The following is a 144,179-nucleotide window of genomic DNA, read 5'->3' as shown; positions in this document are numbered from 1 at the left end:
CAAAACATATAAATATAATCAGCATAGCATCGTCACATAGATTTAAAATCTGGTGTAGAATAGGCCACATCGTCCACATAGTGATTACTGCCAACTAGCTACTGAGGTACAGTAGCATCCAGAAACCTGTTTGCCTACACGCTCCCTAGATGTCGCTACTGTAGGCTTGCTTATATGTAGTCATCGTTTATGCAAAAACATAATCTGATAAAAGCACATTAGATAAAATGCATGTAGCAGACTTATTAAAATTGATGACTATCATAGAAACCAACTGTGATACATTAAAAGATGAATGCATTTACCCATGCAAAATTATTAAAAGAAAATATATGAAGAGTATAGGTCCGACCCTTATTTTTTATGGTGAATTTACGTTCAACAATTAATATAGCGTAATACATTGTCTGTGGCAGGCTATAAATTACTTATGAAAGATAAAATGTCTATATGACAGCCAGAAAAGAGACAGATCAATGTACAGCGTCCTCTGTTGGATCAGCCACTAGGATCTTATGTAGGCGCGCTCCGATCGTAAGAACTTAACCAATAGAGGGCTTTACATACATCGTGACATGTCTCCCACAGAAAACCAAATAATGCCTCGCGTATTTATACCTAGCCTTACTTGATGAGTTATGTTGAGAACAGAAGGCAGTTCCCTTACTTCCGCACGGTAGTCACTCTAATCTTGTAACTGATTATCTCCTACCTACTCATGGAATGTATAGCCGGACTATATAATTTTATTTATTGAACGCTTTTATGTTGTTTAAAAGTTTTCTGTGGGAGACATGTCACTATGTTCATCTATATGTTGATGATTAATGAAGGAACTTTCTCTACATTCTTTTGCGTTTGCCTACTATGTCGGCAAATAGCAATCCTACACTAACAATGGACTGTCACATCATGTCACGTCAAGGTTCTTCGGGAAGAAGGGTTTGACATTGTCACCGTCTGCTAACATCGGAAGTTAACTTGTCTTTGCCACGCACACTTATGCAATAATACCATAGTGGATTTTGTGGTTTTGTGTTTTCTTAATTTTTATTTTATTATTCTGCTTTGTTTTTGTGCCAAATTGAGAATGCTCCACGACGCCTTACATATTTTTTTCAGTTGTTTGTTCTTCCACAAGACAGGTGAGTTATCTGAAAGTGTATAATTATCTGTTTGTCTTCTTGTACAATTAACCACAAAACCACAGTATTTTAGATTCAAAATTATTTTTGGAAACTTCCTTTTTGTTACAGGACCAATATCACACTTCAACAACAAAACAACTGAAGTCTAAATCTCTTGCTCGATACATTTTAAAATGTTATTTATTATAAGAAAAATACACTTAACACAAAGAACAATTTTTTACAGATCTGTAGCTTATGAACATATACATAACCCTACATCACACCCCACCCTCCACGCAGTTTGTAAGTCAATTATGTGAACTTTTTGGGGAATTTCACAACTTGACCAAATTGGGTAACTTCCTTTGATGAGACTGTTGGAGTTGTGGGTAACTCATTCACTGGTAAAGCACTCTCATAGGCTCGTTTCAATCTGTCAAGTGAGATGTTCGATGGCACAGCCTTAAATTTTATAGCGAAATATTTGGCTTTTCACTCCAGGACTTCATAGGAGCCTTCACAGGGAGGCACTAGTTTGGTTTTCAATTTTTCATTCCTTAAAAATACATGAGTTGTATCATGCAGATCTTTACTAACAAGTGGTGTTTCCTTAACCTTTTGGGAACATTCTGAAGGGCGTAGTTCATCCATATGTTTTGGCGTAACTGAAAAATGAAAGATGATAGATCTAGTTCTAGTTTGTTTTCCGATGTTACAATTAAATCACCAGCAGTGTTAGAGTTTGCCATACACCATCTCCGCAACTGTTGAGTTCTTGTCTTCTCTCACACAGCAACACGGTTGTAGGAGACTGCTTGGAATTATGTCATTCCATTTATTTTTACAATGTGCTCTGATAGTCGCCTTCAATGTTCGATGTAATCACTCTATTTTTCTCATTTCATTTGGGTGGTATACCGTAGTCTGAGTTAACTTAGAACCACAAGTCTTTGCTAATGCATGGAACAGCTCTGATTTGTACTGTGCTCCTTGGCCAGTCACTATTTGGTTAGGTGCTCCAAATCTAGTGATCCAGGAGTTATAAAATGCTCATGTCAAGGTTTCTGCCCGCTCATCACGTAATGGAATGACGCACGTTAAACAGTCTATGAATTCGTCTGAGTGAGGCAGGGGGCCAGTTAGATCTATGTGTACTACCTTAAGTCGTCCATCTGTACTTGGAAACTGACCAATAGCAGATTTAGTATCTCTAGTGCCTTTGTTTTTTTGGCATGCTATGCAGATTTCGCCCAGTTCTGGATATCCCATTTTATGTTTGACCAAATGAATCTGTGCATGAGTAATTTCACAGAAGACTTAATATGAGAATGTCTCATGCTGTGGTAATGCTGAAAAACGGAATATATAAATTATTGAGGAATACGAGGACGAATGTCACTGGTTAATATCAGCACACCAGAATATCTTCCACCAGGGTTTCATGCTGTTTAAATTTCAAAATTTCAATGAGGTATGAAGACTAGAGCGAAGTTTCATAAATTCTTCATCACTCACTTGAACATCTGCTATCATCTAGTAAACTATTTGTATTACTTCTTCCAGTCTGGATAATTTGTTGGCCACACTATTTTCTTTTCCAGAAAGGTGTCTGCTATCTGTCGTAAATTGTGATATGAATTGTAGATGATGGAATTGCATAGAGGTTGCTTTATCGTTTGGTTGTTTAAAAGCATGTGTCAAAGGAGCATGATCAGTATACCCAGCAAAAGAACGTCCTTCAAATAAGTATTTAAAATACCTTATTGCCATGTACATGCTGAGAACTTCCCTATTGTATGTTGAATATTTCTTCTCGATGGCGAGCCCTTTTTCGAGTAGAAACCAGCTAATTTTCATATTCCTTCTTCTTTCTGTTGCACCACAGCACCAGATGTAAAATCTGAAGCGTCTACAAGTAATGCAAGATCATTTTTACATTGTGGTGTAAACTAACTCGCGTCCACAGTAGAATACTGCACGTGCACCCTGAGCAATTCTAAATGGAAAAAAAAGCACTCCATCTTTCAGGCGGCCCATCGGGACCATCCGACCGCCGTGTCATCCTCAAATAAGGATGCGGATAGGAGGGGCGTGTGGTCAGCACACTGCTCTCCCGGTCGTTACGATGGTTTTCTTTGACCGGAGCCGCTACTATTCGGTCGAGTAGCTCCTCAATTGGCATCACGAGGCTGAGTGCACCCCGAAAAATAGCAACAGCTCATGGCGGCCCGGATGGTCACCCATCCAAGTGCCGGCCACGCCCGACAGCGCTTAACTTCGGTGATCTGACGGGAACCGGTGCATCCACTGCGGCAAGGCCGTTGCCTAATGCTAAATGAGCTAGAGCGAATTTTGGCATCCAGACTATATCTTTGATCTCCTGGCTGTCGTACATGTATCCGAGAAGACCAGTAAGTCAAGGTCCTTTCAGGCCCAAATGACAAAGAGCCTTGGAAAAATAATCTGTATCTGCCAACAAAATGCTGAGCGACTTACCAGAGTCAAGAATGAATAAATCTGGAAGTTCCTGCTAGAAGAAAATATTGACGTGGCCTTGATCCAGGAAACTCATATAGAAAACGACAACCAGCAACACTATAGGGGTAAAATCCGTGGACATGAATTACTCGGCGCAACCTATCATCGATCATTTGGTGCCACGACCTATGTCCAGAACGACATCGAAAACGCCCAACTCGTACAGTCAAGCACAGATGGCGATATCCACCAATTAACTGCCAAAATAGCCGATCTAACTGTTGTTAACATACATAAGCCACCGCAAATACAATGGCCCCAAAGGATGTTATATGCCCATCCAGCCCAGCTATATATGTGGGCGACTTTAATAGTCATCATATAACTTGGAAATATAGAACAACAGATCAAAACGGTGAACAATAGTCGCTCTACGTTAAGTTCCTATTAAATTGTCTTTCGCCCTGACTTCTGATAATCAAAATAATTGCTCACCACAAAAGTGGAAAATAACTGTCACCACTTGCCAAGCGATTTGTTAACATTACAGGCGGCACACTAACAGTTACTCTGAGAAATCTAAGTCATCCAGGACGGTGTGTATTCCCAGGAGGGTCCACGGCAGTGTTCCTGACTAGGAACTGCTGTGGCACATTAGGCTGCCTTAACGGTGCGATGCCACCACTCTGTGAGACCATTGCTCATTGACAGGTATGAGGTGATTTAGAACTTGTGAACACTGCACAGCTCACAAAGTTTGGAAAACAGTGAGGATTTGAATTGGCAGACCTGGTCAGTAGTTACAGATTAAGGGCAACCAAAACGAGGAATCCAGGTGTTGGTGAAGGCCCTGGCGACTGAATCATCTCTAATATCAGATAGATGAATGACTTTGATCTAATTTATGATCGAGTAGATTACTGACAGTATATATCGAAAGCCCTGGGAAGGAGGGAAGGGGCGACGATATCGATGTGCACATGATGTAGGCGTCCTTTGGAGATGCTGAATGGCCTAGAGAGGCCTGTGCATGTTGTTCAACTTTATTTCTCTGGCAAGATACAGAGACCTGTGTTCAATCGCGACAATCGTTCGTTACCCCTCACCAGACGAATCGTTCAGTAACCAGCTTAGTAGAGTCCTTGACGCCTGGGTGAGCGAGAGAGTGTATGGAGTTGCAAACTGCTCGTCAGGATGTAACGCCGGAAATGCATATCCTCCTATTTCCATCTATTGTACTATAATTTTTTTCCTTGTTTTGTTACCTCAAGATATGACATTTCTGTCTCTTTATATATTGTAATTGTTTTATTGTTTGTATATATATATATCTTTATGCATTTATGTCGATGTATAATTGGTTGTTTTGTAAATATTATTTGTATTTTTACGCTGGGTCTTGCCTAGGGAAAACTATGCTATCGAACGAATACGTCGATAGGTCGTGTGGAGAACCAGAGTGTTTAGGATCTTTGGTAGTGTTAACTCTGTCGCGTGGAGCGCGGGCAGGGAGAGTCTGGCTGGAGTAGTGCAGTGGAGAGGTGTGTTGTGTGAAGCTCCCGCGAGATGCTGCGCTTTCGGGGTTTGGCAGAATGTAATTGCGCTCGACTTGCGATGATATTTTCTGACATGGTGTCGCGGACGGGAAGCATTAGCTGGCGCACATCAAGAGCCCGTTTCGCCTGGTAACCGTGTCGAGAAGAAGGCGCGCCAACATCCAATTCAAACGCCAGCATTAAAGTAATATAATTCGATTTCACTGCTTTAATTTCAAAGTTCAGTTAAGGCATTCATAGCTGGCTACAATATTTAGATTACACAAGCACAAATTAAGAGTGCGAGTTTTGTTACCGTATTTTAGCTTACCTGTGACTGCAGCTCAGCTTGGTACGTACTAAATTTTACTATTGTTAATTGTTCAGAATTATTTAATTCAAGTTCAAAGTTAAATCTCTTATTTCTAAATTGCGTAGCTTTAAGTAGCTTTTAAAATGATTGTTGAGATAGTCCAAGACTAACCGTATTTTACTGAATTTCGATGTGCTTCAGAAAGAAAGCTCACTATTAACTTCAGTCACCAAATTAACTTTCGATTTTCCGGTTTTATTAATTCTTTTGCTAAATTAAGTCAGAGTGTAGCGAAATTCATTACTTCTGACAAACTTTCAGGTTTCACACAACACGTATCAACCTTCAGTTGCCACGCTTCTAGTGCTAATTATATGTGTAATAACCTTTCTTTTTCAGTTACTATAGTAATTGTCCTTAGGACTGGCGACCGTAATTTCCCCCAAATCTCAAATATCTAATTACCGCTAGTTAATTGTTAATGTAACAACCGCACATTTACTTTCTTTATTAACTTTACCCCTTTTCAAAATTAATTTCCACCAGTTTCATTAGCATTTTTCCTTTCAATTAGATGTAACCCTTTCCTCCCTCTTTACCGACAAATTAACTTTGGTGACAATTGCTTTTCCCAAATTTCCATTAGGTACACGCGGTTTAATTTTTCACTGTCATTAAGGTCGATAAGTGAGGGGGAGGTTACAAGGGAGGGGGTGGTATCGCTGGTTGGAAAGTACCTGTTGAAATGTCTCTCACAATGGGGATGGCTGGGCCAGATGGTTGGCTTGGTTCAAGAGTCACATGCATTTTGTGTTCTTTGGTAAGTTTGCCAATGGACAACTTGGTTTGCTGGAAGGCCAAATCACCTATGTCAATGGGGAAAATGATAATGTTCTCCTGTGACAGAAAATCAGCGACAACTTTGTAAAAATCGCGCACATAGCATATGTTTGTCGAAAAATGTCTGATTACGTCTACGTGCTGCAGGTGTCAGAGAGGGATGTCTTTGCCTGGGTTGCAGAAGGCATCTGCATGTAGCCAATGGTTGGCAAAGATAGTACTCACCCTTCGATAACATCACGAAAATTTATTATCACCTCACAGACCTCAAGGAGTTTGTAGCCTAAAGTAGACCAGTTTTGTTATGCAGGAGAGAGTTTTTGGATAAAAAAATCGGAGAGGTTCAGTAGTATCAACGATAAGTTGTTGCAGAATCGCGCCCATTGACGTACTGCTCACGTCAGTAGAGATGGAAATGCGGGACAGTGTGATGGTGTGGGCCAAGGCAGAGTTGAAGGACGAATGCTTGGATCATTTCATCAGTCCATGGAACTTTCCTCATGCCCGAAGTCTTTTTACCGATCAGGGTGTCAGTGAGCAGTGCGACAGAGGTAATGTAAGGAAGGTGACGAAGGTAAAAGTTTATAATGACTAGGAATCTTCACAATTCATACTAGTCCATTGGTACAGGGAGGTTACAGATAAACTCGACATGGTCGGATCTCAGATGGATGCCCTCAGCTGAGACTGTATAGCCAAAAATAGTTACATCATCGTGAGGTAGTTGATGAGACTTCTCATGGTTAATTTCGACATCGTTGTTGTGGAGTGTGTCTTAGACCTGCACCAAATGCTTTTCAAGTTGCTTGGGAGAGTGAGAGAAAATTAGGGTGTCATCTAAATAGGCATATATGAATGGGAGGATTGAACAATAAAGAATCATATAATCGCTGGGCCGCATTTTTCAGACCATATAGCGTGAAATAGTACTGGGAAAGTCCGAAAGGGGTAGTTAGAGGAGCCTTGGGGATGTCCTTGAACATAGGAATTTGGTGGTAGGCCTCGTGGCAATCGAATACAATGAACACAAGTGTGCCATTGAGCAGTTGGAAGACATCCTGAATGTGTGGGATTGTATAATTGTCTATAACAGTGTAAGAATTCAGAACCTTATAGTCACCACACAGTTGAATCACCCCATCTTTCTTCTGGACGAGGCACATGGGGGAAGACCAATTGCTATGATGGGCATATAATGCATGTGTCAATTAATTCACCAATAGCTGATATGTGTCACAGTTTTTTGGGATTGAGGCAGCAAGCCTTGTGTATGGGGAGGGGGGGAATCTCATTAGTAATTGTACCTATGTGTGGACTGTGTGAACCTGTGGTAGTAACTTCACTCTTGGTCCGAGGAGGAAGAGCACACTTTGAGCAATCACTAGATCACTGGGTAGCAAAGTTTACTGACCTTGGAGTCCTGGGCAGAAGGTGGCAGCGGAGGAGGCTTGAGTGTAGCTACTGAAATGTCGTTGGGCATAATGATTGCTTTATGGAGAGCTGATGTAGTGTCTGATGAGTTCACACCATTGTGCCAATGCTGTGCCAATCAGCTGGTGAAGTATGGCGTTGTGCACTCACAGAGCAGCAGAAGCAGAGTGTTCAAGCATAAGTTCGACCAGTGATGTGATGAATTGAGATGTTATCTTGGAGAATTTTGGTGAGAGAGTTAAAGAGGGGATACTCAGAGGGGAAAAATGGAGTAGAGCTTAATGAGCCCAGGAATAGAGAGCCAAAGGTGTGCTGGAGCAATGAGGCCCACTGGATATTAGGTGATAGCCCAAAATGTTGAAGGAAGTCTATACCCAGAATGGATATGTCGACATCTGCAATGTGGAAAGTCCAAAAAATGAAGATCAGAAGTGAGGTGGACCTGCAGCTATGCAGTACGAAGGGGAGTGATACTAGTGTTGTTAGCCACACATAGCGTTAGTTTGGTTGGTGGTGTGCACGCAGGGACTAAGTGATGGGAATGGACTTATCCTCCGTACCTTTATCAATAATAAATATTATGTCCAATGTTTGGTCCACCGTTAGAGATGGTTGCCAGAAGAGGAGGTAGTGTTAACCAACTGTTTTTCTGTAAGGTACACTGTGGGGATGGCTCAGACATGGATACCTAGATCAGTCCACAAGCAGTGTTTGGGAATAAGCAGAGAGGTCAGCAGTTCCATGTGATGTCGCCAAAGGTAGTGTGATACCAACAGAGGGGGTACGTAGAGTGAGAGGTACTCCGTACTGCCTGTGGGACATCTGTTGGATTCTGTGATGAAACAGCCAACTGCTTGGATGGGGCCTCAGCATTGCTCAGGAACAGTCAGCAGTAGGTGCAGGTTGTGCACAAAGGTTTCCGCCAGGTGGCTTGAAACGTCCCCTTAGAACAATGCATGATTGTACTTAAACTGACACACAATATTTTTGGCGCAACGCAATCTGACTTTCAAAAATCCCTACAAACGATTGGTCCTGACTAACATTAACCTATACCTTTCACAAATCACTTACCTCACCAAAAATCTTCGTTATCCGAACTACTGCAATACAGTGAGCGCCACTACTGCCAGCTAAATAAAAGATTCAAACTACTGAAGGCACTAACTACTAATAGGCATAGTTAGCAAATGAAAGATTTTGATAGAGAACAAACAATTTATTTACCTTAATAGTCATAATATATATAGCAGTTCATGACATCCAGTCTTACAAATTTCAAAACTCCGCCACTTCTCTTCCCACATCCACCACTGCTGGAGGCTCACCTCCAACTGCGCAACGCTACACGCTGTTAACATCCAGCTGCCCAACACTACAATGGCAGACAACAATGCAAACTAGCCACAGACTGCACACAGCACAGCTAGTGATTTTCATACAGAGCGCTACGTGGCGTTACCAATAAGAAAACCTAAACAGCCTACTTACATAGCCCCCATGCTCCCCACAAAAAATTTTACAAACTGTTTTGGGCACTGGCCAATACATATTTGTTAAAATGTTTCACAATTACAATAACAAAGAAATCAAATGCACACACTTATTGATACAATGTTGGTCAAAAGCTAGAATTTTCTCACAGTCCATAAAGACAGTTCTGATCGTTCATCACAGTAAAATTGCAGGATTTTTCTCAAAGTCTGAGCAGTAAAAGAAAATGCTCATGGAAGTAGTGGATTTCCATGCCGTGTTGAAGGAGTAGTGTTGTCCTTCCAACAGAAAGACAGTGCTGACTCTTGACATGCAGACAGATAATGGGCCACAACAGGGCAAACCCACAGCAGTCAGTCGAAATTTTGAAGAATATTGGTAGGTAGGTCATCACAGAGCAGACCCACTGTAGTCCTGGTAGAGAGTATGGTATTGGTGGGCCACCAGGGGTGCAGAACCACTGCAGTCCTTGTAGAGATAATGGTATTGGTGGGCCATCAAACGTGCAGATCCACTGTACTCCTTGTAGAAATAATGGTATTGGTGGGCCATCAAAGATGCAGACCCACTGTAGTCCTTGTAGAGATGGCTAGCAGCCATCCGTTGCAACTGAGCAGGTGCACAATCACCATCAAAGAGTCTTGTGGAGAATATAGAAAGTCCATAAACCACCACTTGTGCACTCACAAAGTTTTTGGAATTGTTCTTCGAACCAGCAATGCTGTTAACCAGTCCCTTGCTGAATTATTAACACATGTGCAAGCACTAACAGTCCCAACTTCTCACATATTGTCCATATACTATGACCAACAGAAACGTGTGCAGTGAAATGTAACTTACAAGTTACTTAATTTGATGAAGTGGTGTCAATTACAATTTTATAACATAAGAATACAATAAGAAAGTTACAAAATACATCATTAAAGAACATAACAATACAGAAAACATTTGTAGTAATATGGGCATTACAAAAGAATCAAAATAACATATACATAAGTGTTACAGGAATTATGACATAAGTACTTACATAAAAGATCAGAATAACTTTTGAAACATCAACTTCACACATGAGCATTAAAAGAAAACAGAACAAATAATATCTAAACATCTTTACAAAGTAAATAACATTGTATTAGAAAAATTCTACAACATAACAACATCAGCTAAACACATAAAGACAAGAAAAACACAAATACACAAGGGTACACAAACACATAGAGGGATAAGACAAAAGGAAAGGACAGGGTTTGTTTTACTGCAGTATTTTGCATGGAGATCTCCCTTCGTTCATCATTATTCTCAAAAAGTCCTATGTAAGCCTGCTTTCTGTATTCTGTTCACATCCTGTTTCAAAAATAGTTTTTCTCCACTGTACATTACTTTTTTGGCCAAACCATTTTCTTATAGATTCTCAATGCATTTCTTCCAATTCATCATAGTTAGTTTCTTATATAGTCTACCCCCTCTTAAGCTAACTTAAATCTACTGAGCTCAGATATATATACCAAGGGACGAGGCAATGCAGCAGCACGTAACAAATTAACACAAACAGCAATGACAAAAAAATGGAAATTGACAAAGCAAGCAGCAGTAAATATAATAACTTGTATCTAAACATGACAAACCCACAAGCAAAAAAAATATTACAGTAAAGATGGCCATGTCTAATACCTATGTCAGATTTTAACACTAGAGTGATGCATCACAAAATCTTATTCTGCAATAAGGTTACCAAGTCATTAAAAAAATTATTTATGCAATTCCTGTGAAGGGAAATGTCTATTTGTGCTCTCTTTTCTACGAAAGTACATCATAAAATTATTCTTTACTGGGTCTGACAGAAAATAGTGATATTAGTACATCTATTAAATTATATTGTAACCAATGCTGCAGTGCACCTAGAAACTAGATATTAAACGAAATGAGCAAATATATATACAAAGCAACATATGAAAGATCATTCACTAGGCAAATGGCGTCTCCAAAGACAAAAAAAATCTCTCAACTAGAAATACAATAGATGTAAAATGTTTCTCATCATTTCATTAGGCATTTTAGTAAATATCATAAATTAAGAGCTCCACAGTGTAATCATATATTTTCAAGTTTGAGTGTGTCGTATTTAGGATGCTTTCTACAAAGAAATATCAATAGCAAGGATAATGGCCTCCTTTTTTCTCCACCTGTGCCTCTGAAAGGCACACACTAATGGCTTTTTTCCAGGTGACTGTTGCGCAGCTGGGTGCCCACAACACATTACGTGAAGGTCATTTAACTTTCTTACCGAAATATTTACAACACCAGTTTGCACTACAATGACAGTCTCATATTAAAAATTTCACAGGTCGAGAATTTGCGTTGCAAATGTGTAGAAACAAAATCCTGTGAATATAACAGTGTCCAAAACATTTTTGCCGGGCATTGTGATACATTCACACATTTACACACATTTCATAACTCTTACAGTACGATTCTTGGTTTACAACATCCTTTTTCACAAGTCAGAGTCCCTAACCACTACTCATTATTCATTACCTTATTACACATATACATATTCGTCAACACTTCTTCAATATTTCATCTTAATAAATACGTAGCATAATCAAATTCCTCATATAACATCAGCTTATTGATCATAAACATACCTCAACAGCATAATACATATTGTCATTGTAATAATATCATAACATCTCAGTCAATTCTCAAAATCATTGTAGCTTCCTCCAATAATTTCAAAACATAAAAAAAATTCTCTGCTCATTTCAATAGTGTCATCTACCTCAAACGTACTTTAAAATCATGATCCCATACCAAATACATCATTCAGAGCTCTCATAGTATTACAATGGTTCCGAAAAAATATGAACAGTTCACAAAGTACAGATGAAATACAATTTCATAAGTGTGAAGTTATCCAACTGTGTAATTGTGTAAACATGTCACTGACGTAGTAAAAAAAGTGTTTGTTTCTCTGTTAAATAATCAGATAGCTGTGTAATTCTGTGTAAGAGGAATATGGTACCGATGTGTAAAGTTGTATAAGCAAATACCATATTAGTTAGGGCTCCTTGTGCTTGCCAAAGACGTGGTACACAAAGTAGGCTTGTACACCCCTGACGAAATACAATTTCGTAAGTGTGAAGTTATCCAACTGTGTAATTGCGTAAACATCTGTCACTGACGTAGTAAAAAAAGTGTTTGTTTCTCTGTTAAATAATCAGATAGCTGTGTAATTCTGTGTAAGAGGAATATGGTACCGATGTGTAAAGTTGTATAAGCAAATACCATATTAGCTAGGGCTCCTTGTGCTTGCCAAACACATGGTACACAAAGTAGGCGTGTACCCCCCTGAGGATTAATGTAATTATACCCTCAGGTGTTACAGATTACAGCAATCGAGTGAAATGTATCACGGAAAACCTTTGTATCATTGTACTTCAAATATCTTTAAAAATAAATGTTTTCAGCACAAAATTAATCACTCAAATACGTGTACTGTAGCGCTAAACTGTGCGTCTTGTTGTAAGATAATCTCTGTGGAAGTGTCGCAGTTATAGTCCTCCAAAAGTAAAGTTCTGCAGAAGCCAATGTACTTACCTCATCATAAACAAAAGTGAAATGCTTTGCGTATAGACATCTTAGTTATTACGCTTATTTCCGTGATGAAGAAAGTACTGTGCTGTAACGTATTGTTGTGCTAGGGAAAAGGCAGTCTCACTGTAGCTATACCACAAAAGTTACTACTGAAACATGTTTTATTTTCCAGAATAATACACAAAAACTGAGCAGATATAAAACAGAAACACCACAAAAGCAACACTGTAAATTGTCACTCATTAGTAGTGTCATGATAAAATCGTGTAGCTGTCACATAAACTAACCACTGTGTCATCTGGTATCTCACTGAAAGTACTTTAAATCCAGAATGTATTTTCAAGTAAACCAAAATGTTGCATTAAAATCTCATTAGCAGTACCAGAATATGTTCTAAGTATGTAAGCCTTATAGTCGTTACGTAATCGTGCAACTAACGAGCAAGAATGTACACAAACAATAACACTGTGACGTCTGTTCACTATAACAATGCATTCGTGCTTTCTGTTTAAATAAGTTCTATTGGTTCTTGATTGGATATTTAACTTCAAACATTGTTGCATGGTAACAGTTTCTAAGTCTGACAGTGCATACTAGTAGTGTAAAGTGAAAAGTTATATGGCAAAGAGAAAGTTAAAAAGCAGATTATCTTTCAATAAACGGTTTTACATGTGAAATGTGGTGTAAACCTTTACTCTTCCTAGTACGCAGAGTTTCAACTTCAACGCAATTATCATGTGGTATACGTCGGATTCTGTAAGGTCTATTGTAAACTAGAAAGAATTTGTGACTCAAGTGTTTCTTCTTATGTGACAATGAATGAGCTTTAATGAGAACTTTCTGACCAATATATAATTTCTTTGCATTTGCTTTACCGTGTATTTTTCTCCTTTTGTCTGCTGTAGATTTCATATTTTTAAGAGCCAAATCAATTACGTCTTTGTGTCGAAGTTTACATGTATTCGGGAAAGGTACAAGCTCTCTGATTCTGTTCGGTGGTTCTTCATTCTTCAGTACAAGAGTAGGTGGTAAAGCAGTGGAATCATGAGGCAATTCATTCAGCACATTTTGAAATAAGTGTAAATATCTGTCCCAATGCTGATGCTTTCTGTGACAATAAAGTCTGCAAAGCTTATTGATTTCTTTCATAATCCGTTCGGAGGGGTTGCAATGTGGTGAGTACAATGAAATAAAAACAAGTTTTGTTTTATGATTCTGAAGCATGCGTGACCAAACAGCAGATCTGAATTGCGGTCCGTTATCTGAAATGACTTTAGCAACGTGGCCAACTTCACGTAAGAAATTTTTAACAAAGGCGTTAGATACAGACTGGACGCAGTGGCTTTACGTAACGGAGTGAAAGAAACAAATTTTGAAGTAAGTTCAACAGCGACTAGAACGTACGAAAATCCATTCGATGTTCTGACAAGGAGCCCCAAGAGATCAACAGCAGCAAATTCTTTTAATTTAGAAGGAATGATAGGAAACAACGGAGCACGATGTGAGATAGTAGATGGTTTCGCCTTTTAACAAAGTTTACAAATAGACAAGACTCTTCGAATTCTCTTTTCCATATTGTTAAAATAACATGTCGTCCGAAGAATATGATAACATTTTCGTGGGCCATAATGTGCATAGCTGAAATGAATGTACCAAATGAGCTTATTAACAAAATCTTCAGGAATGCAAAGTACCCATAGCTTGTCATCAACAGTGCAGCGTTTGAACAGTATGTTGTTTCTAACCAGATAATAATGCCGAATCTGTGTGTGTGTCTTTTCATGCCATTTGCTTTTGATGTCTTTCCAAATCGGATCTTTATCTTGTTCATGAGCAATGTCCTTTAAAGATGTGGAGATGAAGTTTTCAAAAGCGACATTCTGAATGTAAAGAATACTGAAATTTTTCTCGAGGTTGCCTTCTGTGTTACTTTTCTCAAGCCCAGCCGGTGCGCGTGACAGTGCGTCCGCAACAATGTTCTCCTTGCTGGGAATGTAGACTATTGTGAAGTGGAATTCTTGCAGAGACAATGCCCAACGTTTTAACCTGTCATGATTTAATTTTGAAGACATAAGAAATTGTAATACACGATGATCACTGTATACTTTTACGTGCTTACCAGAAAGAAAGAAACGGAATTTGTTAAATGCCCAAACGATAGCTAAAGCTTGTAACTCAGTAACGAAATAATTGTTTTCAGATTTTGTTAGCACTCGGCTAGCAAAAGCAATGGTTTTCTGAACAGTAGTGTCATTTTCTGTGGCTTCTTGAAATAAATAGGCACCAAGACCGACTTTAGAAGAATCCGTGCTAAGGCAGAAACCTTGTGACAGATCTGGATGAGCTAGTATTGGCGCGTTAAGTAGCGATTCTTTCAAAGAATTGAATTCCAACTGTGCTTGTTCGTCCCAGTTCCAAATAGTATTTTTTCCAGTGAGAGAATAAAGTTTTGGTGTAACTAGAATTTGCATATTCAGAAAACGACGGTAAAAATTTACTTGTTTTTTTGTGGATGGAAATGGAATCGCTCTGATTGCTTCTAATTTTTCAGGATCCGGCTGAATGCCTTCAGAAGAAATAATATATCCCAAAAACTTCACCTTTGTCCTACCGAATTCAGACTTTTCCAAGTTAACTGTAATTCCAGATTCTGCAAAAATATTTAACACGCTGTTGAGGATGCGATTGTGTTGTTCCCATGAGGCTTCTGATATCAGAATATCGCCCACATATAAGGTGATGTGACGTTTTAAGAACTCAGGTAATATGGAATTTAGCCCGCGAATGAATGCTGCCGAAGAAATGTTCAAACCAAAAGGAAGTTTCCGAAACTGATAACAAACGCCGAAACAAAGGAAAGCTGTGTATTTTCTACATTCTGGATGATAAAGCTGGATGATAAAAGCTGGATCTGAGATCAATAGAAGACAACACTTTTACACCATTAAAATGTTGAAGAAGTTCTTCTAACGTTTGCGGCCTGTCTGTTTCAGGAATGATGATAGTGTTGATTTGTCTCGAATCTAAGACAAGCCTGATCGATCAATTTTTCTTCTCAACAACATGTAATGGATTGTTGTATGAGCTTACTGCAGGCTCAATAATGCCCTCATCAAGCATAGATTGTATTTCTGTTCTAACACGGACCCTATAATGCGCCGGAATTACGTATGGTCTAACACAAAATTTGGTATGCTCACGAACACGAAATTGGTATTGAAATCACTTGATTGTTCCTGTTTTGGGAGTAAAAACTGTGGAATGTGCTTGTAAAATCTCAAAAAGGTCTTGCCTATCACTGTCATTACAATTCTCAATTGTTTGAATTTTATTCTCAGTTAACTCATTAGTATGAAATGAGCCATCGATATCATCCCTGTCAGTACTTGCAGAGTGATTGTTAGTGTCAATTTCCGTCGAAAATTCCGAACTGTTGTCTAACAGGAGGTAAAGCCGATTAATTTCTTCGTCATGGTTTGAGAGCCAATCTTCAAATTTCAAAGCTATTGACTTACCTTCTTTCTCTAAACTTATTTCAGCATCGTGAAAGTTTAAGTTTGCTTTGTATTCATTCAAAAAGTCTACTCCCAGTATAATTTCCGTCGACAATAATGGAACAATAAGAACGTTCATAGAGAAGCTGTGGCTTTCACAAAAGAATTCTAAGTTGGGTTGCTGGCGTACATCTACACTTTTTCCAAAGATTGCACCTTGTAACTTAATCTTACATAACGGAAGTGTGGGACAATCGTTCGATTTGTTGCATTTGCTAAAGGCTGTTTCACTAATTACTGAAATGGGACTGCCAGAGTCAAATACTGCCGTAAATTTTACGTCATTTACTGTAATGTGAATCACAGGATATGCAATGTTGTTATGTTTTACGTCGTGCTTTTGGAGTAAGATGTCCCTAATGTCTTCCATTTTTACGTAATTACTAGCTACGGCAGCTGCGTCGTCAGTTTCATAAGTACGTTTTGTGGCTGCCAGCGGTATGAGTCATTGCCTATTGTGTCCAAATGGTTCAAATGGCTCTGAGCACTATGGGACTTAACATCTGTGGTCATCAGTCCCCTAGAACTTAGAACTACTTAAACCTAACTAACCTAAGGACATCACACACATCCATGCCCTAGGCAGGATTCGAACCTGCGACCGTAGCAGTCCCGCGGTTCCAGACTGCGCGCCTAGAACCACTAGACCACCGCGGCCGGCAAGCCTATTGTGTCTTTGTTGGCGCGCGTCGTTATTGGGATTTGGAGACCTAACTTCTACAAATTCACCTTGTCAAGAGGGCCCTGCCCTGTTTGAATTCCGCCAGTTCTGATGCAATTCAGGTCTGTCGTTACGATCATATCGTCTGTCGTTATTGTCGGTAGATTCCATAGTTTCTTTCTTGTCGGTCACGTGGTGGAGAATTTCTCCCTGAATCGCAACTGCGCGCTGGACCATTGCGTCTTATTCTGTCTCCCTTGATAATAATTATTTTGTTTCCCATATTGTTTGTTTCTCTGATTGTCTCTGTGATAAGTCACTACCACGGAGAGATGATCTTTCCCTGTAATTATTACTACTCTGCCAACGGTTGTCATACGGGTGGTGTCTGTTTTGGTCACGATTTGTGTTGTGAGAATAGCCTTGTTGTGTCCAGTTATTATTTCTTTCATCACAGAATTGTGACCGATGTGAGCTGTAATTGTTGTGTTCCTGTTTCCGCGATTGTCAGTGTCGATTTCCAATTCTTGTAACAGTCCCTGAAAAGCTTCAATGTCATCTTTGCAACGTCCTGCCAAAATAAAATGTCGTAAATGTTCAGGTAGTTTGATTAAGCAAATGCGGATGAGTTCTGAGGGGCTGTATGGGTTTGACAGGTACTTCAAAATATTTCACAAGACTGGAAAATTCAGATTGTTCGAAATGTTTCATCATTATGATGCTATGTTTTACTCGGTCTTGTGTAGCTTGAGACCAATATGCTGAGAGGAAGGCATGATAAAATTCTCCTTCACTGTGACAATCGTGAATGACCGATCACATTCTTTCAGCTGGTTCTTTCTCGTAAGTAGCCACACATAAATTCTAATCTGTGCTCTAATGACCAGTTGGGAGGAAAACAATTAGAGAATTGATGGAGCCACGCTTCTGGATGAATGTCGTTGCCAGAATTCTTAAATGTTTTGAATTTACTTGTAGTAATGAACAGCTTATAGTCAAAATCATCGTGTCAGCGAGTAGCATATCGGTCATTGTTACGTCGTGTCGGCGGTTCCATCTCAATATTCGGTGCAGTTTGCCAATTTCTTTCATAATTTCCGAAATGCCCTGTGTTATTATTTTGTGGCTTTTCCATATTTCTAAGTCCCTCTTCCCGTGTTGGAGCGCGAGTGTCCTCTGAAATTTGTAATTTTTGTATTACTTGTGCCAACTGATCTTGTACTTCCCGGATTTCTCTTTTGTATTGGGTATTAATTTTATTCTGATTTTGTATGAATTTCTTAATTTGTTCATACTCTTCTGTGTCAGTGATGGCTACAGGTCTTGTGTCATTTAGATCATCATCTACCTTTGCAGATAAGTTAGTGAACTGATCCGAAAGTTCGGCTACTGTCGCCGATAGTGTACTTATTTCCTCAGTGTGTTTTTCTGAACCAAGTTTCAGAGTGTCCATTTGTGTTGAAATCGTATCTACTGTGTTCTTTAAGTTTTCCTGAGTTTTTGCAAGTTGCGTAACCGAATCGGTAGATGCAACTGAGTCAATTTTAGCTTGCAAGGTCTCATGATTTTCATGAACAATAGTTTGCAGTTCTTTTATGGCTGCTTCGTGATTCTGTAATGCATTTTCATGCCGCGAAAAAATAGGTTGAAAATGCTCACAAATTTGTGTTTTTACGTCATTACAGACGTTTTGACATTTCGATTCAATGTTATGTAACTCAGTAGTTAAATCTTCACGTGTTTGTTCAAGCGTGGTGTCTAACTTCCGAAGATTTTGTTCCATTGTGTCTAACTTTTGAAGATTTTGTTCCATTGCGTCTAACTTTTGAAGCTTTTGCTGTGTTTGTCTCTGATTTTGTTCCATCGTGTCTAACTTTTGAAGATTTTGTTATATTGTGTCTAGCTTTTGAAGCTTTTGTCCCATTTGTTGCATTAATTGTAATAACAATGCACTGGTGTCTGAAACATGTTCCTCAGTGCTATTCAGCAATGCATTTGAACAGGCAATATTCGCATTTTGAAAAGCAGAAAATGTGTCATGACTTATTTGAGAAAACGGTGAGGACGCAAAACCTGAATCTACAGTATTTTCAAGATTGTGCCCTGTCATTTCGGATTCCTGAGGCAAGCTGCTGCCGACCGATCGATCGATAATGCTTCCCTGTTTACTATTTGTTTTACTGTCTACGCCATTATTTGCCGCCCGCTCCATTTCCCTATGCACAATTACCAAATTACTACTTTGAATGTCTGTTAATTCATTACACAGTGGTGCTGATAAGCTACGCTCGTCGTCACTATTATTTCTCAGTTTACTTTGGAGCCTAGTGTTACGTTTTTCACACGCCATTATTGACACAATATTTCACACGATAACACAGAAAAGCACAATTTGAAGAGCAAAATAAGAAAACACATTAACATAGCACTGAAAATAATATCTAGTCAATTGCAAGCGCAGCTGCGAAATACTTGGTGCAAATCTACATGCATGCCACAACTGTTTTACTGTACAAGAATGAAAGACTGCAACTACAAAGGATATTCTCCCTTACCCGCTAGCAATAAACAAAAGCTACACTAGTTACACAACCGACAAGAAAAAATCAGAAGATTCCAGTGAGGTATCCTCGGCTAAGGGTCGATATATGAAACGTCCCCTTAGAACAATTATGCATGACTGTGGTTAAACTGACACAATATTTTTGGCGCAACGCAATCTGACTTTCAAAAATCCCTACAAAAGATTGGCCCTGACTAACATTAACCTATACCTTTCACAAATCACTTACCTCACCAAAAATCTTCGTTACTCGAACTACTGCAATACAGTGAGCGGCACTACTACCAGCTAAATAAAAGATTCAAACTACTGAAGGCACTAACTACTGACAGGCATAGTTAGCAAATGAAAGATTTTGATAGAGAACAAACAATGTATTTACCTTAATAGTCATAATATATATAGCAGTTCATGACATCCAGTCTTACAAATTTCAAAACTCCGCCACTTCTCTCCCCACATCCACCGCTGCTGGAGGCTCACCTCCAATTGCGCAACGCTACGCGCTGTTAACATCCAGCTGCCCAACACTACAATGGCAGACAACAATGCAAACCAGCCACAGACTGCACACAGCACAGCTAGTGATTTTCATACAGAGCGCTACGTGGCGTTACCAATAAGAAAACCTAAACAGCCTACTTACAGGCTTAATGTCCTCTTGAAGAGCTGTGCGTGGTGGCCGAGCGGTTCTAGGCGCTCAGTCCGGAACCGCGCGGCTGCTACGGTCGCAGTTTCGAATCCTACCTCAGGCATGGATGTGTGTGATGTCCTTAGGTTAGTTAGGTTTAAGTAGTTCTAAGTTCTAGGGAACTGATGACCCCAGATGTTAAGTCCCATAGTGCTCAGAGCTATTTCAACCATTTGAAGAGCTGTGTGTGCTCTTACTCATCCTCTGCAATTTGGGCAAGATAGAGGGTTGTGGGGGAAGGGGTCATCAGTAGTTCCAACCCTGTTTTCCACATACCCATTGGTGTTGGTGATCTGGTGCCTATGATGAAGGATGTGGTAAACCTAGTATGCAAGGTGTAATTTAGACTCCAAATAATCTGAATCGTGAGAAAGGAGCTGTAGTTGTAGCTCACGTGGTAGCTCAATGAGCCACAAGGTCCATAATGCGATATCAGGCATGAACTGCAGATCAACCAATATGCCAGAGATGGGATGAAGTCTGTGAACCCAAGCTTTCTTCGTGGATAATGTGGTGAATAACTTCAGATGGAGGGAGTGACAGAAACTCGATTATCGATGCTTTAGCAGTTGAGTATTTATGGAGAATACACAGGCAGAGAACAACGCCGCTAGTAAGGACTGTGTGATCATATTGATAGCTCACCAGGAAGATAAAACGTGATTCCTCATCTGTGATGCTGTGTACGATGAAAAGGTTGTCAAGCAAGGCGAACCAGGTCTCAGGGTTGTATTAAAATGGGGGTCAATTTAGGGAACTTGCTTGTGAGAACACGCTCTGTCGGAGAAAGTTGAATTGGTGCACCCTGATTGTTTGAGAGAGACGGAGTAATCTTGACTGAATGGTGCATGGTGTCCAAGGGCAGTGTCACCCAGCGTCTTCGTGGGAGGGTCGAGAAGGTGACCACACCCAGTGCACGACGTGGTAGGCGCGAGAGCTGCTCAACACAGTTTTCAGATAAAGTGTTCACGATAACTTCGCGATACTGTCCGTCTGTACCTTCTGCAATGAATCCATAGACGTTCCAGTCCATAGTCAGTAGGTTGAAGTCGCCTCCAACTAGCGTTGCATGATCTGGATATTTGCACGCTATTGACCATAGACTTTCTTCGAATGACTCTAGAATTGTCACAGTGGAATCAGGAGGCTGATAAAAAGTGCAACAATTAACTTCGTTTCACCTAGATCTGTTATACACGACCAGATAACTTCACTATCACACTGAACTTCGACCTCAATAGAAACAATATTTTTGTCAACTATCTTCCCGCGAACCATACGCGACTGGAACCGGAAAGGGAGGTAATGACAGTGGCACGTAAAGTGTCCTCCGCCACACACCGTTGGGTGGCTTGCGGAGTATAAATGTAGATGTAGATGTAGATGTAGATGTAGATGACTAACCACTCCACCCATACGGCATCTCGTCTGTCCTTCCGATATATATTCCATGACTCGTTAAATATCTCAGAGCTTTCTACTTCAGGTTTCAGCCAACTGTTGGCCCCAAGGATAATCTGAACACGAGAACTGTCCTGAAAAGACAGTGAATTCAGGAACTTCATTACTAGTACTTTGAGAATTTACTGAAAAAATTTATGCAGTCGAGGTTTCTTTATTCTGAATGCGGTCTGATTTCGCTATTGCATATCAACTGGCGGATGTTCATCACAGTATCTTAAACAACGTCATAGTGTAAAATACCCTAAGTGCACTCCACAAGTACTTTGCTACCCAAATACCTGCTTCCTTTGCGTAGTTTATCCCTGATCTGTCAAAGGGAGTACTATAATTCCCCACCCAACGATGCAGATCCAGAAATCTACTGTCAAGACTGTCACAGAGTCGACAAAGTCTTTAGTTGAGACCCTACACATGGCTCCAAACCAAAGAACCTCGATTGACTCTGGGAACAACGCTTCAAATTGCGAGCTCTGCTTGCACCCTGCGAGCAAGGCTCAAATGGCTCTGAGCACTATGGGACTCAACTGCTGAGGTCATTAGTCCCCTAGAACTTAGAACTAGTTAAACCTAACTAACCTAAGGACATCACAAACATCCATGCCCGAGGCAGGATTCGAACCTGCGACCGTAGCGGTCTTGCGGTTCCAGACTGCAGCGCCTTTAACCGCACGGCCACTTCGGCCGGCGCGAGCAAGGCCAGCAGTGTTCATCACCTCTGCCAGCCGCCTGTATAAACTGAGAATGGCTTCAGAATCGAAACGACAAGTGCCGCTGGTGCCGACGTGAGCCACAACTTGAAACCAACTGCACCCTGCATGCTCAATAGCCGCACACAAGGTCTCCTCCACATTTTTTTCGCAAACTTTTGCACATGGCTGTACGTTCAGAGACTGTGAATGATTCAAATGGTTCAAATGGCTCTGAGCACTATGGGACTTAACTTCTGAGGTCATCAGTCCCCTAGAACTTAGAATTACTTAACCCTAACTAACCTAAGGACATCACACACATCCCACACACATCCATGCCCGAGGCAGGATTCGAACCTGCGACCGTAGCGGTCGCGCGGTTCCAGACTGTAGCGCCTAGATCCGCTCGGCCACTCCGGTCGGCCCGTGAATAGTTACAATTGAAAGAAAACAGCCCTCGGTCACTAATTTTTAACGAATTAACCGGGTTTCAACACTGCTAGGAGTGCCTTCCTCAGAATTTAAATCGAAGAATGGTCTATAACATGGTCACAGAATTATGACAAAAAACGTATGATACAGGGTATAAGTACGGAATCACTGTGAAAGACTGGCAGTACTTATATGTCATTTATAAAATAATAAATATGTCAAAAGGGCAATAGTCACATAGTTATTTAAGATAAAAAAAACTGTGATGACAAGCCACTAAGGGCTGCTCGTTACTTGTGTGGTGCAGGTTGCAAACGGACTCTAATGCACTTTTGCCATATTTATTATTTTATAAATGACATATAAGTACTGCCAGTCTTTCACGATGATTCCGTACTTATACCGTGTATCATATGTTTTTAGTCATAATTCTGTGACCATGTTGATTTAAAATCTGAGGAAGGCACTCCTAGCAGTGTCGAAACCCGGTTAATTCGTTAAAAATTAGTGACCGAGGGCTGTGTTCTTTCTATTGCCTCCTACACATCTTAGTACAGAGCCCCAACGCCACCCCTCCAGCAGAAATATCGAGTGCATGTTGCTTTTCTTTCTGGCTCTGAACACCATCTGCCGAAGGGGCTCCATAATGAGCAAAATGTTGGGCTTCGCAATAACTAGTAAATCCCTCTCCTCCATATGCCTGCTGAAGGAGCAGCCACCTGTCCACTCACAGGGTGAATGGGCAAGGCCAGATGACCTCTTTCCATATTGGCCCTCGGTCTCGAGAGACGTAAATGCATTATACGGACCACTCATGAGTAGCATGCAAGAGCATGGAGCTTCAATTTCTATTTTGGTTTATCTGACTTTCTTGTCTACTGCGACAAACACACCATCTCCATTTCCCATTTACCTACACTTTCGATGCACACTTAAATTTTCTCCAAAGATCTTATCGCTACCTATTTCAGGTTTCAGCCAGCTTTTTGTACCTCGTACTATGTGAGCCTTACTGCTTTTCCGAAGTGCTTCAAACACTGACACTTTGTTGTGAATGGTTCTGCAGTTAACCATTAGGATTTTAATACTCTCACGTGTGGGAGACATGTATTGTCACATGACACAAGTTCGAAGTAGAAAAGACGTTTCAGTGGCAAGCGCCAACAGTGCCTTGAGTGACACGTTGAGTGTAATAACTTGTAGCCTTGTGGCCGCTGTGCGCCAACGGCGATGTATACACCATATTATCCCATGGACAGTGATGTCTGGTGCAAAACATGCGCATTCAACAGTCTGTGAAACATGTGGAGTGCTGAGGTCGACATAACCTTGTGGAAACATTGCAGATGATGCACTTGGTTCGCAACACTGTGAATCTGGATATGTTAGAGGGCCAACTTGTGTTGCGTGAGGAAGGAAATTTTACTGTTCCATTTTAAAGGTTACTTGAAGTTGATGCTGCACTTGAGATTCACAGTGCATAGGCAAATTGAGATGAGCGACCAAGGGGTTCATTGTTCGTGGCGTGCAAACAACAGTGACTGAAATAATTGCCGAAAAGGCGAAAAAGAGTCCGGCATAATCAATATGGTAATTCTCTACCTTTTGTTGTATGGCGAATGAATAAGAATCACCAACACAGTGTCTGCTGAAGAACTCTTTTATTAAGTAGCAATAGCGCATATACACAAGGCGTTAACATTCGAGACTAGGACCATGAAAAAATAAACATGTCAAAGGTCCTTGATCAAAGAGTCTGCAAGTCAAACACGAAGATGATGTTTCATGTGGTTGATAGTTGACACATGGTATGAAAGGTCCGTCCTCACAAAACGACCAATCTGCACAGATACCTGCACAAATCTATGTCTAGATCTATACTCTGTGAACTACCTTTAAGTGCGTGGCAGAGCGTATGTCTCATTGTACCAGTTGTTAGGGTTTCTTCATGTTCCATTCACATATGAAGTGTGGGAAGAATGATTGTTTCAATCCCTCTGTGCATACACTAATTATTCTAATCTTATCCTGACGATTCCTTTGTGAGTGATACTTAGGAGGCTGTAGTATACTCCTAGTCATCATTTAAAGCCGATTCAGGAGTCTGGCCGGTCTGGGTGGCCGAGCGGTTCTAGGCGCTACAGTCTGTAACCGCGCGACCGCTACAGTCGCAGGTTCGATCCATGCTTTGGGAATGGATGTGTGTGATGTCCTTAGGTTAATTAGGTTTAAGTAGTTCTAAGTTATAGGGGACTGATGACCTCAGAAGTTAAGTCCCATAGTGATCAGAGCCATTTGAACCATTTGATTCAGGAGTCTGCTGGTTTAGTTTCTTCAGTATCTCTGTGACACTCTCCCATGGATCAAACAAGACTGTGACCACTCGTGCTGTCTTTCTATGTATACAGTCAATATCTCCCGTTAAACCTGTTGGTGTGGATACCACACACCTGAGCAATATTCTTGAACCAGTTGCACGAGTGATTTATAAGCAATCTCCTTTGTGTACTGATTGCACTTCCCTCGTATTCTAGCAATAAACTAAAGTCTAACACCTGCTTTACCCATGACTGAGCCTGTGTGATCATTTCATTTCATATCCCAACAAAATGTTACCCCCAGGGATTCGTTTGAGTTGGCCGATTCTAGCAGTGAATCCATCGATATTATAGTCATAGGATATTGGAGTGTACAATTTTTGATTTGTCAGTATGTAAAGCAAATTGCCAATCTTCGCAAAATCTGACTGAATATTTATGTAGCTTCTTTCATTCAGTACTTCATTATATATAAATGCATCATTTGCAAAAAGTATGAGGCTATTATTAATATTGTCTGCAAGGTAACTAATATGCAACATAAACAGTAAGGGTCCCAACACACTTCCCTCGAGCATACAGAAAGCTACTTCTACATCTGACGATGACTCCCCACCCAAGATATGTTGTGTCCTCTCAACCAAAAGGTCCTCAATCCAGTCACAAATTTCACTTGATACCCCACGTGATCGTTCTTTTGACAATAAGTGTAGGTCTGGTATGGAGTTAAATGCTTTTTGGAAATCAAGAAAAAATACATCTACACGTTTAATTCAGCAACTTTCTATCTATAGCCCTACTCTCTGTTTTACATCTATTATGCAGTAATTTGTTTCTCTAGAAATTTCTTAATAGTGACTGTATACCATGAAGGGTCCCTCCTATTATGAACTGTTCTACTGGGTACATATCTATCCAGTGCACGGTCAACTATTTTTTTAATCTTGGGGCAGCGTTCCTCTACATGTTCCTGTTCTGTGCTGAAAGCTTCAAGTTCCTCATTGGGGTACGATGCTACTGGTTTTTTATCTTGTTTACTGAATATATATTTCTTTCTGCTTGTTTTAGTTGTCCTTTGTACTTTTGTAATCATTGTTGCCAAAACCACATCATGGTCACTCATACCAGTTTTGATGTGTGCCAAAATCACATCATGATCACTCATACCAGTTTTGATGTGGATGTCGTCAAAAGGTTCAGGTCTATTTGTTACCATTAGATCCAATATATTTCCATCACGAGTGGGGTTCCTAACCATCTGTTCTAGGTACTTTCCAGAGAAGGCATTTAGTAATGTTCAATAGGGTGTCTTATCATGCCCACCCCTAACAAAACTGTAGTTTTCCCAGTTGACTGTTAGGGGATTAAAGTCTCCACCAATGATCACAGTATGATTGGGTAACTTACACACAAATGACTGGGGTTTTCTTTAAAGTTTTTGGTTACATCAGGAGATTCAATTGGTGTGCAATAAATGGACCCAGTTATCATTTTATAACCGCCCCTGATACTGAGTCTTCCCCAAAGAATGTCACATGCAGCTTCAATTTCTATTTTGGTTGATCTGAGTTTCTTGTCTACTGTGACAAACATACCATCTCCATTTTCCATTTACCTATACTTTTGGTGTGCACGTAAATTTTCTCCAAAGATCTCATTGCTACCTATTTCAGATTGCAGACAACGTTTTGTGCCTAGTATTATGTGAGCCTACCTGTTTTCAGGAGCGCATCAAACTCTGACACCTTGTTGTGAATGCTTCTGCAGTTAACCTTTAGGATTTTAATACTCTCACTTGCGGGAGGCATGTATCATCACATGACACAAGTTCCAATCTACTGCTCCCTCATCATCTGTCAGTGTAGAAAAGAAGTTTGAGTGACAAGCGCCTACACTCTCATACAGTAACCTCAAAGTTCATTTCATTTATTCAGAAATGGAGAAAATTCTATTGGAATCTGTATTCACAACTTGTTTTACAAAAAAAGACATAGCAAGATGGTCAACATAATGGATGTTTAAGCAAAGGCAGTTTTTACGCATTTACTTCAGACTTGCAGGATGAACTCAATGACTGGTGTAATTATTTGAGAATGGATTTAGAAACATATATCTATCTATTGACGTTCATAACTCCTAGTATAATATGAAAAAAACTTGTATAGGGAGATCACATGAGTGCATACCTTAACCAACTGATACGATCATTGTGCAAAGGTTGTGCAAAGGTTTTACAAAGCAGGATCATGTGGGTGGAGCAGGAAACAGTATTGACAGGGTTCAGGACTACAATATTCAGCGTGACCTCGTAAAAACAGTATCTGCAATGAAACATACAAATGTTGGCTTTCTGCTTTGTTGCAGTATGATCGGCCCCAGTTCAAAAGGTCTGTCAGGAGGGTCAATATGGAGTTAGATCACTGCTTTGGACTGCTACTTTGTCACACTTGGGTTTGGTTCAAAAAATGGTTCAAATGGCTCTGAGCACTATGCGACTTAACTTCTGAGGTCATCAGTCGCCTAGAACTTAGAACTAATTAAACCTAACTAACCTAACGACATCACACACATCCATGCCCGAGGCAGGATTCGAACCTGCGACCGTAGCGGTCACGCGGTTCCAGACTGAAGCGCCTTAACCGCACGGCCACACCGGCCGGCGGGTTTGGTTCCTGCTGATACTATTGGTAGGTGGGACATTACAAGGCATGCCTTGCATCACAATAGGAAAGGAAGGGTAAATTGGCTGGGATGATAGTAAAATCCTTAAGAGGGTGGGGGCACTGAAATTCATGGGAGTTCCTCCCTTTTAGGCTCAGATTAGTGTGCAATGATTCAGTGTCATCTGAAATTAAGCTTAATAACATCCTCAGACAGGCAGATGTTAGAGAAGATAAAATACCACAACATTCTCATAAAAGTACAATGAAAATAATGTTAATATATCACAAGATTCGTATAAAAATTCAGTGAAAAATAATGTCAGTATGTTGCATCAGAATATCAGGGGATTAAAAAACAAAGTAGATGAGCTTCTTGTTTGTTTTGAAGATTTAGAAACTGAGGGTGGAATAGATGTACTATGCCTGTCTGAACACCATGTAGTCATAGATATGGAAAAGGTAAATGTAGGTGAATATTAGCTTTCAGCACATATAAGTATACATACCATGGAGAGAGGAGGATTTTCCATATATGTTAATACTGTTAATAGTGTTAAAAATTTAGAAACTAAAAATTTTTATGTCGAGCAACATTTAGAAGCGAGTGCTTGCGAGTTTAAACTAAATAATGGTACTTTTATAATTGTAGTTGTGTATAGGTCCCCACAGGGAAATTTTCACCTATTTCTAAAAAAGTTGGGTTCTTTATTGTGCTATCTGTCAGACAGAGGAAAGCAAATTATTATTTGTGGGGATTTCAATTAAGATTTTCTGGAAGAGTTTGATCGAGAGGCTGACCTTGATGTATTACTTGATTCATTCAATTTGACATTATTTATTGATTTTCCTACTCAGGTAGTATAGGAAAAGAGCACAGTGATAGATAATGTTTTTACAGACAAAGATAAATTTTATCAAACTTTTACTGCTAAGAATGGTCTTCCTAATCATGATGTGCTGTACTGAGTACAGTATATGATGTAGGTCCATCCAGTGATGCAGGACAATCCTCCAAAATAATGCATTCAATTAACGATTTAACAATTGTACATTTTAGGGAACCTTGAAAAAATTAGATTGGGGCAAGGTGACCAGGGAACCTCACACTAATTTAAAGTGTAACCTATTTCATAATGCCTTCGTGGGTATGCTTGAAAACAGTTTCCCTAAGAAAACAGTGAGACGTAAGTGTAAGAAACTATCTAAAAAGCCATGACTTACTAAAGGGATAAAAATCTTACAAATAGACAAGGAAAATATATCTTATAGCTAGAACGAGTTATGATCCACAAACAGTTAAACATTATAAAAACTATTGCACTATATTAAGAAAAGTCATTAAGAAGTCGAGAAGTATGTACATTATGTCTGAGATTAGCACCTCTGATAAAAAAATTAAAACAATTGGGAATATTGTTAAAAGGGAAACTGGGCAATCAAGAGTGCACGCAGACTGTATTTGTATCATACTCAATGCAAGTTTGTTAACAAAAAGTCAGAAGTAAATACTTTTGATTATCATTTTTATTTGTTGTAGAGAAAACAGGATCCAGTTGTTCAGTAGAAAATATAAGGCTGTGTAATGAAGAGTCAATACCTATGCACTTTGATAAAATTGAAATTCAGCCCACCTCTCCTACTAAAATAAGGAAAATGATAAATTCACTCCAAAGTGAAAGCTCACATGGAATTCACGGCAATTCCAAGAGAGCACTAAAAGCTTGTTCCCAACAGATCAGCCATAAACATAGTAGCTCACTGAAAGAGGACATTTTTCTCGATAAACTGAAATATGTTACTGTTAAACCATTGCATAAAAAGGGGGATAGGTCTGATGCTAGCAGCTAGCGCCCAGTCTCGCTTCAGACAGCTTTATCCAAAATCACTGAAAAAGTCATCTATTCAAGAGTAGCTTCACATATTTGTAAAATTCAAGTACTAAGAAAATGTCAATTTGGTTTTCAAAAAGGTTTTTCAACCGAAGATGCTATATATTCTTTCACTGATCATCTATATTAAATGCTCTGAGTAAGCACACAGTACCCAAAGGGATATTTTGTGATCTCTCAAAGACTTTTGACTGTGTGTATCATGAAATTCTTCTAGATAAACTTAAGTATTGTTGTATGAGTGGGACAGCACACAAATGGTTTGGTTCATATTTAACTGGAAGAATGTTGAAGGTTGAAATTAACAGTACAGATACTCTGCAAAAATCAACAGAGTCCTCTAACTGGAGTGGTATCAAGAATGGTATTCCACACGCTTCAGTCATCAGTCCCATATTGTACTTTTAATGACTTGCCCCTCTATTTTATGAAAATGCAGAGCTAGTTCTTTTTGCTGATGATACAAGTATAGTACTTTGTCTAAAGTATTGGAGGGAACGTGGAGTGTGGCCTATATAGATGTGGAACTTGGACAATGGAAAGAGAAGATGGCTAGAGGCCCTGGAGATGTGGTGTTATAAGAAGGATGCTGAAGGTCAGCTGGAGAGGCAAAGTAGCAAATTAAGAGGTGCTTAGAAGAGTGCAGGAAACCAGATTCTATGGAGGCACATCTACAAAAGAAGAGACAAAATTGTAGGGCACATCCTAAGACACAACATCATTGGAACAATAGCAGAAGGAGCTATTCAGGGAAGCAACTGGCAGGGCGAACATCAATATCATACGTGCAACAGATCATGAATGATGTTGGACATAACATGTACGTGGAAATGAAGAGGAAGGCAAACAGAAGGGAGGAATGGCGCTCTGCTGCGAACCAACCTCAGGGTTAAACACTAGAAGAAGAAGACACACCCAATTGAGAAGAATCAGCTGAAGAAACTGTAAATAGGACCCTTCATGTAATTATTAAGTGATTCCCTGGACTCTCATTGTGGGTCACGTCGTCCATAAACAGCCCTTCTCACCCTATCCCAGGCATGTTCGATGGGGTTAATGTCTGGAGAACATGCTGACCACTCTAGTCGAACGATGTCGTTATCCTGAGGGAAGTCATTAACGAGATGTGCACGATGGGGGAGAAAATTGTCGTCCATGAAGACGATGCCTTCGATATGGTCGCACTATCAGCCAGAGGATGGCATTCACATATGGTACAGCCGTTACGGCGCCTTCCATGATCAACAGCGGCATACCACGACGCCACATAATGCCACCACGAAACAGCAGGAATCTCCCCCTTGCTGCACTCGCAGGACAGTGTGTCTAAGGCGTTCAGCCTGACCGGGTTGCCTCCAAACACTTCTCTGACGACTGGCTGGTTGAACACACATGTGACACTCATCAGTGAGGAGAACGTGATGTCAATCCTGAGTGGTCCATTCGGCATGTTGTTGGGCCCATCTGTACCGCGCTGCATAGTGGCGTGGTTGCAAAGATGGATCCCGCCATGGATGTCAGGAGTGAAGTTTTGCATCATGCAGCCTATTGCACACTGTTTGAGTCATAACACTACGTCCTGTGGCTGCACGAAAAGCATTATTCAACATGGTGGGCGTTGCTGTCAGGGTTCCTCCGAGCTATAAACCGTAGGTAGCGGTCATCCACTGCAGTAGTAGCCCTTGGGCGGCCTGAGCGAGGTATGTGGTCGACAGTTGCTGTCTCTCTGTATCTCCTCCATGTCCGAACAACATCACTTTGATTCACCCGAGACGCCTGGACGCTTCCCTTGCTGAGAACCCTTCCTGGCACAAAGTAACAATGCGGACGCGATCTAACCGCGATATTGACCGTCTAGGCATGGTTGGACTACAGACAATATGGGCCGTTTACCTCTTTCCTGGTGGATTGACTGGAACTGATTGGCTTTCGGACCCCCTCTGTCTAACAGGCGCTGCTCATACATGGTTATTTATATCTTTGGGCGGGTTTAGTGACATCTCTGAACAGTAAAACGGTCTATGTCTGTGATACAATATCCACAGTCAACATCTATCTTCAGGAGTTCTAATAACAAAGTGTGTAGCTATAACACCAGAAGAAAGAATGATCTTCTCTATTCTGGGTTAAATCCAACTATAGCACAGCACAAAAGTCTTTGGTCGTTTACCAAATAGCATTCAAAATCTGGCAGGTATCCAACCAACATTAAAAAAAAAAAAGAATCTCTGAACGACAACTCCTTCTATTCGTTACATGACTTTTTAGATGTGAAGTAACAACTGTAATATAATAATGTAACCGAGCGCCTCCCCAGGTGGCGGATAGGGGAATGCCTCCTAGATATAGGTGGTACCGAGGAAATGAAATACTCGGGGCGGACCAAAACTACTAGTAGCGTCTGTTCCCACAGTGGGCGGCTACAAAAGGCGTCTGCTCCACATGTCAGTGGCGGCCTCAACCAACCTCCTGATCTGGAAAGTCAGGTTGTACTCGGCAGCATGCCATACATCCAACTACTAAACATCATGATGGTACAACGAGAAAAATCTCATTACCCCGGGCCCCAGTCAATAGACTGGGATTGTCGTGAGCATCGGATTCCGGGGGCTCACGGACATCATGAGAAGAATCGGAGCTTCTCAAACTCCCTCAAGACCAAACGCAAACACTACATCGGCACACTCAACGTGAACACACTGATGAAGACAGGAAAGATGAAACAACTGACAGACACTCTCGAAAAATTTCAAATCAAAATATGTGCACTGCAAGAAACACGATTCACAGACGAAGACCATTTCAACACGGAGAATTTCAGAATATACAAAGGAAAACCATCGAGACAACTGAAAAACCTAAGGCTTTTTGGCACAGGATTTGCAGTACACAGGTCCATCACGGACAGCATAATCGACTTTTCGTCACCAAACGAAAGAATCAGCACCATCACAGTGAAATCAGCCAATAAATCCTACACAATAATCAACGCACATGCACCAACTAATGACTACAACAGGAAAAACCCGGACGAAATTGATGACTTCTGGACGACAATGGAAGAAACTATCAGAAAAATTCCTGCACATAGAGTCAAAATAATACTGGGAGACTTCAACGCCAAACTCGGAAAAGAAAAGATATACAGACATATCACAGGAAAACATACTCCACACAAGGACACCAACAAAAACGGAAAACATCTGATAGACTTTTGCAAAAGCCACGACCTCGCCATTATGTCAACAAAATTCAAGAAACCAACACGAAAACTTACCACATGGAAATTCCCCAGCGGAAAGCAAGAACTACAAATCGACCACGTAATAGTGCAGAAAGACTCACAAAAAGAAATTTTGAACATAGACGCCCGTAAAGGCTACTTCGACTCAGACCACCACCTACTACAGATCAGGATTCGTCTTTTGCCCAAGAAAAAGCTCCAGAAGAACAAAATTGTTAGACCAGATCCAGAATACGTTATTTTAAACCAGACACAAATATTACACAAAATTAAAATGGAGAAAACGACAGACTGGACACAACTTTCACGAAGAATCCGAGAGGCCATGAAACTAGCACAAGCACCACGAACACGGAAACACCGTTGGTGGAACCACACATGTGACCAAGCTATTGACCAACGAATCAGTGCATGGAAAAAATTTAGTTGCCATAAATCCCAAGAGAATTGGATGAACTTCTTGAAAACACAGAAGCAATCAAGCAAAATCATTCGCAGTGAAAAACGACAGTATGACAAACGGCGACTGACAGAGATCGAATCGGACTTCATGAAGAACAATACAAGAAACTTCTACAGAACGTTCAGAGAAAATATGACTGGATATCAACCACCCAACTTGTGCTTCAGAAGACCGGATGGAACCCTAGAAACCAATACCAAAAACAATTGTGACATTCTGGCAAAGTACTTTGAAAAACTGCTCAACACGGACCCCCCCATGGAAGAAATGATGACAGAAACGAGCACATACAATCCAGATAGTGAACCTCCAACTCTAGAAGAAGTTAAAGAAATAATAAAGTCACTCAAGAATCGTAGAGCACCGGGAGAAGATGGCATCATCGCGGAAATCTGGAAGTTACAAGACCCAGAACTCACCAAAGACATCCACAGGATCTTGGAAGACATCTGGAAAACCATGAAAATTCCTGACGACTGGAAAACTGCCCTGATACACCCACTACACAAAAAAGGTGACAAGACTAACCCGAACAACTACAGAGGAATATCCCTACTACCGGTCACATACAAGATCCTCTCTAAAGCTTTACTGAACAGACTAGAATGCCAAACCGACCACTTGATTGGGGAATACCAAGCAGGCTTCCGTAAAGGGCGGTCTTGTGCGGAACAAATTTGGAACCTGAAAATGATTTTACAACACAAACAGAACCTGATCATTACCTTTGTTGACTTCAAAAAGGCGTACGACTCTATCGACCGGAAAACTCTCTTCAAAATTCTAGCAGAATACAAAGTAGACAACAAAACACGAGCTATCATAGAGCAAACTTTAACCAACACGACCTCCAAAGTAAAGTTCTGTGGGGAACTATCAGAGCCCTTCGAAATTCGCACAGGTGTCCGACAAGGCGATGGCCTCTCACCTCTCCTTTTCAATCTGGTGTTAGATAAGGTCATAAAAGAATGGGAAACATCACAACAGGGGATAACCTTAGGAAACCTACAGATTAAATGCCTGGCTTTTGCAGATGATTTGGCGATTGTCACGAAAGGTATAAAGGAAACAAAAGACGCTATTGAAAAACTGCACGAAATCGCTTCCAAAACTGGACTACAGATCTCTTACGAAAAGACACAGTTTATGAGCACAAAGAAACTCTCATCTCTGAACACAAAGTATGGCACGATTTACAAAACAGCAAACTTCAAATACCTCGGTGAAACACTACAAATGAGTGGACATAACAGAGACTCAAATGAAGAAAGAAAGACTAAACTGGACAAGGCATACAAAGTAGTGTGGAATCATTACAACAAGAAGTCTATCTCACAAAAAGCCAAATTACGCCATTACGACACGGTGGTGCTCCCCGAGGCACTATATGCAGCAGAGACCACACTAATCCGAGGGCATACACGTATCAGACAATTAGAAAAAGTAGAACGGAAAATACTTAGGAAAATATTTGGCGCAACTAACAACAATGGAATATGGATCAAGAAACCTACAGAGGAACTGTACAAACATACGGAGACAATCACAGAAAAGATTAGAAAACGCAGACTACAATTCTATGGACACCTATACAGAATGCCATCACACAGGCTGACCAAACAGATCTTTGACTGGGTAACCACTAGAAACAACAAATGGGTGGCAGAGGTAGAAAACGACCTGAACCAGCTCAACATAACAGCAGACACAATAAACGACAGAATAAAGTTCAGAAACATCATTAAGAAAAGTAAACTACATGAGATACAATGTGACAAACGAACAGGCATAAAATGGACCGAAGAACGAAAGCAAGATCACAGCCAGAAGATGAAAGAAATATGGGCAACCAAAAAGGCAATCAAGATGAAGCAGAAGACACGAAGCCGACAAGAAGCATGGACAGAGGACCGGAAACAGAAACACAGCAAGCGAATGAGGGAAGTTTGGGCAGCAAGGAAGGCAGCAAAAGGAACTGGCCATGTAGTTTAGTCCAAATGCGCTCTTTAAGGGCAAAACACCAATAATAATAATAATTATATATATATATATATATATATATATATATATATATATATATACCTCATGTTAAACTGACACATTCCTCAGCATTACGAAATACTGTATTCATGATCTAAGGAACAAGTCTTAATGTAATGCAACGTAATGAGTCCTGGTGGTGATGTTGAGAATCCCGGCAATTGGAACTGCAAGGATCTAGATTTTGCTACTGCAGTTTCGAAGCAAGACTTGACTAAAATCATACCCAACACTCGAGCTATTTACTCTGTCCTGGAGGATGATTTCATGAAGGCACATACTGTACTTCAATTTTGACAAGGTGCAAATCATATTTTTACGATTTGAGATAAGTTTAAGAAAAAGCGTAATCTTAAAAGGCATATACGTGGCCAATGGGCTATGTAGTTCATTTTGTTTCGAAGTCGAGATTTTCAATTCGCTGTCTGAAGTCCACCAGCAACTTTTGCAGCAGAATATAAAATTCCATTCTGAACTCTACACAGGGACTCATAGTATATCTGGAAAGTTGTGCTTGTTGTATTGAGGTAATGAATTCTACAGTTCGCCTCTAAATAACTCTTGTTATCACATATCATATTAGGAAAGAAAGAGATGTAATGATTACTATGTCCCTGAAGGCCATGTTCCAAGATCTTCCATTATTTGCTCAACACAATATTCTGATTGCAGTCTTCTTTAAAACAAATAGGGCCTACCATATTTTTGCTATGCTGTCACATCTCACATTATATGCAGGCATTGGACAGCAGTGAGTGAAAGTATTCTAGCAATCCCCAGGCACCAGATCGAATAGATTTCATTACTTCGCTTAACCCTTTGCAGTAAACAGTCGGCAACGAATATTTTTTTTTTAATTGTGTAGTACAGTTTCCCTGTTTGACTTGGGGTCATTCGCTCTTAATTTCTCTTTTAATGAATTACAAGACCTTCTTATCCCTATAGCCGAGTTCACACACACACATCTAACGTGGCGCCATGGCTTGTGGCTTGCTGTCGTGGTATTGGGAGCTATGGTTCACGCAGATTTTAGAATCTTATTGTATTCGTTGATATAGGCATTTCGAACAATTAATTTTTAGTTTAACAGCGACCACATCACACTTTGGAGCTATTTTCTGGATATAATCCACAATTTATATAATGCTTAGTCTAACAAATTACGAAATTACGAAATTTATACGACACACACACACACACACACACACACACACACACACACACTGTTGTAGAAAATCAAACATAGCTTGTTATTCTTGTAGTTCTAGAAGCCGCGAAAGTGTACCTGCCGACCACTGTTTCCACTTTTTCGGAAATAAAAGAGAAACACACTGAAATCGAATAGACTACAGCAGCAATTACTGCACAATAACTGCGACAGAGTGCACGTGTTTCGCAACACTGCCACCAGAGGACAGTGGTGATAGCAAAATGGAGCAACAAAGTGCAACCAAGCTGAACTTTTTGTGGCGTGACAAAAGTTGCATATCTTAAAGTTGCGCCACTAAAATCTGGATGTTGACACATACAACTGCAGTATGCCATTAGCTGTGGCGAAGTTTTGTTGCATGTGTGAATCTGGCTTATCACTCTATTACCTGCTTTTAATTATCCGCTAACAATATGACTCCTACACATTTCGATAAATTTGGCCATGAGTCATTTAGAAAACGGACGTGTATCTGCCATTTTAAAATTATCTCTGTACACACAGAGGAGAAACACCTGAGTGAACAAACAACTGACTCAAACACGTTTTAGCGCCAGACTGTGGCGATCTCCCGTCCACAAGATCCAACTTGTCTGTGCAGATGTGATTTATTTATTTATTTTGTCCATCCTTCAGCATTAACATGCAATCGATGTCGTCAGAAGAATTATATCTATTTGTACATTATGTTTTATATAATAAATATTACATGGTAAAAATATAGCAGTGTTGTACCCTACTGGCTTATAACTGCCTCTACACCCATATCTATACATAACAGTAAGCCTTAATTTATCAGCATTAACATTCAGTCGATGTTGTCAGAAGAATTGTAGTTATTTGTACACTATGTTTTATATAATAAAATATTACATGGTAAAAAATATAGCAGTGTTGTGCCCTGTTAGCTTATAGCTGCCTCTACACCCATATCTATACATAATAGTAAGCCTTAATTTATCGATCTATACTATAGAAAGTATTTTCCTTCACCCACGTTTTGGTTTTAGTTTTGAAAATATCCAGTGAAACCAATTGAGCCTGTATGAGTAAAGTGTTGAATAATTTTATTCGTATGTATTCATGGCTAGATTGGGTTTTCTTAATCCTGGTTGTGGGTATATCAGTCATATTTGTTTGTTGAGTAATTTGTTGATGAAAAGATTTCCTTATAGTGGAGTGGTTTAAGTTTTATGTTTAATAGGCAACAATATATGTAAATAGATGGGACTGTGGGAATTTTTAAGTCTTTAAAATGAGGTCTACATGAGGTCTTGTTGTCAGTGATTCCATAAAGACATCTAATTGTTTTTTGTGCCAAGTGAAAATTTTTTTGGCACCTGGAGAGTTATCCCATAAAAGAATACCATATTGCAGATGGCAGTAAAAGAAGGCATAGTATGATTGAAGTAATAAATCTTGTGTAACACATGTGTGTAGTTTGGCTAGTAGGTAGGTTACTTGTGATAACTTTTGACATACATGTTCTGTATGTGTGACCCACATTAATTTCGTGTCCCCGTGTATTCCTAGTAGTTTAACAGGTGATAACTCAGTGTTACTGTTTGATAGACTCAAGATTATCTTGACAGTCTTTTCATGGTTCATAGTTAACTCATTAGCTTTAAACCAGATATTAGATTTTTTGAGACATTCTTCACTTTCCTCCTTCAATTTGCTTATATCCTTTCTGGAATTAGCTAATGTTGTGTCATCAGGATAAAGAATAGATTTACAGGGTAAGTTACTCGGAAAGTCATTTACAAATAATATAAATAGTAGAGGGTCAAGCACTGAGCCCTGAGGAATATCTCGTTTTATACTTAGAGTCTGTGACTTTTGGCCATTATGCTGTACAATTTGTTTTCTATTGCTGAAGTATGCTTCAGTTAGTGAGAGTTCCAAGTGTTTGATTCCATAGCAACACAGTTTATCAAGTAATAATTTGTGGTTAACTGAGTCAAAAGCCTTACTCAATTCAATTAGAATGGCTTCAGCAGATAATTCTGACTCGAATGAGCTTAGTACAAAAGAGATAAGGTTTTCAACTGCTTTGACTGTTGATAAGTTTAACCTAAATCCATACTGAGAATCATTTAATATACACTCCTGGAAATGGAAAAAAGAACACATTGACACCGGTGTGTCAGACCCACCATACTTGCTCCGGACACTGCAAAATGGCTGTACAAGCAATGATCACATGCACGGCACAGCGGACACACCAGGAACCGCGGTGTTGGCCGTCGAATGGCGCTAGCTGCGCAGCATTTGTGCAACGCCGCCGTCAGTGTCAGTCAGTTTGCCGTGGCATACGGAGCTCCATCGCAGTCTTTAACACTGGTAGCATGCCGCGACAGCGTGGACGTGAACCGTATGTGCAGTTGACGGACTTTGAGCGAGGGTGTATAGTGGGCATGCGGGAGGCCGGTTGGACGTACCGCCAAATTGCTCAACACGTGGGGCGTGAGGTCTCCACAGTACGTCAATGTTGTCGCCAGTGGTCGGCGGAAGGTGCACGTGCCCGTCGAACTGGGACCGGACCACAGCGATGCTCGGATGCACGCCAAGACCGTAGGATCCTACGCAGTGCCGTAGGGGACCGCACCGCCACTTCCCAGCAAATTAGGGACACTGTTGCTCCTGGGGTATCGGCGAGGACCATTCGCAACCGTCTCCATTAAGCTGGGCTACGGTCCCGCACACCGTTAGGCCGTCTTCCGCTCACGCCCCAACATCGTGCAGCCCGCCTCCAGTGGTGTCGCGACAGGCGTGAATGGAAGGACGAATGGAGACGTGTCGTCTTCAGCGATGAGAGTCGCTTCTGCCTTGGTGCCAATGATGGTCGTATGCGTGTTTGGCGCCGTGCAGGTGAGCGCCACAATCAGGACTGCATATGACCGAGGCACACAGGGCCAACACCCGGCTTCATGGTGTGGGGAGCGATCTCCTACACTGGCCGTACACCACTGGTGATCGTCGAGGGGACACTGAATAGTGCACGGTACATCCAAACCGTCATCGAACCCATCGTTCTACCATTCCTAGACCGGCAAGGGAACTTGCTGTTCCAACAGGACAATGCACGTCTGCATGTATCCCGTGCCACCCAACGTGCTCTAGAAGGTGTAAGTCAACTACCCTGGCCAGCAAGATCTCCGGATCTGTCCCCCATTGAGCATGTTTGGGGCTGGATGAAGCGTCGTCTCACGCGGTCTGCATGTCCAGCACGAACGCTGGTCCAACTGAGGCGCCAGGTGGAAATGGCATGGCAAGCCGTTCCACAGGACTACATCCAGCATCTCTACGATCGTCTCCATGGGAGAATAGCAGCCTGCATTGCTGCGAAAGGTGGATATACACTGTACTAGTGCCGACATTGTGCATGCTCTGTTGCCTGTGTCTATGTGCCTGTGGTTCTGTCAGTGTGATCATGTGATTTATCTGATCCCAGGAATGTGTCAATAAAGTTTCCCCTTCCTGGGACAATGAATTCACGGTGTTCTTATTTCAATTTCCAGGAGTGTATTATTGTCTGATAGGTGTATGCATATTTGCTGCAGTATGCAGTATTGTATTATTTTTGAGAGAATAGGCACAAGTGATATTGGTAATTATTGATACAAGACTTGTCACCCTTTTTCTAAAATGGTATGACAACTGTATTTTTGAGACATTCTGGAAAGTGTCCGCTAGAGAGCATCCAGTCTATCAGTATGCAAAGAGGATATGATATGAGATCTACAATTTTTTTAATTACCAAGTTTTAAAGGCCATAAACATCTTCATATCTGGAGTATCCTAATTTAGAGGTTGCTTTAATTATATCAGTTACCTGCACTTCTCTCCATTTACAAGCTGACACTATGTTTGTAATGTTTTGTTGAAAATTTCTGCCAGATGTGGGGTGAGAAACAGATGTGTGTAGAATTGGAATTATGGTTGCCCTGAGTTGAGAGGCTAAGTTTGGCAGAGTTGACAAAAAAGTGATTGAAATCATCAGGAGTGATATTAGCAGCATTTGTGTTGTCTTTATAGTTTATAGTTTATCACCATTTGCCTTACACTTGGCTATTTTAATTTTAGATTTGTATTTTCTTTTCAGGTTTTTGTAAGTTTCTTTATCTACTGCTACCTTTGTGACCTTATCATGACAAGTAATTACCAATAGTCTCAGGTTTTGTAATTGAAGTGAAAACCACTTGTGTGAAGTTGAGTAGCTAGGTTTTCAGACTTTTTTTTTTAACCTGTGGACAGCATTTATGGAAGATTGCAGAAATGATTTTGAGGGATGTGCTGAAGGCTGCATCCACATTTCTAGAGGAATGTATAACAGTATTCCAATCTATAGACTTATGTTCTTCTCTGTACTTGCTAATATTTCTAGCTGTAAATAGTCTCACACACTGAGCTTGTTCCTGGTCTTCTTTTGGTTTTTCAGTAATTAGTTTCAACCATATACCTCTATGGTCCAACAGGTAATCGGCATTAAATAAGCCTAGCTCAAAATCACATCTGTATACATTTGTTATTAGATTGTCAAGACAGGAGAAATGCCTTGTAGGACTTTCTTTAACACAAAAGAAATTATAGGATCTTAAAATGTTTACTAAATTAACATTTCTGGCTGTTATTTTCCTGATGTCTATGTTTAGATCCCCAAAAATTAATATTTTGTATTTAGTATACTTTTGTATACTGATCTCAAGTTTTTCTAAACATTCTATAAATTGTTCTACATTACTTTCAGGAGTGTGATATAAAAAAAGAGTTATGAGCTGTATACTAGGTATAATTAAAGCAGCTGCTTCAAAAACACCTTTAATGCATAAGTCACTAACTTTAAGAACAGAAAACTTTAAGTCTAGATCATTTGTTGACATAAGTGGATGAACCCTCATAAGATTCACTGGGTCTGCAGTAGTATGTAGCTAATTTGAAACCTGATGGTACACACAGTTTTATATCTTCTTCCTTTAACCAATGTTCGTTTATACATAAAATCGTTCTTTTGTTACTTTTTAATAGTATACCAACCTCACCAGCTTTATTTTTCAGAGACCTGACATTTAAGTCCAGAAATAAGATAGTGTTTCTGTCACAGGAGGGGAGGAGTACAGTATTATGGGGCAATGGAGAACAGTTAATTGTTTTTCCATCCCTGGAATCGATGTTAGAACCTACAGATCCGAGCAATTTCGCTCAAGCCCCCAATTCCAATTTCTGCACAAATCTCATATCTACGCAAGTATCCCGTTCATACGCAATGATCTGTCTGCGCAGATGTGATGTGCGTAGACATTTTCGCATACAGATCGTGCGTGGACAGGCCTTAAGATAAAAATGCAGAAATATACAATAGCTTCCTATGTACCGCTCCTGGACGAACGGCAAAGACAAAATTATGCTTATTACATAGTGCTGTGAAAACGAAATTTCGTATGACAAAAAGCAGAGCAGCCGTACAACAGGAAAAAGAAGAAATATAAATCAGCATCTACAAAATTAGCCTCTGAAGGTGCCTTTCAAATAATGAAGGCAGAACGCGGATGGGAAGAAAAAATTATTATTAGATGTTTCTGAAGTAACAATTACCAACATAAAAGTAATCGGTAAATTCATTTCGCAGTTGCTTGGCTGCGGTGATCATTGATACATGTTTAGGGGTCCCAATGCTATATTTGATTCGGCCCATCTGTCTTTGCGTCACTCTCCCTTTCCACACTGACATTTAGCACGAGTACTGAACACACATAACTTCTGCCAGTTGATAAAAACTTCTTGTAACTGGCAATTACGTGAGCAAGATACAAGAAACTGTGTCCACTACAACTTGCAGAAGCTACCTATGGGGTCTAAGTTCTGCAAGTTGACGAAACTTGCGGAATTCAACTAGCTGGGGGTGGTTTTACGTGAAATGTGCTTGCAGATGTTTATTTGCTAGTGGACACACACTGTACAGAAGAAGCCACACATTTCTGAGTACACGAAGGATTACGCTCTTAACAACCGAGATGTTAGCTGACATGCACTTGCTTTTTGGTTCGTAGTTCGCGCGAATTACAAAGATTTTGCGAGCCCGTAAATGTTTACCAAAATATTGAGGGCAGAGGGTGTGTAGTAGTGTGTTTTGATTATAATGTTGGAGAAGTGCTCTAGTTTAGCAGGAAGATTCATATATCGGACGTTTTCAGTAAGAATTGCGTTAGATGTATTGCAGACGTCTGTGTAACGCCGCATTTCAACCAGTTCTTCAGTACTTTGGCCGCTCCAGAATAAAACTAAGTAAGAAACCTGTATGTTATACACGACTTCTGAACTGGCAGAATGTGTTAAAACAGTCTCTTCCGATTACCTCCCTCTTTAACGTGCATTTGAAAACTAATTACAGTAATTTCTGAATGACAACTTTTTCCACTCACTAGATGATTTTTATATACATCAGTAATCACACAAGTATTAAAAGAAAAAAAAAGAGAACGTTGAATTATATAGTTTAAAGCCAATTTTGTTAACAGTCGTATTCATGGTGCGTGAAACAAATATTAATCTAATCTAATCAAGCCATTTTTGAAACTGTCGAGAAGGTGTTAACTCTAACCTTCGTTAAAAAAAATTGAGTGTCGTGTAATATTTTGTCTAATGTAATATCTTGTATAGACACCTTTTATTAACCTGACACGTTCCACATCATTACGAAGTGTCGTATTCATGATCTATGGAACAAGTAGTAATCTAATCTGTCTTGAAAACAACAGACACATATCCGAAGAACGTAATGAGAGCAATATATGCATATTGAAACACCGCTTCGTTGTAGGTGTCTGGCTTTACTTTAAGACTACAAATTGTAACATTCTGTACTTCCTCTGAGTTTGTAAGGTAACCCGTTTAGTTTCTTGAGCGGCAGCAGCCGGCAGCCAGTTTATTTATTTTGATCCAGCTATGAGCATTTTTATGGAGTGGATGTCTTCATAGGGAAATTACTTATATTTTACAACTATGTTTTGTTGACATTGTTACAGTACACATACTAATAATAATATAAGGCACATAAAATATATATAATTTTACAGTACATAGAAAATAATATACAGAAGTATCAAATAAATTATTGACATACTAAGGCAAATACAACATAGTTTACAGTTAGAAATAATTTACTATCTCAGGTCATCTTTAGAACAGTTTTGAAATTCTAAAATATTGTAGAAAGCCTTTTCTTTCACTCATTTTTCATTTTTTGTTTGAAAGTCATTAAATGAGTCTGTGGGCATATCTATCTGTTTCATTTGCTTAGTTTTATGTTGGTGTACAACTTGAGATGTAGGCTTAGCTGTTTTAAGTTTTCTTTAATATGGAATAGACAGCTGAATTTTTATTTTTCCTTAAACCAGACATCTTTCACCTGATTGCAGTGAGCATTTTCTTCTGGTCTACATTTGCGTCCATTTGCTCTTGTGCAAGCACTTCATGAACCACACAGTAACTTTCCAGTCAGTCATAATTTTACAGTTCACTGCACATAACCTTGCAGTGCATTGCAGTTGACATCATACAATAATTGTATTCTTTTAGTTTACTTGATGAAGAAGGCTGTAGTTTAGTAATTTGAATATTGCATTTATTACTACATTTTATCAAAGGCAAATTCATTCAAGAAAACTATAGAATTATTAGACAGATTTGCAGGCTAGTAGGCCTACTTACCTTCAGGAAACAAAAAGTTTGGTGCTGTCAATACACACATATCAAAGAGTGTGTAAGTGGTGACACCATCCCCCAACTTTGGAACTGTTGGTTCCTGCTCAGGGTGGGGGGAAAGGATAGGTTGGGGAGGTTAAAAAGGAAGGGAAGGTCACCAAGACCCCAGCTACTCTGTGATGTAGAACATGTCATTTGCAAACTAATTTATCATCCATACAATCTGCTGTATGCTGCAAAAGTAATGTGGGGTTGAATACTACAAAAAATTTCCCTACTGATTCTAATTTTTTGAAACTCTGCTCAAAAATGGTGTTCTAATTGAGGATTGTACCTGGTTTGAGCGTTATGAATAGTCAGTGCTAAAAGATGAAAACTGAGATCGGATATTTTTCGTGTTGAGTTATCTGTTTACAGGGTCTACATGCAGAAAGAAACAGCAACGGAAAACCACTTTGAGTGAGGAAGGAAGGATATCGCCCATTTCAGGGCACGTTCTTTCATACAGATATGCCATGTATAGTAAGGTGTAGGGAATAGATGTGGCATAAAGAGATACAAGGATGTTTTGTAGGTTGGGTGGGCACGTTGAACGGCAGTTGAATGCCTGATGGAGGATATGGTTAAGTTGTTCCATTCCAGGAATGGGGTGGTACTTCTAAGAAGATGGGTAGTTGAGGGGACTGGTATATTAGGAGGATTTGCAGATATGGTGCAGGAGCTCTGTGAACTAGATTTGCACAGTTGTACTTGTTCTGTACAGCTTTCACAAGACTTTCAGCATAGTGGACAATGGCATCTCAACTGGGCTCCACAGTATTAATGTCTAGAGTCATGGGGGTCATACACCACTCTCATGAGTGTGGACAGTTCCTCAAGAATGGTGCATTGTCTTGCTGAAAGTACAAATCACCTGCAGCATCCTGTAGGTGAACAAGTGGATGCATGTGATAGAAAAGAAGTTCATGTATTGTTTACCAGTGTGAGATGATGTAGATATATCTTGGAATCAACTTCATCTGTTGTAAACGTACCACCATGCAATAATACCTCAACTACCTTCCTGAACAGTTCTTCATTGGCAAGTGTGGTGCATTGCCTTGTGTGGTACCTTTGGCAGATATCAGTGAATGTCACACTAGTCATTCCAGGCAACATTTTTCCCTTTTTAGCATTCAGAATCTATAACAAGCTCACTAGATATTATTGTATTTTTTTGTGGCTAGAAACATGCTTCCACCACCAGTGTTCGATCTATCTTTGTGATATACATTCCAGTTGGATTTTAGAATTTCATTGCTATTAACATCGGGTTCAGACAGCTTTATGTTCCTAGTACTGTTCGGGAATCGTTACCATTTATAAGTAGACTAGTTCTGGGGCCATTCCACTGACACTCCTGCAGCAAACTACCACTATGTTAACATTTTCTTTCTCTGAACTATTATGACAAATGCTACCCTGCCTGGAATTGGAATGCACGTTATCGGGCCTGTGGAGCGATTTCTCTGTCTCAAAAACCCCACTTGTGCACACCACACATACTCCGCTACCCTAGTAGCCACTTCATTGGTGTGGGACACGCCTGACTTACATGGGGATCCAACAATTTTCCGCCCAATAGCTGAGGTCAGGAAATCCACGTAAAAGATCATCACAGCATCGCTGAGCCTCTAGCTTAAGCACTCCACTCGGCTCCAACCAGAGAACCGAGATTGATTCTGAGAATGATGCTGCTAAACGATAGCTCTGTTCCCACCCTGCAGGCAAGGCTAACAGTCTTTACCAAAGCAGCCAGTCACTTGTAGGAAATGAGGATGGCCTCTGAACCCATGCGGCAAGCATCGTTCATGCCCTACATCAGCCTCAATTTGCAGGTGGGTGCAGAACCTCCTCCAGACCTTGGACAAGGCCCCAGGAAAGCAAACAAAGTGACACTGATCTTCTTTCTCACCCTGTCCACTGTTTCCTGACACTTAATGGCTCAGCATTAATTAGCTGAGTATGGGCTGCCCTGGGGTACCTGAGCTAGGGACTAGGGATGGCAGTTATTGTTGAAATAACCATTTTCCGGATGCATCAGTTTATTTCATGCCCAGTTTAATCTGATGGTTCAACAGAAAATGCTATATATGCTTTCACTGATAAAATATTAGATGCATTGAATAACTGAACTTCACCCATTGGGATATTTTGTTATCTCCCAAAGGCTTTTGATTGTGTGAATCATGAATTTCTTCTAGATAAGCTTTAGTATAGTGGTATGAGTGGGACATTGCATAAATGGTTTAATTCAGAAAAAAGCACATTATGTAGACACAGGCAGCGAATCAGCTACTTTTTATTTTTGTTAGAAACTATAAATGAATTGTTAAGTTTTTAGTTTATTACTGTTGCCATAATTTCCTTTCTGTTTTAGAATTTCATGTAAATGGTTGACAAAGAATAAGTTTTTGTGTAAACTCTGTAGTATTCTTTTACTTTAGTTATTTTGAATTACAAACCTCTTTTGTAGTTGGATATATTAATCTAATTTTTAACAGGGATTTGGATATATTTGATTTTTTCATGATAAAGGTGAAAATGCTTTTCCAAAAAATTCAAATACATGCACGCATACATACATTAATCCTTGTTCCATAGATCATGAATACATTATTTTGTAATGATGTGGAACATGACACTTTAACATAAGTTTTCTTTACACAAAATAATCAATCAGTTTTTTTATTTATTTTCTTTTTTACTTTCTTACAGTAACTACTTCATATCTAAGAATTCATCTATTGAGTAGAGGGAGTTGTCATTCAGAAATTCTTTTAATTTGCTTTTAAATGTTGGTTGGATATCTGTCAGATTTTTAATAGTATTTTGCAAATGACCAAAGATTTTTGTGGCAGCGTAGTTTACCCCTTTCCGTGCCAAAGTGAGATTTAATCCGTAGTAGTGAAAATCATTCTTTCTTCTAGCATTGTAGCTATGCACTTCGCTGTTATTTTTGAATTGGTATGGATCATTAATGAAAAAATTCCATAAATGAATAGGGCTATATGTATTGCGAAGGTACAGTGAATATCCCATCTTCCTTAAATAAATGTCTGCAAGGTGATCTTGGGTGGGCTCCAGCTATTATTCTGACCACACACTTTTGTGCAATGAATATTTTCTCTGTTAATGACGAATTACCCCAAAATATGGTGCCATATGAAAGCAGTGAATGAAAATAGACATAGTAGGCCCATTTACTGATATGTTTATCACCAAAAATTGCAATAATCCATATAGCATAAGTAGCTGAACCTAACCATTTCAGCAGATCATCATTGTGTTTCTTCCAATTCAATTTCTCATCAGTGCACACACCCTTAGCAACAAACTTCTGTTCATAGACCATATTTATCAATGGTGTTATGCCATATACTGTACAGAATTGTATAAACTGTTTTTTCTCAAAATTTAGTGAGTCGATTTGCAGAGAACCACTTAATTTTCTGAAAGACATTATTTGCAATTTCCTCAGCTGATTCTTGCTTGTTGCGTTTGATTACTACACCTGTATCATCAGCAAAAAGAACTAGCTTTGCATCTTCATGAATGTAGAGTGGCTAGTCATATATATTAAGAACAATGAGGAACCCAAGACTGAACCCTTTGGGCCACCATTCTTGTTACCTTCCCAGTTAGAGGACTCTGCTGGTTTTTGCAGACCATCTGTACTGTTAATTTTAACCTTCTGCATTCTTCCAGTTAAGTATGAATTAAACCATTTATGCAATGTCCCACTCATACCGCTATACTAAAGCTTATCTAGAAGAAATTCATGATTCACACAATCAAAAGCCTTTGGGAGATAACAAAATATCCCAATGGGTGAAGTTCAGTTATTCAATGTATCTAATATTTTATCAGTGAAAGCATATATAGCATTTTCTGTTGAAAAGCCTTTCTGAAAATGAAACTGACATTTTGTTAGTACTTCATTTTTACAAATATGTGATGCTACTCTTGAATACACTACTTTTTCAAGAACTTTGGATAAAGCTGTCAGATGTGAGATTGGGTGGTAGTTGTTAGCATCAGATCTATCCCCTTTTTTATGCAATGGTTTAATAATAGCGTATTTCAGTCTTTATCTGGAAAAATGCCCTGTTTCAGTGAGCTACTACATATGTGGCTGAGAATTCTACTTATTTGGTGGGAACAAGCTTTTAGTACTCCGTTTGAAATGCCATCAATTCCATGCGAGCTTTTACTTTTGAGTGAATTTATTATTTTCCTAATTTCAGAAGAAGAGGTGGTTTGAATTTCAGTTTTATCAAATTGCATAGGTGCTGCCTCTTCCGTATACTGCCTTGCATTTTCTAATGAACAGCTGGAGCCTATTTTCTCTACAACACTTAAAAAATGGTTATTAAAAATGTTTTCTACTTCTGACTTCTTGTTAACAAACTTTTCATTGTGTTTAATAGAAACACAGTCTTCCTGTGCTCTCTGTTGCCCTGTTTCCCTTTTAACAGTATTTCAAATTGTTTTAATCTCATCAGATGTGCTAATGTCAGACATAATGCACATACTTTTGGACTTTTTAATAACTTTTCTTAATACAGTGCAGTAGTTCTTATAATGTTTCACTGTTTGAGGATCATTAATCCTCCTAGCTAAAAGATACAGTTCCCTTCTCCATTTACAAGATATTTTTATCCATTTAGTAAGCCATGGCTTTTTACATGGTTTCTTACAATTATGTTTCACTGTTTTCTTAGGGAAACATGTTTTCAAATATGTTCCCTGTACACCTCATCCAGTCTAACTGTTGCAAGCTTTCCCTAAAATTTTGAATCGTTAAATCATTAATTGTACGCACTATTTTGGAGGACTGTTTTGCATTACTGTATGGAGGTATATCATATACTGTAACTAATGGTGCATCATGATCAGACAGACCATTCTTAACAGGAAAAGTTTTTATTTGATTAAATTTATCTTGGTCTATGGAAACATTATCTATCAGTGTGCTGCTTTCCCGTACCATCTGAGTAGGAAAATCAATAAATAATGTCAGATTGAAAGAATAAAGTAATACTTCCAAGTTCAAGCTTTCTGTCGGACTCTTTCAGAAAATCCTCATTGAAATCCCCACAAATAATAATTTGCTTTCCTCTGTCTGACAGATAGCACAACGAAGAATCCAAGTTTTTCAAAAATAGTTGAAATTTCCAGATGGGGACCTACACATGGCTACAATTATAAAAGTGCCATTATTTACTTTAACCTAACATTCACCTTCTTCTATATATTGCCATATGCAAAATTTTTGAGTTTCCAAATTTTTCACACTATGACAGATTTTAACATGTATTGGAACTACTCTTCTCTCCACAATGTCTCTACTTACATGTGCTGAAAGCTTATATCCACCTATATTTATCATTTCCATACCTGTGACTATATGGTGTTTAGACAGGCATAGCACATCTCTCCCACCCTCAGTTTCTAAATCTTCTAAACAGACAAGAAGCTCATCTACTTTTTTTTTAATCCCCTGATATTGTGATGCAATATATTAACATTATTTTTCACTGTGCCTTTATGTGAACCTTGTGAGAGCTTCTTGCCTGAAGGTAAATGGTGCATTACACCATGAAGGGATCAGGCTGGCCACAAGCACTTAAGGACCAGCCCCCTTACCCAGCCTCTGTGCTGAAGCTGGTTAACCGTCACTTAATATCTGACGGCAACTCCTCATGATGTGTCAGGCATATACGTCCCCAGTTCTCCACCATACCCTACTGTTGCTCGTCCATTTATGGAATGCCTCTTTACCAATTGTCCATTGCAAGGAGACCATTTGGGATCTGCACGAAGTGTCTTTTTGAGCCCCTTGGCGTAGGGCACATACAAGCTCAAATCCGTGGTTTTAACTGACTGTCATCCTGGTTACTGCAGAGGTACCAAGTAATATTAGGTTTAGTGGAGTACAGGATAGATTGCACTCCTGCTTCTGGTTTTAATATTATATTTTATGACATTTTAAATGAGCACCACAACTATGTAGCTGTATTTACAGATAAGTCTGAACAGGGGGAATCCGTTCGTTATCCCCCTGCGGGTCCGGGGGTTAGAATAGGCCCGAGGTATTCCTGCCTGTCGTACAAGGTGACTAAAAGGAGTTTCACACGTTTTGGCCTTTATCATCGACGATGACCATGGACTTCTTTGCACCTGATATCCAGCACAGTAGCCAGTCCGTTGTGGTGGAGCCGCCATGTACCCTCTTGGTTGTAGCCCCCTTACCACAGAGGGATTGCTCTGCTGATGCCTGTGCCATTAACTCCCCATGTATGCCAATGGGTAGATGCCCATTCCCCTGGGGCATCAGGACTCCCGGCAATGGCCCTCCTGCCAGGTGGTCTTTGCTGCAGTTGGGTGGTGCCTGTGGGAAGGGTCCGTGGTCGGAGTGGGTGGCATCAGGGTAGATGACACGCGATGAAGCGTAGTCCATCATCTCTTGCTGGTGGTGAAACATCAGCAGTCTCTAAGTGATCATGAGCTCAGTTCGACGCACAGAAGTACGACCCCAAATTGTTCCCCTCACTCGCCACGCCATGGGAGGAACATCATGCTAAGGACAGCATCTCCCCATGTATGCCAATGGGTAGATGCCCATTTCCCTGGGGCATCAGGACTCCCTGCAATGGCCCTCCTACCAGGTGGCCTTTGCTGCGGTTGGGTGGTGCCTGTGGGGAGGGTCCATGGTCGGAGTGGGTGGCATCAGGGCAGATGACACGCGATGAAGCGTAGTCCATCATCTCTTGCTGGTGGTGAAACACCAGCAGTCTCTAAGTGATCATGAGCTCAATTCGACGCACAGAAGTACGACCCCAAATTGTTCCCCTCACTCGCCATGCCATGGGAGGAACATCACGCTAAGGACAGCATCGGATCTTATTCACCCTGGTACCTTGTATGTTAGAAAGCTAATGGGGAATCTTTAATGAAGATGAAGCCTCAGTTGTTTGTTGCGCATTTAGAGGACAAGTTCGGGGAGGTGGAGGGCTAGTCCAAAATGAGACCTGGGTCTTGATCAAAACAGCATCCTCTGCCCAGTCATGGGAGTTACTTGTTTGTGCCAAGCTGGGGGATATTTCTGTAACCATCACGCCCCATAAGAGCTTAAATATGGTGCAGGGTATCATATTTCACAGAGACCTTCTTTTGCAGTCCGGCGACGAGCTGCACACCAATTTAGAGCGGCGAGGTGTACATTTTGTTCGACGTGTCCACCAGGGTCCGAAGGATAATCAGGTTGCCACCAGTGCCTTCATTTTGGTCTTCAAGGGTGATACATTGCCCAAGGAGGTCAAGGTGATGGTCTACCGGTGTGATGTAAAGCCCTATGTCCCTCCCCTGATGCGGTGCTTTAAGTGCTGGAAGTTCGGCCATATGTCTTCCCGTTGTCCTTCCAGCGTCACATGCCAAGATTGTGGATGCCCATCACATCCCAATACTCCATGTGCCCCGCCTCCCATCTGTGTCAACTGCGGAGAGCACCACTGGCCTTGCTCGGCTGACTGCAGGATTCTCCAGAAAGAAAGGAAAATCATGGAGTACAGGACCCTGGACAGACTGATCTACACCGAGGCCAAGAGAAAATTTGAACTGCCCTTCTTCACAAAGGCTGGGAAAGGTGTCCTTCTGCTGGGCGCCAGAGCACATGAATATTGCAGGGAATAAAACGACAGATGTAGCAGCAAAGGAGGTGTCTCATGATCCTCAGTTTGTTCAGTGTGCCATCCACGTGCATGCTATTGTCTCACTGTTGAGGTACAGAGTCATGTATCAATAGGGAGTGACAGGCAATAAGCTCAGTATAGTAAAGCCCACAATGTGACCGTGGCATATTTCCATCTGACAAGGCAGACAAAATGAGGTCCTCCTTGTTCGTCTTTCCATAGACCACAGCCCTACGATGCATGGCTTCTTACCCCAGGGAGAGCACCCTCCAAAGTTTGGTGCTTGTGGTGTGCACAGCATTTTATTAGACTGTGTTTTGTTTTCAGACCAGAGGGCAGCGGCAGATTTGGCGACATATCTGCCCTCTATTTTAAGTGACTATTAAATGAATGTGGTTTGAGTTATGAAGTTTAATGATTTGTCCAACAAGTTTAAGGCTTTAGGGTGATGCTCTTAATGTGTTAATAGGGTGACTGGCTCACCAATGTTTTTTATAAGTGATCAACTTTCCCTGTGCCTATCTTTTATACTCTCTGTCGTTTTACTTATATTTTAATCCCAGGTACAGGACCATTCAGCCTTTCTCGATTGTCTTAAGGCATGTAAAATAGTGAGTACTCGTAAACTCCAGCTCCCCCTCCACACACACACACACACACAAACACACACACACACACACACACACATACACAAAATTTCCCTTAGGGGCTCCACTACTTGCCTAACATTGGAGTTCACAATGAATAAGCAATCCCACCCTCTGCACTTGTCCATACCTCTCAGGAAGGCTGAACACAGTCCCAATAAGTGAGCTATCCTGTGCTGGCTCAGTGTACTTTCAGCAGTGGGCAATTCCTCAAAACTGTTTTTGAGGTGTAAAGGGACAGCCTTGTGGCCTGTACCCGCTGTCACATTCCACTCAGAGATCCACGATCCCGCCACTGTTCGTCAGTGACAATCAACTGTCTGGGACATGCGAATTGAAAGGTGCATCAGCATCAGGGGTCCAAGATGACACTATAGGCTCCAAAGGTGCCAAAGCATTCGTCTCAGGTGCCCCAACACCATGGCAGTAACCTGAGTCCTGTGGACTGCGGCCAAAACAGCTTACAGATGTTTACGGACAGCGGCCAGTTCCCCCTGCATCCATACACAACAGACACAGTCCCTACCCGTCTTCAATCAGTTCTTGTCTGTACCACAAGTAATGTAACACCAACCCAAGAAGTCATTAAGCTCTGCAGCTACTCTTCAACAACTGCTACATGACAAGAAGAGAACAGAAGCTCCTGAAATGTGGTGCTATAGAAGAATGCTGAAAATTAGAATGAATAACTAACTAATGACGTACTGAGTCAAATTGGACGTAAAAGGAATCTATTACACAACTCATAAAAAAAGTGATCGGTTGACAAGAAAAGTCGTGAGGCATCAAGCAGCTTGCTAATGGGAGAGGGAGGGGGGAGGGTGGATATTGTAGAGCAAGACCCATGCTTGACTGCAGTAAACAGGTTCAAATAGATATGCAGTGAACAGACAAAATTATGGAAGCACTGCAAGAAATACATGCTTGAACATCAATGCAGATGCTAGCCCAGCCTGTAGGTTGCCCTGTTGTATTTTACCACAAACTGCGTCTGTGCAATGCCCTAAATGTGTTAAAGTGTCAGTCATGGTGAGAACAATGTTGTTCGTAGCTGTGAGTGCATTATGTCGGAGCTCATTGACTTCAAATGTGGGCAAATTATTGGTGCTCATATAGTGAGTGCTTCAGTAACAAGTAATTGATGTGTCAAGAGAGACTGTGTAGAAGATTCATATCACATACAGAGAAAGTAGAAAAACATCAGACAAGCCACACTATGAATGAAACTGTGTGTTGACTGACATTGAAGAGGAATGTGGCGAAAATTAAGAAGATACCCTAAAAAGTCACTGCAGAACAGGTTGTCCCACTCACAGATCCTGTCAGCACGAAAACAACATGAAGGGAGCTCCGAAAGCTGGGAATTGTAGGACAAGCTGGAATTCCAAAACCACTCATCACTGATGCAAATGCCAGTAACAGGAAAACCTGGTGCCAAAGCCATAAAACCTGAACCATACGGCAATGGAAAGAAGTCATTTGGTCATTGTCTTGTTGCACACTGTTTCCAAATTCTGACAAAATTTACATCCCAAGAATGAAAGTTGCTGGGGGTTCCATGGACTTCTTGGGTACTCTGCATGTCACATTACTGCTATCAAATAAGCATTTTGGCAGATCAAGTCTACCCCATGGTACATTGTTTGTTCCCCAATGGTGCTGCTGTGTTCCAAGATGACAGAGCTTCTGGTGACATAGCTTGTATCATCCAGGACTGGTTTTGTGAGCACGAGGATGAGTTTTCACGTCTCGCCTGGCTATCACAGTCACCAGATGCCAATATAATTGAGCTCTTTATTCTACCACGGAGAGAAGGACGTGTGGTAGCAATCCACCTCGATCATCGTTACCTGAACTTGCCACTATTTTGCAGGAAGAAGGGTATAAGATTCCTTTGAAAGCGAAACAGAACCTGTATTTATCCATTCTGAAATGACTGGAAGCCATTTTGAATGCCAACAGTTTTCTTATGCTATATTAGATGTGGTAATGTGTTGTTGTTCTTGGTGTTTCTGTATTTTTGTCTAGCCTTTGTGCGTCACACTAATTACGCAGAGATGAGGCGACGTGCACAGGTAGGATAATGTGATGAGCTACTATAAAGGGTGTACACAACATCATCATCGTCATCATCATCTTAACAACAAGGAACGTAGGTTCACATTAACAAGTTATACTACAGGAATAAAACTAAATATGGAGAAGAGAAACATTAAATATGTGTCCTACAAGGTTTGGTACTTGGTCCACTGCTGTCTTTGACCTAGATAAATGGCTTACCAAAGGCATTGAAGAAAGTGTAGAAACTGAGATGAGATGTTGATAAAAGTATAAGATATTCAAATACAGGTAAGAGAATGAACAGGCTTCAAGCTGGTTCACAGCAAACAGCTTTGTACGTTAAGATTTTTAGTTGTATAGTTCCAAACAAACAAGAGTCATGTGTGTTCTTAGGTTTTGTCAGTGAATGTTGTGCTTGAAACCCTCTTGATCAAACCCTTTGACAGAGGATGTTAGCTGGAATAACCATGATGATGATACATTATTCTGTCCAAAATTCATTCTACTATTACCAATCCATGTGACTGCATAACCAAGAGACTTTGAAGGAAATGAAAATGACTTAAAGGATAAGAAATATGGGCACACACTGGATGCAGCTCCAAGTATGAAATTCTTAGTCATCCAGATGGATAAATAAATCCAGATGGATAAATAAAGTTAGGTAGTACTAGCGTGTGGATGTGTTAACTGAACAGCTCAGTTCTGCCTGCTTGACATTTTGAAATCTCTCTCACTTTGTTAATCTGCAGATATGTGTGTCACTTCTCTTGGTACTGTCCTGCGGCATAATCTTCTGGGGCAGTGCAGCTAATATCAAAAAAGTATTTATTCTACAGCTGTGTGCAGCAACAATGTTCTGACATGTTGATAGCCAGATATCTTGGAGAAGCCTCTTTAGGCACTGTAGTGGTTCACCTACTTTGTTTCTTCGTTTGGTGTCCTTGGTGTCGACGTACAGGGTTGCTACGCTGGCTGAAAAATGGGCTGTGGATTCCGTCACTGACAACTGTAAATAATGTAGCTGACAGATGCACAGTTGCGTTTCACAGTCTTTTACTTTCAATTTTCACAACCCCCTAATAATACACAGTTACATATGGCCAGTGCACTATTGTTCTAACTTCCAGTAAACCTCATTAATAGTTTGCAGGCAAACATCCACATACTGCTACAATAGTTTCCTGTTGAACATCTACGAGGAGCAAAAGCTTAACCACAATGTTCACAGTTCCTGAAGAATACAAAGGTATGTGTGGAGCACACACTGTCAATGTTTTAACACATGTCCTAATTGTGTAACACTTATTACACTGTTAAGTTGATGCATTGTTGTTGTTCTAACCAACACAGTTTCCTCGTCTGAAACTCGGCCATGGACTGACTTGTGACAAAAAAAAAAAAGGCCCTTATATATCCCCACAGTAATAGGTACTGCACTTACACATTGTACAAAGTTAAATTTACAGAAATTACAGTTAAGACTTAACTCACTAAATTAACTGCATACAGCTAAAAGTTGTGTTTTTTAACAATTTCTTCTATTACAAGGGTTAAGCTGAATTATTTGTTTAAATGATGAAATTAACATATATATTTATGTAAACAATAGTTTTGACAAAACTGTTAATTACTTTGAAATTAAGTGCTGGCTTTGCTAACATGTTTTCGAATAGAGCCAAATAAATTCTTTAAGAATACTCTTAGTTGTTCCTCCAAATGTTTATAATTAGCACAGAATTTATATTTGTTTGTATGTCAATAATAGAATTTAAGTTGCGAAACAATTACTGATGTCGCCCTATAACAAAAGATACTAACTAGGCATAATCAAAATAAGTTAGACAATCAATTATTTATATATATATATATATATATATATATATATATATATATATATATATATATATATATATATCTTTGTTTTTAAGTATATTTTTCCTTTGTGGAATGTTTCCTTCTATTATAACTATATATATATATATATATATATATATATATATATGGTTATAATACAAGGAAACACTCCACGAAGGAAAAATATACCCAAAAACAAAGACGATGTGACTTACCAAATGAAAGTGCTGGCAGGTCGACAGACACACAAACGAACACAAACATACACACAAAATTCAAGCTTTCGCAACAAACTGTTGCCTCATCAGGAAAGAGGGAAGGAGAGGGAAAGACGAAAGGATGTGGGTTTTAAGGGAGAGGGTAAGGAGTCATTCCAGTCCCGGGAGCGGAAAGACTTACCTTAAGGGGAAAAAAGGACGGGTATACACTCGCACACACACACATATCCATCCACACATATACAGACACAAGCAGACATATTTAAAGACCATAATCTTAAAATAATAATCTTTAATAATAATCTTTAATAATAATAATAATAATCTTTAAATATGTCTGCTTGTGTCTGTATATGTGTGGATGGATATGTGTGTGTGTGCGAGTGTATACCCGTCCTTTTTTCCCCTTAAGGTAAGTCTTTCCACTCCCGGGACTGGAATGACTCCTTACCCTCTCCCTTAAAACCCACATCCTTTCGTCTTTCCCTCTCCTTCCCTCTTTCCTGATGAGGCAACAGTTTGTTGCGAAAGCTTGAATTTTGTGTGTATGTTTGTGTTCGTTTGTGTGTCTGTCGACCTGCCAGCACTTTCATTTGGTAAGTCACATCGTCTTTGTTTTTGGGTATATATATATATATATATATATATATATATATATATATATATATATATTTAAAAAGAAAGATGATGAGACTTACCAAACAAAAGCGCTGGCAGGTCGATAGACACACAGACAAACACAAACATACACACGAAATCTAGCTTTCGCAACCAATGGTTGCCTCGTCAGGAAAGAGGGAAGGAGAGGGAAAGACACAAGGATTTGGGTTTTAAGGGAGAGGGTAAGGAGTCATTCCAATCCCGGGAGCGGAAAGACTTACCTTAGGGGGAAAAAAGGAGGGAAAAAAGGACAGGTATACACTCGCACACACACACATATCCATCCTCATATACACAGACACAAGCAGACATTTCTGCTTGTGTCTGTGTATATGAGGATGGATATGTGTGTGTGTGCGAGTGTATACCTGTCCTTTTTTCCCTCCTTTTTTCCCCCTAAGGTAAGTCTTTCCGCTCCCGGGATTGGAATGACTCCTTACCCTCTCCCTTAAAACCCAAATCCTTGTGTCTTTCCCTCTCCTTCCCTCTTTCCTGACGAGGCAACCATTGGTTGCGAAAGCTAGATTTCGTGTGTATGTTTGTGTTTGTCTGTGTGTCTATCGACCTGCCAGCGCTTTTGTTTGGTAAGTCTCATCATCTTTCTTTTTAAATATATTTTTCCCACGTGGAACGTTTCCCTCTATTATATATATATATATATATATATATATATATATATATATATATATATATATATATATATATATAATTATTTTTCCCACGTGGAATGTTTCCCTCTATTATATTAGAACATCAGTTACATACATAAAACTAAGCACAAAATTAGATCTGTTGTTATATTATTTAAAACTAAGGGCCAATCTTTCATTTTTATGAAAATGCAGATTATACTCACGAATGTTAATGGTAAATTGTAAAAAGTGAAAAAACGAATTTAAGGAGGCAGATGGCAAAACAAGAGGGGAAGTAAAATTATCCCAACTCGCTTCGTCACATCACCCCCTCGTTGGATTGACCAGATAGATACTGCAAATAGCTAAATGGGCAGTTCAGTGAACACAAGTGACACCAGAAATTGGGTTTAACATCTACACAAAAAGAAATATTACATCTGTGTTTTTAAATTTTAACTTATATGAACTTACCATATAAAAATCCCCATACAAAATATTTAAGTAGTGTATCATACATTTGTACAAAACATCTACAAGATACACTTTTAATAAAATTTTAGGCATCTTCATCATACGTGATGTCTTTTTTGGGTAAGCGAAGATTATATACATATAAGATACATATAATTTGATACAAGTCCTGTCTTGCTTAACAAAAAATTAATCCTCATGGGCAGCAAAGAGTTAAATTACACTGCGCATTGCAGTTCATGTGTGGACAAAAAAATTTCACTTGCTCAATGTTTAGTAATTTTCACAAGCACTTCCACTTTTTCAATCAGCTTTAACACACTTTCTCATCAAGCTCTCCATGCCTTCAACAGGTCCAAGTGGAAGTTAGTTAGGAAATGCACTGCAGTCAATTCCCTTGGAGGTGGTTCTCCTCCGCCACAGTACATGAAAAAATTAGACGAAATACCCTATTTTAGTACACTTACTTTTTCTTCTAACTAAGTCTAAGAAAAAACATTTAAAATTAATGACAAATGATATAGTCATTACATCATAAATAAATACATGGTTCTTATAACATTACAATAATTACACTAAATTGACTGTAGTATGAAAGGTGTGGGCTAATAAAAATTTAAAATCAAGTACACATTACACTACAAAACATGACTCAGTCATAACTGTCTGAAACTGGTTAAACTTGAAAGATTTTTGTTTCTTTCCCATTTGCAAAATCGCAAAAACTCAAGATGTGCAGTAGCATAGATTTACTAATCATTACATTATGAAAAAGGATAGTCACCATCACATAACGTAATTACAACTCAACTCAAAATTAAGGGGATGGAAGTTGTACCAAATCATAGCCCCACTTGTCTACCCAACTCTGAGCACTACTCTCATTAAACCAGAAAATTAAATTCTCACAAAAGTTACCAAATAGTTGACCTGTCAGAATGTCCACATGAGTCTAGCATTACAGTTATCAGTTAATCAGCAGAATTACTTTTCTTCATCCCAGTATTACCACTTTAAGCTGATAATTCCTCAGAACACAAATAGAAGTTTTTAGATAATCTGTAGACCCAATGATGTAGTGTTACATGTGCTGTACCTCACAAATCTGTCATTCCAGCTTAAGTGTTATGAATTGCACAATATACACAGTAGCCAATGTTGCCTAGTTCAAAATTAGATCACCAATACAGTTACACCACACATTTGTTTGTATACAGTTATCTTTTTCATTACTCAATCATGTCTGTCAGCTCCATTATTTTACTTAACTAAGTGAGAAAGGTAACTGGTGGAGTGAATTCTCAAAAAATACCCTTACTGCAGAGACAGACTCCCTAACACTTAAGACCCTAACATTATTCATTATTTTCTTATTTCATTATTGTTTCTTTATCTAATAAATAAACACATTCTCTGCTTATTTAACGCACAATTGATGCTACTCAAAAACACTCAACAGTAACAGATCCTTATGCAAAGGCAAACTTAACTTTTATTATTGATCAGACAAAATTATCACTCAGCAAAACTATTATTTCATTGTATTCTATCAAATTGCGTGAAATTCTGGCCTGAATCGTGATATACATACAAACCTTGCTTATTCGTTCCACACACATTACTTCAGGCAACTATGTCTAAAGTTGTAATTCCTTAATATTAGAAAAGACTGTACCATGACACATTTCTATGTGTAGTTAGTTATCTTCATATACTGACTGCACCGAACACAAACACAAGATAGGATAGTAGAAGAGTTTGACTGCCTCAGGAAACATGAAAAATGAGACAGACAGCTGGGGTAAGCATTATCCCCACATAATGAATCCAACTCAGGATGCTGAACCCCCTACTTTCTATTTGCATAGAAAATTAGTCTCAAATGTTACATCAATGCTGATATTTTGAATTGCCATGAAATTGCCCTCCAACAGCTTTCTCGCCAATTCCATAGTTAATAGTACCTCTTGTTTCACACTCTTTGATAGCTTGCCAGTAACACTATTAATTTTTGTTCCAGAAACATGTATTACTACTATACCCTCTGTGTTCTTAATAGACTCAAAAAATGCTTGTGACATGCCATTCAAATCACTACCACTGTCTAGTAAATGCTTAACATGTATACCTTATACCCTTGCTGTTATTACAGGATGCCACACTTACATTTTACTTACCATGTGTTCTTCTTCATACAACAAATCATCATTAATCATTTCCCTGGAAAAACTATCATCGTGCTTGCCAAATTGATTATCAGAGACAGTCAATTGACAGACTAACTGTCCCCTGTGAATACATTTTTCAAAGTGCAGGGTTATTACAAATGATTGAAGCGATTTCACAGCTCTACAATAACTTTATTATTTGAGATATTTTCACAATGCTTTGCACACACATACAAAAACTCAAAAAGTTTTTTTAGGCATTCACAAATGTTCGATATGTGCCCCTTTAGTGATTCGGCAGACATCAAGCTGATAATCAAGTTCCTCCCACAATCGGCGCAGCATGTCCCCATCAATGAGTTCGAAAGCATTGTTGATGCGAGCTCGCAGTTCTGGCACGTTTCTTGGTAGAGGAGGTTTAAACACTGAATATTTCACATAACCCCACAGAAAGAAATCGCATGGGGTTAAGTCGGGAGAGCGTGGAGGCCATGACATGAATTGCTGATCATGATCTCCACCACGACCGATCCATCGGTTTTCCAATCTCCTGTTTAAGAAATGCTGAACATCATGGTGGAAGTGCGGTGGAGCACCATCCTGTTGAAAGATGAAGTCGGCGCTGTCGGTCTCCAGTTGTGGCATGAGTCAATTTATTCGTCGACTTCCGCGGGCTACGCGTGAAACTTGCCCGCACGCGTTCAACCGTTTCTTCGTTCACTGCAGGCTGACCCGTTGATTTCCCCTTACAGAGGCATCCAGAAGCTTTAAACAGCGCATACCATCGCCGAATGGAGTTAGCAGTTGGTGGATCTTTGTTGAACTTCGTCCTGAAGTGTCGTTGCACTGTTATGACTGACTGATGTGAGTGCATTTCAAGCACGACATACGCTTTCTCGGCTCCTGTCGCCATTTTGTCTCACTGCGCTCTCGAGTGCTCTGGCGGCAGAAACCTGAAGTGCGGCTTCAGCTGAACAAAACTTTATGAGTTTTTCTACGTATCTGTAGTGTGTCGTGACCATATGTCAATGAATGGAGCTACAGTGAATTTATGAAATCGCTTCAATCATTTGTAATAGCCCTGTATTATGTATGTAAAAAAAATATTGACTGCTATATGAAAAATTCTTTAGTACACAGCTATGAAACTAAAAACTAATACCATCCGCATCTAGAGAGGGAAAAATAAAGTTAAAACTCAGCAGAGCTCATTGTACAATGCCGTTAAATTATATAATAAATTACCCCAAAATATAAAAGATATCGACAAAATTGGACAGTTCAAAACAAAACTAAATTTTTTTTTATTAAATAAAAGTTATTATGCAGTAACGGACCATCTGAATTAAAATATGTAGTGTAATTAAAGTAGCCTGCATTGTAATACATGAGGAAATAATTATAATATGAAATCCAGAATTGTACAGTACTATAAGAAAATTACATAAGGATATAAAACTAATGTAAGTTACCTAAAAAATGTGTATAAATATTAATTTTACATGTATAAATTGTAGGTATATTGTATTGTATAGGATTTTGCTGATGAAATCCACACAATGTAAATTGGTACATGGATTAATAAAGAAATCAATCAATCAATCAATCACTTCCTCATTACCCCCTCTCAAACTCTAACTCTTCATTAGGCATAATATTACCCTCGTTTATCTTCTCTTTAGTTACCACATGGGCATCATTATTATAAATTCAAATACCTCATCCTCATCACTGCTGGATTCGTCACTGCTATCATCATTACAACTACTGTCAGACTCAGACCCACTGTCACTTCCACAGTCCTCAAATATTTGGCTAATTAGTTGATCTTTGTTCCCAGTATTAGACCACAAAACAAAACACCTGACTTCTTTATGTTCTCTTAAAAATTTAACATCCATTTTGACACTTTGGACATCCTGTGCAACATAAACACACGCTGTTTCATCACTTAATTTTATTATAGTAAGTTCCTCCTCACCTTTTTTTCAGGCAAATCATTAAATTCCCTAATGAAATCCAGTGGATGCACTTCCCCATTGTTGTTGTTGTTGTTGTTGTTGTTGTTGTGGTCTTCAGTCCTGAGACTGGTTTGATGCAGCTCTCCATGCTACTCTATCCTGTGCAAGCTTCTTCATCTCCCAGTACCTACTGCAACCAACATCCTTCAGAATCTGCTTAGTGTATTCATCTCTTGGTCTCCCCCTACGATTTTTACCCTCCACGCTGCCCTCCAATACTAAATTGGTGATCCCTTGATGCCTCAGAACATGTCCTACCAACCGATCCCTTCTTCTGGTCAAGTTGTGCCACAAACTTCTCTTCTCCCCAATCCTATTCAATACTTCCTCATTAGTTATGTGATCTACCCATCTAATCTTCAGCATTCTTCTGTAGCACCACATTTCGAAAGCTTCTATTCTCTTCTTGTCCAAACTATTTACCGTCCATGTTTCACTTCCATACGTGGCTACACTCCATACAAATACTTTCAGAAATGACTTTCTGACACTTAAATCTATACTCGATGTTAACAAATTTCCCTTCTTCAGAAACGATTTCCTTGCCATTGCCAGTCTACATTTTATATCCTCTCTACTTCGACCATCATCAGTTATTTTGCTCCCCAAATAGCAAAACTCATTTACTACTTTAAGTGTCTCATTTCCTAATCTAATTCCCTCAGCATCACCCGACTGAATTCCACTACATTCCATTATCCTCGTTTTGCTTTTGTTGATGTTCATCTTATATCTTCCCTTCAAGATACCATCCATTCCGTTCAACTGCTCTTACAAGTCCTTTGCTGTCTCTGACAGAATTACAATGTCATCGGCAAACCTCAAAGTTTTTATTTCTTCTCCATGGATTTTAATACCTACTCCGAAATTATCTTTTGTTTCCTTTACTGCTTGCTCAATATACAGATTGAATAACATCGGGGAGAGGCTACAACCCTGTCTTACTCCCTTCCCCACCGCTGCTTCCCTTTCATGTCCCTCGACTCTTATAACTGCCATCTGGTTTCTGTACAAATTGTAAATAGCCTTTCGCTCCCTGTATTTTACCCCTGCCACCTTTAGAATTTGAAAGAGAGTATTCCAGTCAACATTGTCAAACGCTTTCTCTAAGTCTACAAATGCTAGAAACGTAGGTTTGCCTTTCCTTAATCTTTCTTCTAAGATAAGTCGTAAGGTCAGTATTGCCTCACGTGTTCCAGTATTTCTATGGAATCCAAACTGATCTTCCTCGAGGTTGGCTTCTACTAGTTTTTCCATTCGTCTGTAAAGAATTCGTGTTAGTATTTTGCAGCTGTGGCTTATTAAACTGATTGTTCGGTAATTTTCACACCTGTCAACACCTGCTTTCTTTGGGATTGGAATTATTATATTCTTCTTGAAGTCTGAGGGTATTTCACCTGTCTCATACATCTTGCTCACCAGATGGTAGAGTTTTGTCAGGACTGGCTCTCCCAAGGCCGTCAGTAATTCCAATGGAATGCTGTCTACTCCGGGGGCCTTGTTTCGACTCAGGTCTTTCAGTGCTCTGTCAAACTCTTCACGCAGTATCGTATCTCCCATTTCATCTTCATCTACATCATCTTCCATTTCCATAATATTGTCCTCAAGTACATCGCCCTTGTATAGACCCTCTATATACTCCTTCCACCTTTCTGCTTTCCCTTCTTTGCTTAGAACTGGGTTTCCATCTGAGCTCTTGATGTTCATACAAGTGGTTCTCTTATCTCCAAAGGTCTCTTTAATTTTCCTGTAGGCAGTATCTATCTTACCCCTAGTGAGATAAGCCTCTACATCCTTACATTTGTCCTCTAGTCATCCCTGCTTAGCCATTTTGCACTTCCTGTCAATCTCATTTTTGAGACATTTGTATTCCTTTTTGCCTGCTTCATTTACTGCATTTTTATATTTTCTCCTTTCATCAATTAAATTCAATATTTCTTCTGTTACCCAAGGATTTCTACTAGCCCTCGTCTTTTTACCTACTTGATCCTCTGCTGCCTTCACTACTTCATCCCTCAAAGCTACCCATTCCTCTTCTACTGTATTTCTTTCCCCCATTCCTGTCATACGGTTCAAAATTATTAAAATTTTTACAACTAACAAATAAAGGACTGTTTGGGACACTACATACTCTATGCTTTTGATTTTATACCTCTTCCATCTTTTTCTCCATTTCAGCCAATTTGGAATTTACATTTTTATTTACTTTCAACAGTTTTTCCTCTGCCACTACTGCACACTTGGTTTCTACTTCTGTTTCTAAATAATTTGGTTCACAAGTTTAACCCTGTTTTCAGCACAAAATTTCCTGACTGCTTTGACTTCATCTTTACACCGTTTTTCAGACTCCTCCACCCTCCTACTATAGTCATCACAAAGTTTCTTTCTCTCTTCTACACATTTGCTACTCATTAATGTTAATTTCTCATTAGTATTCTGCTCTACTTCCTTTACATTTTCATCACAATCTTTCATTACTGCCTCAAACATCTTATTTAATTCTGAAAGATTAGAGCTGACTACTGTAATCTCCTTTTTAATTTCTTTCTTCAGTTCATCCTTGAAGCTAACCATGCCAGTTTTAATGCTATCAGTTTTCTTTTCCACCCTATTAATGTCTTTTATAATACTACTAATGTTGTCTTCCATACCACTAATGTCTTCTTTCATACTCATATTATTCAAACAACTGAAACTACTCATAATTTGCCTTCACATCACTTCCAAATTTCCATCTGCCATAAACTGTTGCCCTTGCTGACGTTTGCTACTAGATTCCTCCTCCTTAATCTTCATGATCTCACCCACTTCAGTACTGTTTTCATCCATTTCGCTCACATCACCACACAATGTAGATGACACTTCTATCATTTCATCTACAATAGGACTTTCACACCCATCATTCAAAGTTACATTCATGTCTGATTTATAATTACTAGCATCTACAGAAACAGTCCCACTTAGGTGTTTCTGTTCACTTAAAAACTTAAGCACTACAGCTTTGTTCTCAGACACACTGTCTTGTTCGTTAAGGTCACTCATTATGTATCACTAAATACAAAAGAGATTTTGCTATGAAATACCTTATTTTTCAATCACTCGTCTCCTGCTGTTGCTGCTGCTGCTGCTGCTGCTGCTGCTGCAGCAGTTGTCATCCAATTCATCATCTGCACGGCTGCGACAAGCTGTAAGGCTCTTTTTTTTAATTGTGATTTCATTCCCCTGCCCCGGCTGCTCCTGTACTCAGCGGCTGCTTCCATAGAACCTGCTCGCTGATTGGCTGCTGTTATACTGCACTGTAAACCGCTGCTAAGTTTACTGTTCAAAGTTTGCGAGTCCTTGTTGTTTGTGGCTACGTACAATATTCCTCACCCACGGCACCTTATATAGCAGTTCGCTTACTTTATTTCTTCGTTTGGTGTCCTCAGTGTCAATGTACTTCATTGCTACACTGGCTGAAAAATGGGTTGGGGATTCTGACACTGACTACTGTAAATAATGTAGCAGTAAGATGCACAGTTGCGTTTCACAGTCTTTTACTTTCACTTTTCACAACCTCCTAATAATACACAGTTACATATGGCCAGTGCACTATTGTTCAAACTTCCCATAAACCTCATTAATAGTTTGCAGGTGAACATCCACATACTGCTACAATAGTTTCCTGTTGAACATCTATGAACAGTTCTTGAAGAATAGAAAGGTACGTGTGGAGCAGACACTGTCAATGTTTTAACACATGGCCTAATTGTGTAACACTTATTACACTGTTAATTTGATGCATTGTTGTCACAGGTTCCTCGACTGAAACTCTGCCATGGACTGACTGTTTCATGATCAAAAACCGGGCTCTTATATATTCTCACAATAATAGGTTCTGAAACTACACATTATTCTAAGTTAAATTTACAGAAATTACTATTAAATCTTAACTCATTAAATTAACTTCATACATCAAAAAATTGCGTCTTTTCAACAGTTTCTTCTACTGCCAGGGTTAACCCGAATTATTTGTTTAAATGAGGAAACTAACATATGGAGTTATGTAAACAATACATTTGAAAAAACTGTTAATTACTGTGGAATTAAGTGCTGGCTTTGCTAACATGTTTTCGAATAGAGCCAAATAAATTCTGGAAGAATATTATTAGTTGTTCCTCCAAATGTTTATAGTTAGCACAGAATTTCAATTTTTCTATATGTCAACATAAGTATTTAAGTTACGAAACAATTACTGATGTCACCCTATAACAAAAGATACTAACTAGGCGTAGTCAAAATAAAACAGAAAATCAATTACATACATAAAACTAAGCACAATATTAGATTTGTTGTTATATTCTTTAAACTAAGGGCCAATCTTTGTCTTTTTGAAAATGCAGATTATACTCCCGTATCTTAATGGTAAATCGTAAAAAGTGAAAAAACGAATGTAAGGAGGCAGATGGCAAAACAAGAGGGGAAGTAAAATCATCCCAGCTTGCTTTGTCACAGCTCCTTGGTGTTTCTTCCAGTTACGTGCCAGTACATATACTCCCAAATGATATTTGTTGTTCTGAATAACTGTCAAATTGAGTAAATGAACACTGCTTATAGTTTGTCGTTAGTAAGCTTTACAGTTCCTTCTAGCTGTTAATAAATTTTGAATTGTGATTTATTTTCAGGTCATCTGCCGTCTGCAACTGCTGCTTTTTATCAGACATCACCCCAGAGGATGTGTGAAAGACTTAAAATGCCAGGAGACTATCTTGTGTGGATGGATATGGAGGTGAGAACATAAGTTACTAACAGAATTTTCTTTTCAATGCTGTGAAATAAAATGTTCCTGGTCTATATGAGAAACACTTTATGTAAATGTGTGGATGAGACATTACTTTTTTGTTAGCTTGAAAACTATGCACAAAAATATTAATAGTGGTTTTCTATTTTGTACCTTATTCTTCTTTTATTTAGTTATTTACTTTTATGGTGATATACATGTCACAAGTACAAATTTCTCATATATGTAAATGGACTTCCATGTAACACAATCGTGCAGAATTAATTGGTGTTGCAGTTTTTTTGTTAATAGCCTACAGCAACAGAAGAAGTTGTAAGAATATGTTCAGAGAATTATCGGATGGTTTTCTGCAAATGTATATTTGATTCTGCACATCAACAGGTATAACATCAATAACAAATTTAAAACTGGGTAAGGGATAATGAGGACACCAGAACCTTCCATGTTTCCTAGGTATGCATATTGATGAGGATTTAAATTGAAATAACAAACATTTTATAGGTTCTTAACAACAAAATTTAGGCTTGTTGCATTTTCTCGTTGAAAGTTTTGGAGGAAAACAACAAATCATTAAGATAACATATTTTGCTTATTTCCCCTCAATACTGTCATATATCTTTTGACATAATTCATCTTTAAGAAAGAAAGTTTTCATTGCATGGTAAGCATTCCATAAAAATAATATGTGATGTCCACCCACAGTTGTATTCTAGACAACTGTTTACCACATAGAGGAGGCATTAATGCACACATAGTAGAAACAAAAAAGAATACTAAAAATATTTATGCCTTCAGATAAAAACCTTCATCAGAAGCAAAACTCTCACACAACAACAACAAAAACAACAACAGCAACAACTACTCTCACATGAATGACTATTGTCTCCAGGTACTAAGGCCTTAGTGCCCAGAGGCTCAAAGGATGGACTTCGTAGGAAAACTTAAATATTCCTAGTAATCTTTTTTTGTTGTGCTTGTCTGCATTTCAATATCCTCTTTGTGGTGAGTAGCAGTCTATCCTTTCTGTACTGTTACTCCATACTGGACCTTCCATTCTTTGTTTGAGTTAGGTGTATTAACTACAGCATCACAGGACATATTTTCTTTGAGGCATCTTCAAAAAGCAAGTGTACCAGATTTTTATGGAGACTGACATCAAAATCATTCATTAGAACTAGATATGACAATCTTCTCATAAGATTCGTACAACATCAAAAGTCATATATGAACCAAGTCTGTACCTGTGCTGTCGAGTCCTTTGGGATCACCAGATGAATGAGTTTATTGTCCTCGGATATGATGGTCAAAATTATTTTTTCTCTCTGACTACCCGCCTTTTCATAGTTTTAAAAGAATGTGTTGGATTGAGAATTCGAGAATCTCTTTTTGAAGCCCCAGATGTCCTTGTGAGAGCATCAAAATCTGGCAATCAAATGGCTGACTAGATCGAAAAGTATTTGAAAGATGTTTTCTTTCCCAGTGAGTGAGAAAGATCTGTAGAATTGGTAGATTCTTAGGGCTGTCAGTGTGAAAGAACCATATAGAGCACCACACCTGAGGACATGGAACTTGTTCACCTGGTGATCCCCCAAGGGCTCAACAGCAAATGAGATATATATCGCTTTCGATGTTGGAAAAACTTTGACAAGATTTTCAGATCTTGCTCTGTTGAATAATTCTGATGTCAATCTCCACTTGAGAAACAATATAAATAAGCTGCAGCCACTAGTACATAATCAATTCTTTTTGTCCAGGCTTGCCAATGTACTGAAATGTGGCTGATAAAAATCAGGATATTTAGAGGATCACCTGCGACAGTTTGAAATCCTGACAATTTTTTTTTTTTTTTTTTATATTGTGTTTTCCATCGTGTATATTATGTGAAGAAATTTATTTCATTTTATGTGCATCGTGTAAGGAAACATTATTTTTTTAAGCATTTATTTACAGATTAAATAATAATGATTTTTGTATCATCATAATGAGTTACTAATTATTTTCAATTAATGTAATAGACATGTGTGAAATGGTGAAAAAGGAAAAAGAAAGTAAAATGTAAAATAACAATTTAACATGTAGAATAAATGTACTAATAACAGATATTTATATTTTAATTAGGTATGTTGAAAATACACTGTCAGCACATTGTGTACAGCTTATTTTGCAAAAATGGCATTTCAGAAATGAGCTTTATTACACATGGATGTATGTAGCTTGAAAGCTTCTTTAATTTATGATGTAACAAAAGTTTTTCTTTTTCAAAATTAATTAATGGTTGTGTGGTATTTTGCAAAATTTCAAATTATTACAAAATTCGATCATACAGTTATCAAGACCATTAATGACACATCAACTTTAATATAGAAACATTTTTCATATATAACCATTTCTAAGATGTTACCTCCAAATCTAATATGACAAATTACCTTATAGGGTGTATTTTACCCCTTAAGGTGAAATTGGGCACAAACAAGAAAATATGTATTGCATTATCTCCCCCCCCCCCCCTCCACATACACACACACACACACACACACACACACACACACACACACACACACACACACACACACACAGAGTTTCAGTTTCATCAAGATTGTTTATTGGTACTTGGGAATGTTTCCTTGTCAGCGTTGCCACCCCTCAAAAAGCCACTGCCTGTTATGGTCATAGTACACTTACTTTCTGAACATGGCTCGTAAATAATACATTTGAAATCAGAAGGACTGATTTTCATAATTACCAGAAAATTTACACTGTTATTCTTACTTCATTACTCATTAAAACTGAGTGCAGTTCAGAAAGAGGTGCATAATGATAATCCTGCTGTCAAAATCTTTGATTACTACCCACAGGTAGAAAATGCCTGACACGTGGCTTGCTTTCAAATTTAACTGTCAACTGTAATGTTCCTTCTGGACAACCCACTCCACCCACAGAAGAATTTTTACTTTTAGTTGATGACAGATGCCTCAGCACATACTACAGCTCAGCGCATAGACTCCACGTGTTACCACTGTAGGTAAATACTAACAGTGTTCTTCTGAGTGTTCTTCTGTTGCCTCCGTTTTATGCACAATATTTAAATGACTGATTCAGCTGTCCTCCTCAGGTGCTGCAAGTTTCCCTGTTACGTGTACTTGCTGCCTGGTCTCCAACCAGATAGAGAGGACATATAACATCAATACTTGCAGGACCTGAAGAAAGTAGCTGGGTCTTGAAATATTATGCATGAAATGGAAACAGCAACTCGGCAGGACACAAGAGAGTACAGTGGAGATCAGTTTCACCAAGAAACCCTGAGAGATCGTGAGATACAAGGCCTGTGTAAAAAGTATCCGACCTATGGCCAGAAAAAATATTTCAAATACCTGACGGAGTTGGGACACCAATTACCTTCAAAGTAGGCTCTTTGTGCTTGTACACACTTAGCCCATCGATTCTTCCACTGCTGGAAACACCTCTGGAAGTCTTCTTTTGGAATGGTGTTCAGCTCCATCATCGTGTTCCGCATTTTCTTCTCTTCTCTCAAAACGGGAGCCCTTCAGTGGTGTCTTCAATTTTGGAAACAACCAGAAGTCACAAGGAGCCATGCCTGGAAAATAGGGAGGTTGGCAAATGGCTGTAATTCCATGTTTGGCCAATAAATTTTGGATCAAGTGGGATGAGTGTGCGGGGATGTTGTTATGATGCATTGCCAGTTTTTCGCTGTCCACAAGTCTGGTCTTTTGCGCCGAACTGTGTCACAGAGTCTCCGGAGATCATCTTGATAGTACTCCTTTGTCACTGTCATCAAGGAAGACAGACAGCATCACCTTGATTTTGCTTCGTACTTGCTGCACTTTCTTCGGCCTTGGAGACTCGAAATGCTTCCATTGCGACGACTGTCTTTTTGTTTCTGACTCGTATCCGTACACCCATGAGTATCTCCAGTTATCACAGTGTTCAGTGTTCAGAAACCCAGGATCAGTGTTGGTGGTATTAAGAAGGTCCTGTGCAACGTCAAAACGGAGGTCTTTTTGTTCCAGCGACAACAACTTGGGCACGAATTTCATAGCCACTCGGTGTATCTTCAAATCATCATGCAAAATTTTATGTGCAGAATCTTTACTCACTCCAACCTCTTAGGAAATCTCCCGCATGGTCAAACGACGATCTGCCATCACCAAATTTTGCACCCTCTCAGCAACAGCTGCACTCTGAGCAGTTTGGGGCCTGCCAAAAGGCTGGTCACTCTACATCTACATCTACATCTACATCTACATCCATACTCCGCAAGCCACCTGACGGTGTGTGGCGGAGGGTACCTTGAGTACCTCTATCGGTTCTCCCTTCTATTCCAGTCTCGTATTGTTTGTGGAAAGAAGGATTGTCGGTATGCCTCTGTGTGGGCTCTAATCTCTCTGATTTTATCCTCATGGTCTCTTCGCGAGATATACATAGGAGGGAGCAATATACTGCTTGACTCTTCGGTGAAGGTATGTTCTCCAAACTTTGACAAAAGCCCGTACCGAGCTACTGAGCGTCTCTCCTGCAGAGTCTTCCACTGGAGTTTATCTATCATCTCCGTAACGCTTTCGCGATTACTAAATGATCCTGTAACGAAGCGCGCTGCTCTCCGTTGGATCTTCTCTATCTCATCTATCAACCCTATCTGGTACGGATCCCACACTGGTGAGCAATATTCAAGCAGTGGGCGAACAAGTGTACTGTAACCTACTTCCTTTGTTTTCGGATTGCATTTCCTTAGGATTCTTCCAATGAATCTCAGTCTGGCATCTGCTTTACCGACGATCAACATTATATGATCATTCCATTTTAAATCACTCCTAATGCGTACTCCCAGATAATTTATGGTATTAACTGCTTCCAGTTGCTGACCTGCTATTTTGTAGCTAAATGATAAAGGATCTATCTTTCTGTGTATTCGCAGCACATTACACTTGTCTACATTGAGATTCAATTGCCATTCCCTGCACCATGTGTCAATTCGCTGCAGATCCTCCTGCATTTCAGTACAATTTTCCATTGTTACAACCTCTCGATACACCACAGCATCATCTGCAGAAAGCCTCAGTGAACTTCCGATGTCATCCACCAGGTCATTTATGTATATTGTGAATAGCAATGGTCCTATTACACTCCCCTGCGGCACACCTGAAATCACTCTTACTCGGAAGACTTCTCTCCATTGAGAATGACATGCTGCGTCCTGTTATCTAGGAACTCCTCAATCCAATCACACAATTGGTCTGATAGTCCATATGCTCTTACTTTGTTCATTAAACGACTGTGGGGAACTGTATCGAACGCCTTGCAGAAGTCAAGATACATGGTATCTACCTGTGAACCCGTGTCTGAGGCCCTCTGAGTCTCGTGGACGAATAGCGCGAGCTGGGTTTCACATGACCGTCTTTTTCGAAACCCATGCTGATTCCTGTAGAGTAGATTTCTAGTCTCCAGAAAAGTCATTATACTCGAACACAATACGTGTTCCAAAATTCTACTACTGATCGACGTTAGAGATATAGGTCTATAGTTCTGCACATCTGTTCGACGTCCCTTCTTAAAAATGGGGATGACCAGTGCCCTTTTCCAATCCTTTGGAATGCTACGCTCTTCTAGAGACCTACGGTACACCGCTGCAAGAAGGGGGGCAAGTTCCTTCGCGTACTCTGTGTAAAATTGAACTGGTATCCCATCAGGTCCAGAGGCCTCTCCGCTGATGTGCAGCCATTTTTTAATCTGTTGTACCACTCCTTAATTTGTGTTACACCGATCGCATCTTCTCCAAATACCCGCTGAATCTTATGAATTGCTTCGCTTTAAGAATCGCCAAGCTTTTGAGAAAATTTGATGCAGTATCTTTGCTCAACACGTTCAGTCATCTTGAGAGAGAACACGTTGTGTAGCATTTCACTCGGTGACCAATAGGCAGAGACTGAGATGCTGGAAGGCAGAAGCAAAATCCACACGTGCGCATAAAGGTCTCCTCCTGTACTGCGTACAGTGGCGCTGCGCTATTGTCTCTATTTTGCATGGGAAAATCAAAGGTCGTATACTTTTCAGACACGTCACACATACTGGTCTGAACATGGTCTATCTATAACCAAAGCCGATTACCAGAAAAATAAACACCATTTTCAATGTAGACCGATTGTTTTTTGTTAAATTGCAGTACAAGATCACTATTGTTCCAATTATGACTCCAAAAATTATTAATGAACTTATTAACATTTTTGGAACACAGCAGCAATTCTATGTGGGATGGATTCGACAAATCGTTGATAGATTTCCAGAGATAAAGCTCCAGTTGTCTACACGCTGGTCATGCAATTCCTGTAAATTATGTGCTGGTGGTTTTTGGATGCGAAGCTGGCACTTGATAACCCAGATGTGTCCCATCGGGTTCAGATCAGGTGAACTGGGAAGCGAAGACATCAATGTGAGTTGTCGATCATGCTTCTCCAACCAGTGTAGCATGATCCAAGCCTTGTGAAATGGACATTTGAATTGCATCACCACACAGAGATCCATCGTGGGCTGTAATTATTGAATGGCAACAAAATTTGATAGGTGGCTAATGAGTTAATATGGAAGCAATTTATGCTGGAAAAAAATTAGTTCCAATTTTGGCCACCTGGTGCAAATCTGGCACTGTACAGCACCTCGTCAATGTCTCTCATGCTCATATTGAACAAATTGTATAACCAGTGGTCAATAAAAAAATCAACATTTTACTTTTTCACTTGTTTGACCTTTCCTGTCCATATCTCGCTCCTAATCCATTACGTATGGAAACATTTCTATACGTATTTCTTGCATTCACAGTGCCAGATTTACACCTGGTGGCCAAAAGTGGAACCAATTTTTTACAGTGTAAATCAGTTCTGCATTAATGTTTTAGAATATCTACCAAGTTTTGTTGCCTTACGATAATTACAGTCTATACTGGACCTCTGTGACTAGCTACACTTTAACTATTACCACCATGTATCTTCTGAGTAAGGCGGTTAGGAACGGTAAAAAAAAACCAACGTGTTTTAATAACAAAATTCAGAAAACTCTGAGAAAACAGAAATTTTTGCATTCTTTGTTTGAAAAAGAACATGTAAATGTCCACAAGCTAAAATTAGGAGAATTCATACGGCTCCATGAAGCATACAGTTACATCCACAATTGTACCCAAGTGAAACTTCTTGCTGAGAAGACAAGAATATTATAATAAAATAATCAAGTGGATTGACCGTATTTACTTGAATCTAAGCTACACTCGAATCTAAGCTGCACCTGAAAAATGAGACTTCAAATCAAGGAAAACAAATTTTCCCAAATCTAAGCCGCACCTGAAATTTGAGACTCGAAATTCAAGGGGAGCGGAAAGTTTTAGACCGCACCTCCAAATCAAAACGAAGTTAGTCCACTGTAACATGAGACACAATTTAGGTTGAATGGATGAAGATACATCTACAGTAGTTTAGTTCGAGTCGTAAGCTTAGCAGTTAAGCTTTACCAGGTAGCCATTGCTGTGCGTTAGGCACTCCGTCGTATTTATACGGGCACCCTTTCTTTTTCACGTGCTTCGTCTGGTTTGAATCGATTGCTTATTTTGCTTTGATCTGATAAGTGCCATTCTCTTTGTTATAGGTGTTAACGTCACTCTAAGCTGAAAATGCATTAGTGTACTGTGCCATGCATTGTTTTGCGCATTCTGATAATGAGTGTTTACAACCTGTTGCCGCTCGCGGTATGGCTTGCTTTTGTGTGCGCTACCGCCGCTTACAATAAAAAAAAAGATGGGCATTGTCTCATTAGCGAAACAATGGCAAGAGACTGCTATTTGTTGCTACTTACACTGCTGCTTTCTTTGATAATGATCAACAAGAAACAAATAATAGACTGCATATGATAGAAAATGTTCTGAACGAGAGTTTAGCGAAAATTTTTCTCCGTTTGAAAATCTTTGCAAATGCCTCTTTAATACATTACATTCTGCACAGAAATCAGAGTCATCTTAGATTTAAAAATGTAGTCAGTTGCCGTGCTTCATTTCTGACTGTATCACTATTCAGTATAATACCAATATAAACATACATGATATGTATATCCTTCCGCAGTTGCTGTTGTCTAACTCTAGTTTCATAGTTTATTAGGCAGACAGGATTTAAAAGAGATAGCAGTAAACACGAAAGAATACATGGCATAATGTTTACATTCGTAATGTTCTTATGGTGAAGAGAATATTGCATGTGATTCAAGATTTATAAAAGTTCCTATTAGCAACCATCTCTTGTTACAGGTAGGAAAAAATTCAGAATGTAAAATTGGCCATATTGACATACATCCCAAACAGTCTTGCCAGTCGGATTTTCATAGTAGATTTTTAGTGATAACTTCAAATGCAGTGGGTGTTGTAGTCTTCAGTCTGTAGACTGCTCTGATGCAGCTCTCCACACTTTTCTATCATGTGCAATGCAGAGTAGCAACACTTATAAAATAAGAATGAAAATAACGTAGAAATTAAACGCTGAAATTTTAAAACAAAATTTTATTAGGTTTGTAATACATCTTATATGAAATGTCTAAAATATCAGTCATGATTCTGAATCACTATCACTCGATTCTTTGTTGCTCATACAGAGCATCATCCTCCATACCATCTAGTGCATTGGATATCAAACATTTTTTAAATGCTTGTTGCACAGTCTGATTTGGAACACACTTGCATGCATCATAAATCCATTGGCACACTTGCGACAAACTTGCATGCTTTACACATCCTGTTTGTGTCAGTTGTCTGTCGCTTTTCGAAAGCCAGTCTGTGTACATGTGCTTAAGCTTGTTCTTAAATGGTTTATTAAAACATACGTCAAGTGGTTGCAGAATTGACGTCATCCCACTTGGAATTACTGACAAGTCCATTTTGCTTTCCTCTAAGTTTCGTATTACTGCAGGTGATGTGTGGTCTGCATACGCATGTAATATGGACAGGCTTTGTAAACCAAGCATTGCGCCAGGACAACAATTCCACACATGCCTAATTAATTCCAGCACCATGTCCTCCGAAAACCACCCTGTTTCGTTTGCTCGTAAAATTACAATTTTTGGAAACACTTCAGATTTTGGTAGTGTCTTTTGCTTGAAAATTTATGTCCATCTGTTGTACAAGCAAACATGACGGACATCTGCTGTTTTTCAACCCCTGATGTAGGAACACTTATGTCTTTATTTCCTTTGGTGTCAACCGTATAATTTGACGGCTTGCCAAAATACACAGGAGTTTGGTCAGCATTTCCTATCTGACCAAGAAGGTATTGCTTTTCTGTGCGCCGCCTAATTATGAAGCGCTGAAATTCCACAAGTTTTTCTTCATAATTTTTTGGCAGCTTCTGTGCAACTGAAGTTCGCCTCCGAAGTGAAAAACCCCAGCGCTTCATAAACAGATCAATCCAGCTACGAATAGCCTTAATTCAATTTTTTGCTCTCTAGCAATTTCACATGCCTTAATTTTTAAAATTTCGGCGTTCACAGGCAGGAATTTCTGACGCTGTTCCTTAACAAATTTATTTAAAGTCACTTCCAGTGCATGGTATTGGCCACACTTTGGCCCACTAAATGCTTTCCTGCTACTTGAACATTCAAATAATTTGTCTGTCTGCCGTCGCCATCGCCTGACGTTGCTCTCATCAATCCCGAATCGCAGACCTGTAGCACGATTAGAACTTTGTTCCGCAAAAGAAATAACTCCCCTCTTGAATTTGGAACTATAATGAAAGCGCTTCATTATGGTTCACTAACGCCAACAAGCGTTTCACAAAATTCCACGAAGTAATAGGTGCCGCTACGTGAAATCTTAATAAGCCTCAGCATATCAACTCTTGCAACAATCCTGAAGCCTTGTACATTGTTGGTATTTGTGTGTAAAGAAATTTATTTATGTTGCTACGAATATTTGAAAGGCTGCTACATTCGAAGATGAACAATACAGACTTTATATTTAGTTCGTTGGATAATGTATGAAAATGAAAACGCAGTGGTAGAAACTCGGGGCAGAGAAAAAGCCTCGTCTTCAACCTTTTTTTAAATTTATTTCCTGACATAGAAGTTTTGACGCCAGTATTTATCTTTGTGCCTGCAAAGCATGCCTGTGTAGCGCTACATATATTCGACGGCATAAGTTAGTTTAGACGGTACCTACCAACATTTTTCAGAACTTCCGCTTACTTTGCACTTGATTCTAAGCCGCAGGCTGTTTTTTGGATTACAAAAACCGGAAAAAAAAGTGCGGCTTAGATTCGAGTAAATATGGTGAAGACTTCTGTTCAGTAACTTGCCAACCACTCTGGTGTGGCTAATAGAAGACAGTGAATTGTACAGACCTACTGTCTACATATGCATCTATACTTTGCAAACCATTGTGAGGTGCGTGGCATAGGGTGCATTCCATTGTATCAGTTATTAGGGTTTCTTCCTGTTCCATTCACATATGAAGTGTGGGAAGAATGACTGTTTGAATGTGTCTGTGTGTGCAGTAATTATTCTAATCTTACTCTCACAGTCTGTATGTGAACAATATGTAGGAGGTTGTAGTATATCCCTAGAATAATCATTTAAAGCCAGTTCTTGAAACTTTGTTAATAGACTTTCTTGGGATAGTTTACATCGTATCTTCACGGGTCTACCAGTTCAGTTCCTTCAGTATCTCTGACACTCTCCCATGGATTAAACAAACCTGTGATCATTTGTGCTGCCCTTCTCTGCATACATTCAATATCTGCTGTTAGTCCTATCTGGTACAGGCCCCACACATTTGAGCAATATTCTAGAACCGGTAGCAAGAGTGATCTGTAAGCAATCTCTTTTGTATGTTGATTGCAGTTCCCCAGTATTCTAAAAATAAACTGAAGTCCACCACCTGCTTTCCCCATGACTGAACCTATGTGATCATTCCATTTTATGTCCATACAAAGTGTTACACCCAGGTATTTCTATGAGTTGGCCAGTTCCAACTCATTGATATTTTAGTCATAGAATACTAAGGTTTTTCATTTTGTGAAGTGCAAAATTTTACATTTCTTAACACTTGAAGCAAGTTTCTTATCTCTGCCAGCAACCATTAAAAACTTGGTTTCAGATAAAGCACAGTTAAAACAGAGTTTGAAAGACTTTTTGATGGGCAACTCCTGCTCTGTAGATGAATGTCTTGACAGGGACTGTTGGCCAACTTAAGTAAAAATGTCTGTTAGATTTCAGTTTTGACAGCACTTGGTCACAACATTCAAGATTAGGTATTTTGTGTATGATAAATTTATTAAAAGTGCGTAACAATGTTTCATTCTGACAGACTGTTAATTCTGTAAATATTAGCAGTTCCAGTTTACTGTAATGTATTCACCTATTTTGACAATCTCCTGACAAATGATCAGAGTAGTAAGTTTACATCCAAATGTTTTATATTTTTTTATGTTATACTTTCTGACATGTTCCAGACCCATGAGAATCATTTCATTTTTGGGTGTTTGAAATGAAAACTGAATCTGATCTGATCTAATGTGCACCGCTTTGAAATCTCCTCAATACTGCCTGTATTATGTAGCTTCTTTCAGATAGAACTTCATTACAGACAACTGCATCATCTCTAAAAAAAACCTGCTTTTACTATTAACATTGTCTGCAAAGTCATTAATATTCAACATGAAAAGCAAAGGTGGGTGATGGAGCCCCTTAGGAAAATAGCGGAAAGGTCGGGAAAGAAGGCCAGTGTTCACTCTGTCTGCTTGCTAGCGGGTCTCATCCGAGATGTGGAGGAGGCCCTGCAGGCGGCGGTAGAGAGCACTGGGTGCACCAGATTGCAAATTGTTGCTCATGTCGGCACCAATGACTCCTGCCGTCTGGGTTCAGAGGTCATCCTCAGTTCATGCAGACGGTTGGCGGAGTTGGTGAAGGCGGAAAGCCTCGTTCGCGGGGTGGAATCTGAGCTAACTATTTGTAGTATCGTTCCCAGAACTGATCGCAGTCCTCACGTTTGGAGCCGAGTGGAAGGCTTAAACCAGAGGCTCAGACGATTCTGCGGAGATCTGGGGTGCAAATTTCTCGACCTCCGCTATCAGGAGGAGAAATGTAGGGTCCCCCTGAATAGGTCAGGCGGACACTACACGCAGGAAGCGGCTACAAGGGTAGCGGAGTACGTGTGCAGTGCACATGTGGGTTTTTTAGGCTAGAGAATTCCCCCCCCCCCCCCCTCCCCCCTCAGGCCCAACAAGACACCTCCTGAGACGCGACAAGGTGGTAGTAGGCAAAACACAACAGGGAATAACAATATTAATGTGGTAATAGTAAACTGCAGGAGCATCTATAGAAAGGTCCCAGAACTGCTCTCATTAATAAAGGGTCACAATGCCCACATAATACTAGGGACAGAAAGTTGGCTGAAACCAGATGCAAACAGTAATGAAATTCTAAACTCAGGTTGGAATGTATACTGCAGAGACAGGCTGGACAGTGAAGGGGGAGGCTTGTTTATAGTGATAATAAGTGCAATAGTATCTAAGGAAATTGACGGAGATCCGAAATGTGAAATAATTTGGGTGAAGGTCACGGTTAAAGCAGGCTCAAACATGGTAATTGGATGTCTCTATAGGCCCCCTGGCTCTGCAGCTGTTGTTGCAGAACACCTGAAGGAGAATTTGGAAAACATTTCGAGTAGATTTCCCGACCATGTTATATTTCTGGGTGGAGATTTTAATTTGCCAGATATAGACAGGGAGACTCAAATGTTTATAACGGGTGGCAGGGATAAAGAGTCCAGTGTAATTTTTTTAAGTGCATTATCTGAAAACTACCTTGAGCAGTTAAACAGAGAACCGACTCATGGCGATAACATTTTAGATATTCTGGTGACAAACAGACCTGAACTACTTGAAACAGTTAACACAGAACAGGGAATCAGCGATAATAAAGCGGTTACTGCATCGATGATTTCAGCCATAAATAGAAATATTAAAAAAGGGAGGAAGATTTTTCTGTTTAGCAAAAGTGACAAAAAGCAGATTTCAGAGTACTTGATGGCTCAACACAAAAGTTTTGTCTCAAGTACAGATAGTGTTGAGGATCAGTGGACAAAGTTCAAAACCATCGTACAATATGCATTAGATGAGTATGTGCCAAGCAAGATCGTAAGAGATGGAAAAGAGCCACCATGGTACAACAACCGAGTTACAAAACTGCTGTGGAAGCAAAGGGAACTTTACAACAAACATAAACATAGCTAAAGCCTTGCAGACAAACAAAAATTACGCGAAGCAAAATGTAGTGTGAGGAGGGCTATGCGAGAGGGGTTCAATGAATTCGAAAGTAAAGTTCTATGTACTGACTTGGCAGAAAATCCTAAGAAATTTTGGTCTTATGTCAAAGCGGTAGGTGGATCAAAACAAAATGTCCAGACACTCTGTGACCAAAATGGTACTGAAACAGAGGATGACAGACTAAAGGCCGAAATACTAAATGTCTTTTTCCAAAGCTGTTTCACAGAGGAAGACTGCACTGTAGTTCCTTCCCTAGATTGTCGCACACATGACAAAATGGTAGATATAGAAATAGACGACAGAGAGATAGAGAAACAATTAAAATCACTCAAAAGAGGAAAGACCACTGGACCTGATGGGATACCAGTTCGATTTTACACAGAGTACATGAAGGAACTTGCCCCCCTTCTTGCAGCAGTGTACCATAGGTCTCTAGAAGAGCGTAGCATTCCAAAGGATTGGAAAAGGGCACAGGTCATCCCCGTTTTCAAGAAGGGACATCGGACAGATGTGCAGAACTATAGACCTATATCTATAATGTCGATCAGTTGTAGAATTTTGGAACACATATTATGTTAGAGTATAATGACTTTCCTGGAGACTAGAAATCTATTCTGTAGGAATTAGCATGGGTTTTGAAAAAGATGTTCGTGTGAAACCCAGCTCGGACTATTCGTCCACGAGACTCAGAGGGCCATAAACATGGGTTCCCAGGTAGATGCCGTGTTTGTTGACTTCCGCAGGGCGTTTGACACAGTTCCCCATAGTTGTTTAATGAACAAAGTAAGAGCATATGGACTATCAGACCAATTGTGTGATTGGATTGAAGAGTTCCTAGATAACAGAACGCAGCATGTCATTCTCAATGTAGAGAAGTCTTTTGAAGTGAGAGTGATTTCGGGTGTGCCGCAGGGGAGTGTCGTAGGACCGTTGCTATTCACAATATACATAAATGACCTTGTGGATAAATCGGAGGTTCACTGAGGCTTTTTGCGGATGATGCTGTGGTATATCAAGAGGTTGTAACAATGGAAAATTGTACTGAAATGCAGGAGGATCTGCAACGAATTGACGCATGGTGCAGGGAATGGCAATTGAATCTCAATGTAGACAAGTGTAATGTGCTGTGAATACATAGAAAGAAAGATCCTTTATCATTTAGCTACAATATAGCAGATCAGCAACTAGAAACAGTTAATTCCATAAATTATCTGGGAGTAGGCATTTGGAGTGATTTAAAATGGAATGATCATATAAAGTTGATCGTCAGTAAAGCAGATGCCAGACTGAGATTCATTGGAAGAATCCTAAGGAAATGCAATCTGAAAACAAAGGAAGTAGGTTACAGAACACTTGTTCGCCCACTGCTTGAGTAATTGCGAAAGCATTACGGAGATGATAGATAAACTCCAATGGAAGACTCTGCAGGAGAGACAGTCAGTAGCTCGGTACGGGCTTTTGTTGAAGTTTCGAAAACATACCTTCAGCGAGGAGTCAAGCAGCATATTGCTCCCTTCTACGTGTATCTCATGAAGAGACCATGAGGATAAAATCAGAGGGATTAGAGCCCACACAGAGGCATACCGACAATCTTTCTTTTCATGAACAATACAAGACTGGAATAGAAGGGAGAACCGATAGAGGTACTCAAAGTACCCTCCGCCACACACCGTCAGGTGGCTTGCAGAGTATGATGTAGATGTAGATGTGGAAAGGTCCCAACACACTTCCCTGGGGCACACCCAAAGTTACTTCTACGCCTGACAATGGCTCTCCATTCTAGTTAACATGTTGCATTGTCTCTACCAAAAAGTCCTCAGTCCAGTCACGTATTTCACTTGATACCCCATATGATCCTTCTTTTGACAATAAGCATAGGTGTGGTACTGAGTCAAGTGCTTTGTAGAAATCAAGATGTACAGCATCTACCTAATCATCTTAATCCAAAACATTCAGTATGTCACATGAGAAAAATGCAAGTTGGGTTTCATGTGAGCAATGTTTTTGGAATCCATGCTGGTTGGCACTGATGAGATCATTCTGTTACAGATACCTCATTATGTTTGAGTTCACAATATGTTCTAAGATTATACAACAAATTGATGTCAAGGATATTGGATGGTAGCTTTGTAGATCACTTTTACTACCCTTATTGCAGACAGATGTGACCTGTGCCTTTTTTCAAGTACTGGGCACATTTTTTTGTTCAAGTGATCTACAATAGGCTATAGTTAGAAGAGGGATAACTCAGCCGCAACACTTGCCCAGTCTCCCATATGGAGGAAATAGCAGAAGGCACCCCTGGCGTAGAGTGTCAATTGGAAGCATTGAAAACAAATAGAAAGTATTATGTGGCATTGGCCCCTTACTTCGCTTTCACTTATTGCAAATCTTTTGCCCAGCGCGAAGTCCCAGTGAACTCAGGAAAAGTGCAAGTGAATCCTGTATATAAGTAGATTAAAAGAATGGGCCTGCATAATGCCAATATCCTTAAAATTGGTTTGGTGCAGAATTCTTGAGCTTATTTTAAGTTCGGATGTAGTAAATTTCCCTGAGAAATAAAAGCTTTTGTCAACAAATCAGCATGGCTTTAGAAAGCATCACTCGTGCAAAACTCACCTTGCCGTTTTGTTGCACGATATCCTGCAATCCATGGATGAAGAGCAAAAGACAGAATACCTATTCCTAGATTTCTGGAAAGAGTTTGACACTGTGTCACACTGCAGACTGTTAACAAAAGTCTGAGGATACATAATAGATTCTCAGATATGTGAGAGGCTCAAAGACTTCTTCAGTGATAAAAACCAATATGTTGTCAACAACAACAAGTGTTCATCAGAAACAAGGGTATTGTTAGATGTGCTCCAGGGAAGCGTAATAGAATCACTCTTGGTCTGTGTATACATGAACGGTCTGATGAGATGGGGCGAGCAGCATCCTGCGACTGTTTTCTGATGACACTTTAGCATACAAGAAAGTGTCGTTGACTGACAGCAGAAGAATACAGGATGATCTAAACAGAATATATATTTGCTGTAATGAATGTTTGCTCTAAATGTAGACAAGTACAGGATGTTGGGAAATTCCCATTACAGACTTTGAAGACTTGTAGAGGGGAGTGAATACATAATATTTTGAATAGGAACGTGTCCAGAAATGTACCATTTCCATTATATGATGGTTTCAATTCAAATGTTTAACTCATCCATTTCTGCAGGATGAATTTAATTAGGCATGGCATAGTACAGCTATTAGGTAACAATTCAAAAGGAAACATAACAAAACATCCATTAATCACTTAAGCACATTTGTTTGTTTTAACACTGAAACATTATGTGTTTACATTGTTCCAAAACAGAAAAGGACCTGCCGTATTGTACATACAGAACAGTACTGATGCATCACAAAAGTGGCTCGATGTGGCAATCACCAATGTTATCACAGACATGGTACTTACAAAGCATGTTCTGGTACATGCTCTTCATCCCACCTGGTATCTCTTCAATTTCTATTGCAGCAGATGTGGATCCATTACACATGTGAATTGAAACCATCATAGAATGGATGTGGTACATTTCCATACATGGGTTCCAATTTAAAATATTATGTACTCACTCCCCTCTAAAAGTCCTATTACTTTGTAACAGGTATTTCCAAACACCATGTTTAAGTTAATGTAGATAAATAGGAAAAACAATCCTGTAATGTTTTAATATAGTATTAGTGGTGTGCTGCTTGACACTTTCAAATAAATTAACTATCTAGGTGTAACATTTCAAAGCAATATGAAATGGAATGGACATGTAAGGTCTCCAGTAGAGAAGGCAGATGGTTACCTTCAGTTTATTGGGAGACTTTTTGGAAAGTGTAGCTCATCAATAAAGGAGACCACATATGGAACACTTGAGAGTCCCAATACTGCTAGTGTGTTTGGAATTGCAGCCTGGTTGGGGTAAGGGAAGGCATCAAAGTAATTCAGAAGTTCGCTGTTAGAGTAGTTACTGGGAGTTGATCAACATGTGAGTACTATGGAAAGGCATCATGAACTCACACGAGAATCCCTGGAAGGAAGAAGAGGTTCTTTTCATGAAAAACTATTGAGAAAATTTAGAGACCAAACATTTGCAGCTGTCTGCAGAACTATCCCAATCTTACTGCCACCAATGTACATTTCATGTGAAGAGAAATAAGTGCTCATACTGAGGCATATAGATAGTTGTTTTTCCATCACTTCTTTTGCGAGTGGAACTGGAAAATTGTGGGGAAAGTTACCCTCTGCCATGCACCGTATGGTGGCTCCCAGAATATGCACATTTATCTGGAAGAGAAGCAGGTGGCCTGTAATAATGTTCACAGTCAACAGCTGATGTGGTGCCTTAGATTACCACCACAACTCCCACAAAAGCCCAGGTGAATGTTCCACGTGGAATAACACTGCCCCCACTGGCCTGGTGCTTGTTGCAGACAGCCATTTGTCAGGATGATGGCCTATCCAGACAAACCATGGAACTAGTGTAGCAAAAAATATGATCATTCAATCAGGAGCCATATTTCTATTTATCTACAGTCCAATCTCCACAATCCCGTTCCTACTGTGACCCTGATTGATGATGTCATTGATTCAACATGGGAACACATAGGGTTTGTCTTCTGTAGAGCCCCACATTCGCCAATATGTGCTGAATGGTGTGTCATCCAAAATATTTGTGCCAGCATCACCATTGCGCTTTATCTTCTGCCACAGATGCCTGTCTATATTGCTTTACAGTGCCAACAAGTCTGACTTCCACATTCTGTGACAAGTGTGGACATCCAACACCTTGCCTACATGGGGTTTAAGTGCCCTTCAACCATTTTCCATAGGTGCTTATGAGTGTAGCATGCCAAACAGCTTACCAGCATTACTGTTTCAGAGATGTTTGTTCCCAAGTGCCAGACCATAACAGTCTGCCCTTTGTCAATGTCCTTTAGCCACTTGTGGCCTGTATTGTCGCTAGAATGATTCACATTGATCTCTGCTCTGCTTATATACTTACTTTGCCACATCGTGTGGCCTTAGTGTCACTAGGCAGCACTCACTCAGGTAGTGGTCATGATGTTTTGGCTCATCAGTGCATGAGAATGTGAGAAGTTAGAACTAGCAGAAAATAGATGGCAAAGTAGATGATTGGGGAAAAATTACAAAAGCATAGACGGTACAAAGATTCTCACAAACAAAGGAAAAGGTAAAAAGAAACAAACATTACAGGGGAAGAAAGCTCAAGTAAAGCAAAAAGGAAATAATGTTAACTACGATATATGAAAGTATGTGCCACAAAGAAAGTTAGTAAATGGCTGTGATTGAGGTGGATGGTAATGACAGGAAAAAAATAGAAAGACAAAGGATTAAACAAACAGAAAAGAGAGACTAGAAAAAGTTTAGACCAGGTTCCTTAGATAATTTGCTATATAAGCTGTAGTGGAACAAGTAATTTTACTGAAAATGAATATGAACAGTCACAACCACAAAAAAACTTTTTTTTTTTTAAATATAAGATCACCAGTCTGTCTTTTAGACTGCACATAGCATTCGTGGAGGTGTAATGCCTACTCCGTTCACAGCCACCATCTACCATCATGGTGTAGGTCTGAACAGGGTCTAGAACAAACTGAAGCTGGTAATCCTATATTAAAAAAAAAGTTTATTGTGGTTGTGACTGTTCATATTCATTTTTAAGTAATAAATAAACCACTGTACTTCAGAGAGACCTGTTATCAAAAATTACTGATTTTACTGGTTATTAATGTAACTCCCTTTCACACATTTATGTCTACATTGTTACACTGCAATTTACACTGAATTGTTTGACAGAGGATGCACAGAATCGTTATGACTATTTCTCTACCACTCCACTCTGGAATAGCATGTGGGAAGAGTGAACACTTAAATTTTTTGTTATGAACTCTGATTTATCTTATGTCATGACGGTCATTTCTCTTGGTGTAAGTGGGAGTCAGCAAAATATTTTGGTATTAGGAGGAGAAAGTTGATGATCGGCCTGTAGAGAGTAGATGCTTATTGCTGGAAGTGGCAATTGATACTCAACATAAACAAATGTAATTTATTGTGAATACATAGAAAGACCATTTATTGTATTATTATTATTATTATTATTATTATACAGTTACAAAACAATCATTGGAAGCAATTATTTCCATAAAATATTTAGGGGTAAGCGTATGAGAGGTTCCATGTGGAACTACCACATACAGTTAATCATGACTTAGGCAGATGCCAGACTGATATTCATTCAAAGAAACCTCAGGAAGTGATGTCCAATAAAGGACAAAATACTTCTTGACTAATACTTGACTACTGCTTGTTAGTGTAGTATCCATACCAGGTAGGACTGATACAGGACGTAGAGAAGATACAAAGAAGAGCAGGACATTTTGTTACAGATTCATTTAGTAACAATGAAAGCACAGAGGTGGTGTTCAGTTTCTCATGCTGAAAGAGAGGCTTTCTGCATTATGGTATGGTCAACTGTTACAATGTTCAGGGAGTGTACATTCCTAGAAGAGTCAACAAAGTCCTCCTATGTGTATCTTGCGAAAAGACCAACAAGAAAAAAATTAGAGAGTTTCAAGTCCACATAGGTGCTTACCAGCAGTCATTCTTCCTGTGAACAGGAAAAAGGAGAAGTAACACTGGTATACAAAGTACCGACCACCACACACCACAAGGTCAGAGTGTAGATGTGATGTAAACTGAAACTTCGTGAAGACATCTCACTGCAATGAAAAGTGCCTTGGTTTTAATGAATGCCACCCCAACTCGCTTGCCATATCCCTGACACACTGTACCATGTATCAAGTTGTTACGAACAAACTGCCTTTCTTTGCATTTTTTCGATATACTCCAGCAGTTGTATCTGGCAAGGATCCCACCCTGTGCAGCCATACTCCAGAACAGGATGGAGAAGTGTAGTGTAGACAGTCTCATTAGTAGATTTGTTGCACCTTCTACATGTTCTACTGAAAAACACAAAATGTGATTGACCTTTCCCCCAAAATTTTCTTTGTGATGCTTCGAATTTAAGTTGAACATAATTGTAACTATTAGGTGTCTAGTTAAATCAGCAAGCTTCAAATTTGTGTGATTTAACCAAAATACAATGGAATTTTTTTAGTATTTATGCAGAGGAACTCGCACATTTTACTGTTCAGGATCAATTGCCACTTTTCACACCATGTGTGTAAACTGCATAAAATTTAAGAGTGCTGCTCACATTGTCTCCTAAATTGTGCATACAGATTATTAAAAGCAGAGAGTCTTTAACACTCCCTTTGGGAACCCAGATCTAACTTTGGTTTCACTAGATTACTTACTGTCAGTTAATACAAATTGTGATCTTTCTGACAGGAAATCATGAATCTGTTCACAAATGAGATGATATGCAACAGGCATGCAATTTGATGAGAAGTTGCTTGTGAAGAATGGTATCAAAAGGCTCATGTAAATCTAGAAACATGGAATAAACTTTAGATCCCCTGCAGATAGCAGTTGTTGCTTCATCCAAATAAAGAGCCATTTTTGTTTCACAAGAACAATATTTTCGGAATCCATGCTGGTTGTGTGTCAATAGATTGTTTTGTTCATGTTATTTCATTGTGTGGGAATACAGTGTACATTCCAAAATCCTCCTGTAAATTGGAGTCAATGATACAGACCTATATTTCAGCAGATTACTTCTATTTCTTTTTTATGTGTGGAATTTTCCGGTCTTTAGGTACAGATCTTTCTTCGAGCGAATGGTTGTGTATGTAAGTGAGCAATATCATCAGCATATTGTGAAAAGACTATGCAGAAGTGGCTAGAAGACAAGAGTCTACAGAAGCATGTATAACTAGGGGAAAGATAGATACCACATAAGGGAAAATTAAAGAGACCTTTAGAGAGAAGAGAAGCTGCTGTGTGAATATCAAGAGCTCCAATTGAAAACCAGCGATAAGCAAGGAGGGAACCTGAAAAGTGGAAGGAATATATACACAGGGACTATACAAGGGAAATGGACTTCAATGCAGTATTATGGAAAGGGAAGAGGACGTAGATGAAGATAAGATTGAAATTACAATACTGCGAGAACAACTTGACAGAGCACTGAAAGATGTAACCTGAAACAAGGCCCCTAGAGTAGACAACATGTCCACAGACTTTCTGATACCCCTGGGACAGCCATTCATGACTAAACTATTCTATCTGGTGTGATATGAGGCAGGGGTAATACCATCAGACTTGAAGGAGAATGTAATAATTCCAGTTTCATTGAAAGCGGGTCTGACAGGTGTGAATATTACCAAACTAGTTTAATAAATCATGGTTGCAAAATACTAACACAAATTACTACAGAAGAATGGAGAAGTTGATAGAAGCCGACATCGGGGAAGATCAGTTTCAGTTCTGGAGAAATGTCAGAACATGCGAGACAATACTAATCCTAGAACGTAGGTTTAAGAAAGGCAAAGCAATATCTATAGCATTTGTAGAGTTGGAGAAAGCTTTTGACAGAGTTGACTGGACTGCACTCTTTGTATTTCTGAAGCACACTGGCTCTGTTGAGTCATGAGGTAGAGAGCTGATTGTGAAAGTGATAAATACAGGTTGTGATCGGCACACTTAATCTCCCTGTTGTTCACTTTTCATTGACCTATTCATTGTTGACGCTCCTCATGAAAAAATGTTCTTTTAAAATATTGTTTTTATCCATTGTTATGTGTTAATAATCTCCAACAGTGATTAGTGAAAAACGTGTACACCAGGTTTGTTGTGTATAGGATGTTGGCTGTGGGTGTAAGTAGTGGGCTACAAAAATTTCAGAAACAGGACCCTGGTTATTGTATTGTGTTGTATGGAACTGGGGACCTAGAAATGATGGACAGGCTTCGTCCCTGCTATAGCCCTCAGTGTTTCACAACCAACAACAGGCTACAGCAGTCCACTCACCCCACCGCCGCCCCACACCGATCCCAGGGTTATTGTGCGGTTCGGCCCCCAGTGGACCCCCCCCCCCCCCCCCCCCCCCCCCCCCCCCCCCCCGGGAACATCTCACACCAGACAAGTGTAACCCCAATGTTTGTGAGATAGAGTAATTATGGTGTACGTGTATGTGGAGAAAGTGTTTGTGCAGCAGTCGCTGACATGGTGTAACTGAGGCAGATGGAAAACTGCCTTAAAAACCATCCACAGACTGGCCGGCACACTGGATCTCGACACTAATCTGTCAGGCGGATTTGTGCTGGGGATTGGCAGGCCTTTCCGGCTGGAAAGCAGTGTGTTAGACTGCACAGCTAACTGGGCGGGCAGGTCCCTGGTTAACTCCAAAAATGTTTTCTTGTTGTTAACATTACTTTTATATTTGGTATTTGTTGTGTTTGTGAAAGAATTGTATTCAGTTGCCATATTAAAACATGTGTTCTCCGGTAATTGGTGGGGTGAGGCAGGAAGCCCAGCACTCAGGAAACAAAGACAAACTTTCCAATAGGGCTGTTTGAAGTAAAGTATTGTGGTGTTCAAGTTAATCTCGATTATGGCTTTGCTTTTTTATGATATCATCTTAATTTATATTTAGTCTTAGTTTACCATGGGCATTGCACATCACTCTTTGAGACTCAATGTAGTTTGACCTTTTGTCTATCCATACAATATGATAAGACAAGAAATTGGGTCCTACCCCACTTAAGCAAAAATTTACTAACTATTTTTCATATGACCTGATAAATACTACCAGAGTCTCAGCTAATGTATGTTTGCATGTGCTTGCTCCTTCATCAACATCTACATTTTCCCTATAACATGTATTGTTTTATGGGAAACAAGGAGACTCATGTTTTATTTTGTTTTTCAGATGACTGGCTTAGATCCAATTAACGATCACATTCTAGAAGTCAGCTGTATTGTAACAAATGCTGATCTGAATGTTGTGCAAGAAGGACCTAATTTGATTATACACCAACCTGACGAGATACTGGGCAATATGAATGAGTGGTGCATTAAAAATCATGGAAAGGTTTAATATAAATATTGATAACAATATTGCAGTAGTAGTTAATTTCATGAATTGTCATTTCATTTGAGATCTTTCAGACAGGTCTTACTGAGGCTTCTAGGAAGAGCACTATTACGATTCAAGATGCACAAAACTCATTGTTGAGCTTTTTGAAGGAAAATGTGCCCCAAGGTAAGCACAACTTAAATTGAAGTAATTCTTATTTTATGATATTATGTATTTGATATGATTCTCTCTTCTTCCTCTAGGAATTTTCAGATTAATATGGGAGTACATTTTACTCCTTAATGATATTTGTAGCTGTTAATATAAATTGGTTTCATATTACTTGCTCTAATATTTTGAATGAGGACTTGTATTTTAGTGAAAATGCTTTTAATTAGCTGCCCGTAGTCATTTTTGTTAATAGTGTTATAAGTAATAATGCAGGAGTAGGTTTAATGATGAATAAAAAAATGGGAGTGCAGGTAAGCTACTACAAACAGCATGCTGCTGCTGCTGTGGTCTTCAGTCCTGAGACTGGTTTGATGCAGCTCTCCATGATACTCTATCCTATGCAAGCTTCTTCATCTCTCGGTACCTACTGCAACCTACATCCTTCTGAATCTGCTTAGTGTATTCATCTCTTGGTTTCCCTCTACGATTTTTACCCTCCACACTGCCCTCCAATACTAAATTGGTGATCCCTTGATGTCTCAGAACATGTCCTACCAACTGATCCCTTCTTCTAGTCAAGTTGTGCCACAAGCTCCTCTTCTCCCCACTTCTATTCAATACCTCCTCATTAGTTATGTGATCTACCCATCTAATCTTCAGCATTCTTCTGTAGCATCACATTTCGAAAGCTTCTGTTCTCTTCTTGTCTAAACTATTTATCATCCACGTTTCACTTCCATAGATGGCTACACTCCATACAAATACTTTCAGAAATGACTTCCTGACATTTAAATCTATACTCGATGTTAACAAATTTTTCTTCTTCAGAAACGCTTTCCTTGCCATTGCCAGTCTACATTTTATATCCTCTCTACTTCGACCATCATCAGTTATTTTGCTCCCCAAATAGCAAAACTCATTTACTACTTTAGTAGTAGTGACTTAATTCGACTACATTCCATTATACTCGTTTTGCTTTTGTTGTTGTTCATCTTATATCATCCTTTCAAGACACTGTCTATTCCGTTCAACTGCTCTTCCAAGTCCTTTGCTGTCTCTGACAGAATTACAATGTCATTGGCAAACCTCAAAGTTTTTATTTCTTCTCCATGGATTTTAATACCTACTCCGAACTTTTCTTTTGTTTCCTTTATTGATTGCTCAATATACAGATTGAATAACATCGGGGATAGGCTACAACCCTGTCTCACTCCCTTCTCAACCACTGCTTCCCTTTCATGCCCCTCAACTCTTATAACTGCGATTTGGTTTCTGTACAAATTGTAAATGGCTTTTCGCTCCCTGTATTTTACCCCTGCCACCCTCAGAATTTGAAAGAGAGTATTCCAATCAACATTGTCAAAAGCTTTCTCTAAGTCTACACATGCTAGAAACGTAGGTTTGCCTTTCCTTAAACTTTCTTCTAAGATAAATCGTAGGGTCAGTATTGCCTCACGTGTTCCAACGTTTCTACAGAATCCAAACTGATCTTCCCTGAGGTCGGCTTCTATCAGTTTTTCCATTCGTCTGTAAAGAATTCGCGTTAGTATTTTGCAGCTGTGACTTATTAAACTGATAGTTCGGTAATTTTCACATCTGTCAAGACATGCTTCATTTGGGTTTGGAATTATTATATTCTTCTTGAAGTCTGAGGGTATTTCGCCTGTCTCGTACATCTTGCACACCAGATGGTAGAGTTTTGTCATGACTGGCTCTCCCAAGGCTGTCAGTAGTTCTAATGGAATGTTGTCTACTCCGGGGGCCTTGTTTCGACTCAGGTCTTTCAGTGCTCTGTCAAACTCTTCATGCAGTATCATATCTCCCATTTCATCTTCATCTACATACTCTTCCATTTCCATAATATTGTCCTCAAGTACATCGCCCTTGTTTAGACCCTCTATATACTCCTTCCATCTTTCTGCTTTCCCTTCTTTGCTTTGAAGTGGGTTTCCACCAAAGCTCTTGATATTCATGCAAGTGGTTCTCCTTTCTCCAAAGGTCTCTTTAATTTTCCTGTAGGCAGTATCTATCTTACCCATAGTGAGATAAGGTCCATGGTTCAAACAGCATAGTGAACGCATTATTGTGGCCAAGATAGACACGAAGCCCACGCCTACTACAGTAGTACAAGTTTATATGCCAACTAGCTCTGCAGATGACAAAGAAATTGATGAAATGTATGATGAGATAAAAGAAATTATTCAGGTAGTGAAGGGAGACGAAAATTTAATAGTCATGGGTGACTGGAATTCGGCAGTAGGAAATGGGAGAGAAGGAAACATAGTAGGTGAATATGGATTGGTGCTAAGAAATGAAAGAGGAAGCCGCCTGGTAGAATTTTGCGCAGAGCATAACTTAATCATAGCTAACACTTGGTTTAAGACTCATGAAAGAAGGTTGTATACATGGAAGAACCCTGGAGATACTAAAAGGTATCAGATATATTATATAATGGTAAGACAGATTTAGGAACCAGGTTTTAAATTGTAAGACATTTCCAGGGGCAGATGTGGACTCTGACCACAATCTATTGGTTATGAACTGTAGTTTAAAACTGAAGAAACTGCAAAAATATGGGAATTTAAGGAGATGGGACCTGGATAAACTGAAAGAACCAGAGGTTGTACAGAGTTTTAAGGAGAGCATAAGGGAACAATTGACAGGAATGGGGGAAAGAAATACAGTAGAAGAAGAATGGGTAGCTTTGAGGGATAAAGTAGTGAAGGCAGCGGAGGATCAAATAGGTAAAAAGACGAAGGCTAGTAGAAACCCTTGGGTAACAGAAGAAATATTGAATTTAATTGATGAAAGGAGAAAATATAAAAATGCAGTAAGTGAAGCAGGCAAAAAGGAATACAAACGTCTCAAAAATGAGATCGACAGGAAGTGCAAAATGGCTAAGCAGGGATGGCTAGAGGACAAATGTAAGAATGTAGAGGCTTATCTCACTAGGGGTAAGATAGATACTGCCTACAGGAAAATTAAAGAGACCTTTGGAGAAAAGATAACCACTTGTATGAATATCAAGAGCTCAGATGGAAACCCAGTTCTAAACAAAGAAGGCAAAGCAGAAAGATGGAAGGAGTATATAGAGGGTCTGTACAAGAGTGATGTACTTGAGGACAATTTATGGAAATGGAAGAAGATGTAAATGAAGATGTAATGGGAGATACGATACTGTGTGAAGAGTTTGACAGAGCACTGAAAGATCTGAGTCGAAACAAGGCCGCCGGGAGTAGACAACGTTCCATTAGAACTATATATAGCCTTGGGAGGGCCAGCCCTAACAAAACTCTACCATCTGGTGAGCAAGATGTATGATACAGGTGGAATACCCTCAGACTTCAAGAAGAATATAATAATTCCAATCCCAAAGAAAGCAGGTGTTGACAGATGTGAAAATTACCGAACTATCAGTTTAATAAGTCACAGCTGCAAAATACTAACACGAATTCTTTACAGACGACTGGAAATACTGGTAGAAGCCGACCTCGGGGAAGATCAGTTTGGATTCCGTAGAAATATTGGAACACGTGAGGCAATACTGACCCTACGACTTATCTTAGAAAATAGATTAAGGAAAGGCAAACCTACGTTTCTAGCATTTGTAGACTTAGCGGGAGCTTTTGACAATGTTGACTGGAATACTCTTTCAAATTCTGGAGGTGGCAGTGGTAAAATACAGGGAACGAAAGACTATTTACAATTTGTACAGAAACCAGATGGCAGTTATAAGAGTCGAGGGACATGGAAAGGAAGCAGTGGTTGGGAAGGGAGTGAGACAGGGTTGTAGCCTCTCCCCGAAGTTATTCAATCTGTATATTGAGCAAGCAGTAAAGGAAACAAAAGAAAAATTCGGAGTAGGTATTAAAATCCATGGAGAAGAAATAAAAACTTTGAGTTTCGCCGATGACATTGTGATTCTGTCAGACACAGCAAAGGACTTGGAAGAGCAGTTGAACGGGATGGACAGTGTCTTGAAAGGACACTTAAAGTAGTAAGTTTTGCTTATTGGGGAGCAAAATAACTGATGATGGTCGAAGTAGAGAGGATATAAAATATAGACTGGCATTGGCAAGGAAAGCGTTTCTGAAGAAGAGAAATTTGTTAACATCGAGTATAGTTTTAAGTGTCAGGAAGTCGTTTCTGAAAGTATTTGTGTGGAGTGTAGCCATCTATGGAAGTGAAACATGGACGATAAATAGTTTGGACAAGAAGAGAATAAAAGCTTTTGAAATGTGGTGCTACAGAAGAATGCAGAAGATTAGATGCGTAGATCACATAACTAATGAGGAGGTACTGAATAGGTATGGGGAGAAGAGGAGTTCGTGGCACTACTTGACTAGAAGAAGGGATCGGTTTGTAGGATATGTTCTGAGGCATCAAGGGATCACCAATTTAGTATTGGAGGGCAGTGTGGAGGGTAAAAATCGTAGAGGGAGACCAAGAGATGAATACACTAAGCAGATCCAGAAGGATGTAGGTTGCGGTAGGTACTGGGAGATGAAGAGGCTTGCACAGGATAGAGTAGCATGGAGAGCTGCATCAAATTAGTCTCTGTACTGAAGACAACAACAACAAGAAGTAATAATATTCATCATAAACAATCTTCCGTTCCTGACTGTAGATAACTGTTACTTTTCAACAGTTCGTAGTGTATTCATATACGTTTTAATCAATCAGTGGTTGGTTAAGACATTCAGCATTGCCCTCTCTCCTCTACAATAGCATAGCTGAACTGACATTTTTCTAGCAAACTTAAAGAATAATTCACAGTAGTCAAGCCTCTTAGAGGCACACATCTAGCATTGGTTTAAAATACATACTTTATAGATTACAAAATATGGTTACTTATAAATGTCTTTGCATTAGTACTGGTGTATTAGCATTTCCAAAAACATGAATAAAGTCCCTCCCAGAAAAAGTTATCCATTTGCACACATAAAAATAAAAACAAAGAAATAACTTCACAAGTGAATATTTATTTCATATTTTATAATAAAAAATAATTACATGTATTTTGTACAGAACTTGCTTTTAAATGGTAGTCGTGAACACATGATGGTACACTAAGTCCAACATTGGAGTCTTTGCTCCACCGTCTGCTTTCTTTCCTTCTCCACAAGCCAGTCTCTTTCTTACTGTCACAGCAAACTTTACAGTAGCACATGACATTTACTTTGTTGACAGTGAGTGGTACCTTTTACAGAAAATGGCAACCAAATTTTCTATCTAGGCTAGTGGCTGGTGTTGGTTCCAATGATAGAATGTCTACTCCTGCTCCTTCCACATCCATGCTAACTTTCTTTATAAATCGCACTAGAGACATCTTTTGCTTGATGACTTTCTTGTACATCCACAGTAGAAAACCATCCACAGTAGAAAGAAAATTTTTTTTTCCACCACGTCATTGTTTTGCTCGTTAATGGGTAGTAGATGAAATGTGATTGACACAGTGTACAACAGTCTTGTTCATATTATAATCTATGACAATATTTGGCTTTATTGTTCTTGTAAAACCTCCTTTTGAATGTACAGAAACCTCTTGTGTGGTTGCCTGATGTTTTGTGGAGAGACAACATACATCATGTTTATTGGAAATGAGCACTAGACTAGGACCCTATATATATATAGTTTTGTTTTGAAGCATAATAGGCCTTTTATGTTGTTCATGACAGTTTCAGTAAAGGAACATTTATAAATACGCAACTGCTGCTGCATAGAGACAAAATAGGAACTACCACAGGCATCCTACTGCCAGCAGTCGTGTAGCATGCAGGAAAACATATATCAGTGAATGGTAAAGCTTCCCCTGTATGGAATCCGAATGCCATCGGCTGATAACATGCACCCGTATGGTGTGTACGGTCATAGTGCTGAATGTGTGAATAGCAGATACTTAACATGTAAGTGTGTAAGACAGCTTTTTTGAAGATACAACATACTACATGGCTTTAAAGCTTAGAAATAAAACACAACCCAGGTTCACGCATTGGAAGCTAGGAACTACAGAAGCAAACATAGAAAAATACTTAAAAAAGATTTTATAAATGAGGAAGACAAGTAGCAAAAATTTAAAAAAATATACATTACAATCCCTCTGCATGTGTGTGTTCTCTTTTAATGGAAGTACAAGTTCTTTGTATATATAACTACATTTACAAATTACAGAAAAAAGTAACATTTTCATTTTATTACAGTGTGAAAAAATTTACGAAAGAGGAAGACATGCAATACCTATTTAGCTTTTTTAATGTTACAAGTTTATGTGTGTGTGTGTGTGTGTGTGTGTGTGTGTGTGTGTGTGTGTGTGTGCGCGTGTGTGTGCACGTGTGCAAACATGATGTACAAATAAACCACTGCTGCAAGTAAAATGTAAATACTTTCCAATTACAAGAAGTTACAACAAGTAAATTATTTTGTTATTTTTAAGTTAAATAATATTCAGGTAACAATAAGTAAATCCTTCTATTTCTGTGCAAACAGTTCCATTAACAATTATGATCTCATTTGTCAACACACTTAGCTTTAGATTAGATTGACACATTATGTTCTGATGGAGAGGGAGATGGCGTTTGAGGGGGTGGGGTGGGGGTAGGGCGAGTTGGAAGAGGAGTGTTAAAGAAAGACGGAGGTAAATGAGAGTATTGCCAACTTCATTAAGAAAATCTACCAGTTAATTCTTAAAGAGATGTGTATTGGATGCCTAACTGGAACATTAGTTGTACTCAGTATTTTACAAACAGTATTATGTAGCTATTGCCGATAACTGATTTACGGACATAAGGCTGTTTGTCCAAGGCACAGTTCTCCACCCAATGTTTGATCAGCCAATCCTGGAGTCATCATCACAGGCTTTAATGACTCAGAAAGCTGTTACAAATTTGAACAAACTCGGCAAGCTGAACTGTTTATACATACATATCCGTGCAACAGTTGGTTCTGCACACTTTTCTTGTTGGTTTAAACACTATATCAATACCATATTTTTTGAGTACTTTGCTGATGCAGTCTTTGACAGTTTTTACAAATGCAAGAAAAACTTTCCCTTTAGTTTGTCCTTTCTCACTAGAAGCACCAGATCTCTTAGGGTGTAGTGTCCTACTTGACTCTGTCATACTGACCATTTCTTCCAAAGGCCTTTCTTAAATAATTGAGCTAGTCCTCCAAGTAATGAGTTTTCTTTTAAAAAAAACCTTGTTTATAAGTGTAGTTGTATGATTGTTTTTAAGTGTAGTCGCATGAGTAGGACTAAAAAATTCAGTGTTCTCATTAATGTTAGCACTAATCGTGTTTACATATCCTGTAAACTGACTTGTTCCACATCATTTCAATAAAAGAATCGTTCAGATAGGGTGTATTCGTGGACAAGGGCGGGAAAAAAATCCTGGATTTCCCGGTTAAAAATACACTTTCCCCAGGTGAAAATAAACTTTTTACTTGTTAAGTGACAGTGTACTTTTTCTCAGAACTGTAAAACTTATCAATCCTTTGAATGGTTATGGTTATATACACCGGCATAGAACTTCCCTGCACTCGAGAAAACAAAACTCAAGGGAAAAAAAAACACGTTTTGGAAAGATCTTCGATATGCATTAACATGTACACTGCATATATTCGTACTACGAAAGTGTAAATTAATTCCACCAAACACCGCATGTTACTTTCCGAAGCACTGAAATTGAGATTGCAATGCAATTTTGTATGCCAGTCAAGAAGTCTTCGAGCCACACACATATTTGGGAACCAATCCCATATGCTTGTACCTTAGTTAGGAGTCTGCAGTGGGGCACCGTCTCAAACGCTTTCTGGAAGTCAAGGAATATGGCATCCATCTGATATCCTTCATCCATGGTTCGCAAGATATCATGTGAAAAAAAGGGCGAGTTGTGTTTCATAGGAGCGATGCTTTCTAAAGCCATGCTGGTGCGTGGACAGCAACTTCTCTGTCTCAAGGGAATTCATTATATTCGAACTGAGAATATGTTCAAGAATCCTGCAACAAACCGATGTTAAGGATATTGGTCTGTAATTTTGAGGATCCGTCCTTCTACATTTCTTATATACAGGCGTCACCTGCTCTTTTTTCCAGTCACTTGGGACTTTACGTTGGGCAAGAGATTCGCAATAAATACAGGCTAAGTAAGGAGCCAACACAGTAGAGTACTCTCTGTAAAACTGAATTGGAATCCCATCAGGACCTGGCGATTTATTTATTTTCAACCCATTCAGCTGCTTCACAACCCCAGGGATGTCTATCACTATGTCCTCCATACGGGAACCTGTATGAGACTCAAACGACGGTATGTTTGTACGATCCTCCTGCGTGAAAGATTTCTCAAATGCTAAGTTTCAAATTTCAGCTTTCGTTTTGCTGTCTTCCATTGCCAGGCCATACTGATCAGTGAGTGACTGGATGGAAGCCTTCGACCTGCTTACCGATTTTACGTAAGACCAGAACTTCCTTGGGTTTTCAGCAAGATCCTTTGCTAGGGTATGACAGTGGTAGCAGTTGTATGCTTCGCGCATCACTCTTTTTACAGCAGCACAAATCTCTACTAACTTTTGCCTGTCCTCATTCTCCCGATCTTTCTTGTACCGCAAGTGCAACTGTGTTTGCTTCCTGAGCATTCTCCGAATTGCGCTGTTAAACCACGGTGGGTCTTTTCCATCGGTAACCCACTTTTTTGGCACATACTTCTCCAATACGTGATTTACAATGTGTGCCAAATTTGCCCATAATTCTTCCACGTCCATCGTACCAGAAGTAAATGAAGTCGATTCATTTACTAAGTGGGATGCTAACAACTGCTTATCTGCTCTTTCTAGTAAGGATACTCTCCTAGCCTTCTTGACCGACTTTTTAACTTTCGTAACCAAAGTCGTAATGACAACATCATGATCGCTAATCCCTGTCTCAACACTGACACCATCAATGAGGTCTGGTCTGTTCGTGGCTACCAGATCTAAAATATTTCCATTACGCATTGGCTGTCGATTTAGATGCTCAAGACAGTTTTTGGATAATGTGTTCAAAAGTAATTCACACGACGGCTTGTGCTTACCACCTGTAATGAATCAGTGGAAAAGATTAATAAAAGCCATATTTCTTTAGCAAACCGACAAAAATAACTTCATTGTTCTGCAAGGCAGTTAGTGCTTGACTGTCAGAAAAGTGGAAATAAAATAAAATTTGAAATTAATAACATATTTTAGCCTTCAGTAATACTGTGAATGTATTTTAATTCACTTGATAACTCCAGGCCACAGAAATCCATTTTGACAAGACAACAATCGGACTTGTATAGGCTTGCAGATGCAGTTGTTATCCTGCTGAAACAATCACCACAGCATTGTGGTAATCATTAGCTAGTGTAATGTGGTGTGTTACATTATGCAATTGATATACTTTATTTGATCAGCCTACCAGATACTGCAGATGTTAAAAAACGTATTTTTGACTCGTGTTTGTAATTTTTTTCCATAACTTCCAACTGAATTTAAAAGTGGAAATTTATACTGAAGTTTGATATCATAAAGGTCTATTAACTGTGAATTTTTCAGATTTTTACCTGGTCCCGCACAAAGATATTGCAGGCCACAAAATCGAAATTTTTTTTAAAAATCCATTTTTTAAAATAGTGTATTTTTTTTAAAGTGTGAGCTGCTCACCATTGATACTCCAGTAACTATACTATACAGTGTAATAGCAGGAAAAAAAGGTTAAAGCTGAGAAATTAAGCTTTCTTTGAAAAACTACTGTTCAAAAACTGAGGTTTTTTTTAATTTGTGGCTGATAACTTTGAACTATTAAAAATATATTAAAGAATACATTCAGCTAAGTGATAATGATGTCAATTTGTAGCCCAGAGTGTGTTGAACTAAGTGCATTTTATCTGAAAGGCTTAAGACAATCCACTACTGAATAATTGTAAAAAAAATGTAGATGCTCGCAAATACAAAAAAACGCATGCAGCATGGAACAAATATGGCAGAATGTCATTCTCTAATACTGAAAAAGCTGTTCATACAAATGGTACCCAAGACTGGTGTGGTTTCTCGATCTGATTACATGTATTTTGTCACTGTCTGTTAGATAAAACAAAATAGTCCTGCCTAATATTGCAGCAGATGTAACACACATCAAATAAGTGAGACTTTTGGCACAAATGGTCATTTTTATAACACAATAGAATATAACTCACGGAGTACCAATATGAAATGCCTATTTGGCCTATTACAAGCAAAAAGCTTGACTTTAGGAAATAGTTTCACATTTCATTCATACGCTCCAGCTTCTCAAGCATGAGAATGAAAAATAGTAGTATGAAATTTTGATATAAATTTGGAATCGTCATATTCTTCTGTAATTTGTGTGATGTCACTGTTTCATCTCCTTCCTCGTTCTAAAAAAAATCTTTTCATCACTAATTCTGTAACTATTCCTTCCAGTGTCAAAACTTATTCTCCAGTTAACTTCACTAACCCTGCCACAATCAGCAGTTTAGTTACCCCGCATTTATTCTCCAGATAGGCATTATTACGTGTTCTTACAATGCGTTTTCCACGCTACTTCCAGAATAGAACTTAAGCTGGCCAAAAATGTTCTGTTAAAATTTCATTTTCTTGGATACAACAAGAAGATAATAAGTAATCTTTCTTACCTGTTGTTCCTGGTAGTCTGTGAATCTGTGGATGTCACAAGTAATTATAACAATGCTGATTGTTCACAAACCGAGTCAACCACATAAACAGCGATTAGCATTCACCCGTTTAGCTTTATTCCGCTCATCTTGTATAGCTTCGTCACCTTTTGTCTGCAGGAAAGTTTATTTCTAGATGTGATGGGGATTCCCCTGGCAGAGACGTCACATGCACTATGCACACATTCAAAAATCAACTTATGATTCAATCGGAAATCAACTTAGAATGTGTTCATAAACCAACAGGGATCCATTTCAAAATCATCCGATTAATCGATAGACCAATGTCCACAGTATGCTAGGCGCTTTGTGAAACAAAACTGCTGCTGGAGGAAGATACCCTGGTTAGCCTCCCACCCCCTAAATCTGGACCTGTTGTGCCTGCGTGAATCTGGCAGCTTGGGCGCACCAGTAAAATTTTCCGGGTAGCATCTTGCTGCTACTGCTTATACAGCTAACAGCCACACTTCTGTAGCCAGAAGCGGGAGAAGGTACGCCCCCCCCCCCCCATGTTTTATTGCCACAGTATTATTCTGCAGTAGCGAGATACAGTAATATCCTTTGTTAGAGTACTGGTCAGTCAAAATTACAAAAATGTAACTGTAAAGTAAAACAATAAGAAGTTCCTGGAATTCTAAAAAATTCCTGGGTTATTCCCAGTTTTCTCCCGGATGAAAAAATTTTCAGGGTTTTTCCCGCATCTCCCGGGTGGTATATACACACTGTCAGATGATCTATGGACCATATAACTAACTCAAATTCATTTAGCCCTGGCCACCAATGTTTTGATCACTCCTCTTTCCTGCTTGAGATGTTGTCTGGAATTTCTGTTAGTAGGCTTTCAATCACCATCTCAGTAAGATAACTGTGAAAGCCTGCATTCTATGAGTATTATGTACTACAAAACATACTGTAAAATTAAAATAATGTACTCAGTTTGCCAAAGAGTATCATGTGAGATGGTTTGAACTTTACTCTTTGCCTCTGTATATGTCTGCTTGTGTCTGTATACGTGTGGATGGATATGTGTGTGTGTGCACGTGTGTATACCCGTCCTTTTTTCCCCCTAAGGTAAGTCTTTCCGCTCCCGGGATTGGAATGACTCCTTACCCTCTCCCTTAAAACCCACATCCTTTCGTCTTTCCCTCTCCTTCCCTCCTTCCCTCTTTCCTGACGAAGCAGCCGTTGGTTGCGAAAGCTAGAATTTTGTGCATATGTTTGTGTTTGTTTGTGTGTCTATCGACGTGCCAGCGCTTTCGTTTGGTAAGTCACATCATCTTTGTTTTTAGATATATATATATTTTACCTTTTGTCATGAGAGGCAAGTTATCTTCATAGTATTCAGAGTTACTTGCTGAAAGAACTAATGAATAAATACATGGAATTCAAGACCTGATTGTTCTGGGTTAATCATAGGTGGGAAAATTATTTGAAAATAAAAATTTGTGTAGTTAATATTCAGCAATTCAAATGCATAACACAAATATTATGACTAAACTTCACATTGCTGTATGGTCAGGATTGAGACTTTTACCACCAAAGAGAATTCAGCTTTTTCTCAGCAGCCAGCAACTTCAAGATAACAATGAGGTGCATTCGCATTCATATCAAAGCAATCGTTTTTTTGGGTTATTTTTCTAGAATCTTGGTGATCTGTGACACAAAAGAGCAACACCTGTATGTGTGACTGCAATGGATGTCTTATGTGCATTCATCAACTTGTGCAGATACCTGTAGAAAGTAATTAGATCAGACCACCATATCAGTAACCATATTATTCAAACTAAGACAATTCTCAAAATATATTTTGCTATTGCGTACTGATGCATTACAGTAAAATTTTTTCCTTATGTCTACAGTACTGTATAAAGAGACCAATTTACTTCGCCTTTTTACATGATACTCTAATTAAAAATTCAGATGGACACAGACTACATTTTTTTTTTTTTTTTTTTTACAAGTGTACAGGTTTATTGCAAAGATCAACTGTGGGAAAGAAAATTCTGTGCTGTGAAAATATGCAATTTTGTTTCCTTTCTCACAGTCAGCTGTAACTATGATAGCAGGGCATTTAAACCATTAGACAAATTATTCCTCCCATATATTCTTTCGTCTTACATATAATTTTACACAAAATTTGTATAAACAACTAAATTCTGTTTTGTTCTCTCCTTCACAGTTTTATTCATAAACAGGACAGTTGTATTAATGGCTTATCAATTTATAATTGGAATACTATCACAGAATCTGAATTGCCTGCAATTTTGTAATCTTACCCATTTGAAGATTAAAACTTGGGAAATACTGCCATTGATGCTTTTATCCTCGCAGATCCAACACCAAGAGAGGTCTTCCATACCCCAGATGCCAATGATCCCAACCAATTTATCCATTTATTTTAAGCGACTTCAGTGCCCAGTCAAGGTTTTATTGGCTACAACAATAAAAAAAGGCTCAAGGTCAGCAAGAGGAGGAGGGGATGGGCAGAGGGATGATGGGAAACAGACATTGAGAGGGGGATAGGAGGTCATGGACAAAGAGTGGCGATAGGAGAAGATGAAGAGAGATAGGATGAGGAGAGGGACAAAGGAGGGGGGATGAGGATGAGATAAACAAAGAGAGGGGAAAGGAGGATATGAAGAGAGAGGAGGGAGAAGGGGATCAGGACTATATCCAACTCTCATACATATTTAGCAATTGTGAAGCATCGTCAGGTTTGCTAGTGTATTTGTAAAAGAACAGAAGATGTGCATGATATTACTGTGTTAGTCTGAATATAAGCTTGCACGCTTAAGTTTAAGGAGGGGATAAAAAAAAAAATAGGAACTTGGTAGAGAAAAATGTGTCATATTCCCCATTTACTAAATCGGTTCATAATAGTGTCATTTTTAATCACATCTTTTCATGTTGTAATACAAGCCTTCTAATCAATCTTCACTGATGTTACTGTTAACTACTGGTATTTGGTTTGTATTTGTAGTATTATCACTCTGCTCCCAAAGTACATTGTCCTTGATACCATCCAGGGAAATGGGCAAGCAGCACTACTTTATGTTACGGTCAACATTTATGTTACTGTGCACTGCGAAGAGAGTAAATCCACTCACATGTAAGGCTGACTGATGGCTTTTTAATCTTACCAGATGATGCAAGTACACAGTCTACATCTAAAAACCAGTCAGAATAGTATTTTCAGACACGATCTTGTTTAAAATGGCAAAACACCTGCAGTTTTTCACTCACACCTTCTGGTATAACGATTAGATCTGTCTGCAACGCAGTATCTAAGGAAAGAGCACTACAGTCGAACCTTTTTATGGTGCCAAAATATACCATTGTTTGTAGAGTCTGTGATGATGCTTTCCTGCTTTATTTCTTCGTTTGTTGTCCTTGATGTCAATGTACTGCGTTGCTACACTGGCTGAAAAATGGGGTGTGGAAGTCAGATACGGACTACTTTAAATGATGTAGATGACAGGTGCACATTCGTGTTTCACAGATTGTGATGAAGCAAGCAGGGATATTTTTACTTCCCTTCTTGTTTTGCCATCTACCTCCTTAATTTTTTTTTTTTTTTTTTTTTTTTTTAAGTTAGCATTAACATACATGAATATAAGAGAAAGGTTGGCCCTCAGTTTTAAAGAATATAACCCCAGACCTAATTTTGTGCTTAGTTTGTGTATGTAACGGATTCTATACTTTATTTTGACTATTCCTAGTTACTGTCTTTTGTTATAGGGTGAAATCAGTAATTGTTTCGTAACTTAAATTCTATTGTTGACTTATAAACAAGTATAAATTCTGTACTACTTAGAAACATTTGGAAAACGAAATACTAGTAATCTTAAAGTATCTATTTGGCTCTATTTGAAAACATGTTAGCAAAATCCAGTTCTTCATTAATTCCAAAGTAATAACAGTTTTGTCAAAAGTATTTTTTGCATACTTATATTTGTTAATTTCATGGTTTAACAGACTAACTCTTGTAGTAGAAGAAACTGCTAAAAAGAAAGAGGCTTATCAAAAGTTAAACATAGTGCACTGGCCGTATAACTGTGTCATATTGGGAGTTGTGAAAAGTGAAAGTAAAAGACAGTGAAACGCAACTGTGCCTCTGTTGGCTACATCATTTAAAGTAGTCTGTGTTGTACTTCCACAACCCATTTTTCAGCCCGTGTAGCAACGAGTACATAGACACCGAGGACAACAAACGAAGAAATAAACAATGTAGGCTGAGCACCATCACATATGGTGCCCTGGGTGAGGAATATTGTTTGTAGTCACAATAAAAATACATCTCGCAAATTTTGAACAGTGAACTCAACAGCGGTTTACAGTGCAGCAGTGCAACAGCCAATCAGTGCATGGGTTTCATAGGAAAACAGCCAGTCAGAGAGCCAGTTCTATGGAATCAGCCACTAAGTACAGGAGCAGCCAGTCAGCACCTAGGTGGACACAACTGACTGGAAATAAACAAGACGCCTCCCTGAGAGAATTACAACTCGTAGCAGACTAAAAATCGAAATGACAATTGCAGCAGTAGCAAGCAGCAGACGAGTGATTAAAAAAACTAGGTAATTTCGTAGCAAAAGTGGTTTTCTATAAAGTGATAAAAGACAGTGTGATGGGAGACAAGGCACAACAGCAGCCTGATGCAGTAGACGATAGTGCTTATCAAACTGACATGAATGTAACTTTGAATGATGGGGACAAAAATCCTATTGTAGATGAAATGATAAAAGTATTATCTACAGTGTATGGTGAGGCAAAAAAAAATGGATGAAAACAGTACTGAATAGTAAGACAAATTATGAATAATATAGCTACAAAAAAGATATTAATAGGCTGATAAATAGTATGAAGAAAGTAGTAGATAATATGAACAAGAAATAAACATTGAATAGTAAATGTGTAGAAGAGAGAGAGAAACTTTGTGATGGCAATAGTAGGAAGGTGGAGGTTTTGGAGAAACAATGTGTTGAAAATAGGGTTGAACTTAAGAACCAAATTGATCAGATTAAAAATGATTTAGAAACAGAGATAGAAACCAAGTGTGCATTAGTGGTACAGGAAAAACTGGTAAAAGTAAATAAAAATGTAGATTCAAAATTGGTTGAAATAGAGAAAAAAGTCAAAGATGTACCAAATCTAAAGCATAGTGTAAGTGACAGTGGGTCTGATTCTGACAGCAGTGGTGATAATGATGGCAGTGATGAATCCAGTGGGGATGAGGGCGAGGACGAGGACGAGGTATTTGAATTTATAATTGATAATGATGGCCAAGTGGTAAGTAAAGAAAGAATAAAGGAGTATAATATTAGGCCTAATGAAGAGTTAGAGTTTGGGAGTGGGGGAAGAGGACCGTGCTACCTGTCATTTGACAGTGTCTGATAACACAGCTCTACAAAATAAAATTTTTTTTTCGTTGCCAGGGAAGTTTGAACGAAAATGGGATATTGTTATGATACTCATTCCGAGTATATTTGTACTTTTTCCATATTGGCTCTGGTTTTTGAGATATAGGTTATTTGTGGAAATGAGAGTTTCATGTGGATAATATCGACTGCAGGGTCCATATATGGTGTAATGTATTTGCTACCTGTTTTTTAATTAGTGATATTGTACTATCTTTATTAAACAATTGTGCTCAGGGAGTGCATCTGTGTGGTTGAGGATTGCATCATGCAAACATCACACTGTCAGCATGTGTTCAGTCCTGTTGTGCGGTGCGTGTGTTGAAGATACTGAGGGTTGCGCAGATTTGAATTCGGCGGTACTCGACATTCATTTGTTGGCCGAGGTAATCCCCGCAACAGCCGATAGGTAGCGTTCAGTGTAAACAAGAAAAATGGCGATGGTCGAAAGTCACACACATGTGCAGTGCAGCTTTAAGGAGATAGAACCTTTTCATCGTGACGTAGCAAATAAGAGGTGAGTATTCATTTCACACAAAACAATTAATGATGTTTGTTGGATGTGATTGACATGCAAATACAAGAAAGTTCTGCATAATATGTAGTATTTGTGCAATTTTGTTTTAGGAAAACATGAGTTCTTCACGCCGTCTTTGCGTGAACCATCCAGATGAGTTCTGCTACATTTGTGGTGAATACGTTCTTCAAAAGAACAGGAAGAATATCACTCCTTTTGTGAAGGAAGCGTATCTGGCATATTTCGGAATTAAACTTGGAGATCAAGACAAGGCGTGGGCACCCCATAAAGTTTGTAAATGCTGTGTGGAGTGCTTACGGCAGTGGACAAAACGAAAAAGGAAAAGCTTAAACTTTGGAGTGCCTATGGTATGGCGAGAGCAGAAGAACCATACAGATGATTGCTATTTTTGCATTGTTAATGTGAAAGGTTTTAATAGGTTCAAAAAACGAAAGTGGGAATATCCCGATTTGGAGTCAGCAAGAAGACCGGTGGTGCACAGCAACGATGTTCCTGTACCAACCTTCACAACATTACCCACGCTAACATCATCAGATGACGAGGTGCACGGCGAGGAATGTACAAGTAGTGGTTCGGAATACGAAGGACGTGAGACACAACCCCAGCAGTTCGACCAGAAGGAGCTCAGTGACTTGATACGAGAACTCAATCTTTCAAAGCAAGCATCAGAACTCTTAGCATCCAGGCTTAAGAAAAAGAACTGTCTTCATCCAAGTGTTAAAATAACAGCTTACCGGACGAGAGAAGAAAACCTTCTTCCATATTTCAACCAAGAAGAGGTTATAGTGTATTGCAGCAATATACCTGGACTTTTACTTGAATTGGGGCTGCCGGAATATAGACCAGAGGACTGGCGTCTCTTCATAGACAGTTCCACTAGAAGTTTAAAATGTGTTCTCCTACACAATGGCAATTGTTACGCATCTATTCCAATTGCCCACTCAACAAAACTTTGTGAAGCATATGCTAACATCAAGATGGTTCTGCAGAAAATTCAGTATATGCAGCACCAGTGGTTGATTTGTGTTGATTTGAAAATGGTGAACTTCTTGCTTGGACAACAAAGTGGATACACAAAGCACCCATGTTTTATCTGCATGTGGGATAGTAGGGCAAAGCACGAACATTGGAAGCAGAAAACATGGCCTCCAAGGGAACATATGGCTGTTGGTGAAGCAAACATCATTAATGAACCTCTGCTTAGTAGGGACAAGATTGTTCTTCCACCATTACATATTAAGTTAGGACTAATGAAGCAATTCACCAAAGCTTTAGACAGAAATGGTAATTGCTTCACATACATCTGCAATATGTTCCCTGGACTCAGTAGTGAAAAACTTAAGGCAGGAATATTTGATGGTCCTCAAATTCGCAGGCTCATCAACGATACCGATTTTACAAGTGTCATGACTGTCACTGAAGCATCGGCCTGGAACAGTTTTGTCGCTGTTGTAAAATGTTTTTTGGGCAATCATAAAGCTCCCAATTACGAGGAACTGGTCAAAAACATGCTCACTAACTTTCAAAACTTAGGAGCTAACATGAGCATAAAATTGCACTTCCTTCACAGCCACTTGGATCGATTTCCTCGTAATCTAGGTGATTTCAGTGAGGAACAAGGAGAGCGGTTCCATCAAGATATGAAAGGAATAGAGGAAAGATATAAAGGAAGATGGGACAGGCATATGATGGCAGATTATTGCTGGAATCTGCAACATGACTGTTCTGAAGAGACCTATAAAAGGAAAGCGTGCAGGAAGCGGTTCGTCATGGACGGAAAATGATATACTTATAGAGAAACTTTTCAGTTATGTTTTATACATGGACAAATGCCTATGAGGTTTTCATAGAAGCTATTTATAAAGATTATTTTCTTTTTTCATTGTAGTTTGTAGCGCTAGAGTTCAGTATTAGCAATTTTTTCTAATTTTTTGAATAAATCGTGCATTATCTCAAAAACTAGAGCCAAACTGCATAAATGGTTGCTATATTCGTCCTCAGCACCACTAACCCATCCTAAAGCCACTCAAATATCCTTGGCAAGAAAATGAGTGTTGACCAGTGTAATTAATTCGGTAAGCAGGATGATAGTTTTTCCAGGGAAAGAATTAATGAGGATTTGTTGTGTGAAAAGATCACATGGTAAGCAAAAAGGAAGTGTGGCACACTTTAATAACAGCAAGCATACAAGATATACATGTTGAGTGTTTACGGGACAGTGGTAGTGATTTGAATGGCATTTCACAGGCATTTTTTGAATCTATTAAGAACACAGAGGGTATAGTAGTAATGCATGTTTCTGGAATAAAAATTATTGGTGCTACTGGCAAGCTAACAAAGAGTGTGAAAGAAGAGTTACTATTAACTGTGTGATTGGCGGGACTGCTGTTGGAGTGCAATTTGTTGGCGATTGAAAATCTCAGCATTGATGTAATATTTGGAATTAATTTCTTGTGCAAATAGCAAGTAGGGGGTTCAACATTCTGTGTCAGATTCATTATGTGATGATAATGTATACCCAATACACTAAGCAGATTCAGAAGGATGTAGGTTGCAGTAAGTACTGGGAGATGAAGAAGCTTGCACAGGATAGAGTAGCATGGAGAGCTGCACCAAACCAGTCTCAGGACTGAAGACCACAACAGCAACAACAATGCATACCCCAGCGGTCTTTCTCATTTTTCATGTTTCCTGAGGCAGTCAAACTCTTCTCCTATCCTGTCTGTAGTTCATAAGTAAATCAGAACCATTCTGTCTTCGACTTACATGTAATTTTGTACCATAGGATACTTTAGTATAGGGATATTTTACGGGTGTCTTCAGTGTTGTGTGTGTGTGTATATATATATATATATATATATATATATATATATATATATATATATATATATATATATATATATATATATATATATATAAAAAGAAAGATGATGAGACTTACCAAACAAAAGCGCTGGCAGGTCGATAGACACACAAACATACACACAAAATCTAGCTTTCGCAACCAATGGTTGCCTCGTCAGGAAAGAGGGAAGGAGAGGGAAAGACAAAAGGATTTGGGTTTTAAGGGAGAGGGTAAGGAGTCATTCCAATCCCGGGAGCGGAAAGACTTACCTTAGGGGGAAAAAAGGACAGGTATACACTCGCACACACACCCATATCCATCCTCATATACACAGACACAAGCAGACATTTGGCCTTTACAAATGTCTGCTTGTGTCTGTGTATATGAGGATGGATATGGGTGTGTGTGCGAGTGTATACCTGTCCTTTTTTCCCCCTAAGGTAAGTCTTTCCACTCCCGGGATTGGAATGACTCCTTACCCTCTCCCTTAAAACCCAAATCCTTTTGTCTTTCCCTCTCCTTCCCTCTTTCCTGACGAGGCAACCATTGGTTGCGAAAGCTAGATTTTGTGTGTATGTTTGTGTTTGTTTGTGTGTCTATCGACCTGCCAGCGCTTTTGTTTGGTAAGTCTCATCATCTTTCTTTTTAAATATATTTTTCCCACGTGGAACGTTTCCCTCTATATATATATATATATATATATATATATATATATATATATATATAGTTATAATAGAAGGAAACATTCCACGAAGGAAAAATATATTTAAAAACAAAGATGATGTGACTTACCAAATGAAAGTGCTGGCAGGTCGACAGACACACAAACAAACACAAACATACACACAAAATCCAAGCTTTCGCAACCAACGGTTGCCTCGTCAGGAAAGAGGGAAGGAGAAGGAAAGACAAAAGGATATGGGTTTTAAGGGAGAGGGTAAGGAGTCATTCCAATCCAATATATATATATATATATATATATATAAACAAAGATGATGAGACTTACCAAACAAAAGCGCTGGCAGGTCGATAGACACACAAACAAACACAAACATACACACAAAATTCAAGCTTTCGCAACAAACGGTTGTTTCGTCAGGAAAGAGGGAAGGAGAGGGAAAGACGAAAGGATGTGGGTTTTAAGGGAGAGGGTAAGGAGTCATTCCAATCCCGGGAGCGGAAAGACTTACCTTAGGGGGAAAAAAGGACAGGTATACACACACACACACACACACACACACACACACACACACATATCCATCCGCACATCTACAGACACTAGCAGACATTTGTAAAGGCAAAGAGTTTGGGCAGAGATGTCAGTCGAGGCGGAAGTACAGAGGCAAAGATGTTGTTGAAAGACAGGTGAGGTATGAGTGGCGGCAAATTGAAATTAGAAATTAGCGGAGATTGAGGCCTGGCGGGTAGCGAGAAGAGAGGATATGCTGAAGGGCAAGTTCCCATCTCCGGAATTCTGACAGGTTGGTGTTAGTGGGAAGTATCCAGATAATCCGGACAGTGTAACACTGTGCCAAGATGTGCTGGCTGTGCACCAAGGCATGTTTAGCCACAGGGTGATCCTCATTACCAACAAACACTGTCTGCCTGTGTCCATTCATGCGAATGGACAGTTTGTTGCTGGTCATTCCCACGTAGAAGGCTTCACAGTGTAGGCAGGTCAGTTGGTAAATCACGTGGGTGCTTTCACACGTGGCTCTGCCTTTGATCGTGTACACCTTCCGGGTTACAGGTCTGGAGTAGGTGGTGGTGGGAGGGTGCATGGGACAGGTTTTACACTGGGGGCGGTTACAAGGGTAGGAGCCAGAGGGTAGGGATGGTGGTTTGGGGATTTCATAGGGATGAACTAAGAGGTTACGAAGGTTAGGTGGACGGCGGAAAGACACTCTTGGTGGAGTGGGGAGGATTTCATGAAGGATGGATCTCATTTCAGGGCAGGATTTGAGGAAGTCGTATCCCTGCTGGAGAGCCACATTCAGAGTCTGATCCAGTCCCGGAAAGTATCCTGTCACAAGTGGGGCACTTTTGGGGTTCTTCTGTGGGAGGTTCCTGGTTTGAGGAGATGAGGAAGTGGCTCTGGTTATTTGCTTCTGTACCAGGTCGGGAGGGTAGTTGTGGGATGCGAAAGTTGTTTTCAGGTTGTTGGTGTAATGGTTCAAGGATTCCGGACTGGAGCAGATTCGTTTGCCACGAAGACCTAGGCTGTAGGGAAGGGACTGTTTGATGTGGAATGGGTGGCTGCTGTCATAATGGAGGTACTGTTGCTTGTTGGTGGGTTTGATGTGGACGGACGTGTGAAGCTGGCCATTGAACAGGTGGAGGTCAACGTCAAGGAAAGTGGTATGGGATTTGGAGTAGGACCAGACAGACTGGGTAGGGATTCCAGGCATTCGAAAAAGTGGTTGGTGTCTTTGATGAAGGATGGGAGACTGCATGTAATGGGTTGAAAGTGTTGATCTACGTAGGCAGAGATGCGTTCTGTGGGGGCTTGATAACCAGCTACGATGGGACGGCCGGGATGATTGGGTTTGTGAATTTTAGGAAGAAGGTAGAAGGTAGGGGTGCGGGGTGTTGGTGGGGTCAGGAGGTTGATAGAGTCAGGTGAAAGGTTTTGTAGGGGGCCTAAGGTTCTGAGGATTCCTTGAAGCTCTGCCTGGACATCAGGAATGGGATTACCTTGGCAAACTTTGTAAGTAGTGTTGTCTGAAAGCTGACGCAGTCCCTCAGCCACATACTCCCGACGATCAAGTACCACGGTCGTGGAACCCTTGTCCGCCAGAAGAATGATGATGGATCGGTCAGCCTTCAGATCACGGATAGCCTGGGCTTCAGCAGTGGTGATGTTGGGAGTAGGATTAAGGTTTTTTAAGAAGGATTGAGAGGCAAGGCTGGAAGTGAGAAATTCCTGGAAGGTTTTGAGAGGGTGATTTTGAGGAAGAGGAGGTGGGTCCCGCTGTGACAGAGGACGGAACTGTTCCAGGCAGGGTTCAATTTGGATAGTGTCTTGGGGAGTTGGATCATTAGGAGTAGGATTAGGATCATTTTTCTTCGTGGCAAAGTGATATTTCCAGCAGAGAGTACGGGTGTAGGACAGTAAATCTTTGACAAGGGCTGTTTGGTTGAATCTGGGAGTGGGGCTGAAGGTGAGGCCTTTGGATAGGACAGAGGTTTCGGATTGGGAGAGAGGTTTTGGAGGAAAGGTTAACTACTGAATTAGGGTGTTGTGGTTCCAGATTGTGTTGATTGGAATTTTAAGGTTTTGGAGGGAGTGGAGCTGGGAGTGGGAGCTTGAGTAGATGGGAGAGACTGGGTTTGTGTGCAATGAGAGGAGGTTGAGGTTTGCTGGAAAGGTTGTGAAGGGTGAGTAAGTTGCCTTTCCGGAGGTGGGAAACCAGGAGATTGTATAGTTTTTTAAGGTGGAGAGTGGCATGCTGTTCTAATTTGCGGTTGGCCTATAGGAGGATGCTCTGAACAGCCGGTGTGGATGTGGGAGAGAAAAGATTTAGGACTTTTATTAAGGATAGGAGTTGATGGGTGTGTTGATTGGTTCAGTTGATGTGTAGGTGAAGGATTAGGTGGGTGAGGGCAATGGATTGTTCAGTTTGGAACATAAACATTTGGAACATAGACATTCATAAATTTTGCCTAGAACAGCATATGGAAGCATGTGCAACAGAATTAGATTTTCACAAAAAATCTTTCATAATATTAAGTGTATATCGAGCACCTGCAGGTAACTTTAATCTGTTTGTAAACCACCTTGAAGCTGTACTGGCCCATTTAACAACCAAAAACAAAGAAATAGTGGTTGCTGGTGATTTAAATGTAGATTTCCTTAAAGACTCTCCCAGTAAGAACTTATTTGAGTTAGTAACACTATCATGCAACTTAATTCCCACAGTAAAGTTCCCCACTAGGATAGCCACTTGCTCACAAACAGCCATTGATAATATCAAAAGTACAATGAACAAAATTATATTACAAAACCAATAGTCAATGGCCTCTCAGACCATGACATGCAGTTCCTTCTGTTAAATGTTAATACTGAACAGGATATAAAATCTGTTAAATCTGAGCTCAAGAGGGTAATCAGTAAGCCAAAAATTGATTATTTTAGGACACTCCTCAGAGACATTCACTGGACTGATGTTTACAGTGCTCATGGCATGAATGAAAAATATAACATTTTTGCTAATAAAGTGCTTACCTTATTCGAACACTGCTTTCCCCCAAAACTTACCAAGGTTAGAGCAAAGTCTACAAAGAAGCCATGGATTACTCGAGGAATAGGGGTATCTTGTAAAACAAAAAGAAAACTGTAACTGTCAATCCGAAACATTTCCAATGTTAATGCTATAGCACATTATAAGAAATACTGCAAAATAATAAAGACTGTAATACGGATGTCAAAGCAAATATATTACAAGGAAAGGATAGTCATATCAGATAACAAAATAAAGACAATATGGGATATAGTGAAGGAGGAGACCGGTAGAACCAGACATGAAGAGGAACAAATAGCATTAAGAGTAAATGATACATTGGTGACAGATGTGTATAGTGTTGCAGAACTTTTTAACAAACATTTTATAACTGTTACTGAAAAGATGGGGTTGTCAGGTTCGGTAGATGCTGCTATGGATTACCTTAGACCAGACATTTCAAGTAACTTCCATAATATGAATTTGACCCTCACTACCCCAACAGAAATAATGTCCATCATAAAATCTTTAAAATCAAAAACATCTAGTGGGTATGATGAAATATCAACAAAGTTAATTAAAGAATGTGATTCTGAGCTAAGTAACATATTAAGCTATCTGTGTAACCAGTCGTTTATCAGTGGAATATTTCCTGAATGGCTGAAATATGCTGAAGTTAAGCCACTGTTTAAGAAGGGAGATAAAGAAATAGCATCAAATTTCCGTCCAATTTCACTGTTGCCAGCATTCTCAAAAATTTTCGAAAAAGTAACGTACAGTCATCTTTATAACCATCTTATCTCAAATAACATACTGTCAAAGTCACAGTTTGGATTTCTAAAAGGTTCTGATATTGAGAAGGCTATCTACACTTACAGTGAAAATGTGCTTAATTCATTAGACAAAAAATTGCAGGCAACTGGTATATTTTGTGATCTGTCAAAGGCATTTGACTGTGTAAATCACAATATCCTTTTAAGTAAACTAGAATATTATAGCGTAACAGGAAATGCTGCAAAATGGTTCAAATCTCATATCTCTGGCAGGAAACAAAGGGTGTTATTAGGAAAGAGACATGTATCAAGCTATCAGGCATCATCCAACTGGGAACTAATTACATGTGGGGTCCGACAAGGTTCCATATTGGGGCCCTTACTTTTTCTTGTGTATATCAATGACCTTTCATCAGTAACATTACCAGATGCCAAGTTTGTTTTGTTTGCCGATGATACAAACATTGCAATAAATAGCAAATCAAGTGTAGTCTTAGAAAGATCAGCCAATGAAATATTTGTGGACATTAATCACTGGTTCCTAGCCAATTCTTTGTCACTAAACTTTGAAAAAACACACTACATGCAGTTCAGAACTTGTAAGGGGTGTCCCAAGATTATAAGTCTAACATACGATGACAAGAAGTTAGAAGAAGTGGACAGTGTTAAATTCTTGGGATTACAGCTTGATAATAAATTCAACTGGGAGGAGCACACCACAGAACTGCTGAAGCGTCTTAACAAATCTCTGTTTGCAATGCGAATTTTGTTAGACATAGGGAATATAAAAATGAAAAAGCTGGCATACTATGCTTACTTTCATTCCATAATGTCATATGGGATTATTTTTTGGGGTAATTCATCAAGCCAAGCTAAAGTTTTCCGGGCACAAAAACGTGCAGTAAGAATTATATGTGGTGTGAACTCAAGAACATCCTGCAGAAGCCTGTTTAGGGAACTAGGGATACTAACTACGGCTTCCCAATATATTTATTCCTTAATGAAATTTGTCATTAAAAATATATCACTTTTTCAAACCAACAGCTCAATTCATGGAATCAATACTAGAAATAAGAATAATCTTCACAAGGATTTAAAATCACTTAGTCTTGTACAAAAAGGTGTGCATTATTCAGGAACACACGTTTTCAATAACTTGCCAGCAGCCATAAAAAGCTTAACAACCAATGAAATTCAGTTTAAGAGAAGCCTAAAGGATTTATTGGTGGCCAACTCCTTCTACTCCATTGATGAATTTCTTAGTAAAACCAACTGATCTGTATATAAGTACAACATAACTTCTGCACAATTTCAGTGCAGTAATGTGTTCACTGAAAATTTGTGTGTCTGTGTCTGTGTGTGTGTGTGGTTGTGTGTAAGTATAATCTAACTTCTGCACCATTTCAGTGCAGTAATGTGTTCATTGTAAATAAGTATTACAGTAGTTGTATTACATGTTTATTACCTTATAAATAAATAAAAAAACTTTTTTATTTTAAATTCAGTGCATTAGTATTTGTAAAATGACTCTTAGTGTTCATTAAAAAATGACGATCATTCCACTTGGGACCTGTGGAATGGTACATTAGCTTATTTGTTTTAGTTGTAAATACTTGTCATGTATTGTTGTTTTTCTGACATGTTCCACATCCTGGAGGACCTCCTCACTACGGATCAATTGGAATGAAAGTAAATCTAATCTAATCTAATCTGATGGAAAGAAGGGTTGCAGCCAGAGATTGGAACTTTAAGTGTGAGGCCTTTGGGGGTAATGCCAAATGTCAGACAAGCCTGAGAAAATAAAATATGGGAGTGTAATCTGGCTAGGGCAAAGGCATGTTTGCGGAGGGAATGTAAATAAAACTTAATGGGGTCGTTGTGGAGGTGTTGTGAGGGTGACATGGTATTAGAAGGTGGAAAGTGTAACATGAGGCTGAAGTTTCATCATCTTTGTTTTTAGATATATTTTTCCCACGTGGAATGTTTCCCTCTATTATATTCATATCATTAATTTGAACCCAACAATTACGTTTGTTATTGTCACTGTTCAATTTCGAAGTCTTTCTGTCGTCTGATTTCCTCCTTCTGTCTTTGCCAGTAGTTTCACTTTGTATTCACCTTCTCCTTTTTACCGTAATCTACTATACAATTTTATCCCGCCGATATATACTCAATAATACGTAATAATACGTAACCCACTTCCAAACCATAACCAAAAAAAATATTTTTTTTCCACTTTCAACACTACTGCTGCTAGAAAATCCACCGTTTCTAGTTCACAAACAGTTCCTTTCACCTATTAAACAACCTTTTCGGCTAGTTCTAATAACTTTTGCTTTATTTCCATTTCCGTTTTTCTCACATCACCGATCATTTTTAGCCGCTTCCCACAGGTTTTAATGTCATTATTTCTCCGTCAGACAATTGTTAGTCTCATTTTCATAATCTGCCACCACAAAACCACTCCTTTTAATACATCTACACGTAGTTTTTTCGAAATTTTCCCGAATTTCTCCACCCTTTAGCGTGTTTTGGCGGCAACACCACCACCTAACCTTTATGCACATCATTGTCTACCTACACAAGTTCACCACAGGATCAACATAGCACAGCTCTAACCAACACTTTTTCGCCTTTGTTCACACCAGATCTCCATTTGCTTTCTAGTTCACCTTTATCTCTCCCCAAATATTTTTATATTTATTTTCATTTTCATTTCAGCCTCATGTTACACTTTCCACCTTCTAATACCATGTCACCCTCACAACACCTCCACAACGACCCCATTAAGTTTTATTTACATTCCCTCCACAAACATGCCTTCACCCTAGCCAGATTACGCTCGCATATTTTATTTTCTCAGGCTTGTCTGACATTTGGCATTACCCCCAAAGGCCTCACACTTAAAGTTCCCATCTCTGGCTGCAACCCTTCTTTCCATCAGTCCCTATACCAGTTCCAAACTGAACAATCCATTGCCCTCACCCACCTAATCCTTCACCTACACATCAACTGAACCAATCAACACACCCGTCAACTCCTATCCTTAATAAGAGTCTTCAATCTTTCCTCTCCCACATCCACACCGGCTGTTCAGAGCATCCTCCTACAGGCCAAACGCAAGTTAGAACAGCATGCCACCTTCCACCTTAAAAAACTATACAATCTCCTGGTTTCCCACCTCCGGAAAGGCAACTCACTCACCCTTCACAACCTTTCCAGCAAACCTCAACCTCCTCTCATTGCACACAAACCCAGTCTCTCCCATCTACTCAAGCTCCCACTCCCAGCTCCACTCCCTCCAAAACCTTAAAATTCCAATCAACACAATCTGGAACCACAACACCCTAATTCAGTAGTTAACCTTTCCTCCAAAACCTCTCTCCCAATCCGAAACCTCTGTCCTATCCAAAGGCCTCACCTTCAGCCCCACTCCCAGATTCAACCAAACAGCCCTTGTCAAAGATTTACTGTCCTACACCCGTACTCTCTGCTGGAAATATCACTTTGCCACGAAGAAAAATGATCCTAATCCTACTCCTAATGATCCAACTCCCCAAGACACTATCCAAATTGAACCCTGCCTGGAACAGTTCCGTCCTCTGTCACAGCGGGACCCACCTCCTCTTCCTCAAAATCACCCTCTCCAAACCTTCCAGGAATTTCTCACTTCCAGCCTTGCCTCTCAATCCTTCTTAAAAAAACCTTAATCCTACTCCCAACATCACCACTGCTGAAGCCCAGGCTATCCGTGATCTGAAGGCTGACCGATCCATCATCATTCTTCTGGCGGACAAGGGTTCCACGACCGTGGTACTTGATCGTCGGGAGTATGTGGCTGAGGGACTGCGTCAGCTTTCAGACAACACTACTTACAAAGTTTGCCAAGGTAATCCCATTCCTGAAGTCCAGGCGGAGCTTCAAGGAATCCTCAGAACCTTAGGCCCCCTACAAAACCTTTCACCTGACTCTATCAACCTCCTGACCCCACCAACACCCTGCACCCCTACCTTCTACCTTCTTCCTAAAATTCACAAACCCAATCATCCCGGCTGTCCCATTGTAGCTGGTTACTAAGCCCCCACAGAACGCATCTCTGCCTATGTAGATTAACACCTTCAACCCATTACATGCAGTCTCCCATCCTTCATCAAAGACACCAACCAATTCTCGAACGTCTGGAATCCCTACCCAGTCTGTTACCCCCGGAAACCATCCTTGTAACCATTGATGCCACTTCCTTATACACAAATTTTCCGCATGTCCAGGGCCTCACTGCGAAGGAGCACTTCCTTTCACGCCGATCACCTGCCACCCTACCTAAAACCTCTTTCCTCATTACCTTAGCCAGCTTCATCCTGACCCACAACTTCTTCACTTTAGAAGGCCACACATACCAACAATTAAAGGGAACAGCCATGGGTACCAGGATGGCCCCGTCGTACGCCAACCTATTCATGGGTCACTTAGAGGAAGCCTTCTTGGTTACCCAGGCCTGCCAACCCAAAGTTTGGTACAGATTTATTGATGACATTTTCATGATCTGGACTCACAGTGAAGAAGAACTCCAGAATTTCCTCTCCAACCTCAACTCCTTTGGTTCCATCAGATTCACCTGGTCCTACTCCAAATCCCATGCCACTTTCCTTGACGTTGACCTCCACCTGTCCAATGGCCAGCTTCACACGTCCGTCCACATCAAACCCACCAACAAGCAACAGTACCTCCATTACGACAGCTGCCACCCATTCCACATCAAACGGTCCCTTCCCTACAGCCTAGGTCTTCGTGGCAAATGAATCTGCTCCAGTTCGGAATCCTTGAACCATTACACCAACAACCTGAAAACAGCTTTCGCATCCCACAACTACCCTCCCGACCTGGTACAGAAGCAAATAACCAGAGCCACTTCCTCATCTCCTCAAACCAGGAACCTCCCACAGAAGAACCCCAAAAGTGCCCCACTTGTGACAGGATACTTTCCGGGACTGGATCAGACTCTGAATGTGGCTCTCCAGCAGGGATACGACTTCCTCAAATCCTGCCCTGAAATGAGATCCATCCTTCATGAAATCCTCCCCACTCCACCAAGAGTGTCTTTCCGCCGTCCACCTAACCTTCGTAACCTCTTAGTTCATCCCTATGAAATCCCCAAACCACCATCCCTACCCTCTGGCTCCTACCCTTGTAACCGCCCCCAGTGTAAAACCTGTTCCATGCACCCTCCCACCACCACCTACTCCAGACCTGTAACCCGGAAGGTGTACACGATCAAAGGCAGAGCCACGTGTGAAAGCACCCACGTGATTTACCAACTGACCTGCCTACACTGTGAAGCCTTCTATGTGGGAATGACCAGCAACAAACTGTCCATTCGCATGAATGGACACAGGCAGACAGTGTTTGTTGGTAATGAGGATCACCCTGTGGCTAAACATGCCTTGGTGCACGGCCAGCACATCTTGGCACAGTGTTACACCATCCGGGTTACCTGGATACTTCCCACTAACACCAACCTGTCAGAACTCCGGAGATGGAAACTTGCCCTTCAGCATATCCTCTCTTCTCGCTACCCGCCAGGCCTCAATCTCCGCTAATTTCTAATTTCAATTTGCCGCCGTTCATACCTCACCTGTCTTTCAACAACATTTTTGCCTCTGTACTTCCGCCTCGACTTACATCTCTGCCCAAACTCCTTGCCTTTACAAATGTCTGCTTGCGTCTGTGTATGTGCGGATGGATATGTATGTGTGTGTGAGTGTATACCTGTTCTTTTTTCCCCCTAAGGTAAGTCTTTCCGCTCCCGGGATTGGAATGACGCCTTACCCTCTCCCTTAAAACCCACATCCTTTCGTCTTTCCCTCTCCTTCCCTCTTTCCTGATGAAGCAACCATTTGTGGCGAAAGCTTGAATTTTGTGTGTATGTTTGTGTTTGTTTGTGTGTCTATCGACCTGCCAGCACTTTTGTTTGGTAAGTCTCGACATGTTTGTTTTTAGATATATTTTTCCCACGTGGAATGTTTCCATCTATATATATATATATATATATATATATATATATATATGCGCTTGTGTCTGTATATGTGTGGATGGATATGTGTGTGTGTGCGAGTGTATACCCGTCCTTTTTTCCCCCTAAGGTAAGTCTTTCCACTCCCGGGACTGGAATGACTCCTTACCCTCTCCCTTAAAACCCACATCCTTTCGTCTTTCCCTCTCCTTCCCTCTTTCCTGATGAGGCAACAGTTTGTTGCCAAAGCTTGAATTTTGTGTGTATGTTTGTGTTCGTTTGTGTGTCTGTCGACCTGCCAGCACTTTCATTTGGTAAGTCACATCATCTTTGTTTTTAGGTATATTTTTCCTTCGTGGAATGTTTCCTTCTATTTTTTATATATATATATATATATATATATATATGGTTATAATAGAAGGAAATATGTCTGCTTGTGTCTGTATATGTGTGGATGGATATGTGTGTGTGTGCGAGTGTGTACCCGTCCTTTTTTCCCCCTAAGGTAAGTCTTTCCGCTCCCGGGACTGGAATGACTCCTTACCCTCTCCCTTAAAACCCACATCCTTTCGTCTTTCCCTCTCCTTCCCCCTTTCCTGATGAGGCAACAGTTTGTTGCGAAAGCTTGGAATTTTGTGTGTATGTTTGTGTTCGTTTGTGTGTCTGTCGACCTGCCAGCACTTTCATTTGGTAAGTCACATCATCTTTGTTTTTAGATATATATATATATATATATGGTTATAATAGAAGGAAACATTCCACGTAGGAAAAATGTACCTAAAAACAAAGATGATGTGACTTACCAAATGAAAGTGCTGGCAGGTCGACAGACACACAAACGAACACAAACATACACACAAAATTCAAGCTTTCACAACAAACTGTTGCCTCATCAGGAAAGAGGGAAGGAGAGGGAAAGACGAAAGGATGTGGGTTTTAAGGGAGAGGGTAAGGAGTCATTCCAGTCCCGGGAGCGGAAAGACTTACCTTAGGGGGGAAAAAAGGACGGGTATACACTCGCATACACACACATATCCATCCACACATATACAGACACAAGCAACTGGATGTGTGGATGGATATGTGTGTGTGTGCGCGCGAGTGTATACCCGTCCTTTTTTCCCCCTAAGGTAAGTCTTTCCGCTCCCGGGACTGGAATGACTCCTTACCCTCTCCCTTAAAACCCACATCCTTTCGTCTTTCCCTCTCCTTCCCTCTTTCCTGATGAGGCAACAGTTTGTTGCGAAAGCTTGAATTTTGTGTGTATGTTTGTGTTCGTTTGTGTGTCTGTCGACCTGCCAGCACTTTCATTTGGTAAGTCACATCATCTTTGTTTTTAGGTATATATATATATATATATATATATATATATATATATATATATATATATATATATATATATATATATATATATATATATATATTCCGACATGGAAAATTTTTCCTCTATTATATATATATAGTATGTTATGTTAGTCCCCGGCCGGAGTGGCCGTACGGTTCTAGGCGCTACAGTGTGGAACCGCGTGACCGCTACGGTCGCAGGTTTGAATCCTGCCTCGGGCATGGATGTGTGTGATGTCCTTAGGTTAGTTAGGTTTAAGTAGTTCTAAGTTCTAGGGGACTGATGACCACAGCAGTTAAGTCCCATAGTGCTCAGAACCATTTGAACCATTTTTATGTTAGTCATAAGTAATTTAATCATAAGAGAATGGAAGAATATGAAGTGGTTCTGTTAAAGAATTTATGTCAGACAAAGAGGTAAGGTAAACTGAAAATGAAAGGTGTCAACATGTGTAGAGAATAATTAACATCTGATGTAATCAGCTCATGTGTGAAATTAGTATAATTTGGCACAGCAGCAGAGGCAATATGTAGTTTAAACAATCTTAAAAATGAGATCTGAGAAAATATATAGTATATAGAAGTGTGTCATGGTACAGCCTTGTCTAGCATAAAGAAATTACAACTTTAAACATTGTTGCCTTGGAGTAATGTGTGGAAAGAATAAGCAAGATTTATACATCACCATTCAGGCTATAATGTCAAGCAAATAATAGTTTTTCTAAGTGATAATTGTGTCTGATCAGTAATTAGAGTTGTTTGCCTTAGCATAAGGTAGTGTGAAGTGATTTTCAGTTGAGTCAGTTTTGCACTGAATAAGCAGAGCAGATGTTACTTATTAGATAATGAAACAATAATGAAATAGTAAAACAATGAATAATGTTAGGGTCTTAATGGTTGGGGAGCTTGTCTCTGCAGTAGGGATATTTTTTGAGAATGCACTCCACTAGCTGACAAGGTAAGAAATGTAAGTGAAATAATGGAGTTGACAGACATGATTAATGAAAAAGATAACTGCATGCAAATAAACGTGGTGTAACTATCTTGATGATCTATTGTTGAACTAGGCAACATTGGGTACTGTGTATATTGTGCAATTCATGACACTGCAGCTGGGAATGAGAGCTTAACAGAAAGAGTAATATTTTTGAGAGGTACAAATCATCTAACACTGCATTATCAGACCTATATATTATCTAAAAAGCTTCTATTTGTGTTCTGCGGAGTTATGAGCTTGAAGTGGTAGTACTGGAACAAAGAACAATAAATTTGCTATTAATGAGGCTTATTGAAAGTTAAACAATAGTGCACTGGCCATATAACTGTGTAATACTGGGAGCTCTGAAAAGTGATAGTCAAAGACAGTGAAACACAAATGTGCCTCTGTCAGCTACATAATTTAAAGCAGTCTGTTGTACTTTCACAACCCATTTTTCAGCCAGTGTAGCAATGCAGTAAGTCGACACCGAGACAACAAACGAAGAAATAAACAAAGCAGAGTGAGCACCATCACGAGATGTTTACTTTCACTATTCACAACCCCCCAATAATACACAGTTTTATGGCCAGTGCACTATTGTTTAACTTGCAATAAGTCTCAGTTTGCAGGCAAACCTCCACATACTGCTACAATAGTTTACTATTAAACATCTATGGGCAGTAAAAACCTAACCACAAAGTTCACAGTTCTTAAAGAATAGAAAGGTATGTATGGAGCAGACATTGTCATTGTTTTAACACATGGCCTAAATTTGTAACACTTATTTCACAGTTAAGTTGATGCAATGTTGTCATTCTAACCAAATGCAGGTTCCTCGTCTGAAACTCTGCTGCGGAGTGACTGTCTCGGGACCAAAACTCAGGCCCTTATATATCCTCACAATAATAGGTGCTGAAACTAGACATTGTTCGAAGTTTAATTTACAGATATTACAATTAAAACTTAACTCATTAAATCAACTGAATACATCGAAAAATTGGTTGTTTTTCATAGTTTCTTCTGCTACGAGGTTAAGCCAAATTATTTTTTTAAATCATGAAGTTAACATATATAGTTACGCAGACAATATTTTTGTCAAAGCTGTTAATTACTTTGGAATTAATGAAGGGCTGGTTTTGCTAACATGTTTTCGAATAGAGCCCAATATCTCCTTTAAGAATAGTATTAGTTGTTCCTCCTAATGTTTATACTTAGTGTAGACTTCATACTTGTTTATAGGCCAACAATAGAATTTAAGTTACAAAACAATTACTGATTTCGCACTATAGTGAAATATACTAACTAGGAATAGTGAAAATAAATTAGAAAATCAATTGCATACATATAACTAAGCACAAAATTAGATCTAGTGTTATATTCTTTAAAACTGAGGGCCAACCTTTCTTTCTCTTTTTTGAAAATACAGATTATACTCGTTGTGGTAATTAGTTAGAAGTGAAAAAACAGATTTAAGGAGGCAGATTTCAAAACAAGAGGGGAAGTAAAAATATCCCAGCTTGCTTCATCACAAGTAACACAGACAACCTGCACCTTAATTTTTCATGGCCACATTGTGGGGATACTGGAAATGTAGTTCACTTCAGTGGAAAGGAGCTTATTACTGCGAAAATGAAAATTTCCTAAAGATTGTACAATAAACATCAGATGACTGGAACTGTTACCTCAAACGAAATGGTTTAACCCAGGGTTGCAACATAATCATTGTTGAGAAGAGCCAATACCTACATTTTTTCCGTAAATTTATGCACAGATTTTAGGAGTCTCTATTGAACTATTCTGTGAGGAAGCTGTGTCTTATGTAAGCATTTATTCTCTGCAGACTATGGTGAATTGCAGAATTGAGGGAACTTGCTATTATGATTCCATTATGAGTTGTTTTCTTCCAATTTACTCATGAGGACAAGAGTGCCTACATACTTTTAAAAATTCTAAATTAATATCCTTTAACCTATGTAAACCATATGTTCTTGTATGTACATGATGTTAACTAGGTACACGATGTCAACAAATACTTGAAAATGGTATCACGATACTGTCGACACTCATGATTGACAGTTTCCTTCATAACTTACCTGTGATGCCTCTTGATTTAGCTGCATGTGAACCTGTAAGATTGTTTTCTTTAAATGTTGGCTCATTGTAATTAAAGAACAATTTGGTTTTGATTTTTAATTATTATTTTTTAATCATTTGTTACCACTGTTTGCTTTCAGTAAAAAAGGATTGTTATGATTTTCTGTATTTGTGACCCGTTTCTTAATTTCACTTCATACCACTTCAGATTAAGACAGAACTAGAGATCCTTGTGCCTTCCTTTTGATAACAGTGACTTAACTGAGCACTCTATGACAATGAGATCGCAGATATGAAGTTATCAATGGATACCATGGAAAGCAAGGATTCCTTTGCCCACACAGAAACACAGCGAATGGCATTGTGGCATGAGTTTCTGTTTGGAATGAAATGTTATACTACATTTTTCAACAATCCTTAATCCTAGCCTGTTCTTGCTGAGTGATTGTTCGGCTCTGATTACTTATGAAATGTCACTTACAACATGCCAATAAAGCGTAATGCATATTTGAGAAGTATGTCTTGTGTTAGGGAGTTTAAAATAGCACCTTTATTTTGTATCAGTAAATTTCTGTGTGTGTGTGTGTGTGTGTGTGTGTGTGTGTGTGTAATTCAGTGGAAGTAGTTGTATAATATTGCTGTCAAGGAACATAACTGTTTTTTTTTTTTTTCTTTGTAGGGAAATGCCCAGTTGCAGGCAATACGATTTATATGGATCGTTTATTCCTTCAATATCATATGCCGGAAGTGAATAACTATCTACACTACAGAAATGTGGATGTTTCATCACTTAAAGAGCTATGCAGGTTTGAGCAAAATACTTACTATAGACTGACATTATCTCAGAATGCTGTAAGAAGTTGTAATATCTTTTTCTTGTTCCTTTCTGCACGCATTGCAGGGCATATGTTTGCATGTCTGTGTGTACTTTTACTAGACAAAGAGGAACTCTAAGGGTAGTGTGAATACTGTTTTCTGTTATGTGTTTGTGTGTGCCAAGCATTTATCCACTATAGGCCAGTGGTTGCCTTCCCCTTATTTTACATGTTTTCTCCATCTGGGATTTTCCATTATTGCTGTACTATTATTCATGTTGTTATTGTTTTTAATGTTTCAGACGTTGGTATCCTAACGAATTCAGGGCAACGCCAAAGAAGCAGCTGAAGCACAGAGCACTGGACGACATACGAGAAAGCATTGAAGAGCTGAAATACTATAGAGACACTATTTTTAAAAAATAAACTTCATACTACAGAAATGTTGTATTAAAAAAAAAAGAGAGAGAAGAAGAAAAAGAAAAGAAAAGAAGAAAAAAACAACTTCATTCACTTTCACCTTACAAGGAATTGCTTTATCTATAAATTGGTTCTATTAAAAGTAAATAATCCACGTACATTTTATATTCTTTTAATTAAAAAGTTGTTATACAATGGAGTTAGCAATTTTATTTTTTTGTCTACCTGTCCTGCTAAGATTATGACTGACCATCAGGTCCTCTCGTGCAACTTACCATTTTACTCATCATGTCATCTGTATTTACCGTACTTACCAACCTGGCACACCAGTTTCATAGAGAACATTGTGGCCTGTGTTATGACCCCGTCTTGATATTCCCTTTAGCACTTAATATTGTGGGTACATTACTGCAACAAACACCACACATATAAGCAAGCTAAATGAGAACCAAAATTTATTCACGTTTGCAAATATACGTTTCTCATCCACTCACAACAGAGAACTGGTTTGCATACATGATCCAAATATTAACTGAAAGTTGCTTTACAAGTCTAAAGATTGTAATGTGCTCGCCAAAGATTATACATCAAACTCGAAGCACATCTAATCCCACACATCCCATCCCTTTTCTCTCATGGTAGAGTGGAGCACTGAGAATGTATGGAAATTTGTGGAGAACTTGACGACCAACCTTGTTATGGAGAGACATTGAGGGTTGTGGAACTTGTGTGTCCTGCCTAAGCGATGGTGCTGTAGGTGTCATTGCTATCTGTGGATCACTCATTGTGTGTGATGATGAATGAGAGTAGTGCTGAGTTGGTGGGTGTCAGTGGGTAAGGTACGCCTGTATTACCCTTCAAGTGACAGTTTCTGGTTTATCATTGTATAGAATTTTCGCAGAATGATCATTGCAATTCAAAGTTGATAAAGGGCTGCGTAATGTGACCAGGGCCAGTGCACTGGTGCAATGTGTCTGTCCTAAATATTACGTGAGTGAACACTGTACGTGCTTATGAATAAAAATGTTGTCTTCTGTGAGGTGTGATGCCAGTGTATAGCAAAGCTTAGAGATAGATGTTTCACTTGCTACACTAAAACGTAAATTCCTGTGTGGAGGGGCACTGCTGCAGCACAAAAAATTCTGACGGGAGATGTAGTGTTTCACCAGTGATTACCTTGGCTGATGTGTCTCCCTGTGTATCCTGCTTGGCTGTGGTGCGGGGCCAGGTAACAGTAACTGGCAATGCCACCATCCCAGCTGTAACATTGCACAGAAGCACTGCTTTTAGCATCCTGTGCTAGTTCTCCACCATCTGGTTACTAGTGGGGTGGTAAATAGTTGTTTGGTGGTGGAGGTGGAAACCAGACAACTTGGCAAGTTCCCAGAATAACAATGAGACAAACTGTCATCCTTGGTCTGTTGCTGCCTGTGCCAGGAAGCTGAACCACGTGATGTAGTATGGAAATATTTCCATGCAAATGTCTGTAATAGGCGTATCTTCCACCAACGGATGTATCAGTCAACTGACATAAAGAAATATCGGAATCTTTCCACTGGGTACAGTGGGTCCACTAAGTCAGTGCGTACACAGGAAAAACACTATGTGGTTTCAGAAAACTGACTTATTGGCTTACATACATTGCAGATAACTTTTATTTGCAAGCTCTTCTCATATGCTCTAGTCCATGAGTGACAGTATTTTTTAATACTCAGTCAATCATATCTGTCTTTGACTAGTTTAATTGCGCTACAAGCTCTGTGGTGCAACTCCAACATTTGATTTCAAATCAGGAGCATACTGCTTACAGAAGTAAATACCATCCCTAAAAATATAACTGTCCAAAGTCAGTGGGGGTGAGGAATGTTTTGTATTACTTCCACTTGCATTTGAAGTGAACGATGCCTGCTGCAGAAACTGCGTGGCCTAAAAAATTGCACTTGGTGTTTACAAAGCATGCACTTATCTTTTTTCACTATTAAACCAAAGTTTGCAATCTACTGAACACAATTTGCAAATATTCTTTATGTTCTCTTGCTGTTTGTGAAAACACTAGCACATTGCCCAAGTAGCAGAAACAATAAATTAGTCCACATAATACCTCATCCACAAATCTTTGCCATGTTTGCACAGCATTCTTTAAAACTAAAGGCTTTCATGGCTATTTGAACTACACAATACATGTTGTGTTATGGCTGCTTTCTGAATGTCCTGAGGCACTTCCAGAATTTGATGATAAGCTTTCTTGAAACCTGTAACAGTGGAAATGGTCATCTTGAATACTGAATGGGATAGCAGTCAGGTATAGTGTGGTTGTTTACTGCAAGATAATCATCATACACTCTCCCATGTTCCATCTTTTTTCTAAACAAGATGCAATGGTGAAACCCAGGAACTGCTGGATCTGCAGATTACTTCTGCCTGAAGCAATTCGTAGTTTCCTTTTTTCGTTGTGGAGTACTTGTCTTCAGCTAAACGATGGGGTTTCTGGGAAACAGGTATGGCCTGGGTGTGGTGTGATATATGCCGTACATGACGTTGCAGAGTTGTGTCGGGACTTGTAAATGCATTCTAGATTGCACTTCGATCTTTTTTAACCTATGACGTTCCATTTTAGCAGCATTTTACAGAATACCACTTGGCTATCAATTCCTAGTTTTAATCACATAATTTTGCTTTTTCTTTTCATATTACCATTAGCTTACATTGCAAAAATATGACAGTTAACCTCAGTTGTGAAAGATAGGAATATATTCTAAATGATCAAATTCCAGTTTGAGTGAGTCCATTCCCTCTGCATTTGTACGCAACATATTGGGTGGGGCAATGCTGTTTGTTTCGTTCTTGCTGAAACAAGTTTGCTGCTATTTAGTGAGGGATACGTTGTTGGTTTCAGAAAACCTACCTTTCTATTATTTCAGTCCCCATCTGAAGTTTTGCTGTGCATAAGTTGATATCTAATTCATAATGATGTAGGAAGTTGATACCCAACATTGGCTCTCACACATCAGCTAACCCAGGACCATTCTAATATGTTGACAGAAATCCAAGTTCACCATAGTCACTCACCAAATGTGGAAATAGGCAATCTGTTGGCAGCAATGAATCATGTGCTCATCTAGCTTTGCTGTTGCTGTGTTGCCAGTACAGCATTCACACCCAAACCACAGTCCCCCCATGGATGTGGGATGTCACCTTTGCTCTAATGCCGTGGTCTGTGGCAGTCGTGTAGGTAAGCCACGAGTACTCACAGTGCTGATGTTTACTGTGGTTTCGCATGAACTGCTGGATTGGGAACTGCCGGTTTGTTGTGACAGATGGTGCAGTGGTGGCTTTAATGTTATTTTTGTTGTCACCACTGGTAGCATGCCGGGCACTGACCAGTAAGCTGCCATGAAGCTTTCTTGTGGCCGGCAGGTCACCCTGTATATTCTGAGTAAATCCAATATGTGACACTCCCTAACCTGAACTTTGTAGTGGCTTTGATACCAACACACAGGCAGATGCTGCTTGCCGTACGCTTTCTTTATGTTTGGGTGCATGGAGCGACAGAGTTGCTGCAAGGAAGCGTGTGTTTTGTCTTCCTTCTCAGTCGTTTGGTGTTTGAATGCATCCACAGTTTGCAGTAAAGTATACTGCAGCTCAAAAAGCATAATGTGCCATCTTTGCAGGACAGCAAAGGTTGTGGCTGTAGTGACATCGTGTGATTGCATCAGTGTTCTGCCGCCGCTTGATGAGTAGATTTTCTTATCTATTCAATTGTGCAATATATACTTTGTCATTTTGAAGAAAGCGGTGGAACTTACTGGTAATATTCAGTTGTGACTGAATGTCACATCAACCAAAAAAAGCCTTGCTGTGCTGGTACTGCAAACTGCTGAAAGTGAGGGGAAATTACAGCCTGTAGAGTTAAATGATGATAACATCCTCTTGGGTTAAACATTCCAGAGGTAAAGTTAGTCTCCCATTCAGATCTCCTGGCAGTGACTACTCGGGAGATTGTCGTCACATGCAGAAATGAAAGATATTTTACATGTTGGAGCATGGGATGTTAGATCCCTTAATTAGGCAGGTAGGTTAGAAAATTTAAAAAGGGAAATAGGTTGGTTGAAATTCTAGTGGGCATTAGTAAAGTTTGATAGCAGGAGGAACAGAATGGCAGGTGAATACAGATTCTTAAATAAAAAATCAAATAGGGGTAATGCAATAACGAATAAGAAAATAGGCAGGTAGGTAAGTTACTATGAACAGCATAATGAACGCACTATCATAGCCAAGATAGACTTGAAGCCCGAAGAAAGGCATGATGAGATAGGTAAGGGAGACGAAAATTTAATTGGGGGAGGGGGCTGGAATTCAGTAACAGAAAAGGAAGAGAAGGAAAAATAATACATAAATATGGACGAGGGGAAAGGGATGAAAGAGGAAGCCACCTGGTACAATTCTGTACAGAGCATAATTTAATCATCACTAACAGTTGGTTTAAAAATCGTGAAAGAAAACTGTATACTAGAGATGGGCAAAACCGTTCTTTTAATAGATTAGATCAGAACTGCTCATTCACTGGAATGAACTAGCTCTTCTTCATGATTCACCACTCATTCTTCACTCACAAAAATAAATAAAAGTAAGTAAGTCACCTTGACTTTTTAATTCAGAACATTATATCTGTGTTTTATCTGATTTAGTCCTGTTTTGAAAGATTGTAGAAAGGGAAGTAATAACTCTGTACTGTCCCTAATAGTTTTGAGATTTAAATCATCTGCTGGAAAAATTAAAAATATTACAACAGTATCCTAAATACTTTTTATGCAGTGGGAAAATTTCGAAAGTAAGACAATTCTTGTTATGTTTTCATACTTTTATTAGATACAAAATACAGTATAACTGTAATTAATTTAAGTATTATGGTCTTCATTTACAATCAGTATGGTTGTATACATGGAAGAACCCTGGAGATACTAAAAGGTATCAGATAGATTATATAATGGTAAGACAGAGATTTAGGAACCAGGTTTTAAATTGTAAGACATTTCCAGGGGCAGATGTGGACTCTGACCACAATCTATTGGTTATGACCTGTAGATTAAAACTGAAGAAACTGCAAAAAGGTGGGAATTTAAGAAGATGGGACCTCGATAAACTGAAAGAACCAGAGGTTGTACAGAGTTTCAGGGAGAGCATAAGGGAACAATTGACAGGAATCGGGGAAAGAAATACAGTAGAAGAAGAATGGATAGCTTTGAGGGATGAAGTAGTGAAGGCAGCAGAGGATCAAGTAGGTAAAAAGACGAGGGCTAGTAGAAATCCTTGGGTAACAGAAGAAATATTGAATTTAATTGATGAAAGGAGAAAATATAAAAATGCAGTAAGTGAAGCAGGCAAAAAGGAATACAAACGTCTCAAAAATGAGATCGACAGGAAGTGCAAAATGGCTAAGCAGGGATGGCTAGAGGACAAATGTAAGGATGTAGAGGCTTATCTCACTAGAGGTAAGATAGATACTGCCTACAGGAAAATTAGAGAGACCTTTGGAGATAAGAGAACCACTTGTATGAACTCAAGAGCTCAGATGGAAACCCAGTTCTAAGCAAAGAAGGGAAAGCAGAAAGGTGGAAGGAGTATATAGAGGGTCTATACAAGGGCGATGCACTTGAGGACAATATTATGGAAATGGAAGAGGATGTAGATGAAGATGAAATGGGAGATATGATACTGCGTGAAGAGTTTGACAGAGCACTGAAAGACCTGAGTCGAAACAAGGCCCCCGGAGTAGACAACATTCCATTGGAACTACTGACGGCCTTGGGAGAGCCAGTCCTGACTAAACTCTACCATCTGGTGAGCAAGATGTATGAAACAGGCGAAATACCCTCAGACTTCAAGAAGAATATAATAATTCCAATCCCAAAGAAAGCAGGTGTTGACAGATGTGAAAATTACCGAACAATCAGTTTAATAAGTCACAGCTGCAAAATACTAACACGAATTCTTTACAGACGAATGGAAAAACTGGTAGAAGCCGACCTCGGGGAAGATCAGTTTGGATTCCGTAGAAATGTTGGAACACGTGAGGCAATACTGACCTTACTACTTATCTTAGAAGAAAGATTAAGGAAAGGCAAACCTACGTTTCTAGCATTTGTAGACTTAGAGAAAGCTTTTGACAATGTTGACTGGAATACTCTCTTTCAAATTCTAAAGGTGGCAGGGGTAAAATACAGGGAGCGAAAGGCTATTTACAATTTGTACAGAAACCAGATGGCACTTATAAGAGTCGAGGGACATGAAAGGGAAGCAGTGGTTAAGAAGGGAGTAAGACAGGGTTGTAGCCTCTCCCCGATGTTATTCAATCTGTATATTGAGCAAGCAGTAAAGGAAACAAAAGAAAAGTTCGGAGTAGGTATTAAAATCCATGGAGAAGAAATAAAAACGTTGAGGTTCGCCGATGACATTGTAATTCTGTCAGAGACAGCAAAGGACTTAGAAGAGCAGTTGAATGGAATGGATGGTGTCTTGAAGGGAGGATATAAGATGAACATCAACAAAAGCAAAACGAGGATAATGGAATGTAATCGAATTAAGTCGGGTGATGCTGAGGGGATTAGATTAGGAAATGAGACACTTAAAGTAGTAAAGGAGTTTTGCTATTTGGGGAGCAAAATAACTGATGATGGTCGAAGTAGAGAAGATATAAAATGTAGACTGGCAATGGCAAGGAAAGCGTTTCTGAAGAAGAGAAATTTGTTAACATCGAGTATAGATTTAAGTGTCAGAAAGTCATTTCTGAAAGTATTTGTATGGAGTGTAGCCATGTATGGAAGTGAAACATGGACGGTAAATAGTTTGGACAAGAAGAGAATAGAAGCTTTCGAAATGTGGTGCTACAGAAGAATGCTGAAGATTAGATGGGTAGATCACATAACTAATGAGGAAGTATTGAATAGGATTGGGGAGAAGAGATGTTTGTGGCACAACTTGACCAGAAGAAGGGATCGGTTGGTAGGACATGTTTTGAGGCATCAAGGGATCACCAATTTAGTATTGGAGGGCAGCGTGGAGGGTAAAAATCGTAGGGGGAGACCAAGAGATGAATACACTAAGCAGATTCAGAAGGATGTAGGTTGCAGTAGGCACTGGGAGATGAAGAAGCTTGCACAGGATAGAGTAGCATGGAGAGCTGCATCAAATCAGTCTCAGGACTGAAGACCATAACAACAACATGACACTATATGTGCCCAAAAAGGAAAAATTAATATATGTTATGATTTAGAAATAAAATTTGATCAATTTTACTTGTAGTGATACCGTTTCGTTCCTTGGTGCATATCTGTCCTGCTTTTGAAAAGATACACTCACAGGGCACTGATATAGCTGGGATACATAATATTTTCAGAAAATTAGTACAGCTTTGGGCACAGCAATTTTCTGGTTTCCCACCTGTTTAAGGAATTGCTGTTTCTAGGCAAATATGTCTCAGATAAATATTTGTATAGTTTGACAATTGCTGCACATGACTTCCTTGGAGCTGAGAACACATTCTAGACAGCTGTTAATATTTTATCCACAATTGCAAAGGAGTATAATCTGTTTGTATCTTCAAGGAAGAATCTAATTCCCAGAAAGCATAAATTCGTTCAATCTCTTAGAAAATATTATCTTATTTATGACAGAAATGGACATACAAAGGAAAGTAGATTGATTTAATTACATTAACAGAAAAATGTGTAGAACCTTCTGAACTAAAGAAAGAAAGGAAACTCTATCCAAATTGTACAAAATAATGTCATAACCTACAATGACATCTGGAAATGAATTATGGACTGAAGAAAAAATGAATAAAGAATACAAGCACTGGAGGCGCGACTCCCAAGAAGTGTAGCTGGGTACACAGATTAACAGGAGAATCAATGCTGACATCAGAGAAGAGCAGGGAACAAAAACTTAAATGAACAGCTTAAGGAATAAAGGAACAACTGAACGGGCTACGCCACAAGAATGGAAAATGACAGAATACCCAAATTATTACCCAATGGACGTAAGGTCTTTAGGAAGATGGAGAAAAAGGTGGAAAGGTCAATAATTTCAACCAAGAAGATGTAACGGGCAAATGCCTATTACACGCAAACGGCAGAAAACACTTCATATTAAAAATATTACGGTTTTTTTAAGTAACTGTAATGTAAAAAATTTTGAAACCTTGGCTTGATCTAAGAGCTGTCTTGAAAGCATTAATCTGATCAGGTTAAATAAATAAATAAAAACTGTGCATGCAAAGTGAAATCAATGGGTTTGGCTGGTGATTGGGGTCTGGCACCGAGCCGCAGTGAGTGGTCCCTTTGGAATCAGAGAGAGAGGATATTGAAAAATCCTGAGTGACATGCACATGCTGCCCCTTAGATAGGTTATTTATTTATTTATTTTTGCCAATTTGAGATCATTTCCCAACTTGACCACAAGAGTCCTATATCAAATTGTTGCTTCTCGTCTTCCTCTACACCACTGCGGTATGTTGTAAACAGTTTATCATTTACACACAGTATAAGGTGCAAAGTGTTTTCTGCTTTAATGCAATATTCTGTTCTATTCTTTTCTTGGATGAGAAAAACTGCACACATTAGTAAGGTATGCAAATCTGTACTTGAACACATGTTCCCTTCAGCATGTTATGTGGGGCACTGTTGCAGCAGCCTGCCACAGAATATTCGTTCTAGAATGAGATTTTCACTCTGCAGTGGAGTGTGCGCTGATATGAAACTTCCTGGCAGATTAAAACTGTGTGCCCGACCGAGACTCGAACTCGGGACCTTTGTCTTTCGCGGGCAAGTGCCCTACCATCTGAGCTACTGAAGCACGACTCACGCCCGGTACTCACAGCTTTACTTCTGCCAGTATCTCGTCTCCTACCTTCCAAACTTTACAGAAGTTCTCCTGCGAACCTTGCAGAACCAGCACTCCTGAAAGAAAGGATATAGTGGAGACATGGCTTAGCCACAGCCTGGGGGATGTTTCCAGAATGAGATTTTCACTCTGCAGGTCCCGAGTTCGAGTCTCGGTCGGGCACACAGTTTTAATCTGCCAGGAAGTTTCATATCAGCGCACACTCTGCTGCAGAGTGAAAATCTCATTCTGGAAACATCCCCCAGGCTGTGGCTAAGCCATGTCTCCGCTGTATCCTTTCTTTCAGGAGTGCTGGTTCTGCAAGGTTCGCAGGAGAGCTTCTGTAAAGTTTGGAAGGTAGGAGACGAGATACTGGCAGAAGTAAAGCTGTGAGTACCAGGCGTGAGTCATGCTTCGGTAGCTCAGATGGTAGAGCACTTGCCCGCGAAAGGCATAGGTCCCGAGTTCGAGTCTCGGTCGGGCACACAGTTTTAATCTGCCAGGAAGTTTCAATATTCGTTCTGCTCACCAATGTCTCCAGAGAGACATTTTGGATCAGAGGAACTAATGCTCCTTTTTTCCAAGTCACCCCTCACTAACCCCTTAGAAGGAACTGGCTCTCTGAAGCAGTTCAGGAGCAGATCACCCACCTCTACTGTATATGTGGAAGAGACCTGGAGACACCAGAAGGTTTCAGATTGATTAGATAATAGTTAGACTCAGATTTCAGAACCAGATTTTAAATTTTAAGACATTTCCAGTGCAGATGTGCACTTAGACCACAATTTATTGGTTATGAACTGTAGATTAAAACTGAATAAATTGCAAAGAGGTAGGAAATTATGATGATGTTTCCTGTATAAGTTCAAAGAAAATTAATGTCAAATAACTTGTTCCACATAATTATGATTTATCATGCAAAATGATCCACAGAACATGAAATTAACAACATTGTGGCCATCTTCCTAATAGCATGTTGGCCCACCTTTGAAACCCAACACAGCATGAATTCTGCTTGGCATGAATTTGACGAGTCCTTGGTAGGTTCCCAGAGGTAAATGGCACAAGATGTATATGCAAACGTCACACAATTTCATAACGTATGCACTTCGCCGTGGTTTGCCAACTATCAGTGTAGGTGTAGACGGTGGTGTGTAGGCCAAGCACTAGTGACCGATAGTGTTCCAGATTTGTTCAGTCAGGTTCAGATATGGCAAATTTTTTTGGTGAGTTCACTATCACGTTCATCAGACCACTGTAGCATGATTCTGGCCTTGTGACATGGACAGTTATCCTGCTGGAAGTTGTTACTACCATCAAGAAAGACATCAAGTAGGAAGGGATGCATCGGGTTCACAATAACTAGGGACCGGAAAAATTTGCATTTTGCAATAAATGCGAAATAGATGTGAATTCTGCCTCAAAATGCAAAAACATGAAATTATTTAATAGTCACTATTTCACAACGAACTGTACCCATATGATCTATTTTATCACAGACAGTTTGAAATAGTATGTATGAAGACAATAACTGTTCTCGAAAGAACAGAATACTGTTTATGACCATGCAGCTTTGCCCTGGAATAAATAATGACTAACTGAAAACCTCAGCTGCCGACAGGTGTTGATGTACCTCGATGTGGACAGAAAATGTGTGCCCCGACCGAGACTCGAACCTGGGATCTCCTGCTTACATGGCAGATGCTCTATCCATCTGAGCCACCGAGTGCACAGATGTATAGCGCAACTGCAGGGACTTATCCCTTGCACGCTGTAATGAGTGGATGGGCAAATGTCTATAAGGTACATTACATATGTAGAATTGTGAGCAGTTTGGAATGTGAGTCTCACGGGAAGCATGCAAGGGATAAGTCCCTGCAGTCGCGCTATTCATCTGTGTCCTCGGTGGCTCAGATGGATAGAGCGTCTGCCATGTAAGCAGGAGATCCCAGGTTCGAGTCCCAGTTGGGACACACATTTTTAGCTGTCCACATCGAGGTATATCAACAACACCTGTTGGCAGCTGAGGGTTTCAGTTAGTCATCAGTTTGAAATAGCTTTATTTTATGCATATAAATATAAAAAATGTAACCAATTTTCAGTTACTGGTATTGTGCATAATCTAGCGAATCCCAGTGTGGGAAGATAATGCACATAAGAACCTGTTTGCAAAATAGAAAGTGTATGAACGCAACGATGTATCAGTGTGCCCAATGATCTGGCGCAATGCCAATTGTGGATGGTTGAAAGGTCTATTGAAGATCTACGCCACGTAATGCAATGCAGTAGTACTCAGCTGTGGCAACTAGCATTTTACAACAAAGAAACACATACATTTGTTTGTTAACAAAAGCCCAAAAGATGGTATAATGCAGAAACTTTTAGGTGGTGCATATTTTGAACTGCGGTCATATTGGTTATCGCTAGAAGTCGGACCTGAACTATGTCGTTAACTGCTAATCACAACAAGCAATTGTGCGTAGCCATCTCCGAACACCTTATGTTGTGCATTGCTCATGGTTTTAATTTTCTTATTTCGAAAAACGTGAAGCGACTGATCCTGGTCTATCACGGACTTCGATTACCACCCTTACAATGTGTTAGTCCTGCTGTAGGCTGCTACCCTGCTAAAGGGAGGTGGGGCTTGTTTCCCTGCACGTCTCCCCTCCTGCCTGGCAGTTAAAATGTAATCAGGTCCAGAAGCCCAGCTCCAACGTCAAATCTAACATAACTTCTCATACCAGCTCCATTCACCAAATCTAACACAGCAATCCCATCAATTCAGGTTTAATGAAGTACAACTGATCATATCATCTTTTACGTTTTTGGAGGTGATAACTTCACTGCAGAAAGTGTTGGGTCACTACCAGATGTACACCAATTAATCTGTTGACAACACTTCTTTTTTACACACATATATACAACAGCTGACTGTCACAACTTCCCAGGAACCAGAACATACCAGATACTACTCCAACCACACTCCGCCCCAAGGCCTTTAGACATGGTGTATTTATAAATCTTTTAACAATTACATTATTTGATATTATTATGTTATTTCATGTTTAATGTTACAATTGCAATAAGTTAATTGAGCAAAAACTGACATTACAGAGCTTTTGTAGAAATTACAATGAGTACAATGATAATTCATATTTGTGAAATTAACAATCTTTTACAAGCGAAATTCTGAAATATACATACAGTTAACAATTAAGTTCTTATTATTCAGTCCAGAACACTCTTGAATATCTTTACATAATTTAATTAATTATGTAATTTTTTGAAACAATTTTGAGCTGGTAATATTTCTATAACATCAAAATTACAATGCAAACATTCAAAATGACTTTTTACAACATTTGAAGGCTAAAATGCAGAATAATTACATACATCACAAAATCTTTAAATCATGTTCCAAAAACTTAATGAACCATTCTTCTAATATTATTTATGATACAAATTGTCTTTCTGAATCAGGTTATGTTTCCAGTTTAAACGAATATTCTCTAGTTTTCGTAATATACACTCCTGGAAATGGAAAAAAGAACACATTGACACCGGTGTGTCAGACCCACCATACTTGCTCTGGACACTGCGAGAGGGCTGTACAAGCAATGATCACACGCACGGCACAGCGGACACACCAGGAACCGCGGTGTTGGCCGTCGAATGGCGCTAGCTGCGCAGCATTTGTGCACCGCCGCCGTCAGTGTCAGCCAGTTTGCCGTGGCATACGGAGCTCCATCGCAGTCTTTAACACTGGTAGCATGCCGCGACAGCGTGGACGTGAACCGTATGTGCAGTTGACGGACTTTGAGCGAGGGCGTATAGTGGGCATGCGGGAGGCCGGGTGGACGTACCGCCGAATTGCTCAACACGTGGGGCGTGAGGTCTCCACAGTACATCGATGTTGTCGCCAGTGGTCGGCGGAAGGTGCACGTGCCCGTCGACCTGGGACCGTACCGCAGCGACGCACGGATGCACGCCAAGACCGTAGGATCCTACGCAGTGCCGTAGGGGACCGCACCGCCACTTCCCAGCAAATTAGGGACACTGTTGCTCCTGGGGTATCGGCGAGGACCATTCGCAACCGTCTCCATGAAGCTGGGCTACGGTCGCGCACACCGTTAGGCCGTCTTCCGCTCACGCCCCAACATCGTGCAGCCTGCCTCCAGTGGTGTCGCGACAGGCGTGAATGGAGGGACGAATGGAGACGTGTCGTCTTCAGCGATGAGAGTCGCTTCTGCCTTGGTGCCAATGATGGTCGTATGCGTGTTTGGCGCAGTGCAGGTGAGCGCCACAATCAGGACTGCATACGACCAAGGCACACAGGGCCAACACCCGGCATCATGGTGTGGGGAGCGATCTCCTACACTGGCCGTACACCACTGGTGATCGTCGAGGGGACACTGAATAGTGCACGGTACATCCAAACCGTCATCGAACCCATCGTTCTACCATTCCTAGACCGGCAAGGGAACTTGCTGTTCCAACAGGACAATGCACGTCCGCATGTATCCCGTGCCACCCAACGTGCTCTAGAAGGTGTAAGTCAACTACCCTGGCCAGCAAGATCTCCGGATCTGTCCCCCATTGAGCATGTTTGGGACTGGATGAAGCGTCATCTCACGCGGTCTGCACGTCCAGCACGAACGCTGGTCCAACTGAGGCGCCAGGTGGAAATGGCATGGCAAGCCGTTCCACAGGACTACATCCAGCATCTCTACGATTGTCTCCATGGGAGAATAGCAGCCTGCATTGCTGCGAAAGGTGGATATACACTGTACTAGTGCCGACATTGTGCATGCTCTGTTGCCTGTGTCTATGTGCCTGTGGTTCTGTCAGTGTGATCATGTGATGTATCTGACCCCAGGAATGTGTCAATAAAGTTTCCCCTTCCTGGGACAATGAATTCACGGTGTTCTTATTTCAATTTCCAGGAGTGTAGTAAAACCCCGTTTTTACACTTTTCAAGGGACTTGAAAAAAAGTGGCATAAAATGGGGGAAAATGTGAAATGATTTTTTTAAGTTTCACTGGTTGTGCACGGGGCTCCCTTTCCATTTTCATAGTTTTGTATGATATATGTAGATAATAAGCAAAAAAATACTCATCAGGGAAAGTTTATTTTTATTAAAGGTTATCAGAATTTAGTGCTTTATTTAGCAGATGACATTACATTCATCAACACTTTAGCACAACAAATCGCATTAAAAATAATGCAAACCATGTGGCTGCCATGTTGATTTACATGTTTGCAAAGCTAAAGTGATGCAGTTGGCAGTTTTAGTATTTACATTTGATGCCTATGAAATGTGCATGTCAAGTATACACTGCTTTAAAGAGCTCTCTAAACTGTATCATTTTTAGTGTAACCTTCCTGTGAAAGTGATGTCAGCAGATGTATACAGAATCAGTCATTTACCTTGCTGTTTTTGATTTTGTATATATAGGTGCATGAAATATCATAAAGTGCGTTAAATATGGCACTACACTGCAGATCAATCTGTCACTGCAGCCTTTATTTCACACTCACTGACTTAGTCAGCTCCCAGCCAAACTGACACTTTCAAATCAATGTAGACATTGGGGTTGCGATAGAGATCAGTCTGTATCCACAGCCAAAATTACAGTGAAGGAAACCGTACTACACTTAAGCATTTTAAGCACACATCTACAAAAAATTAATATGCCATTTATACTTATTATACTGACCTTTAATTTGGCAGGTCTATAAATGCAGCGTTAACAAATGAGTACAGTAGTTACTACTTTTTGGCAAAAAAATCCAAAATTGTGGGTTGTTTTAATTTTGTCTGATGAATTTTTTCAATGTGGTTTTTGAGTTCATAAACACAATGGAAAACTTTGTCATTAACATCTGCACATGAAATATATTTTTTAATTGTTTCCACTGCAAGTGAGGGAACTTTATCACTATCACTGTCACTGACACTTTCTGCATTTTCTTGTGTGTGAAAGTCGACAACTTCGTCAACAGAAACACTTTCCACAGTGACAACATCATCGTCAATGTGTAAGAAATCGTGAACCAGATGCTGAAGCGGCAACTTTTCCCATGATGAAGTAAGCAGTTTTTCACTGTTGTCACCAACACTCAAATCTGGTGCGTCAGATCCATTTCAGTCATTGGCTTCAATGAATCCCGCTTTTCAGAAGCACATGGAGATGGTGGCCGCCACAACTTCTGTCCATGCCTTCGCAATATAATGCAAAGCATCTAAAATTGACACTTTAAAGGAGGCTGGGTCTTTCCCAACTTCCATCAGAGTTAATGCCTTTTGGACAATCGCCTTCCTATAGTGTGTTTTGGAGGCATATATGATACCCAAATTCAAAGGCTGTAATTTGCTTGTTCAGTTTAGTGACAGAAACTCTAATTGCACATTACGTAGGCTTATATTTCTGGGATGCACAGGGCAACAATCCACTAACAGGAGAATTTTTCTGTTGTGAGTACCCATTCTTGCATCAAGACAATTACAATTGTTTCTCGAATAATTCTGACATCATCCATGCTTTTTTGTTGGCAATGTAGTTCATTGGTAGTGTTTTTATGTTTTTAAATTTGCCAATCACGAACAGTTTAATTTTTTCGGAACCATATGCATTCGTGCCTAACATTACTGTCAGGCGAACTTTGCTGTGTTTACCTCCATGGCAGTTTTTGCCTTTAAAGGCAAGCATTTTATTTGGCAATAAGCTGTAAAAGAGACCTGTTTCATCTATATACTCAAGATATCCTTCGGTTTATACTGTTTCAAAAGTTCTTGTAACCTACCACTCTGCTATTCTGTAACAGATTTTATGTCCATACTGTTTTCTTTGCCACGTACAGTTTTTTTTTCACTACATTGTACCGCTTCTTGAATCTATCTATCCACCTGTTTGATGCTGTGAAGTCCTCGATCCTAAGTACGTTGGCGACTTTCAGTGCCTTTTCGTGCAACATCACACCATTTATTGGAATATTCCATGCATGTGCTGCCTGAAATCAGTTCTTTGTAATTTCTTCCAGTTCTGCGTATTTCGAATAGCTGGCATATTTCTTTTTTTTTAATTTGGCCCGTTGTTACTTACACTTTCCAAAATAGTCTCTCTGTTTTTCACAATAGTGTTCAATGTAGATACTGGTATTCCTAAACTCTGCGCTAATGCAACACGTGTTCGACAGTGAACATAAACTCTTTCCAAAATTTTGACTTTTTCTTCCATAGAAAGGGCTTTCCCGTCTGTTTTGGCAGTACCAGTATTTTCTGTCCTAAACTGCGACAGAAAACAACAATGTGAAAGAAACAACTAACCACAGACTTTGATCACTTCACACAAGGCTGTAACAAGCTACGTGATACACACAAACAAAGTAACAAACACAAACTCTTCGCACGGCAGTTGTCGAGAGTAGCTGTGTCGACCGAAATTGACTCACTTCAGTTGTAGGAACAGGCTTGTTGCGTTGCCAAACTTAGATAGCGAACAACACTGTACTACGTTGCGAAGAGTTCTCGGGCTTCCAGCCGGGTGGCGGTGTCTTCAAACTGCGACGTTTCGACGAGTGACATACTCATCATCTTCTGGCGAAGTATACGAACCATAATGAAAACTACCATATATTAGCAAGTTACGAACACTCTAAAATGGATATCCTCTGTATGTGATCATTATCACAGGGTGAAGTAAACACAGAAAGAGTGCAGATACAATAAAGTAAGGGTATTACTCATTGTTGCACACAGTACTGACAGATAAAGTTGGCATCGACTCAAAACAAATGAATGTTCCTCATAAGTTGCGCATTCTTCCGTCTTCTATCAAAACAGTTACTCCAATCAGCCACCACGCCAAGTTGTGGTTGCCAGCGGCAGGACACAAATCACGTTTTTTTTTCCAGTTTAAGATTTGCTGAGTGGAGCACCCTGGTGTCAAGAAAGTTCAACATATAACGTACGTAAACACTACTA

At 39.6% G+C, this 144,179-nt stretch overlaps 1 protein-coding gene and 1 pseudogene across 4 annotated transcripts; one reads left to right on the top strand and one right to left on the bottom strand.

Annotated features, from left to right (window-relative positions):
• Window positions 1-3,338: 3,338 nt before the first annotated feature.
• Window positions 3,339-3,456, bottom strand: LOC126164178 (5S ribosomal RNA; annotated as a pseudogene).
• Window positions 3,457-42,537: 39,081 nt separating this feature from the next.
• LOC126163079 (oligoribonuclease, mitochondrial) lies at window positions 42,538-127,514 on the top strand. 4 transcript variants are annotated; one of them, XM_049919988.1, is made up of 6 exons: window positions 42,538-42,889; window positions 67,536-67,639; window positions 90,843-91,004; window positions 91,082-91,175; window positions 126,760-126,886; window positions 127,198-127,514. In XM_049919988.1, the coding sequence occupies exons 2-6, from the start codon at window positions 67,586-67,588 to the stop codon at window positions 127,319-127,321; spliced, it is 561 nt and encodes a 186-aa protein (XP_049775945.1). In that variant the 5' UTR covers window positions 42,538-42,889; window positions 67,536-67,585; the 3' UTR covers window positions 127,322-127,514. The 4 variants fall into 4 exon arrangements, with proteins under 4 accessions (XP_049775945.1, XP_049775941.1, XP_049775944.1 ...); XM_049919984.1 differs by having other exon boundaries at window positions 42,538-42,981; XM_049919987.1 differs by lacking the exon at window positions 42,538-42,889 and adding an exon at window positions 43,429-43,578.
• Window positions 127,515-144,179: the final 16,665 nt, after the last annotated feature.

Source organism: Schistocerca cancellata, chromosome 2 (genome assembly GCF_023864275.1).
Source record: "Schistocerca cancellata isolate TAMUIC-IGC-003103 chromosome 2, iqSchCanc2.1, whole genome shotgun sequence".
Classification (NCBI taxonomy): domain Eukaryota; kingdom Metazoa; phylum Arthropoda; class Insecta; order Orthoptera; family Acrididae; genus Schistocerca; species Schistocerca cancellata.
Note: the sequence above shows the minus strand (reverse complement) of the source record. Positions and strands in the feature narration are given on the sequence as shown.

Bases quoted from the DNA above. Each gene is read 5' to 3' on its own strand.
- LOC126163079 (XM_049919984.1), top strand. From the start codon at position 42,906: ATGTATTGCAGACGTCTGTGTAACGCCGCATTTCAACCAGTTCTTCAG. The intron at 91,005-91,081 runs GTTTAATATAAA...GAGATCTTTCAG, and splicing joins GCATTAAAAATCATGGAAAG to ACAGGTCTTACTGAGGCTTC. The intron at 126,887-127,197 runs GTTTGAGCAAAA...TTAATGTTTCAG, and splicing joins TCACTTAAAGAGCTATGCAG to ACGTTGGTATCCTAACGAAT.